General features: G+C 41.8%; 4 protein-coding genes and 1 long non-coding RNA gene across 6 annotated transcripts; 2 read left to right on the top strand and 3 right to left on the bottom strand.

The window, feature by feature from the left end:
• The first annotated feature begins 56,726 nt into the window (after nucleotides 1–56,726).
• On the top strand, nucleotides 56,727–69,997 carry LOC311490343. The gene is made up of 3 exons (XR_014699151.1): nucleotides 56,727–56,863; nucleotides 67,279–67,411; nucleotides 69,676–69,997. It is a non-coding gene; the product is annotated as an uncharacterized lncRNA (long non-coding RNA).
• Nucleotides 69,998–75,168: 5,171 nt separating this feature from the next.
• LOC311490842 (uncharacterized protein) lies at nucleotides 75,169–84,427 on the bottom strand. Its single transcript, XM_084548568.1, has 9 exons — nucleotides 83,051–84,427; nucleotides 81,972–82,124; nucleotides 81,664–81,769; nucleotides 81,260–81,383; nucleotides 78,682–81,105; nucleotides 78,104–78,272; nucleotides 77,698–77,860; nucleotides 77,458–77,590; nucleotides 75,169–77,298 (listed from the first exon to the last, which is right to left on the bottom strand). The coding sequence occupies exons 1-9, from the start codon at nucleotides 83,113–83,115 to the stop codon at nucleotides 77,132–77,134; spliced, it is 3,504 nt and encodes a 1,167-aa protein (XP_084404694.1). The 5' UTR covers nucleotides 83,116–84,427; the 3' UTR covers nucleotides 75,169–77,131.
• A 102-nt stretch (nucleotides 84,428–84,529) lies between these two features.
• Nucleotides 84,530–91,473, bottom strand: LOC311490791 (alkaline phosphatase-like). The gene is made up of 11 exons (XM_084548490.1): nucleotides 90,857–91,473; nucleotides 90,057–90,173; nucleotides 88,700–88,815; nucleotides 88,287–88,461; nucleotides 87,772–87,944; nucleotides 87,523–87,648; nucleotides 87,267–87,336; nucleotides 86,439–86,574; nucleotides 85,626–85,816; nucleotides 85,386–85,502; nucleotides 84,530–85,236 (listed from the first exon to the last, which is right to left on the bottom strand). The coding sequence occupies exons 1-11, from the start codon at nucleotides 90,930–90,932 to the stop codon at nucleotides 84,968–84,970; spliced, it is 1,566 nt and encodes a 521-aa protein (XP_084404616.1). The 5' UTR covers nucleotides 90,933–91,473; the 3' UTR covers nucleotides 84,530–84,967.
• A 1,479-nt stretch (nucleotides 91,474–92,952) lies between these two features.
• On the bottom strand, nucleotides 92,953–104,440 carry alpi.1 (alkaline phosphatase, intestinal, tandem duplicate 1). Of its 2 annotated transcripts, none has more exons than XM_084548488.1 (11): nucleotides 104,206–104,440; nucleotides 103,427–103,552; nucleotides 101,402–101,517; nucleotides 99,910–100,084; nucleotides 99,075–99,247; nucleotides 97,870–98,004; nucleotides 97,703–97,778; nucleotides 96,286–96,420; nucleotides 95,971–96,162; nucleotides 95,648–95,764; nucleotides 92,953–94,150 (listed from the first exon to the last, which is right to left on the bottom strand). In XM_084548488.1, exons 1-11 carry the CDS (start codon nucleotides 104,297–104,299, stop codon nucleotides 93,876–93,878), a joined length of 1,614 nt encoding a protein of 537 aa, XP_084404614.1. In that variant the 5' UTR covers nucleotides 104,300–104,440; the 3' UTR covers nucleotides 92,953–93,875. The 2 variants fall into 2 exon arrangements, with proteins under 2 accessions (XP_084404614.1, XP_084404615.1); XM_084548489.1 differs by lacking the exon at nucleotides 104,206–104,440 and adding an exon at nucleotides 104,042–104,072.
• Nucleotides 104,441–115,465: 11,025 nt separating this feature from the next.
• srek1ip1 (SREK1-interacting protein 1) lies at nucleotides 115,466–119,127 on the top strand. The gene is made up of 5 exons (XM_084547645.1): nucleotides 115,466–115,598; nucleotides 116,332–116,379; nucleotides 117,202–117,369; nucleotides 117,705–117,783; nucleotides 118,095–119,127. Exons 1-5 carry the CDS (start codon nucleotides 115,586–115,588, stop codon nucleotides 118,327–118,329), a joined length of 543 nt encoding a protein of 180 aa, XP_084403771.1. The 5' UTR covers nucleotides 115,466–115,585; the 3' UTR covers nucleotides 118,330–119,127.
• Nucleotides 119,128–144,179: the final 25,052 nt, after the last annotated feature.

Here is a 144,179-nt window from a genome sequence, read left to right as displayed (position 1 = left end):
GAAGGATACAAATCGGTAAACAACCTCAGTTACTCATATCGGGTTATATATTCGTTTCATATCACACGCAATTTTTTTTACTGAGCATTTCCTGCAGTCAGCCAGATTGGGAAGGTGCGGGACAGTTATGAGAACCCACCGTTCTGACAGTCGACCTAGCTCCAGGCTATTGTGCCTAATAACAGACACACACACAAACACACAGATGCCTGCATACATGTGGCGAATCCCCCCTCCTCCCCCTTTGAATAAATCAACACACGAAGCATATAATTCTCCATGTAGGGGCCGTTTAAGGGGGCATTATGGCCCATTTTAAAATCTCATTAGCAGGGCAGCTGCACTTTGCACCCCATGCTGGTGATTGGGGCTCGCTTTTTGTTTTGGGTTTTGTACCGGGGGACCGTGCAGAATCCTTGTCTCACACCCGCTATCTTCCCCATTCTCCAGCGCCCTCCCCAAAAAAGACATAGTGACACGCTCAGAGGCGCACACCAGGTTACAGAGGGCCACATAGAGCAGGGAGCACGCACACACACACATATACACACATTTGATTCTTCAATTCTTACATGTAAACTTGATGTAATTGTTATTGTTAATTGTCATGCATGCATATAGCACATACAGAATAAATACCCTGTTAATTCCGTCCATACCGTTGTAATTTAAGCTTCAGCATCTGCAATTATTCCCACATTGCACACAGAAATAATAGGAACAAATAGGAGACCTCCAGATATTGAGCGTGGTCATTTTGCAATCATCAGTTTGGACAAGGTTGTAGTTAATTTACCAGATAAATCATAAAATGCTTTATCTGGTAATCGGCATGTGCAAAACACATAAAGAATCTGAGAGCAGTACAAGCCCATGACAACTGTTAGATTTGAAGACCAAAGAAAACAAAAGAAAAAATCTTAACGATCTCTTTAGGAAAATTGAGTGGTCTAGAAAGTTAGCCAAGAATATCAATAGGCCACTGTTCTTTGATATCCCATGACTGCACTGCACGTGTGCTCTTTGTACAGGAGAGCGTCCGCTGAACAACGATTCAATTTGCTGTTGTTTTTCCAAAACAGATAATCCCAACAGTTTAATTTTTAATCTCTAACTGTAACTACTACCCTCCTGTTTATATTTTGTGTGTGCGCTATTTTTACACCGTGCCACCACCACCCAGCTGGTTTCAAGCAGTGCAAGAACTCGATAAGAAAAGAAGGTGTGTGAAGAATAATAATTTCACACCTTGTCTGCAGAGCATTCAGCCAGTTCCCGCTACATGTATTTTGGAACAATAAATCTCAGAGAGAGAAAACTCTGTAATGCCCCAAGCTTGCTTTTCTTTTTCTTTCTTTCGTTTTTTTTTTTTTTCCTTTTCGCGATGGGAGCTTTGTATAGGCACAGACAAACTCTGGAAGCTCACAAGCGTGGTAAGAGGTAAACATGCTAGGTGGCTGGTACACACCTTTGGGCGTATTTCTGGCACTCTGTCGGTAAAATATGCAGTGAAGGGTGAGGTAAAAGCGGCGGTGTTAGCAGGAAAGGAAATAAAAAAAAAAAAAAAAAAAAAACCTCCCTCACAGTCATAATAATTCAGTGAAGTGTAGAATTTAGCAGGGACTATTTTTAAACTGGGAGAAACCTCACAGCCTGTACTTTAAGGGGAGGTCATGCGAGGCAAAATGGAGAGGTGCCATGAATGAGGGTTCTGGCAGATGTGGCTGCCGTTTTGTGTTGTTTCTTTTCTCTTTTTTTTTTCTTTCTCTCTGTTTCCTCTGCTCGTTTCCTCCAGTTTGTTTCAGGGACTCTTAATTTTTTTACCCTCCCAACCTTATCTTAGTGCACATGTGCGAAGCAGCTACTTGTGAAATTACTGGACAAAGTTCTTCTGCGTTAAGGTCGACCGTGCATCCTTTTTGAGTCGCCGTTTGACCAAATTAGTTGTCACGAAATGATGTATGCTCCTTGCAAAATTAGTCGGGTTTTGGCTAAACTGGGAGGTGCGCCGTTTGCTCACTGGCGTGCTGAGTCAATATTGTTTCAGTGGTTACAGGCCAACAGTAGCAAAAGTAAGCAAATAATGGTTTTAAAGTCATTCGGTGCGCTGAGACCTTGAGATTCACAAGTTATTCTGTGTCAGTGGTGTCAAAGGCATGCATCTTCGAAATGCTGTCAGGTTCTTTGGTGAGAATACTTTCTTATTAGCCCCCTAAATACCAGTCTGTTAAAATTATTAATCCTAAAATGGTATTTGCTCTCAAATTCTGCTTTTTGAATTGAGATGACACAATAGTTTGTTATTGGCATAAACTTAGACGGATGAACTAAATGATGAATCATACTACAGGTTAAACAAGTTGTGTAGGCTGTTCATGTATTTAAGTGTGTTTGAGTTTCCATTTTTGCTTACAGTACAGATTTACCATCATTATTTGACTTTTGACAAGGAGAGTAAGACAATACACGATATTTAAAGGAAATATAAGACTTCCCTTTGTCAAACACCCGCCACACTTCCTATGATTTTATTTTCACACACATTTTCACCACGTAAACCACATAGGATGTGCATCTCCTCTCCCCGGTAATTTGCTTCGCGTCCTTGCCATTGAATGTAAAAAAAAAAAAAAGAAAAAAGAAAAGAAAAAACAAGAAGAAGAACATCAGATATCGGTGCAGCACCATCCTCCCTGCACCAGATCCAGCAAGATGGACTGATAGACGTGAGCTCGACGGGGAGAGCCTACGCCCCAGACAGGATATTAGAATGGACGTTTCCTCCTTCCGTATGCCACTGGCAGGGCCCTTTCCCACTTGCCTTCTTCTGGAGAAAGACACAGAGGAGAGATAAAGACGTGAGCGGAGCTGACAGGCTGCCGGAGCCCCGGTCTCCTCCGCTGTTTACATTTTGAGACGGTTTCTGATTTGATCCCGAGAGGATGATTGTGATGGGGGATTTTTTTTTTATTTTTATTTTTTTATTTTTTTATTTTGGTATGTGGACAACAGATCGCAAAGGGTACGATGCAAATCTCTACGTCCGAGGTAGTAGGAAGCTATTCGATGGCAAACAACAATATTTGTCCCGTTTTAATTTAACCTTTATTTAACCATGTGGCTCCAGTGAGATAAGGAGTACTTTTATTCTACCAGGCAGGGTCAAGAGAGATACATCATGATACATTTACGGCTGCAGAAAAACAACAAGAGACTAGATGAAAATGCTAATTCCAAAACAAAGCCACCTGATAGGTAACATGAAAGGAATAATTCACAACACAGAAGCAAAGCCAAGGGTTAAGGATGTCACTTTCTTGGAGAACCCGACATCTACGGACAGTGTTTAACTAAGGATTCACTCTGCCTTTTTCTGCGTCTGTTTTTTTTAAGCTGACAAATATGTATTATACACTCTTAGAGAGTATTTGTTCCGTTTTTACAGTTATTTAATGCAAAACAACAGAAATTTTAATTGTTTGTCTGTTTTTTTGTGCATATATTTGTCGACATTAGGAGTATTCTGAATATTTCACAAACATTTAACCAGATGAAAACATCTGGTTAGATCATTTCTTTCCATAAAGTCATTGCAAAATAATAAAAAATATATATAGCATTTTAAAATGCCACTCTCAACCAAATTATTAAGCGACTAGTTTTCAAAAATATTTCATTTCATTTCGGTTCATTATTTCATGGACGACTTCACTGGTTTTTCCCATGAAGGAAATGCCGGAACAAATAAATGGGGCAAATTAAAAATACCATAATAACAATGTATGATAATTAAACTCTGTAAGTGAAGTAAAATTTGAACAAAGTTCATACAGAAGGTGAGGCTGACAGGAACATAATCCATATAAAAACATGATGAACTTTGCATGACCATCGACCTCACTTTAATCAGATGCAACTCTCCTATTTAGTTCAATCTGAGCACGCCTGTGCACCCATACATCCGAATCAGTGTGTGCTTGCACATAGAGGGGCATTCCATATGTGTGCGCATTTGAGCACGCATGCATATTCCGTCACACATGACCTGTCTACGGACTAAGCTCTGCACTTGTGCTTCTTGTGACACATAAGCTGTGAGACTTCGCTAACCGACGGCTTTAAATTGCGGTTACACGTTTTCATGTGTAATGTGAAAACGAGGGCCGCCCATACGAGTCACCGCCATCTCCGCATACCCCCGTCTTCTTCGCCTACAGAATATTAAGACGTCCCGGTGAATTAGCCCAACTTCTATCCTTTACTCTGAGCATATTTTATCCCTAACAGCTTTGTTTTTTTTTTCTGACCTCATTAGGACTGGATCCATATGCGCTTGTTGTGCCTGCGCATGTGAACTGACACATAATTTACATAGTTAACAAGCTGCCAAGCGTGAATAAAACATGTGAACCGTAATGCAACGGGCATCATTGTGCAACATATGTCCCGATCGGGTGGAGGCACGGTTCTCTCCACCCCGCGCCCATTTAGGCCTTGAGCAGAACACCTCAGTGCCTCCAGAGCTGAACCAGATGTATATTTCTTTTCCACTGAAAGATAAAAAAAAAATATTTAAACTCCCCAGTTGAGCCGGCACAGCATGCAGTTACACTTTATGGCTCTTTTTGTGGCAGTGGCATATTAGGAATTGTTTTAGCTTGCTGTAAACCCGGTGTTGAGCTACACAGAATGGGCCTCGCCTAGAGATAATATACAGGTGGGATTACTTTGTGTCGGATATGGCACAGAGGAAAGTATAAATATAAACACGAGTATACCAGTGTGAATTTATGGCAGTCACACCTGGCTTCTTCTTCTTTTTTATTCCAACCGTCTCAGCTTGCTTTTTACCCCTTACCCTCAAATGCTATGCATGTGAATTGGTAATTGCCTGATACGCTGGGAGTTTAATGAGAAAATGTCTGGTAAAGGCAATCACCACTTTCAGACTACTCGCTCTCAGCACAGATTATTTCAGCGAGTGGATTGCACAAAATTGGATCATTATGGAGTGGGTTTTTATAATGTGGGAATGACAGAGAGCATTGTGAGGAGGCATGATGCTTTCCTCGCCCCAACTATTTCACTCATTTTACATTCATCAGTCCTAGCAGGACGGACTCCTTTCCACAGGTTAAGGTAACACAGGCACAAGGGCAAGTCAGATGTTTAATCTGAGCAGAGATGATAATTAGATTAAGTGAAAGTAAGTGAGTCAGAGAAGAAAGAGTCAGTAGAAAAGAAGGAATATACTAGCAACCTTTATACGTGTTGATAGTTTGACTGACATAAAGAAAAGCACAGTACGTGAATGGATTTTAATATAGCTGGGTGGGAATGAATATTAAGGAATTAGAAATAAGCAGCAGAGACAGGTTTACAAATATTTTTAGGACTATGACAGTGATGAATATTACATGGCTTGTATGTGTTTGTACTGTGGTTGAACTGGGCAAACTGCTATTTGTGAATACGCAGTGTGAGAAGCAAGTCAATTTTTTTTGGGGAAAAAGGCACGCATTTCAAAATAAACAGTGAAATTATATTATATTATTGCAAATGGAGACAGATTTATTTTGTCATGGCTTAAAAACACAACCCATCTATCCTTGTTCCATCTATAACACCCCTGAAATCAAGCCTCCCCTGGGCATGGTTCCACAAGGCAAGATATTTGTGTGGTTGGTACGGTATGGTTTCTATTTCCTATATGCAGTTCCTGGATGTATGGGCCGGACTAAGTAGACAAAGCCAGTCTATCCTTTGCCAGCAGGGCTGCACAAACTCCAAACCTTGTCAATCTTTCCACCCAGGGAAATGCTGGAAACAGTCCCAGGGCTACGGTAGGCTGAGGCCGCTAGTGATGACTTAAGCCGGAGACGACCTAATTGGGGAACTGTCATGACATTATGGCTGAATCTCCCTTTATAAAAACGGCAATTGGGATTTTTTCTTTCCTTGACGTGTCAGAAGACGTATTAAATGTGGGAATGGGGTGGAGAGGTAGTGTATCTCTGAATGGGCAATCACACACGCAATCCCTGGCCCTGCCACCTAATACTCACAGCAGGGTCCAAGGTAAACACAGCTGTGAAATATCCTGAGTGACTGCACAAATAATAAATCTGTATGGGTGCAACGGACTCTACGGGGACAACTGCTGAGCTGCTCCTCTTAAAAAAAAAAAAAAAACTCGGTCTGTCTTCTCTCTCCGTTTTTACCGGAGGGATATTGGCAATGCTTACAATAGCCAAAGTAAAAAAATAAAATGCAGCGAATGTGTACAAATGAAAGACGGCAGCAAATCAAGATGGATGACAAAAGGAATGACAAGATGCGCGATGTGGAGATATAACAGATTTGGCCTCATCCATCCATCCACATTTACTTTTTGGACAAGCTGTTTTCTTCAAAGCCGCGTGCTGCTTAGAAGCGTGTGAAATACTATGAGACAGAATTCATTCATGTGAAGGGAATACAGAGCCCAGTTTTAGAATCTGTGTACGTCAGAATGGGCCACACGTGCTTGATGGAGGTAGGAAAACGAACCCACGTGAACTCAAATGTTATTTCCTCTAAGGAGAGCAGCTATTTCTGAAATCCATGTATCAAGGCGATGAATTTGGGTAACTTGCTCGTACGTGGGGTGCATTTTGCTCCTCACGAGGACATGTACACATTAGAACAACTCAGCCAGAGTCATTATAAGGGAGATCAAACCCACTAAAAGAATTCTGGAGTGAAATCTGATTAAAATTTGGTAACGCCGCTGATGAAGGTTGGCTGACTATTATAAGATTGTGCTAACTGACGAACAGGGAATGTCCAGCCAATCGCAGACACAAAGTTGGGGTCCATGACAGTTTTAATAGCGTGGTGGAAGGAGCAGGTACAGATGGACTTCAAACTGGAATAGTAGTTAAGTGTACTTGTTTTTCTTAACTTAAGCGTGTTCATAGACTGCGTAACCTACATACGTAGCTTACGTATGTACACCCCACATGACTCTATACTTCCATCCATACTTTATGCTGCAGAACTCTGCATAAAAAGTGTATCCTTTATATATTTCCCCTGTTGTCCACCATTTATGATTGTGCACTCGTCAGTCTGGCTTGCTCTGTAACTACGCCACCCAAACGCTAGTCCTTTTTGCCCGTCGGATTCACTTTCAACAATGGCGACCGAAACTTATGCCAAAATTTCGGCGATGACAAATGTTCATATCTCCGAACCTCCTCAGTTAACCTTTCCTCGTTGTGTTACATCTTTATTGATCCACAACAATCAATTCCAAAATTGTGGCGCAAGAGAAGCAGCTGGAAATACTAGCTACATTTCTGGCCAGGTGCACATCAGGCTACACCGTTAGGGTGTGTAGGGCTTGGGCTGATGCCAGAGGTATAAACCACGCATTACTGTATCGATAAGATTTGCAATTTGCAACTGTCCAAGTTATCAGAGGTTGAAAGTGAAGTTGTAGCTTCCTCCCCCATCATTTAGATAAAGGCCTCGGTTGTTTATTACCACCAAGTACGCAAACTCCAGACTTGCGCACTTGGTAGTTTGGACTTTGGTTTGTTTTAGATATGCTACAACTTGATAGTCTTCACGAACAGATTGATTGAGTGGTCACAGAATCCTCTTTAAAAAACTGGCATGCCAATAACTGTGTACATCAAAGCTTTTAAAAGCAGGTGTCAGAAAATCTCCCCGGCCGAAAACCCCCCCCAAAAAAAACAAAACACATGCTGCCACACATTCAAATATTTTCTAACCAATTCTGTCATTTCTTTGTCACCAAACTGTGGAGATCTCCTGGAGGGGGTTCAGTTCAGGTGTAGGAACATCGACTTTGTCATCACTTATACTTGTTTTCCTCTTGTCAAGAGGTGTTGAATAACCTTGGAGTGAGCGGAGTGGAGGAAGCCAGGGAGTTTTTTTTTCTTTTTTCTCTCCCCCACTCAGACATTAGATGCCTAAAGCGCTTACAGGACCCATCAGCGCTGTCCGTGTCAATAATGTCAGACAGAAATAGTGTCAGACTGACTTGACCACATTCTGGTGAGATTATGCTCTGAAATATGCAGATATATCCCCGCGCCTTAAAATAGTTGGTACCCACCAAACATTTTGACACTGAATATGTGTTAGTACGGACAGCTTGGAACAACAATGGAAGTTATAAGTTACGTCCTTAATCGCCCGAAGCTGCGACTTGTCAAACCAGCACCTAAAAATATTCACAATATTCTGGTCACACACATTTTCCCACTCTATAGGGATTTTACAGTATGCTTCAATCAGTTCTTCCAGTGCTTACTGGGCAATTCATGGTGGTTTGTGCCGCTTTTATTCCAAATCTGAGACAGGTAAGGTTGTTCTAAGCACAAGAACACTCCTGTCACATTTTCTTTTTGAGAAATGCGCATTTTCTGAAGCTGCAGCAGCAGATTAAATAACTGAAGGTGAAGTGACATTTAGTATTAGCACTGGCTATAGGAGAAAAGTTGTTGATCCTCACAAACAGCAAACTACACTTGTAAATGAAAGGCTTTCTTCAAGTGTTTGAATGAAAGGTCACTGCAGCCTATTTATACCCCAGTGCCAAAGAGCAATTTATGTCAGTCACGGCCATGACCAAAATTTTGTTGTATCTTTAAATGTACTTTCATACTTGGTTGTAAAGATGTGAGTGTGTGTGTGCGTGTCGGGGGGGCACCGTTGTGTTGATTGAGTCACATCCAGCAGTGCTGCTGTGGGTGCAAAACAGCCTCCGGTATTAGCATGTATAAACAGGCTTATAAATGGAGCACTATTTGGCTGTTCATTTTCATCCTCTTAACAGTAAACAAGGCGGAACAGGCCCCGACACCCTCAAATAAATGAAGACCAGCGCACGCAAATTTCAGCTGCAGCGAGGAACCGAGGAGGGCTGTCTGAGTTAAGGTCAATCCTGTTTAGATTACTTTGGTCGTGGGCCGTTTTGTTTGTTGAGCTTTTCTGCGCAGAAAATCATATATTCATATATTCTGAGATCTGATTTTGTAATGAATGTGACTCTGTTTACTTGTGTTGTTGGGTTGTTTTATACGGAGAAGTGTGTGTGAATGTTTCGGAGTGAAAAAGGCGGTGGGGGGGCTGTACAAAGGAATCAGCACAATGCACTCAGCAGAGGCTTGTGGAAATATACAACATACTGTAAATTTATGAGCGCATTCAGTCTGTGAGAGTTGCTGCTGCAACATCATAATGTTGGTTTTTAAGCAAGTCTTTTTGCGTGTGTCATCATTAAATTCAGCAGAACCCTTTCTTAACCTTACATTAACTGTATAAACAGTGTTCTTTAGCAGAGCATGCATGTGTTAAAACCCCAAGCAAACACAATCACAGCTTGTAAGTGCGTTAATTTCACGTCCTTCTCATTTGAAGTCACAGCAGGCCCAGAGAAATCGGGTCTCCCGCTGCTTATAGAGTAAGTCAGACAGCCACCGATAGTTTGAAGCAAAGTTTATGCTACCTACCCTGCAACTAAATGTCAAACAGCAGAAGTAAAGCAAGTAGCTTTTAAAGTTAGCAGCTCGAAGCAAACTAAAAAACAAGCATGAGTAAACATGTCAGGATTGGACCCACTGTTAGGCAACTTGATGAGTCTGTTGCTAGTATTTTCCTAATGTAGCTTTAACACGCTTGAGCAACGGAAAGACATTGCCTTTCGCTGTCTGCTCTCCGCTAATAGGCACGACATGGAGAACCATCAAAATTTGTCTCCTGTTACAAATGTTAATAGTTAAGCACCAGTCCAAAGATCGATTGTCGTGAATCTGCTGCAGGATTGTTACTTAATAACAGAAACGGGAACAATTGTGCAAGAGAGAAAGAGGTGGATTCGCATTTAAATGATTAAGGAGCGGGACTGTCGTCATAAGTGTACAATAAAGAGGGTGAATTGCAGACAGAGAGAAGGCAGGGTTTTTATTTATTTTTTTTAACAAGCCGTTTGACAGATTCATCTGACACCTTTCAGCGATACCAATTTACAGCGTGTCTCTATTGGCTGAGGTGTCTTGGTCTGAATTATACCGCACAAAAGGATAATGGCGATTGTCAAAATGGTGGAAAGGTTATATATGAGATCCATTCATTAAACGCTATCAGTCTTTTCTGAAGAAGCCATTTAGATGAGCGCAGTTCAGACAATGCAGTATGTCACTGTGATCGGGCCCATCTTGGCTTTTAGTGCTTCGCTAAAACAAAGACAGGATTAAGAACACGGATTGAAGCGGTAAATCACAGTCAAATACATTTGTTTCTCTAACGCGGCACAGTCTCCCAGCTCCCTGCAGCGACCTGCTCTGAGTTATTTATGATGTCGAAATTAATCTCACTTAGCGCGATGGGCTCTCGAAGAGGGGCCCTCCTTCTGAGCCGGCAGCCGAGCAAGGGATGAGAGAGAGATTGAGGAAAGGAGAGAGAGAGAGAGAGAGAGCGGAGCCACCGAGGACTTATTCAAATCCTCCCTCATAGATTAGCAATCGCAGCTTGACAAGCCGCCCTGCAAGTTATTATTTATTAAATTTTTTGAAAATCGAAGCCGTTTCTTACTAACATGTCAGAGACATGGGGGTAATCCGTTCGGCATTTACGAGTGATGAGACAGGAGACAAACTCGCCGACGTGTCAAAGAGTAGCGAGGATGCAGGAAGCAGAATATGCAAATGGGGGTCTGCAGGCTTTAAGGCAGCTGTCTTTTTGATTGCCGCTCTCTGGCATTGTTTGCCTATGATGGATGAAGGCTTTCAATGCAGGAGCCCATTAGGAGAACAAATATTGTGATTTACGATTACGCATGATCTTTAATTCTGACTTGATGTGACGCTCTTTAAACGTACGTTTTGTCGTCGTGTATTAGTAATCTACACGTGGATGCAAACCATTATCTCGACAATTCAATTGTCTCCGTGTGTTAATAAACTGTCCAGCGTGATTTAACTTGGGCGGCACAAGAGGGCTCATGAAAAATGCAAAAACGGCATCCACACCCTGGGCCTGCATCGAATTAAACAGTCATGTTTTCTCTCTCTTGACCAAGACTTAATCCATTAAGATAATCTTTCTGCTAAGACAAACAGAATGTGACAAGGACTGTCTGAGGGAATAAACACAGCTCCTTTGTTGCAGCTTCCTCACTGGGACACTGTTTAAAACAGATAAACAATGCGCGCAAGTGAATACCAGTCACCAGTGACACATCGCTCTGCAAATGTTGCTCTAATGAGTGGAGTTCAGCTGCTTGAGCTGACCGGACGAGTAACATGATAGGAAATAAATCAGTGACACTCTATTAACATGCTATATAGTTTGCTAAACAATGTTTTAAAGTGAGCTTTGTGTGCATGTACTAGTAGAGGACTTGTTGAACTTAATTTAAAGTAAAACTGATTACTAGGGTCTGGATTGTCCAGTTTAAAGTAATTAATAGCGTCTGTGGACAAAATTACTTGAGTTAAATTACAAAAAAAGAAGAAATGGGACGGAATCATCAGGATGCATGCATCGTATTCTCTAATTCATACTGTGTGCATGCAGCAAAAACAGTGAAAAATATGTTTTTGTGCATGTAATCTACATATTTTCTGTGACACAATAGGTGATATCATTTGTAAACTGCACAAAGGAACTGAAAAGTTAGCACAGTTAATCTCGTCGAACAAGAGAATGCGCAACAAAGGTCAAGGAGCGCTGAATTTATTTTCACTGTCACACTCACTCTAAAGGTTTTCAATAAACCAACCCACTCATTAAAGCTGGGACCCTTGCAGAACACGCTGGCATCATTTGGAGGCCTTAGCTCTCTGACATTTATAAATATTTGACAACAGATGAGTGGGCTCCGTGGGATGCCACTCCAAGCGCCGTAGACAAGGCTGCTAATAAAGCAAAGGCCATCAGCAGTTCCTGTGTTGAAGACTGCACTCAATATCCAGCGGCTGAGGTGGCGGTGAAAACACGCACACCCCTGCTGATGCGCACACTTGCGGACATACTCGTCACACACAAAAACCCAGCCACCGCACGGGCGTGCACACACGAGCAAGGAGAGCCACCGAGAGGCTGCTTTGTGAGAAAGTCTTTACAATCAATAACGGAGCAAATGAAAAAGCAATTAGACGCTTTGTGACCAACTGCGATTTCAATAATAATATTGTGTGTGAGAAACGCTGCGCCTCCGATGATCTCTTTGCATTTGCACTTGAGACAAATTACGGCAAATAAAGCCTGGCTGCGATAGCCGCGCAGTGGATAGTCGCAGAGTCCCAGCGTACTACGTGAGTAACGCAATGTGTGTGTGTGCGCAAGTGTGTGTGCGCTGCATCAATCTTCTTTCCCATGCAGCTGTTAACCTTCCAGGTTTGAATGAGAAACAGGTGGTGGGGCCAAGCACAGACTCTTGGCTCGGAGGAAACACCGAAAACAGAGTAATAGCTGACATGTTGCTAATAACACACTAAACATTGCCTGATGAGGTGATTTAGTGTTATTTGTGCGCTGAATGTGCAGTTTACAGGCACATCACACACAAGTAAAAATGTAACACACCTACTGTATGCTTGTTCCTTGTCTTCTCCACTTTACTCAGCAAATATTCTGACACCGAGTAAGTTTTTAAAACCAGCTGATAGTATTACAACACCCTGCCTGTATTTTGACACGTCGTTAAATACGGCAACTATATCGCTGCCGTAATCCATAGCTTCTTATTTTATTATTTGGTGAAAGTAGAGCTTAAATATCAGTTTATCTAATACACTGCTGTGTTAAATTGTGAAATGGCCCCGCATATGAAACGTTGCAGGGTTCAGCTGACTTCTGCTCATCCCTTTCCCTGCATTCATTATTCTGCCTCTCTTTTTACCCCCCCCCCCTTCTTCTTATCAGCCTCTTCATCCGTGATTACTCCTTCTTTGTTCTTGCTCACTTTTCTCCTTTTTCCTTCCTCTCATTCTTCCATCCCCCGCTCTCTGTGTCCATCTGTATATGTTGCTCCCTCTATGTTGGCACGTGCATCGCTGTTCTCCTGGTTGGCTCTTGGCCCGCTCCCCCACTCTTCTGTTCTCGCTCTTGTTCATCCACCCCTCCTCCTCCTCCTCCTCCCTCCTCCTCCTTCCTCGCCCTCCTCTGCTTCTTCCCGTTTTTGCATGTGTGCCAGGGTCTGGGGGGCTCGACACAGTGTACAGCCCAGTGGCCTAAAAGTGAATACTTACGTAATTGCCAACTGTCTCCAATCATTAGGGGCAGCCCTTAAAAAAGATATGCTTTGCCGACAGCTGCGTCCCCTCGCCTTTGCCAGCCTTTCAGATCGCATTTGCTTTAAAGGGCTCGTCCACATTATATTTAACCCCAGAGCACTATGTGCTCAACGTGGACAACAGGGGAAATATATAAAGGATACACTTTTTATGCAGAGTTCTGCAGCATAAAGTATGGATGGAAACAGAGTATAGAGTCATGTGGGGTGTCACAAGCATTAGGGATGCACAAGCATTGTGTTGATAAGTGAAATTACTCTAATTGATTTTGTGGACTTTGTGACCTGACTTCAAATACTCTAGGTCAAACCACTGCATAGTAATACGTGTAGTGAAAGCAGTACTTCCCTGTTGCGGTCTTTAATAATCACAATGAGAGGTTCATTGTTTCTGGAACGTGCAACCTGGTTGAAACCATATTTTCCCAAACAACATGCATGCAACAGAGTTATTGCATCGAGGGAGGTAGTAGGATGTTTAAGCTCTAAGGAGCCATCACCAAGTCTGGGATCCGACCTTTTGGTCTTTTGCATAGAGCATTTCTTAACCCAGCAGGGTTGCTGCACCACATTTTCTGTGTTGAATTATGGTCTTGCGTTCTTAATTAAGACCAACAGACACGATGTGAGAGATTTAAGTTGAGCTGTGTTCAGAAGAGGCTCATTTGTTTATGTTAACTACTGACAATTCCCTGCCAGTTCCCGCTGAGACGAACGTACATTTTATTTCCGTGCTTTGAGAGAGACCTCCAACTGTATGGTTAGTGACAGCTGGGTCAGGTCCCCACATATTGAGGACACAGCTGCCCTGCAGACATGTGCTCACACACACATATGCACGCACACACACACGTACATACTCAAAGGCAAACAGGAACAGGAAAGAGCATCTGAACAGCCTCAGTGCAGAAAAATACGACCACATTTCTGTTGTCTGACGATAAAACACGTACCCTATCTGCAAAATGCTATTTCAGCAAAGGACTAAAGAGTACTCATTTGCACACTAATGTGTTTTACCGAAAAATCTGCAATATACGAGTTCTCAAAACAAAGAATGGCAGGTTAGCATGAAACTTTTCAACTTTATAGCGAACATTATCTGTATTTACGGTAAATTGCCTGCAATGACACTTTTTTTGCTCCGTGGTACTCAGAGTGCTATACAGTGTTTCCTATTCACCCATTCACACACACATTAACTTCGAAAGTGCCATGCAAGGTGCCATAGGGACACCAACTTCAGGTTCAGTGTCTGACCCACCACAGACACTTTAGGTATTCAACCAACCCTGATCTACTAACCCAGTGGTTAGTGGACAACCAACCAGTATATCTGAATTGGTCACGTTTTCTGCAAATCATGCTGACGTGTTTCAAACCAGGGCAATATCTGTTCTTGACGTGAAGTTGAGATGTGGCCACTCTAGCACTTGCTACAACTGGGTGAAAACAAAACCCAGAAAAAAAATAAATAAAAAATGAATGCAATTCCAAAGTAGGACTGGCCCTTCAATCTACTATTTGTCAATCTATTAGACTCAAATTCAAGTTTAAAATTTGCTGACTACACAAGACTAGACAAGATAAAAAAAAAACATTTCCAACTCGACATGGACTTTAACACCAGTGACTCCTGACTTCACTTGGACATGAACCTTCTGATAATGCAAGTTCATAATATGATGAAATCCACAATGTCAGTAATAAAGAATAGTTGTTGTTTTTTTTTTGCATTGGTGCAGGACGTATTCACATTTTTTTTTTACTTTGCTTAAATAAAAACACAGTTAGCACATTATGAAAACTATGTAATGTATTAAAAATATTACCTCAGTACAAGAATGTACGCACTTGTGATTCAGACCAACGACCTTGTCCCGCCTCTAATGAGTGGCAAAGTGTTAAAGTGGCTACAAGTCTGCCAAATTAAGTGACATGAAACATGTCCCATTTTCTGGAACATAGAAGTGTTTTCTCATTAGACATCATTCGTCTCTGTCAAATATGAGCCACTTATCTACAACACTTATATGGAAGGTAAACTAATGCACATGAATATTCATAAAAGGTATCTTGGACTATCTAGTGCAAAAATGATTAAACATCGTTGGGGCTGAAATGCCTTGTAGTTATGATGGCTGTAATTCAGATAGCTTGAACTAGTTTTCCGAAAGTATCTGAACGTGTTTTTTTTTTTTTTGCAGTAAAAACATAAATTTAAAAAAATAAAAAAGTGACGCGCAAATAAGTGTGTCAGACTGATGGCTTGTGTAAACAGTCCCCTAACAGAAGCTCAGAGGGGCCATGAATCAACCATGAAGGATAATCAAATCAAATGCAAATGTGGTTTGTGTGAATTTTTTATTTTTCCTTTCTCTTGCCGATGCTTGATGCCCTGAGGGGCCCTGTCAGTTGTAAGGGGAGGGGCCGTACATAATGAGGGGTCACGCTTGAGGGGCCCTTTGTAAACATGGTGAGTGGGAGCGCTTTTCTTGGGGACAAGATTGTGGAATTAGTCCGAGACAAAGGGAGGTGTGAGCGAGGAGCACTGTTATTCCCTCGCGACCCCACCAAACACACACACCCACACACACACACACACGAACAACCTCCTATTACTCTTGGTCATTCTCATTCCACATCTTTGATAAATCCTTTTCAGACCAAGCATGTGTGTTTGTCGTTGCTTGAAAACAGCAGTTTGAAGTTAATATGAAACAGTTAGACATTTTGGGAAAACTTGGTAAAGACAATTCTTTTAATATTAGATTCTGCATGTATTTTTATATGGTTCTATATTCATATAATGACATAAGACATACATTTTTAAAGATAGATTATTAGTCCTTATCACCATGTGGCTGTAAACTTATATTTAGATATAATTACTCCAGGATCAAGTTGTGCAGCCTTACCAAGTTCCTGATTAGTCATTTATGTTCAGTTTTATTCTCAAATCCATCTGGAATGATAAGATTTACTAAAATTTGTATTCGTGAAATACACTGAAACAGAACAACTGCATTAAGACTTCAAGCGGGACAGCAGTGGGTAGAGCTGTGTTTTGAGCATCATATTAGTTGTCACATTTTACTTGACTCATATGTGGTCGGCAAATATAAACACATGCCCGCTGCCGTATTCCCAAAATAATTTGTATTTGTCTTTGTGGGAACATCTTATTGTCTGGTTCAGTACATGCTTTAAATCAAGAACAGACGTATTCTTGTTTGATTCGTTTCAGACGTGAGCTTCACTGTAGTTCAGCCGTAGACATTTTAGAGGGTTTGGAAGTCACGGCCCCCAAGCGCAGGAAACCAGGCAACGTGAGAAATGGCGTTACGCCTCCCACCTGTCTCCTAAACATCATGGAAGGACGGTAACTTTAACGGGGCAGGGTGATGCAAAGGTTTTCAAAAACAGCTGAAGCAAATACAGCACAGCTGGAAAAGTTGCAGCAGGAGTTCTAGTTACTGTACAGTCATTGTGTCGTAAATTTGACATCCGACTACACCACCCCCCCTCTGTGAATATAGACATTTTTACTACAATTTAAATGGCCCTGATCTTTCATAAAATATCACTGTGACTTTAACTGTATTTTGTTTGTAATGTTTGAATCACACTGACATATGTCACATCTGACAAGTAAAATGCGAGTGAATTCAAACAAATACATATAAAGTTTTATATCTACACTGATTATATTTTAGTTTATATGAAATCCAAAACCATGGCAAATGTAATATCTAATAGACAATACGTTTAATGCAGTAAATTAAATTCTAATCCATGAAGAAGTGAAATGCCTCTGATCTTTGTGCTCTTTATATACACACCCTTTACTTATAGAACAGGTGCCGTCATAAAGCCAAAAGCCATGGAACAAATTTTTGTTGAATCCATCTAATATTGAGAGGACCCATTGTTGATCTGGTTCATACAGCCAATCAAAAGATTGCTGTAAAAATCCGGCTCGAGCAATTCACATGCAAAACAGAAGGCACTCTTTCACAGCCATGTGGAGGAAGGTTAGTGCGTAATTACAAGAGGGGTCTCAATAGCATCGTAGTTGGAGGCAACGCCCCGGCCTAGGGACCATGGGGCTCTAAACATGTTGAGAGGTTTATTGCAATGAGGTCCTCAGTCTACCACTCTTTAAAAACCACAATGGGGGGAGAACGGAAAACAATGGCGGGTTAACATGATTGTGCTTGTGTATTTGACCAGGCCTGGGATCTGTCTGTTGTCTTTGCTGCCGCACTCCTGGTGAAGGGGAAGTGAGGCGTAGTGACGACAAAAGCGACGGGTGCTTGGGAGCATAAAGGGGCTGGTTAATCATGGTCCTAAAATACAGGAAGTGCCTATTCAGTGAATCCTTAGGCAGCCAAGCAACGGTGCAGTTTGGCTACTGAGGGGTTTAGCTGCTGGAAGGTGGTGGCAAAAGACGGATTGAGTTGTGACAGATTTAGAGCGCATAGCCCCTCATGCAATGTTACTGTTGATGTGTGTGATTTGCCACCATATTTATTTAGGCTACCAGCTACATTTTTTGGTTTACAGTACACATAAACAAATAAAATGCATGATATAACGCAGTACACATTTGAACTTGAATCTTAGTGCTGCATTTCACACTACCGATCACAATATTTTACTACAGAGACTTGAAAGTGTGATCAGGATTAAAGGAACCACATTAGACTGGTCTGAATCCTGTCTGTCAGACAGATTCCAGTTTGTCAACAACGATTCTTCTACTTATACGAAAGTAAGTTATGGAGTTCCTCAGGGTTCTGTGCTAGGACCAATACTCTTCACATTATACATGCTTCCCTAAGGCAATATTATTAGGAAGCACTGCATAAATAAATGACAGATGTATGTTTATCTGGTTTCTCCTCTTTTTCTGTCTCTACATGACCGGTTACTTGATGTTAAAAGGGTTTTTTAAAGAGTTTTTCCTTGCCAATGACGTCTTCATGCTTGCTCTGGGGGTTTCAGGAGGGGTTTCGAACCAGGTCTTGTAAAGCGTCTTGAGACAATTTGTATTGTTACCGATGCTATATAAACAAATAAAACTGAAGTGAAAATGAACTTGATACAACTTTTTTTCAATCTTTCTCTCTGCTGCATTAATCCTTTTGTTTCTTTTCTGACTTGAAGCACACAAATGCATTTTCCCTGCCCTCACCCTCAAATGAAAACATAAAAAAACCTACACATAAACATAACACAATTCAATTTTTTTTTCATGAAGACAGCAGAAGCCATTTAAGACTAATGTTTATTATCCAGATTGGGCGTGCACCCATCCTGACTAACTGCTAAACAGATTTTCTGGGCTGAAGATGTATTAAAATATCTCTCTGATTCCATCGACTTACACCAGAATTTGTGAGGCAGAAAATAATAAATTGCCTCTGCCTCATATACACAAATGCATCTCTAATGAGTAGTGTCCTACTTGTTCAATTCATTACAGAGATTTCCTGATGCTTTCATCTTGTGCACATGCCTCCGCGTAAGGCTACAAACCTTGTGTGTCACATAAGTCGTCCATGTTTTGTGTCGGCGTGTGTGCGTGATAGAAAGAGAGTATGAGAGGGTGAGTTGGTATTTTGTACACAACCGTATTATCTCTTTCTGCTCATCCGGCTGAGAAGCTGGCCTTAATTACAACTGTCTGCCTGAGTCACTAGCATGCTCCCATACCCACACAAATAGACATCAACAACAGGCACCATCTCTGAGGAAAGGCAAGAGTGGTTTCGCCTTGTAGCCGGAGGGCAACTTTCCCTGCCAACAAGATACAAAGGTACTATGGGCCCACATCCAAATGGATCCCTAGACCCTTTTCCCTTGGGCCTTGTTGACTTCCAATTGCTGTGCAGGGGATGCAGTTTGGATGCGCTAAAGCCATTGTTTATTTTTTTAGACTCTTGCTTAACTGGTTTTGTTCTTGCGTCGCTTTCTAGTCTTTTAAAATCAGCTGTATCTAATCAAGTTTGAGCTTTGAAATGGTGGCTGAGGGACTGGTAAGGAATGAGGCTGTAGGCTTTCACAGAATGTACTTCTAATTCAGACAGGGATCATCCCAGAGGCGTTGTGCTATATCTCGTCTGGCTGCTTTGATAGAGTCTTCATGTGTAGGCAACTTATTCTTAACTCACTCCCACTGCCCGAAACTGCCGACTCAAATGAAAAACTTTACGTGGGAACCGCTGGGGCTTCAATTAAACATCTGGAAAGGCCAGGAACAGCCCGACTTGGGTGGAAAGCTAGCTGAGACTATAAATAAATTCCATACATTTTTTTGTGGCCAGAGCCCACCCCAGCATGCAAAGAATTTCATTTGATGTTTCTATAAAGTTATAACAAGTTTTGGACTGCAGCCAGGAAATCTCGTCGGTTTCTCACTATTGTCAGTGCTCAGGCATAATGTTTTAAGTTGGTAGTAATCCGCTTACAGTCAATAAGGCCACTGTAAAGTGACAGATTGTTGTCATTTTCATGGATGAATCCACATATGCAGAATACTGTCCAAAATGTGGATTTGGCCTCACCAAAGTAATCTTCCACTTGCAGAAAAGCAAGCAGGAAATATTGTATATATCAAGTCATTTTAGATTTTGTGTTAGCCAAACCTATTCTTGCATTTGACCAGGACTCGAATTAACTATGTGCTATCATAGGTCAGTTCCACAGATATTTTCCTTTATACAAATTAATCATTTCTCAAGATCAAAGGCGCCTCTTATGCACAGTGCACGGTGAGAACGCATGCAGTGAAATCAGCCTAGATTTTAAATTAAATGAAATATCAGCTGCCTCAGCTAGATCGCTGCTGAATCATTCTTTAGAAATCTTGATTAAAAAAAAGGGAGGCACAGCACACATTTAACAGTTTTCCCAAAGACACAGCAAGAACCCAGCATGGAGCGAGACAAAATGACAGTCTGGTACTTCAAATCAGATATATGAACAAAAAAAAAAAAAAAAAAAAGCATTAGTAATGCCACTGTTCTGCAAGCTCAGCACCTATAGAGCCACTGATGCTGTGTTATTAGTGTGCAGGATGGAGTTAGTTCAGTCAGTCACCCGGTGTGAGGTGGCAGCTGTCTTTGCTCGTCCGGCCGCTCCTCTGCTCCTCTCTCTCTGCACTAACAGCAGGGAGCCAACTCCCAAAGCCTGGAAAAGACACACTCCATTAAGTCTCCTGCAGGACCCAGACACTGCTCAGATACATGACGAAGAAAAAAAGAAGATAAAACACTCGGCTCAGTGGAAATAGTCTACACTGGGCTAGTCTTTTCGATAGAATAAAGCTCCAATCTACCAATAGCAGTGCATCTATACATTATAAGCACATGGTTACTCTATATCACTTTAGATGCAGATCAGATGTCTGCAAATACACTGCATGTCGACCTGTCAATACCGATTTAGAGAGAAAAACTAAAAGGCTGCTTTTTAGAGTATGTTTACATTCACGTACAGAGTTCCGAGTGAATGCACATGCTGTAAGCCTGAAGCCCCAGAGAAAAACATTGTGCACAGACTAAATAAAGACACGTTGGGTTTAAATTAAAATGTGTTCACATGATGACAAACACTGTCAGGGTCCTGCAACAATATCTCTAATAACTACAGTATGAGGAATTTCAAGAGATTTTACAGCAGCACAGAAGACATGGATGTTTATTTTTGGCTTCTTAGAGCAGAGAGATGAGATTTATCCTCTAATTCTGACTGAAGGCTCGACGTCACCCCTCTCTGTAGCTAAGTGCATTATTGTGGTCCGTGCTGTTCAAGTGGCTAGCTCTGCACTTATTAAATGTTATATAAAATACATGCCGCTCCGATGTCACTGCCCTTCTGAGATGTTGACAAAACAGGCGTTGTTAATGTTCTCTAAAAATATTCCCGTCTCATCCGTTTAATATTGAGGTTAGATCTGAATGTATTAAAAAAACACCACTTCCACTGCACGCAAACCCCCGTCCGCGTGTTTTGAAGTTTTATTGTCATGCAGGATTACACAGCATCGTCAAAACAACCACGCTTGTGTGGATATTGATTTGCACCATTTTGCGGGAGGGACAGAGGCAGAATCAACCTCTTCCTCATCACATGCGATGCATCAAAATAATTGGCAGTGCCCAATTATCCCGCGATTCATGAACAGGAGACTTGACGAGACGACGGAAAACGAATCTGTAATCAGGGAGCCTCAAGTACAAACCGCAGATGTGATGCCGGAAGGCCAAAATGTTTGGATAAAATAGGTCAGTGCAGAATGACAAACATGAACCGATCAGGCATAACATTATGACCACCTTCCTAATATTGTGTAGGCCTCCCTTGTGCCTCCAAAACAGTTGTGACTCATCAGAGGATGGACATGGGCCCTGGGACTAACAGGATGTTGTTAGTGGGGGCCTTTGGGTCCTATGGGTTGAGGCTTGTTCAGGCTCTGTGCATCCCACAGATATTTGTGTTTTGTGTTTTTTGAGTTGCTCCTAAAGCGTTTTTGTGTGCGTACCTCTGTCAGGTTGCATCCTGCTGGGGATGGCTGCTTCCATCAAGGAGTGTCATTGCTATGCGGTGGGGGTGCCTGGTCTGGTCTAGGTGGGTGGTACATGTCTAAGTAACATCCACACGAATCCCAGGTTAAACAATTATGCTGCAGCAACACTTTAGCATGAAATACGCTGGATGCCACAAAGATCTTTACCTTCACTGGGTGACTTAAGTCTCTCTTATCATTATTTTTATTTTATTTATTGTTTTTGCAGCTGGAGAATCACTGTTAATACAAGTGTCTCTATATACTTGGCTAACATGTAACAAAAACAAGCTCAATGCCTCGGGGATCAAATCACAGACCGTACTGATTATCGCCTGCCTCTGACATACATCACGATCTTTTCTAGAGTTTTCCAAGGATGGGCACACATAAAGAAAGTTAAAAAAAAGAAAAAAAAAAAAGAAAAGTAAAAACCCACAAGTGACATGAAAGATCAAAAAAAGATGTTCAAACACTTTATGGGGGAAGGACACGGTGATAGGTCAAGCTTGAGACAAAGCGCTCAGGAAGAATGCCTCGCAACCATGAAATGTCGTTGCTGTCAATCAGCGGGCAGATGAGATTTAAACTGGCACCAGCCTTGGCACAAGGTGGCTGATGTCGATGTGGATTTTTTTCTCCTTTGTGTTTTAAACCGAAATAGCTAAATCAAAATGAATGAATAAAACAGTGGAAGCACCTCATTAGCTCGGTGGTTGCAGAACACGTAATTGCAATGTCCCTGGTGAGATTTCGCCCTGTGCGGCACGACATGTCCCCCTCTCTCCCTTGATGTTTCCTTCTTCTCTCCCTCATTGGTGACTGTCCAATAAAGCAAAAACTGCAAAATATATTCACAAAAAAAACAAAAAAAACACTTTGACTGGTCGTCATGTTTAAGTTGACAAGCCTTATATCTGAAACATAAATGTATATCATGTTAGTTAAAAGGATCTGCTCCAAAGGGACTTCTCAATGCTTGGGCGAGTGCCAAAATCCAAGACAGTGTAGGACTGAAGATAAATATGTCATGTGATTATAGATTTCATGCCATCTAGCAGATAATATATACTGGCTAATAACCATCAAAGGTATGACTTAAATTTGTACATCAGAATAGACCGACGTAAGCTGGATTGGAAATTGTATACAGAAGAAAAATGCTCTGAATTGAATATTCTGTACGTCATCTACAGTGTCTAATCTATAATCTGTAATTATACCTTTTAAGATGCACCAACAGAAATTTTCCCACACAAATAACTGCAGTACAAAAAAAAGTAGGTGGAAAAAGGGAAAACAGATCTGTCTGTTGTCTCAAAGACAATCTACCAGGTCCCCGGTGTCAACGGTAGAATATGAGGGATGTGAAAATATTAAAATCCATCCATCCAGAGTCTATACCTGCTTTGTAAAAGTTCAGAGGTGTGTGGGAGTATTTTCCAGCTGGCACTGGGCGAGAATCGGTATACACACCGGACAAGTTGACAGTCAGTCACACGGCTAACACGGAGAGACAGACCGCCGTCACACCTACGGCCAATTTTGAATCACCGTTTATCCTAACACGCATGACGCCGGCCCGTGGGAGGCAGACGCTGGACTCAAAGAGAACACACGCAAGTGCAGGGGAGAACATGCAAACTCTACACAAAATACCAGAAGGTTCAAAATAAGTTATAGCCTTCTTGCTGTGAGGCCAGAATGCTAAACACAGCACCAGCAGTGTTTTCTCTACCCATCCATCTACCCCAACCTACAGATACAAACATTTGGTGCACAGATAAACTGAATTCTTGCCCATATGTAGTGCACAATTATAATTTATTTGTGCAGTTTAAATATGATGCATTTAAACTGCACAGATCAAAAGGTATGCAAAGCTTCATCTTACGCTCCAGTTAAAAATAAAATCCTTACATTAAAGATATGTTGTATAGGCTACAGAATATGTGTAGATACTAGATAGTGAACAAGAGAAAGTCATTTCAAATTGTTGCTTTAGTCAGTTTTAAATGAAGAGTCATAGACTTCAAGAAATAATTCATGTCCTGTGCTTGTTTCTCAAGTACCTTTCCCTTCCATATGTCCGTTCTCTACTTCCTACTGTGTTGGATGAAAAATGCGCCCTCATACCTTTGCATTAAGCTCTTTTTTTGTTTTTTCAGTTTTTTTTTTTACTACCACCTCCTTTTAATAAATTCTAGCAACACATTAAGTTAAATCTATTGTCTCGCTGCTCTGGCTCTTGTTAAAAGCATCATATGAGCGCTCTGAATCGAAATGCATAACACGCCAGTTAACATTAATACTTGTAATACATACAAATATCTGCTCAGATTGCCACTGTGTGACCCCCAGTCCAAAAACATTGAATTTTCTTCCAGCACATTATAAAAACCCATCTGAGATAAATGACAAACTCTGAGTTGCCGCACCAGGGAGGCAGAGGCTACATCGGCTTATGCTTGAGCGAGCATGTAGGCCATACGCCATGGATGCAGCACACACCCTGAGGTGAGTGTAGCAGAGCTTTTTTTTTTTTTATATATATATATAAACGTCAAGGAAGCTTCACTGCATCCTTGTGACACAACCCCTGCCTCAGAGAGGAGTCGGGGCCTGTGCTGCATAAAATAGGCCTGATCTCAGCATGGAACATTCTATATTTGTTCAGCCGGAGATAATCTTGAAGCTGTCTGCTGATGCGATATCTATCAGTTAATTATATTCTAATGTTCCTTTTATTTCTGAAACGTATATGTGTTCAAGAATATCGTTACGGTTTTAGACAGTAGCGTAGGTGTCTGGGCACAGAGAAAATCGGGTGGGCTTAGCCTGATCGAGAGAGATCGTACGTAGTAGGTCCTGAAACACTTACAGTACGTTTACCAAAAAGAGCCATTACAATTATACCTGAGTAAATGCAAAACAGTTTAAGCATCAGCCCCGATACTGTGGATACAGCATTAATTAATGTATGAAATTACAGGGTTGCCAATTCTCACGTTGCCAGAACATATCTAACACCAAAGAATAAAATAAAAACACAAAGTCTTTCCTTCAAAACAAAAATGTAGGTTAGGTGAGATTTCTCAATGCACAGGACAACGCCTGAGCATTTCGACACCAAGATCGGTCCTCAAGCGCCACAGCAAAAAAGGCACAGCTCCCTTGCCGCTAGTTGCATGTTTTGCAAAGATGAATAATGAACTAGGTTTTGGATTCTGCAGGGAGTTTGCATTTGGCAGAGCACTGGAGATCTAGAGGAGAGCTTTGTTAGTACTTAGAGAAATCAGCATGATATGGAATGGTCAACCGTGTTAAATGTTTTCTCAACCCATCCATCCACCCCAGTCTCACTCGTTTTTATGCGTCACCTTACTTCCTTGGATATAATGGCGTGCACTGCCATACTGAAACGTAACAGGGTCTTTCAAACTGCTTTCACATATTGTTTTGTAGGGCCTCAAATGAAACATACTGAGGGGATGTGGTTTGGTTAGAAATGTGACCTATCAGATTTTATGATGGGAATGAGTAAGCCAATCCTGTTTCCTCGCTAGAAATCCTTGGTGAGATTAGATGTGAAATTTGAATATGAATAAGGATATCTAGGCTAATTATAACTCCTCATCAACTGCCTCGTTAGCACCAAGCAATATTCATTGGAATAAAAGAAAAAAAAAAACTGGATCAAGGGAGGAGGAAGGCGACGACGACGAGGGGAGGGGGAAAAGGAAGAAAGAGCGGAGACGAAGAAAGGAGCAAGGAGGGAGGAGTCAAAAGATCAATCCCTAGTTTAGGATTATGTGCGCTCAGATAACATCCTCCACCTCACCCACCCCCACAAAGATCCGCTTTCTTTCAGGGTGAATGTTTCTAGGCTGTATGAAGTGATTCTTTAACACGCGCACACACACACACAAACACACAAAAGCACCTTCACTCACACCCCGCACCCCCCAACAGGATAACGCTGCTGGCCAAGTTTACACCTAGCTCTTCCGTTACGGTCTCTAAATGCGATTAGCGCTTATCTGAAAGAAGACCAAACTGTACCTTCATCATCGGGTTCATCATCATCATCATATCCATATTCATGGTGTTCAAATCCCCTCTGGAGTAAAACTAAAGGGATTCAAGTACCTGAGAACACAGAGCGCTTAGTGGAGGAGGAAGGATTGCAGATTTCTCTATTGAGGTCACGGCTCAATATGAAGCATTTGAAGAGTTTAGTTCCACAATGAGATATCCAGCACGGTAACAAAGTGACAACTCATTTAAAAGAGTTATCGACTGCACACGATGAGAGCAAATTGGGGTAGTCTCAAAATGACAAGAGGCGATAAGATTATGCAATGATAAAATAATAGTTATGCAACAAACCATCACTCAAAACATGAATTAGCTTCTCATATGAATGTCCTTTTTTTTCAAAAAGTAGAATCACAATGTATATGTGGTAGCTGACCAGTGCTTTTACAGATTTGACACAAAGTCAGTTGAAACTGATAGTGATAATTCTTTTCCTCTCAAAATTTAGTTTTTTAATTCTTTATTTTTTTGCTGCTGAATTAAGTGAAACAAATGGCATTTCAATATGCTTTTGTTTGACGCATAGATGCATAGATTTACCCTGCTAATGCTCTAATAATGCTTTTTGTGTATGTGTATGTGTTTCATCATCTGCCAAGAGTGTGTGCACTGGTGACTGCACGCGCAAACACATCTTCTTCCTGAGTATTTTAGCTCATTAACTGAACACTGAGCAATATTCAGGAGTTAAGAGACAGATATTAAGATGATATGATAGTTATCTTTCATCAGATTCTAAGCAATGATATTATTATTAGTATAATATTAGCGTGAATAAAAATGACTGTAGTTCAAATTACATTGTTATGTGTTATATTAAAGTTCACTGCAGAGTGAAATAATGCAGGTAAAATCTAAATTTTAAGTTTATTCTTCTGTTAAAAAGTTTGTCAAAACCATCAACACAGAAGGGAGAGAAATTATGATCCAAAAGGGAACAAGAGAGAAAATTAAGGGGTTAGGGTTAGACAAAAAAAACTATTGCAAATTCACAAGAAACTGCCTGAAAAAGCAGTAAATACAGTAGTAGCATGTCAAGTCATGTCACATGTTGTCACTTTGCATTTTGGATTATCCACGTGTCGCTTTTGTGCCATGCTCTCTTGATAGTAGATCTCCTACCGTGACCTTTGCCCTATTCCAAACCACCTCGTGCGTCATTTAAAATGACATGCAAAAAGTTGAAAATGCATATAGATGTGCTGGAAGTGATGTGCAATTTCTACATGGCTCCATATCGGAAAGGGAGGGAATGAGACTGGGGGACTAGTGGGCTGATAGAGAATTGGGTGTAGGTGTGTGGACAGATTGGTTGGGAAGGTGATAGGAAACGACAGGTTACCGCAGGCAAACAAGGCAAAATTGAAACTAGGAACTGCCTGACAACCAGCAACAGAAACAGTATTGCATACACATGTATGCTTTTTTTTTTTTTTTTACACAACGGAAGTACTGTATGTATCTTAAAAAATTTAAGCCCTCATTTTGTTATTTTACTCATAATGTGTAACTTTCAGCGGTGATAATCCTGCGCTGTGCTGTTGCCAAAAAATATAACGTGGCAAGCATGCCGCTTCCCCTCTCCTTTGTTACTCTTTTAAATGATTTTGTCTTTTACTTTTCTCCAATTATTCTCAATTTTCTTCAATATCTCTCCATTATTCTGCCTTTCTATGTCATGGCTAAAGCTCCTGTGCCCCACTGTAACGAATGTTTGCCATCGCCAGCCACACAGGCCTACCTTCAAAACCACGGCCTCAACGGTTTCTCACCACTTCCACCTCCTTGTTCTGAGTGTGTGTGTGTGTGTGTTTGAGTGTGTGTCTGTGAGAGGGCTGTATGCAGTGCACAGCTGCCAAAAAGGCAGTCGAAACCTTGATAGCATCATCACAGGAAAGAGGCAAGTGAGCTAGACACTAGTTTGCGCTGCTAAATTTGGAGTAAAGGGGAGAAGAGGGGTTAAGTGCTAATCTGCTCGCTTTGTGGATAAAACAGATGTTCAGCAAGCCTGGGAACTCATCAAACTTTCTTCACTGCGGTTTCTTTGTGGAGTTCAGAATAAGAAGCGTGTCCTTATCCAAAGTTTGTTACCACTACTAATTAGCCGAGATGGATGCACAGAATGTGCACACACAGACTTTAGGTACTGTGGCTATCAATAGAGAAAGATGCAGAGATCGAGACTTAAGTGTTTTACTCCAAAAGTAGTTTCTGATAAATCTTTTGAGGTGATTTTGTTGTTCAGGGGCAAATCTGTCTTATCCCTTCTTATAATAATAGAGCACTAATGCAACATCATGTCAAGATAGCGTTATCGTTGTAGGCTGCCATTTGTCATCAGTCTAAATCATCAGTGGCAGATGTCAGTTTTTGTTGCCACCATTTACAGTTTCAGGAACAAGACTTATTTGAAGAGCCACCACGGCGCTGCAGAAAACACACCCACGCTATTGTTGTTTACTGAACAAGGGGTGGGACCATGATGTTCACACACTTGTTGGCTAACGCCGCTAGTTCTCTGGAGATATTTGGGAACTGTCTTGGGAAATGTACAAAAAAAAAAAAAAAAAAAAAATATTCCATTCAAGTTCTAGTAGTTGAGACAGATTTGGGACATATGACTACATCAGTATAATAGTTTATAAAAACTTGTCACACACGAGAACACAATGTAGAAATACTGTACGATTAGTGTTGCATTAAAGTACCCCAGCTATTCAGTGTTACACACTGAAAGACTTTGCAGATTGCAGGTTCAAAAAATGCAAAGATGTATTAGGGGCAAAAACTTGAGTTAAACTCGTTATCACTTTTTTTCAGACTGTACAAAGGTGCTCAAGAGCCACAGAAGACCAGGCATAACATTATGACCATAACCAAAAAAGGTTCAAAAAAGGCAACTGGACTTGTAGATTTTTAGAGAAAAATCTACAAGTCCAGTTTAAGAGAAAAATCTACAAGTCCAGTTGCCTTTTTTGAACATTTTTTGGATATACCATGACCTGGATGACTGAGCACCTTCACAGACATTATGACCATAACATTAGCACCTAATATTGTGTACACTTCATTACTGAGCACTGAGAGTTGATCTGGTTTGCAGCTCTATCAGGTCTTTATTCATCAGTGAGCTTCTTTATGATGCCATGCAGGAGGTCGAGCATTCACATAAACTACAACAACAAATGATATTATTTAATTCAATATAACCATAGTACACTTACTAATAATACTAATATAATACGTTTTATTACTTTACTTCTCTTAAAACTACAAACTATTGACAACTGCGCCACACATGACAAAACCGATGACAACTTTGCTATTGTCTGTGAAGGATAGTTATAGCAGGATGATATGAAAGAGATAGAGATGGCATTGATAGTTTATTTATTTTTTATTTATTTATTTTGCTGGTAATTCAAACTGCACATTTGTCCTTCTCAACTATGACACCATTATTAAGATGTGCTCTGTATTTCCTCTTGGGTCCATCATTTAACAATCTACTAGTCACTACAATCACATTATTCTCTGAATGACTCACATCAAGTCGTCCAGTATCTACTGGTGCTGAAAGAGAATGAGAAGACAAATCAATTTGTTACAACTGAAATTTAAATAATTATTTGAATAATTTATACATTTCTGTATTTACTGTCATGTGCATCAGCCGTGACACAAACAAAAAGTGTAAGAACCAACGAAAGATAGTTACATCTGATATAAGAACATGCTTCCTTATACATTCAAAATTTCCAACGAGTCTTTGAATGATGATTGACAAGGCTTTTACTGTTCAATAGTTTGGTACTTCAGTAAATCAAGCTAGTGAATTTGGAAGCCACGTCAACACCTTGTACTGTTTTTCAAATTTTTATGAGTTGTTCAAGGAGTGTTATTGTGTCTGGTCTGGTCTAGGTGGGTGGTACATGTCTAAGTAACATCCACATGAATGCCAGAACTAAAAGTTCACAAGACGGTCAATGTTACTCACTTCACCTGTCAGTGAAGGCTGATCTGCGTGAAACTGACTCATTGTGAAATAAAACTACATGCGGAATAACATAAGTGACGCACTACTTAATACACTGCAGTGTTGTGAAGATTCAAGTAAAGCGTCACTGTATTCTACTTTGTCATATTTCTTTTTTATTGTTTATTATTAAAAAAATAAACAGACTGAATCCGCAGTTGTCAAGTACAACAAATTTAGTGGTCTCGCTGCAGCAAAATGACTAAATCTAAATAAAATAAAGACACCAGGACTTCATAAATCAAATACAATGTGTTAAATAGAAGCATCTCTGAGGCTAGAGGCTAAATACAGTATAAACACATAATATGTGCAATTGTTACAGCCTTTTTTTTTATGTCGTAGGATGTGCATTATGCAAATGTGAAGCATGTTAAGTATAATATATGGAGTTTTTCAGTTGCTTCTTTGTGCAACTTCATAACGAAAATTTTCCATTCTGAGCCAAAGTCATCCTGACTTCTCTGAAGTTTTAATAATTCTTCCCAGGGCACTAGATTCATATCTGTCCACAATCTAGTTTACCAATCAGCTAATCTAATATGCTGCAAGTGAACTTTGTTCACACCCCACATGTTCTATCCCTGTCCCCACCACCGTACCCCTCCTCCCCCTTTTCCCTTGCTCCACTCCTTTCATCACTCTACATCCACAAGGGAGATGTAAAGCTTTTGGAGTAAATCAAGGCTTTCTCCTTCATAAACGCCTGCGCAATTAACTTAGCTCTTTCTCCTTCTGATTTACGGCGACCATGTTGGAGACTGGAGTCAGCCAGGCCCTCTGGTTTTCAAAAAAGAAGCTTAGTTGGCTAACTTCCCTCTCTCTCTCCCTCCCTCTCTCTCTCTGACACACACATACACACTTTCAACCGCAAGCAGTGTATGCACACACACACAGGCTTCATTCACATCTGCTTCTCTGCAGAGGAAATGATGAGTGAAAAGGAAGAAAAGAGCAGCGAGTGGTGAAACGATGAGGCTTAATGGTAGAAAAATGGATGATTGAAAGCGGCAGCGCAAATTTATCTTACATTATTCTTCGCAAAAAGGTGCATATCCAGTGACGTGAAACATAAGCAGTGAAACTTGTATTAAAAACAACTGTTAACTACTGACTACTAATCATTTCACTCTTGGCAAGTGTAGTTTTCCCCCCTATTCATTTGGACTTAAAGTAAAACACAGACAAATGTAGGGGTTTTTGTTGAGGAATCTTTCTGGTACAATAGTGCCATAAAGGAGTGATGGTACACTTAATTTGGAAAAAAACAACCTCGTCATTCTCCATGTGGTCGGTACAAGTTGGAAAGGCAAGGGTTTATTGGTTCTCCCAGGATTTTCCCACACAGTTGTGGCCTCTCGCTACGAGGAAACAACTGGGTTCCACGGATTCTGTGTGTGTGTGTCTTCATTCCTCTTTAAAAATCTCATTGTTACAGAAATATGGTACTGAATGATGAGGAAAGGCGTCTAATATATTGCGTGCGAATGATGTACAACTCAGTTGTTGTGTCGAGGACACCTGCACCTTTGGGGGTTTTATTTCTTGAACTGGAACCAAGTAGCACGGCTTTCATGGACCTTGAAGTTTTGCTCTGTGCGTAACGCCACACTGTATGCGCTTGATAACACTGTACGTGGGTTCACGTGGAAAAAATGTGGTTGTATTTTCTTTCCTTTACTGCCAAATGTCACTGCAGTAGCTGCTTTTGTTTTGCACTTACAATAGGCTGTCTCTCTTGCTCTCGTGATGCACTAATGTCAGGCAGAAAAATACAAAGATCTGCATCTAAATATTTGTTGCCCGGGTGCCATAATAAGGTTTAATATTTAGTGTTAGTGTTTCCTCAATCTTTTGGTGAGACAATCTGAGTCGATTGTCTCAAAAGAGCAAAAGATTTACATGACACACTGATGGATGGGATCTATTCTGATTGCATTTTTTAGAACGTGAGTAGCTTTTATCTTAATTAGTAAATGTTGGAGTCAGTCTATTACTATGATAGGTTAAAAGGCTAACTCGGGCACCTTGGAAATTTAATTAAGACAAAAAGGAGTTGTTAATGGAATGGTTTACTAACATTAGAAATCATTTTCTCTCATACTGTGTCTCTAACGGTGTAATCACGTTAGTACGGTTCCATGTAGTACATGATGTACACTATGTACTGCACTTGCATAGTGTGTATGGCAAGTTGTGCCCTCACTGGAAAACGAGGGTAGCAACATTTGAGCTAGCTGTCGCACTTAGCAGTACTGGATCATAAAAGACTGCTAAACTAACCCAAGAAACACATAAATGGTGTCAGGTTTCTGGAGAAGTCGGACCCAAATGATGACACAAAGGGAAGGCAAGAGTCGGAAACAGAATTACTTTACTAGAAACTTATAAAAGGTGCTGCGGGAAAGGCAGGGTATCGAAAAACACTACTCTAAAAACAGGTAAGGACCAAAACCAAGACGGGAACACAAAAAGAATAGTACAAACAGGCGCAACAGTGACCTGACAAAGGCAGGGGTATATATAATATGTGCACTCACTCACACACAAGGTCTGATGGAATAACTACAGACAGGTGACACCAATGACGAGAGGAGCACACAGACAAAAGGCACAAGGCAAGACAGGTGAGTGGAATCAAAGAGGCGGGGACAGGCAAACAGTCGAGGAGTCAAACTTAAATCCAACAGGGAAACAGATTACAAAATAAACACCAAGGAACGCCAGAAAAACCAAACAAGGTTACAGAAAACATTCAAATCTCCAAACCATGACGAATGGCTTCTAGCGTTCTAACTGCAGCTCACTCAGCCGTCATTATCGCGAGTTTAAAAATTGGTTTGTGGTCCCCTCCCTTCCAGGATGTATCCAAGATGGCGGCCGCCGAGGGCGAGAAGTGTTCGTTGTTCCACACTTGACTTTTTGACCTTTGCAGTACGAGTGCACCGTCTAGGTTCTCGTAAAGCTCGTCAGTCTGACTGCACTTAGGCTCTCAAAATAGCGTTTCCAACTTGAATTAACAAACTCCTTTTACTACAGCTAAACTGAAATCATCTTTCTAGTGTTCTGTCATCCTAGTACGAGCGCAGAAATCGAATAATTATGAACTTCTTATATTTTTCTTAAGGTTGTGACAGACCTATGTGTATTAATTCCCTGCATTTACCGTGGAGGCGAGTTTCAGCTGACAACAGGGAGAACAGACAATGTTCAGAATTACTTTAGAAGCAGTTTTCTGCTCAAATCCTTTGAGTGCTGCTTTTAGACGAGCTTCTAATTTTAGCATGGAAACAACCAGGATTTTATTAATTTATTCCCAAACTGGCCTTTAAGGATCAAATCTCACATCTTTCAAGGGCTTTGTACTGCAGATCCAACCACAGATCTCCCAGTTTGTCATATTACGACTCCCAGAATGTCTCCGTTTCTATTTGCGACTCTGTCTATTTACTTAAATGCATTTCAAATGTATGGGCCAGGGCCCCTCCCAAAACCTACCCACATTTCCAAGCCCGCTGCGCCCCCAACACACACACACACACTCACGCACGCACATGCCCCTGAAAAACCCTGGACCCTGCCCTTGTCTGCTAGCTGCCTCACATACACTGGCTCCATTCTTCCACGCCATGGATTGAGAAGGTTGTGTGTCTGCGTGTTGCGGAGTACTGGTGCGTACAGTGCACAGAGTGTGCTGTGAAGCCAGTGTATATGTGTGCCTGTGCGAAAGCCGTGGATTAAAGGCTGCAGCCGTGATTCATGTTTTTGGAGTGATTACGCTGTTAGCATATGTGGAAAAGGCACGGGCTGCAGATGGGTTTACTGCAAGTGGGAGGCTAATGTGTGCGCGAGGGTTTGCATGCAACAGACGGATACAGCGTGTCAGGATGTGTGCAGGAGTATTGAGGCAGACGACCCTCTACAACCCCCCTCTTAGCCCCCCCAGTTCGACCCACCACCATCCCTCCACCCTGTACACCCTCACAAACCCATTCACCCCACCCACGTCCCCACCCTGCCGTGCTCAGTACACAATGTTCCAACTGAGGCTGGCCTGTCATCTCCCGGCGTAAGATGTCAGAATGACTGTAATTGGTCAGGATCAGTCTCAAACCCCATTCTCACTTATGGCCGAATAATGGCAAAAAAATAAAACACAGCATTATTACAACGGATTGAGAAATGAAGAAGACTGGAAACATGCACAATATGACACAAAAAGTCATACATTATAAAAAAAAAAAAACAGATATATAATTATAATATTTATATAGATATAATTACAGATTTGAGCCAACTCACTCACTCATTTCCACAGTCACGCAGTTGTTTCAATTTTATACATCAATCACTCATTGCTGACAATGTGGGCGGGGCTAAAGTACTATATAAAAAGTGTTGCATTCCTGGAACTCAAGAAAACATTTTACAAAACTCAAGTTCATGTCTTGTCACAAACGTCATACTATCACTTCTCCTTATTATTGTGTAATCAAGAAGGACAATCCAAGACAATCCAACACAAGAAATTATGATGAGAAGACAATACTTAGACATATAGTATTATTAAAAAATATATTTAAAACTAAACTGTGGATCATTTTTCCACTTTCCAAATGTTATCCAGTGGTTCTGTACGGTGGAATCTGGTGCATTCTTTATAACTGTATGTGTTCTTGCGTGTCCAAGTTAATGTGGTAACCCTTTTTTAATCATAAATACAACTTTGATCAGTGGATTTAATCACCACTGAAGTAGGATATAATCCCAAAATTAAACACACAAGATGATGTGGTGCAGGCTTGACGCTTAGACCCGGAAACCTGAAAGATACCTTTGCTCTCTGCTTGGGCACTAAATCAGAGAGACAGGAGCACAACAGCAGCTTACCTTGGTGTCGGCCCAAGGCACCAAGCGCTTTCTCGCTCCCTACATCTCCACTTTGTAGCCCATGCCAAACCCTGTCACCCCAAATCTCCTACTAACCTGCCTCCTTATGGCAGCGGCGCTCACAAGGCGACCGCAGTGCCATGGCGGAGCCACACGGCACCATCTGCTTTCGGCGGGGTGGAGGAGAAGGACGGGGCGTCCTCCTATCTCGCCACACTACATCCCCACCGCCGTCTTTATCCAAATCCTTCATCCTACGTCCCGTAGATCACCCCCCTCTTGACTGCCCACCCACCCACCAAAAAAAAAAAAATCCTCCTGATAATTTTCAAGGAATGAAGAATCCCTCTGCGCTTGGATTTATGAACTCCTGTTGTAGTCATGGCAACCGCAGGCAACTTTGTATTTCAGGATAGGGAACGGGGTGGGTTGGGGTGGGGGGGTTGGGGGGGAAAGTGTTTTTTTTTTTTGGGTGGGGAGGGTGCTGGTAAGATCTGGGCTTCTGTGCGTGAGTGTGGTGGCGGTGGTGATGGTGGTGGGGTGTGTCTTGTGGAGAAAGAAGAGGCATTGTTGTACTGGTATTCAGGGTGTCAGCAAACCAGAGTAATTGCTGGGTCTTTATAAAGGGGAAGAGGTAAAAGCTTGTCTGGGGGGTGCTACCCTCTAAATACTCCCAGCACATGGCTGGAGGGAATAAACACTCACTCTCTTTATATTGCCAGCTGATGGATATTATTTTTTATCTAAGAGTGATTCGCGGGTCAATTCAATTTGTCTGGGAGCGAAATGAATCACAAGGCGTCTTTAACTCCTTACTTCTTTTTGCAAAGTGTAGCATTGCTTCCTTCGCTGCGCTTTTAGGTGCAAAGAACTTGGCCGGCCTCTGTATCATGCGCCGCATGTAAATCCAAGAAGAAACGCAACGTATGTGATCTGTTTACTGTCTCCCTGACTGCGTATCTGCAGCTCACTCCAGGATGTATATATCTGCTTTCAGCTTCTTATCAGGCGCTCGCAGTGTTCCCTGTAAAGCGCAGGCTCAACCACTATAGAGACGTACTTGCTGTGGAAAAAATAAATAAATAAATAAATAAGAAAACACAGTGAGAGAGAAAGAGCGGAGGGAGAGAGACAGGGAGAGGGGGGATGGAAAGGAAAAAAAAAAAACTCCTGACACCTCAGACTCCACTTCACAGCCAGTGAAGGAAGAAAGTGAGCAAGTCACTAAGCCTTCCCTCCCCACAGCCGCCTGCAAGGTGAAGATATTGCTGTTCACATTTGGACAGATGCGAGAATCTTACTGCACAGCGTGTGTGTGTGTGTCTCTGTGTGTGTGTGTGCCTCTGTATGTAAGGTTAAGGCCTCCAACCGTCACTGAGATTTCCATAAATGCGCGTAATTGTTTGATTCTGCTAACGCGTTTTCATACCGTCTAAAACAAAAATGATTTTAGCGATGCATCAAAGCAAATCTCAAAATGTGTTTTTCCTCCTAAAGTTTGGGGTGAGTACCGGTTTCCGTGCTGCCGTGGTTACGGTAAATGTCTGCACCCACCTTCGGGAGAATTGGACGCTCGCCGTTGCTGGTTGCCGGTTTTCACGTAGTCCAAATGGGCAGTTTAGAGAACCTGTAAACGGTTTTGTTATGGTCAAATTTCTAAATGCGCAGCAGGGTTATTTCCAAGTGTGAGCTCTGAAAGGCTTTATGATTGAGCGTCTAGGGGGAGCAAAACAAACATGCTGCAAGAGACAGGCGTCCTATTGGGTGTAATGCTGTGGACTGTGTGTATGTGTGAAACAATAATAGCATAATCAAACATGACATGATCTTATTGCCCTCCAAATGTCAACTGCTGATGGCAAACATTCAAGATCAGAGTAGCCAAGAAAAAGAGACCACGGCACTACAGTTTGCACAAGGCTAAAAAAGCTTGTAAAATAAATACCCGCGAATAAAAACAGCTGCAGTCAGCATATGAACCGACACAAAATGGATAAAAAGGAGGAAGTCTGAGTGACTTGTCCAAGCCCTCGTCTCATGTCTTATGCACTTTCATGTTGCATTATATTTAATTATAGATCATACCGAGGCAGCCCTTAACAGGGCCTGCTTGCCTCGCAGGTACAAACAGTTGAATAATTCAGTAGCCGGCATGTAGGATAGGATGTGGTGTGAGTGCAGCAGGAGAATGTTGTTCGACTCTCATCTTGCTGCGGGACAAAATGGAGATTCAGAGAGGTTAAATGGCAGATATTTACCAGCTTGTCCCAGGCATAAACCGACCTGGACAACTCTCAGGTATCCAACAGATGTAAACCAAGGCCACAGTTTACAAGAGTCACTGGCGGGGCGTTTATCTAAAGATCTGTTGTAAGAAAGGACAAGTTGTAGAGCACTAAACCATGTCCACATTGTTGTACTTCACAGTTTATTAAAGGTTGATTGCAATCACTTTCAACCAAACCCATTATCGTTATCTGTCTTTTATCCTGTGTGCCCAGTATCTTTTTAGACATACTCCATTATGTGAGGGCAAATTGTAGATGGAGCTATAACTAAAAAAGGAATCATATTATGGCTACAAGGCGGGAGAGCGCACACACACACACATACATATGTGTGTATATATATATTATTTCTGTTTATTGCAGGAATTAATGGACTCTGCAATGACCTGAAAAGAACAGCAAATCAGGTGGAATGCAGTGCAAATGGTGCAATGCCATATCAAATATTAAATGTTTCATGTGCTTGCTGCTCATGTAAAACCACATGAATCCATGAATATCAAATATTTACCAAATTAGAAGGAAAAAAAAAAAAAAAACGAGGTAATTTTGGACAGTAATCATGAAAAAAGGTCAACATCGTAAAAACCCAGAGTTTTCGCTAAAGTGCAAAAGTTAGTCAGCATGTACGTAACTCCTTTTGGAATGAAAACTGCAGAGTATAATGCCAAACTGAGGCATACTTTTGAGCTGGAATTTGTGTCACTGGGTGCCAAAGTTGGGCCAGAATGAAAGCTGCTTCTGTCATTTTCACGAACATGGACAACCCAGTTAAGTATTGCCTGTAGTTTTTTCATTTGATTCAATTTTAAAACGTTGTCTGCGTTATCATGTTTCAAACTTACTATTTGTCAGGTTATTTGGAGACAGAGGTATGATCTTATGTGACCTCTGACCCCTGATTACCAACTGAACCAGGCACATTTGACAAAACTAGCAAGTGATAAATGCCAACACGGATCCCATTCAGAACTGTTTTGTTTTCTACTTCTGCTGAGCACCCAGACGTAAAGGACCATGGCGCTTTGCAGGATAAAGTGCCATGTTCCTCCTTCTGTTCAGCTGGAATAGTAAAATGAAGTCAACACTGCAGGAATACCGTGGTGTTGTTTTACAGTACAGGCACACTTTGGGAAAATGGGCTACGCACACACAATAGCAGAATAAAAAGAAACGCTTGTAGTAACATTTTAATGTTTCCAGCTGCCGTCTCTGCTGACTCCGTTGAAAGGGCGCTTTGGATGCACAGCGGGAGTCGAGGGTGGTGGGGATGTGTTGTGCTCCTCGGTGGTTCCCGCTGAAACTTTAGAATGAAAAGGAAAACTTGGGATATTTGTGCCATCGCTTTCTCCGGCAAAATAAGGGATTCTGCCAGCCCGATTCAGGAAAAGAGAGCGACTTTACCAGTGGCTTGTGGGATATGACTCCACTCTGGGTGTTTAAAACCCAGGCTAGCAAATAGAAGTTGGAATTCTGATGGAATTTAAATATGTCATAAAAATAACATTCAGATCGCATGTTTAACTGAGGCAACATCGGTGTGGTAAATGTGGACAAAATGCGGCCTGGTCGGGATTAGGCTAGTCGTGCTCCTTTCATTTATATGTCAGTGTGAATAAAATAATATGAGGTTTAAGCATGTGCGTGAGAGATGGGTAAAGAGGAAGACATGGAGAGGAATGACAGATAGAGGGGGAGAAAGAGAGCGGAGTGGATTCAATGAACAGGAAGCATCCGGAATGAATTCCCAGAGATGGCCACGCATGGCTGGGCTGAACTGGCCTGGATCCGGGAGGTGGAGGCTGGGTGGCGGGGGGAAGTGGGGGTGGGGGCTCTGCACGTCCAGCTGGACAGAAAGAGAGAGACAGAAAGACGACAGGGAGGGGGAAAAAAAGAGAGAGAGAGAGGCCCCCAGGCGCTGACAGGTGTAGCCCTCCACTCCAGCTGAGGCCTCACAGCTGACCTGGATCTCTGGATATTTCCCTCTATGTCTATGTCTCCCTCCTGCCCTCTCTCTCTCCCCCCTGTCAAAACACATGCTAGAGCTCTGAGGGTTACACACACGACAAGGTATGTTACACCATGTCTGCTATTTTTCATTTAATATGGCAAGTCTCCCAACTGGGGAGCATCGCAGCCACGATGCATCCCATGAGCTGGCACTCTTCCTTAAACTCCAGAAAACTGTCCATCTGTGTGTTGATTTCCGTGTCAATCCTGCTTCTTATGGCAAATTTACATTTTTTATTGGATATAGAGATCCTCAGATCCACTATGGCTTCACCTGCACGTTGCACTCATAAGGGCAGCTGTTTGAAGTTAAACAGAAGGAATTCCTTTAATCTGTGCAATAGTAAACAACAGGAAATATGGGATGGCACGAAACGTCTGGATTCAGACCCAGGACATTTTAATTAAATAACTCGGACCAACTGGACACCACAGAGTTACTAAATATAATCAGCGTGCAGAAACTTTAATTGATGCAACTGTTGCAAAGACCCAAACTATAGACAAAAGAACAGACTCATGTTGCACGCTTAGGGGTTCTGAAATTTAAAACCACGTTTCCCATAAATTTTGTTGCATCCTTTCGCAAAGTGAAAAGGGCTTTTTCATCCATAATTTCTCTGTTTGACTTTGCAGAGAGGGTAAACATGTCGAAAGTGACTTTAACCCTCCCTCAAACTCAATACTTGAGCTTTGTTTGCTGAAGGAATGAAGTCAAGGTCTTCCCGTTTTGTGATGTAAAACTGTCTCAGAGTTGAGAAAACTCACCGATAAAGCAAAATCTAAACTGCAGAGCAAGAAGAGCTGCTCGTTCCCAGAGCGGTGGTGTTAATTCTTTATGGTTAATTATTAGACTTGCGCCTCAAAATCAATGTGGCAATGATTAACTGGGGTTAAAATGGTACCCACAACACATTTAATGAATAGTTTGGGTGGTCAAAACTCTACATTGCACAATATCCTTTCTATATGTATATAAAAGTTAATATATTGCAAATTATCCCTCCCATCTCAAAACCTTTTTCTTTTCTTTTTTTTTGCCAAATTAGTGTTTCTATCATCATCCAGGCCTTTTTGTCAAGCGCTGTTATTTGAAACATCAACACGATTAAAAGTAGCCCAGAATTAATTTAATTTGCCTCAGTGCCTCGTTACGTGAGGCGACTCTTAACATGACGAGTAAATGAGTATTCCAATATGACAAGTTAAAATGATAAGGTCAGCGCGGCCGAACAAAGAGGGACCATATTCTGTCATTCGCCAAAGGACTAGATTACGCTCATGTTAAATAAACAATGAATTAGAGCGAGGGAGCAGGAACAGATTGATTTGCAGTTAGCATTGCAGCAATTAATCTAACGTCGCAAATGAGGGGGAGAAAAAAATACAGAGAATGGAAAAAAGAAAAAATACAATGAGGACCATTGTGAAAGGAGCATTGCTTCACGTCATTGTCAAACGAGTGCAATGTAACGCACTGTACTTGTTGCAAGCTCTGTCTTTCCTCGCCTGCCAAGGGTTTCATACTTCTTAAAATTCAATTTCCTTAAAGGAGGCACGGAAATCTGCAATATCAACACTGAAATAAGGCAGATAAGTCTATTACCGCACTGTCATTCAATTTGTGTTTGAAAAACATTGATACTTACTTAGTTAAATCGTTTTAATCAAGATGTCAGAGTTCTGTTCTAAATTAAATGAGTCATTCACAAACACATTTTTGCGGACTTGCAATTTATTTGTATCTTTCTAAGTGTTTTTTTTGTGTGTGCTGATTCCTTCCTAATGCTTTCCTCATGAGAAAATCTATCTGTGCACACTTCTGTGAACATTTGGCGCCAAGCTGTACAGCTCGGGAACAGGCCTTTTTGTCTTAGTTGTGATATTTGACTATTTTGATTTGGACGACAAAAAAAAAAAAAAAAAAAAAAGTGTGCATCCGTGCATGCTCATTCCTCACCCACCAACACATCCCCATAATCGCTGTCAACACACACGCATTCATGCAACCCCACACACGTACACTCATGTGGATATTATCAGTGGTGCTCAGCTGAGGCTCCAGGCCTGTCCGGTCCCCACGGCACAGCGGTGACCAGGGGAGGAAGAGCTTATCTCGGCCCCCGGCCCCTCCCTCGGCCCCATGCCTTGGCTCCAGGAGCTGGGAGGCAGATGCCATGCAGGCCCCCGGTGCGGCGTGTTTCCGTGGCTAAGGCGTATAGCTCTAAATGCTACAGGGACAGGCTTTTGAACCAGACAGTCCATCTCATCTGCGTGTTCGTAAATGTGTGCGCTTGGGCAGGCCACGCAGCAGATGGAGGTAAAGGCTTTTAGTATGACGGACTCCCACTGGCCCACCTGGACCCGATCAGAGCATTTGGTGCTCACACAAATGCATACGCACATTCACACACAGACGGCAATCAGCTGTACTCTCTGGGTAATAATAAATAGGGCTGAATTATAACCAGGTGTAGTGTTACTCTTGGAAAATTTCCTCTCTCTAAATTCATAAGGACGCGATCACTGGCATGTGATGTTAAATTATGTGATGATGGAAATGAGACTAATGGGGATAATGAGTACAAAGAGAAAGAGGATGATGCCGTACAAGGGAATGACAGCACCTTTAAAAACCAAAGCATCTGAGAGAATCAACCACCTCCTCACATTTACAGCGGGCTCTCAAAATCACACCGCACCACCGTCGCCACTCATTATAAGTATATGCATTGTAAGTATTTCCACACCAAACAGGGAGAGCATTCAAAGGACAACAAAGGCGAGAACAGGTGTTTTGGAATGCACAGCTGAAAAACTCCAAATGAGTTTTAAAGAGATGAGGTTAACAGCTTTGAAAAGCTCCTTTCGTCTCAGCGAATTATGCTAAGTGTTCACAAAACATTGGGCTAAATATAGGGCTGGAACACGGCGCAGATTAGCTCGCGCAGTGATGGGTCTATAAGACGCCAGCGCAGAGCTGTCTTCCCTCTTTGAATGGCACCGCTTTGAACCCCACAGCTCAAATTCAAATGGGTATATATCTCCAAGTGTCTGTGTCTATATTAGCCTGACAGTGTATCTTTGCACATGAACCAAGGGTGAATCGTTTTTTTTTTTTTTTTTTCTGTCTTTGGAGGAAATCCTATGTGTTCAAATGTTTGGCTGAAGCCGCAGTTGTGTAAGGCGTGCAGGGAGCTGCGGTAGAATAAAAATGATGCCACTGGAGTTTTTAAGAGTGAGAGCACCTTCCTCTTGGCTGTTTGAAGGTATTAAAGAGGGACTGACATTTTGCCTCTCCGAGCTAACTGTATCACAGATGCTTTGAATCCTCGAAAACATTCAATGGTTTGACTTGCTCAAGTCCTGTTTCAGCAAAGACACCCGTGCTCGAACACTGGAGTCTTGCCTTTGATGTGTAATCACACATGCGCATGTCTACCACTCACACACAGGCACAATACATTTGCTGAGATAAAGTGACTGCAGTGGGTGACCCATTTTGCAGAGGCAGGGTTTTGCTTTCATAACGACGAGTGTGAGAGAACGCGTGAGAGTACGAATGCGTAACGCAGTGTCTTTCACCGGGATGATGCTACACGACAGGTTTTTTAAATCTTGAAAAGGAAGTGCAAGGCTGGTTTCTGGTAAAATGCCGCTGTCACACGTCCAGTCATAATGCCGTTAGCCATACTCCCCCAGGGCGACAGCCAAACCAGTAGTGAAAGTACTCACAAGTGACGAAAAGGGGAAGCATTATGTTCAGCCAAAAAAAATTCAAAAATCTTGTGCACGGGGTTGCCTTGTGCAATACACTTCGTGTTTCTTAAGTGTGGCGACAAGCCTTTAAACCCCCGAACATGCTCCTCGAGCAGTTAATAATCATTGTTTCACGGTGCTGGAGGAGCAAGGCGGAGATAATGTTTTGTGTCGAGATAACGCGTCGCCTTATTCCTGCCGCCTCCCGTTAACGCAGGAGACAAATGGAACGGGCGCATCGCCTTGGAGCCATCCAAATGAGGGTGTCTGCTGTGGAGTGAAGTGAAATGAAGTGAAGTGAAGGAGGAGGTGGAGGAGGAAGAACAGGGAAGGGGGAGCAAGTGCCACAAAAATCAGGGAGCGGCTGCTCGACCCTCGCGGCGCATCACGGCGGCAGTCAAGTGAATGTGAAAACAAGAGAAAGCTTTGCGGAATATCGATTTAATGCTGCAGCCTGAGCAGGGGAAGATGCGTGCTCCAGATTACATGCGCTCTATTTCCCACCCATACAGAACCTTGAGTTCCTCTGTCTCCATACTCCAGAGAACCAGAGAGAGACACAGAGAGGATGCTCTTTTATGTGTTACTGCCCTCTGTGAAGGCCAACTAGGAAATCAACATGGAAATAAAAGCGGCCATAAATACGTAAAACGTATCATGTGGCTTTGTTTCTATACACGTAGAAAGATAATAAGACATCCTTTTGCTGCTACAACAGCACCTGGGTTGGATCCACTCCTTTCAATCAGCAGCATGTGTGTTATAGGATCAAACTTTTACTGTAAAGATCGGTCTTTTCAAGCTATATGGTTAATTAAATACTAGTTTCCTTTTTTAAAAGTTTGAGTGAAAATGTGTCATTTGCATATTTCTTTATGATTTATATCGGGGGATCAGGGGTTTTCTTTAACCGCTTGCAATCCTTCCTCTTATTTTTTTTTTTCAGGATTTATCATTTGCATGTGAAAATGAGTTGCATTCGAGCCCCATCAGTATTAATATAATCCAGAAGAACCAGCTTCAGTTCATCATCCGGCGAATCAAACAGGAAAACTATGCAACAAATTAAACCGTATGATACAAATATGAATGTGTGTTGACTGTGAAGGTTCTCAGTCATCCAGGTCATGGTATATCCACCACTCATCCGAGTAGCTTCTTCACTTCTTCAGTTCAGAACTGAAGAAGCTACTCGGATGAGTGGTGAAACGCCTTCTCAAAAAACTCTACAAGTCCAGTTGCCTTTTTTGAACCTTTTTTTTGGATAAATGTGTTTTGAGTTCACAGAGCTACAGTGCTACTTAAGTACTTGCGCCGCTCAGAATCTTCTACAGACGGAGAACAAGTCAAAATCAAGCACATGAAACTGGATTATACTTGCGTATTCTTTTATTCAGGAAAAGGAGCCAATATTAGATATCTATGAGGTGCAAAAGTAAGTGAACCTCTCGGATTACTAGTTTATTTCAAGGCCAAATTAGAGTCCCTCTCTTTTAGAAGTGTTTCCAGTCAGTGAAATGGGACTCAGGTGGTGTTCAGTGCCCCGTTTTGTTGAAAAAAAAGTCAGGGATTTGTCACAGACCGATCTCGGAACACACGTTTGTGGGAGTGTATGATGGTGCAGATAAAGGAGCTTTCTGAGGACCTCTGAAAACAAGTTGTTGTTCCTGGAAACGGCTCGGAAAAGGTTGCACAACCATCTCTAAACTAAAGAGTACAGTATCCACAAATTCAATGTCAGATTATGAAGAAATGGAGTAGATTTAAAACGACTGTTAGCCTCCACGGGACCGGTCGACCGACAAGGATCACTCGAAATGCGAGACACATAATAGTCAGAGAGGTCAAAAAGGAACCCGGGGTAATTTCTAACAAAGATACTGCTCTCCGTCTGCAGTTTTTTAACATCTCGTGGACAAGCCTGAAGACTATTGGGAGAGGGTTTTGTGGACTGATGAGACCAAAGTAGAATGGTTTGAAATGAAACAACGCTGCATTCCCTGTCCCGCACCTGGGCCACGACGGCTTGCCATCACTGATGGACGAATAAATACTAGCAAATTTTAAAAAAGAAAACGTCAGGACATCTTGAGAACCTGTGAGAAACTGGGTCATGCAGCAAGACAACGACCCCAAGCACAAAAGATGTTTGTATATTCAAAACTTTAAAGCGGCGCCGCATGTTTCCGAACGAACGGAGCAACGTTAAAATAAAAACAAACCAATAAAAACTGTGTCAGTTTGTGGAAAGAAAGTGTTTCACGTTTCATCAGCATATTAAACTGCCACATTATTGTGTACAGTGACCTCTTCCTGTCTTTGTAGATGATGTTTCCAAACTGATTTCTATTGCCATGTTTACTCAATATTGCCACGTCCAGTCAACACGAATAAGCCTCAGTGTCACATTCGATCTCATTAGGGTGAAAGCTCCACATCCCCCACGATGACAGCCACTCAAAAGTTGACATGTAAACTCACCAGACATCTTTCATCCATTCCTCTTACACAGCGAGGAAACGGAAAGTGTGTATTTCTCCCTCCATCGATGATTAAAAGCATAAAATCATGGGAACAATTTGTTACTTATGCCCCCCCCCAACACCCCCAACCCCCCCTTCCCGCCACCCTCCTTCTAAAAATTATGAACACTGAGCCGCACTCGCATTCTTGCGCACAGCCAAGTGAGGAGGCGCCTCCGCTCGCGTCCTGGGCCAATGGCGCACGGAGTAGCCTTATCATACTTGTCCCCGGCTGGCCAATGGCGCACCTCTCCCTGACTCACATGACGTCTTTCTGTGCGCTCCCTGTCCTCTCAGCGCTCAATCCCGGCGAGTGCAGGCATCATTGAAGACCTGACGCCGGCGGAATTGGACGTCCACCGTCCTCGGCAGAACTGACCAGGTGTTATCTTGAGCAAACTTTACTGCCTTCCGACGAAGCTGACCCATCCCGTCGCCGACAATGACCGCGCTTCGCCGGAGCAGCAGACTTTTTCCGTCTCCAGAACGGAGAGGCGCATCGGCGAGACAATAACGCCCAGAAGTTGTTGAAATGAATTGTAAGTAGGCGACGTTATATTTCCCCTCTTCTTATAGATATAGATATATTTATTAGTTCTTATAGTTCCTGAAAGTATTTACATTAATCCTCTATTTGCAGTCGACTTTATTTTTAAATGCTGCATGTGTTACTTTTTTTTTGCGCCGGGTCTTTTCTGTCCTTTTTGTTTCCACTCGAAGGAGAATTAAACATTTAAAACCCTCCACCCAGCCTTTTAACGTTTAACACACTTGACTTCAGTTGATGCTTCGATGCACGCTCGGTTCAGTTTATTTATTTATTTATTTATTTATTTATTTTTCTCTCGACCTTCTTTGTGCGTCTGTGTGAATTTCCACATTGTGAATGTGTGGCTGTCTCCGCGCAGCGCCATAGCATGAAGTATAGATAAAAAAGCACTCGGCAAACCCGGTGACCCCGTGCAAGGCTGGCTGTGCAGCCGGTCTACACGGCTCAATGAGGACAATTAAGAGGGGGAGACAGGAGAGGAAAGAAATGGAGTACTTGGAGCGCACGAAAACAGGGCTGCGCTACACTTTAACCCTGCAGGCGGATTAAGGGTGGATCTTCGGCATGTGTGTCATTTCTAATGCAGCATATGATAAAACAAAATAAAATTTTTTATTTATTTATTTTATTTTTTATTATTATTATTTTACAAGTGAGTTACTTGTTAAATTATTTCTTAAATTCCAGTGAATTGGATTCCACCCTATGAGGTCATGTCAGCCACTGAACCCTTTTATTGATTGGAAATTAGGGGGTGCCGGGGTCAGTGGAAGGGGGTCGAGAAGTGCAAAGAATTTGAGAGTCAAAGCAAAAAAGCAAAAAAAAAAAAAAAGAATAGGGGGGGAAAAAAAAGACAGAAATGGGTGCCCTCTGATTTTCCGTGCCTTCTGCACAATCAGAGGCAAAGAGTCTGGGACCAGGTCCATTTGATGTTTTGAAAGGCTTCAGATGGCTTTAATTAGGACCTATAAAATCTGTCTGCCCCATTCTCTGAGGCAGCGCGCTCTGGAGGAGCGAGTAGGGAGGGGAACCAGAGAGAGAGAGAGAGAGAGAAAGAAAAAAGGCAAACCGACACAGAAAGTCACTTCAGCGAAGGATCGTCTAATCAAATTTTTATAACCCTCCTCTTTTCTTCTTGTTGCTCCCTCCCTCGCCTCCCACCCTCCCTTCCTTGATGCTGGTGGTATGTAGGCAGCCCTCTTATTCCCTCTTTGTCTGGCTGCTGTGTTATCTACGCAGCACCCCCCCTCACACACACACACACACACCACCACCGCCACCCCCCATCATCCCACCACCCTCAACCTAACTATCGCCTACAGACACCTGAAGGCTGCACATAATGATCAAGAGAAGTTTCAGTCTGTCTGGAGCGCAGCCAGTTGTTTAAGGTTTTCTTTTTTCTTCTCTTCCTCCTCCTCTTTTTTTTTTTTTTTTTTTTTTGTCCTCCTCCTGGCCTGGCTGGCCTTGCCCGTGCCTTTCCTTCTTTCCCTTCATCCACAATAATCAAGACACGCTATGTTGTTTGTGTCTCCGTGTGTGGTGCGAGGGTAGCAGTTTCATCGCTACTGTGCTGCTGTCGTTGTGTAGCCTGTATGGATCTTGGATGTACTGTGGGTGACTCACGGCGCTGCAACACACACACGCGCTCATGAGGAAACATCAAAGACTTCTTCTGTGCTCTATTGTGCGCGTCTCAGTGCGTATCAGAGAGAGAGCGAGATCTTTGCCGTGTTGTTCTGACGAGCGTCTGTAAGAATATATGCAATGCCTCTGGTTAATTAACACAAGTTTCACATGCCGTGCTATTTGGCTCTTTTTTTAAACGCGTTACACTGATTGCGATAAAACGCTGCTGCTAATTTTTCTGTACCACGCAGAAGAGACTGCGATCTTGGATTCCTTTCCCGTTTAAGTTTTTCCTGTGCGGCTCTTTATCTCGTTCAAAACGATTAGGGTCCAGAAAGCGACCAAATCACGAACGAGCTACGGTTCTGTCGCTGGAGTTTCAAAAACAAAACATAATTTGTGCTCGACAAATGAGGCTTTAAGACATTGTTAGTGTCATGCTCTTCTAACGGTTTTCGTCCTCGAGTTGAGGCATAGGGCGAGGTGGCCTCTGAAGTCAAGCCACAGGAAATACAGAACGCTAATTAGAGGTGGGAGGTGGTGAAAACGCTTCAATATGTGTATTTTTTATTTTTTTTTATCGAAATTCATTCAGTAGTCTTTGTTATCTTGATGTGTGTTGACTAGGGGTTACATCATATGGCTTTTTGCTAGATAGCTAGATAGTAAGGTGGCTTGCTTTTTTAGAAAATGGCTGGTCGCAGGCTTTGTTGGACCTCACTGCGGTTTCTAGCTGAAATGGCGAGTTGTTTTTCCCAACCGTGTCCGTTTATGATAAAGTTGTTTGTTGGGAGATTATCCCCCAACAGCTGGAATGAGCTCCCTCCACATCCACAGCGGTGTAATCTCCTTCAGATATGATGTTTTGAAGTACAAATTTGCACAGGGCTTCGGCTGAAATCCTGCCCCTTGTTTTGTGTGCGTCTCCTAAAAGCTGACTGGGTCTCGTGGCATCATTGAGACTGAGGTTGTCTCTTCTCCTGCCACCACCCTTTGAGGGGGGAAGTAATAAAAAGGTTCAATGGGTGCAACAAGCTGTTCTTCCCTCCTACGCTTTGAGGTTTCTACCTGGAGATGAATAGGAGGCCCTTCCATAACGAACAGTTTATTGATGGCTGAGGATGTGGGGGGATGCGCTGTAGCTTATAGACACTTGGTGTGAAATAGTCTAGTGCATCGGTTTGTCAGAATAGCACCCTTTTGAGGGATTTATCTCTCATGCAGGCATAATTTTCTAATACGTGTGGAGCGCAAATAACATAAATCGATTAAAATTTAAGTAGGTCAAAAGAGTGTTGCGTAAATGTTGCTAAATTATTTGCTTTAAATGATGCTTGTAGTGAAATTGTGTCTTCATGGTAATACGGCATCCATGATAATGACATTGGACAATCACAACAGCAACAGATTAGGATTTCGGTAACCAGATTTATGCGTGAAGGAGTGAAGTCATGGTCAGGAATGTAAATGGCGGAGTCATTCAATTACCACCGTGCCCTTTTCCTGGGAAAAGTCCCCAGCTGTGAAGAGGTTAATTGTTTTTGAATCTCCAACCGAGGGGAGAAAATGGGGAAACAGAAGGGATAATTGAGCCGCTGATAGTTGAGTGGGTTATGGATTACTGTACCTTTCCGGAGGAGGAAAAGAAAAGGAGGTGACTAGGACAGGAAGGAAAGGGAAGGAAGCGTGCGAGGGACGCGTTTTGTGCGATGCAGCCGCAGGGGTCACCGGGCCTTCTTAGGAAGAGGGAGAATTTCAGTCCTGTTTAGCCCGCGAGGTGACCCTTGGCCCCTAGCGTGCCCCTCCCTGCTCCAGGTGCAAGCCCTCACATCAGGCAGCTCCCACACGCCGACACAAACTGCAAGCTAATTTTTCACACACTCTGCCAGCACCTGGGGGGGGGGAAACGGCATATGAAAACCCAGATCCTTTCACGTTTTCACCCCCCCTCCTCCCTGCTTCTTTTTTTTCTTCCTGCCATTCTATTGTCAAAGGTTAAAGATCCAAACCTGCTCGTCTGACTCGGGGGGGGGGAGTGCTGTGATGTGTGCTCTGCCCTTCTTCTTTTCTTTTCTTTCCCCATAAAAATATTTTCCAACCACGAAAACGGGCGACTGTCTTCAAAACGGGGGGGAAAAGATGAGCTGACATGGTGTAATAATCACAAGAGTGTTAATCAGAGGGATGTCATGTATAATTACTACACTGCTTGATAACACCACAGCAAACCACCTCAGGCCATTAGCAGAAGTTTCCTGATGTTATTAATGGGCGTTAATAAAATTCAAGAAAATCCGAATGGAATGAGCCCTTTGCATGGCCCACTGGTTACAGCACTGTAAGGTTAATGAACCAATTTGCATACTTTCAGCTACCATCTGGGTGGAGTGACAAGGCAGATGCTCCCTATTCTGTACTGTTGCGTTGCGCTGTTCAACACGGAGGAATGTGTCAAGTCCGCAGAGGTCGATGAGCACGTTTAACGTTAAGCCTGTGGCTGGGAACACTTGTGAATGAACCGAGAATCGATGCTGCTGGATGGCTTGGAGGAACGAGCGCTGGAGAGACATGCTTTTGTCATGCATGTTTAATTTTATTTAACCCTGTTTCAAATGGGAGAATAAGCGCAATTGTTCTTAACAGAAAGCAACTCCAAAGTGAGGATTATATTCTGACCCCTCCCTATTAAAGGGAAGAAAAAAAAGTCAGGGAGGGTCTTCTGAGCCTCAGGCGACGAGAAACTTGACAGGGGCGATCCGCAAAAAAAAACACCAGAGACAATACCAGAGGCTGGGAGAGAAAGAGGATTAGTATATGTCCACCCTTCTGCCATGCTCATCTGGATGATCACATTACAAATAGAGCATTCTCAAACGCAGAGGAACAAAATGAGGTCTGTCGGCGATCAATAAAGCAGTGTGAAAGCAGAGGGATATACTTAAAAAATCAAAGGCTCTGGCTGGCATGGCCATCATCTCGCCCCGTCTGCTGGAATCAGATAAGGGAATGGGGCCTTGCAGGAAAGGATGTTGGCCCCAGGGCAGCTTGACTTGACGGATATCCCTCCTACTGGCACCCATTGCGGACTGATTTCATCTGCAAATGGGCAAAATCAAAACCTTCCAGGATCTATGCCGTGCCTCTCTGATACTGTACATGTCAGAGAACAACTGACGGTGTAGAAGAGCAAAAGGGAGCACGGCATATAATCACAGTAGCGTGCATGTGAGGAAAATATGCAGCCAACTCTTTTGTTGTCCTCCACGGACGATGGCTTTTTACCTCATGCTTCGCTTACATGGCATAAAGAAGAACATAAAATCACCCCAGTTTTGCGTTGACAGTGTGTCGAAGCTGCTGCGAGTGTTCGTCTCAGATTAGCTCTTTGTGCCGTGAGGAAAAGGGGAGGGAGGGAAGGTGGGGTGGGGTGGGGTGGTGGGTTAGGTGACGATGGAGAACAAAACCCGCCACGATCCCAGTTGAAAGAAATCATTTGCACAGTTTTATGAAAGCCGCGTTCGTCCGGTTGGATGGTTCTATCAAAGCCCAACGGCCTACGGTTGAACGTGATTTTTTTTTTTTTTTTTTTTTTTTTATTAAATGACGCGGTGCGCTGCAAAGCCTGCAAGATGTCGGGTTAGAGTCATTTCTCAGCTGAACGCTCTCCAGGTAAATGCAGATAATGCGCTCTCCAGTTTCTCTTTCTTAAAGACGTGTCATTTCTGCAGACGGCCCGTTAGCTTCTGTTCTCGGAGCTAAGGTTGTTTTTGTTCCTCTTAAAGTATTATTAGTGAGCTTTTTTTTTTTTTTTTTAACCCCACGCTCTTTTTCTAAAACACTTTCTCGCTTTCAAAACTGAATCTGAGAAACTTGAAGTTCAGGTAAGTGAACAGGAGGTGTAATTGAGTGTGATTGTGTTTTTTCATTTTATTATTTTTTGTTTTGTTTTGGATACCCTGTTATTCACTTGCCGTGAAGATAACGGATTTGCTTTTGCCCATATCTGTTGTTGTCTTCAGTTTCAGAACCCCCCACAGTATTTCCTTGTGACTCACTTCTTTCCGAGCCATTTGTGCTCGAGAACTTCCTAAGGATGAACCACACATATTCAGAGTTTTTATCGTCAATGAGGGACCATTGGGCATAATGAAGTTCTGTTTCTCAGCATGAATTTGGGAGGCTCATGATTACAAATGCTCCTCTCATTGTCTCCCATCATCTCCTCCCTAATTGAAGACAATATAACGAGACAATGGGGTCCCGCTCATCATTCTGCATCAATGGCGTGCTCTGTGGAACGTGCCAGTCTCTTAAAAGCGGGGTTGGTGATGGAGGGTGGGGTGTGTTGTGTTTCTGTGTGTGTGTGTGTGTGTGTATACACTTGAATGTACTCGAGCTTGTTTAATTTGGACCAAGAAGATGGACAATTAAACTACAGCTCCCAGGGGGGCTGTTCATTTTGGTCAGCTTCCCCAATTCATGGCCGCCTGCCCTTGTAAACGTTCCTGGATGCGTCTGGGTCATGCCTTGGAGGAGGAGGAGGAAGAGGAGGCGGGGGGTTGTAGGCGGGAAGGTCTGCCTCTGGAGGGGTTGTCTCAGATGATTAGGACAGTCAAATGAAGAGAGTCCCCCAGTGCCTGGCCCCCTTCACCTCCCTAATGTGCTCTGAATAAGTCTCCCTCCACTTTGCGTATGTTGTGGGGTTTGGCGGGCAGAGGTGGGGGTTGGTGGGGGGGGATTATGTCTGGCCATGGTTTAGGAGTGTTTGTCATCTGCCCCCTCGAGGCCTACATGGGCTCCTTTGTCTGCGTGTCAGGCATACAACGTTAAATCACACAATGAGCCCATGCAATCAGGGCATCTCAGGTTAAGAAGTGACACAGGGTTTTGTGTTGACAACCAAAACGGGCAACTTAGTCAGACTGTTAAAAAAACCTCCTGCGTTCTCACTGTAGTCATTTTGCGCATTCATACTTACTTTGTGATCTAAAAAGAGAGATGCGACTACTGCGACACACATCTCTACAGTTTCTACATGTATGTTTTGCATTTCTGTAAATGACTTGCATGATGTAGATGTGAAGTAACATGAGGATATTCTCAGAATGTTATCAGGTAAAAACACTTTTTTTTTTTTTTCTTCTATGAGTAAACAATAGGTTTTGGTATGAGTCACTAAAATCAAAAGCTGATCTTTGCCATAGTGCGCAGATGTTCAGCAGTTAGAGGAAGAGATTCTCAGTTCTGGCATCAATAAACCAGAATGCTTTGCAGTCACAGGTCGCGTCTTTTGCTAAATTATTACCCGCAGGACAAATACCATGCATCCATCCATCCAACAGGTTTAGTTTTCTAAAGAAATAAGGCGCTATTTATTGTTTGTTCCCCAGTTTAGAGTCTATATTGCTATCACAAATTTGCTAATTTCCACGTGCAGTCAGTTTAAAAGTGTTCTAAGAGATGGGGGATTGTATTAAGTATGTGGGCTGTTTCATGGTAACGTTTGCAATAGCAGAGAAAAACACGTAGAGATGAGCATAATAGAACAATTTCATTTAAACTGAGGGTGAATTCTCGCTCGGTGGCGTCTCATATAGACTGTCATATTCTTGGTGGCGACTCTTCTAGCCTGGAGATCGGTTTAGCGGCCTCAAAGGTGTCTCTATGGCTTCGCACAGTGCATCTCTGTATGAAATTTGGAAGAAGGATTCATTCATCTCGGGCACAATGGCCAACAAAGGGCCACTGAGACCCGGCCAAATATCACAAGTTACATTGAAAACAAACAAAACGCTTTTGCTGTATACCGAGGAGGCAAAACCACCCAATGACTGATGGCCGTTCTGCAGGATTTGAGCACTGTGGGAGGAACGGCCCCTGTGACGAGCATTCTTCGTCCCCAGTAACAAAATAAACTCAAATCTAGCCTCCTAGTATTTCTACGCGTCTAGGCCCTAAATAGCAAGCAACTGCAGAATTGATCTATTCGCTGCACGAGTCGTACTGTAACCTACAGGAACACGTTTTGCATCTCAGCTTTTCTCAAGACCAACTTGCCAGTCATCCTGACTCACAAAGAAACGCAGCAGTGACTAATGGTATCACACTGCATGGCTGTAATTCTCGTTGTTTTTGATGTGAACTCGATGTGATGCGTACTTTCCTGCTTTGCAGATGAGTAAATAAACCAGAAGTTTTGATGACACCCAATGAACTATTTTTGATCATTTACGCCTTTGCATGCGCTATTCCAAATAATTAAACGTTCGTGGTATTAACATCAAGCGGGCTTGATTTGCCTCATCTTTGTTTTTTGTTTTGAATTGACTGTCTTAAGACGGATTAAAATACATTAGACTTCTAGAACGGGTCCTTAGATTTTGCTCTGATTTGAGGGTGAAACTGACCGACAGTGCTCTTTAAAATGCCTGTATCATATTGTAAAAGAGAACAGCTTCACATTGTTATTATTTTTTTGTGCGTATGTGTGCATATTTTACATTTCCAAAATTAGTTGCCCTGCAAAAAAAGAGAGAAAATTATGGAATTTAATAGAACAGTGCCTGCACACAGAAATATAATTTTATCCTTTGACGACGGTTCGGGTTAACACGCTGGCAAACACATCAGTCTATGCAAATCATCTAATAGAGTCTGACTTTTTCTCTGGAGGTACAAGAAGGCAAATCCGGTGCAGATGATCTCTGTGTGGGCAGGAAGCCTTGAAGGTTTGCATCATGTCTGCCACGTTCTACCCGGGGGCATTCTAGCTTCCTTACACACTGAGACACACACATACGCACGCAAGCTACCGTTTTTTTTTTTTTCCTCGCCGCTCAGTAGGAGTCTGTCTTCATCTGTCCTATTGATTAATGAATCGGGCTCAGCGGGTGTCAGAAAGAGGCAGGAGTCTAGATCAAGGCTGTGAGCTGCATCGCCGGCACAGTCACACCACACAAACGCAGACGATCACCCATTCACTCCCATTCACGTTCTCACACACACACTTCCTGTCATGTCCTCCCCGTGTCTGTCGCCGTGACACGAGTGCACATGCACACACCCGAGAGACGGGATGCACACGTCATTGCATCGCACAAATACAAGGTATCACGCTTGCTCAATTAAGATGGCATGGCTGTGCGGATGCCTAAGCTGGAAAGGCATTTTTTATTATTATTATTATATAAAAGCATTATGTTTGTAGATTAGTTGGGGTTAATGATCCGAGTGCCTTGAAGCTGCCATGCCGTGTGTGTGCACATTTTTGGCTACGGGGGGGAAAGGTACTACTCCACTGTGCCGTCTCCCTCACTTCCAAATGAGACATGCCCCAGGCACCATTACAAGAGCGGTATTTATGCTATTAGGGCACTGGGTTTGCCATGCTAGCTGTGGCACCAGAACCAAACAGCTAAAATTATGTCTTGACAAACCTCAATGGGCAGGTCTGGTATTTTCTTGGCATAAATGAGAAATTACATGTTGTGTACATAAAGGCTATTTTCTTATTTTTTACAAATTGCTTGCTGGAATACCATGCACGCGATTTCAAATGCAGAGGCCAGTCAACAGAGGGTTGGTTCTTTCAGGGAGAAATCAAAACCATTTTTCTCTCATTTCCATCTTTTGCTTTAGTGTTCAAAATTAGATTTCCCCCGTCCAAACCAGGAATAGCGCTCCGCAAACGACTTTCTGCAGGTCTCGGTGAACCGGAGCCACTGGGTTCAACGAGGGTGTGGTCCCTTGAAACCCACCTCCTCCTTCCTCTCCCTGTGAAACCCCTCATCTGTGCTGAATGGACAGAAAAGTGCGTAAATGAAAAAGTGGGCAGGAAGAATGACGGCAAATGTCTGTAAGACCCCTACACTTTTTTCTTTTTTTTTTTTTAAGTGACCACCCCCCCTTCCCCATCTACATTTTTCCTCCTCCGTTCCCTCCCTTTCTCTCCTCAAGCGTTCCTGTTGAGGCATGCCTCTGTCCCCGCCAACCAGCATCGTTCAGGGCAGCGTGAGGGGGCAAGGAGAGAAGAGGGGAGGACGGCAAACAAAGGAGCACTGTTGCTGCCTTGCTGGAGGGTCGACACCAGACTGGAGGGGTGCGGTTGGAAGGGTACGGGGCGGGCGAGAGAGTGTGACTGAGGAGGTTTATCATCAAGAAAAGAGATTAAAATGAATGGGAGGGGAGCAGGGGTGTCTGTTCTGCTCACAGCAATAAAGAGGACAACCAGTGCCAGTCATTTATTTTTCAAACACACAGTTGGCTCACTCCTTGCAACGCTGCAGTTGGTGTGTGTGAGTGATAGGACAAGGGATGGGGAGGGCGCATTGTTTTCTGGCCATTGTACAATATTTGCTTAACCCTCGTGCTTTATCTGTGCAGCTGCGTGCCGCAAATGAGACGATGAAAAGGGTGTGCGTTTGTGCGCGCGCGATGGCGGCTGTCACAGCTGTTAGCAATTTCATCAGCGCACTGTAAGACACACAAACACACAAACCGTGTCAGGTTTTTACGCAGCAGTGCAGCCATGAGAAAATTATTATCCAAACGGCACCGTCGCACATCAACTCGGTCTACATGTAAACAAAGGGAGAAAGACTAAACAGTCACTGTAACAGGCCAACACGTGTGTTCACACTGTAAATGGCCATTATTCAGCCGCTTTGTACCGCAACAATCATCGTTCTATAACCTTTTGTTTCCCGCTGCCAGAAAATAGCACTTTTCGCATGTGTGTTTTCTTTAAAATAGTTACACAACGCCTGGGATGGAATGCAGCGCGACAACAGCAACGTGTCTCGACTCTAAACACGTGCTTTTTTTTTTTGGGTCATGAACCGCGCGGATTTCTTATCACTTTGCCCGTCTCGTTTTTACACACGAGCTCTTTTGAAACATAACTGACTTGTGGGCAATAGCTGGTCTCCCAAAAGGAATGAAAACGCTACAAATGCAGAGATATTTATTTCTTTTCTTTGACAAGAGGCGCCGGTAGAGGTATCTCCATTCCGCACGGTTTCCTAATGGTTCGTTTTCCCCAATTTCTATCCTCTGCTGGTTCAGGTCATGAAAGAAGCTGACGCCAGAAGAAGAAGAAGAGCGCTAACAGCGTTGGCCTCGTCTGCAGTGGGGAAGGAAGGGAAGCGGAAACCGCTCTGAGCCGAATGCAGTGAGGAATTGACTAGAGTGACTGAAGAGGGGTAAGAGAACTTGACGTTACATTGTCTCCTACGTGCGTCTGTCTTTCCACCTGGTTGCCCCGAGTCAGCCGTGCACCTGGGGTGGGTTTGGTGTTTGCATGTTTTTGTTGCAATGTGTGCAAGTGCATGTCCCTGGTTCTGGTGCTGAGCCACAGGTGAACAACATCATCCTGTCTGAGTCACCCACTGAATCCCCTCTTTCTCTATTGTCTTTATTTAGTTTTTCCGCTCACATGCATTTTTTTTTTTTTTTCTGTACCGATGAGCAACCCTGCTTGTGATACTCATGTTTGTGATTGAGTCTATTAAAACAGAACTTGCACAAATGTGAAATAGTTGAGTTTCTCTATAGCATTTTTCTTTAACATGTAATTTACATTTAATATTAAATAAACACCATTTATCATGCATAATTTATCTATTATGCACCACTGAATTAAGAAACCAGAAAAAACAAAGAAACGAAAATAATCCACTCTGAAATTCCAAATCTTAGCATTTCATGTTGTCTTCGCTCATTTGGTCATTAAGAATAAAATGACTGCATTCAGCTACAACCCGTGTTGTCGTAGAAGCTTACATGCTTGCATCAGGACACACAGAATCCATTTCATGCTGTGAAAATTTGACCTTTTCTCTCCAGCGTCCGTTAGATCAGACAGGACCGACGTTACAGGGAAGCAACGAGGAACAAAATAGAGCATTACCTCGGACAACAGTGAAACCCCACAAGGCAAAACGCAGGACGGGGAGGAGGGTCACCTTATTGTCTTAACTGTGTATCAGCGCTTCCCAAAGTGAGCAGTCTCTCGTAGAGTAATCTTCTCACTCTCTGTGTGAGGCTGAAGCAGCAGTGAATCATTTTTCTACCGTGCAAGCATGGACAGAATGGCTGCCACCATGCACCGACCGGGGGGGGGGGGAGTTGAAGAGCAAAGGCAGTGAGGGGGGAAAGAAAATGTTGTTTTTATTTTTTCCGCCTCTGCCCATGCTCCTTCCTAACGGGACTCTCTTCCACCTCAAACGTCTGCCCAAAGGTTACTATGGCAATGGTTTTTTTAGTTTTTTTTTCTGGTTTCACTCCAGGCTCAGCAGCTTTCAGACGCAGAAGATCCATTGCACTTCGTGTTTGAGATGTTACTCCTTCTTTTTAGTCCCCAATCCTCCCATAAGTATACATACCTTTACTGTTATTTTGTAGGCTCCATAAATGTCAAATTCTTTTGGATGATTCATGTGTTGAATAACAGAACCTGGGACTTTTCTGTTACAGGACATAATATGTGCGGCCTCAGATGTTGTTTTTTTTCCCCCATACTCTTTGTGTTCTCTTGTCCGGCTCTGTGTTGCAGCACTTTCAAAATGAATTGCAACGATGTAATGTAGAGGACAGATCAAATTCAATTCGGCATATTTCAGGTTAACTCATGCCTTGTCAACTCAATCCAGGTGCGCCCTATTCTCTCCACCAGCGCCGCTTCGTGTCTTGCACTCGCCTATTTTCAGCCTGACTGCAGTTTTAACTCCCTTCAGTTCTTTCTCCCTAGAGCAATTGCAAATTCCTTCCGTCCATTCCTTCGAGTTTATGCAACGTGCATCCAGCACTTATATGCACTTACGTACCTCGATCACCGGCCTTGTGATAGTTTCAAGGACTCCTCACTCTTCGCGTTCTTACGATCATCCACCATCGCCAAAAATGGGCATGCCACCATTTTAGAAGGCTTGAGATTATGAAAAAAGCAATTAGGAGCGTTGTATGGTTGAAACTATCCTCCAAGCGGTTGTCAGATTCCACTAGTAATTGGTTTTAATCAATATGGGCGAGTAACTCCGTCTGGACAACACAAAAATGTTTTCAAATGGAAGTGGTTTTCAACACGTTTGAGGAGGGGGGAAAAAAAGCCTTCTCCCTCTTTCATTATTCTTTTGATGGATGTACTATGTATCCACCATCTGGGATTAGCGGAGTCATTTGTTGTACTGCTACACACAATTCCATTGTTTCAGGAACTGGCAAAAAGATGCAGGTTTAGTCTTGGGAAGAAAGAAAGGAAAAAGGTGGAGGATGTTGTAAGCAAATATCCAGACATGCCACTGCTCTTTCTCCTCCGTCCTTTTTTTTTCCATCTGCCCTCTGCTTCCGCGGAAGACGGCCTTTCATGAGCAACCGAGTCTGTCTAAGCTGCCTTTTAAAAAGCTGCAGGACTGGAGATGCAGAGTGGTTCCTTTCTCGGTGTCCGTTTGTGTGCATGGAGGTGGGGTCGCCAGACACGGTGTGTCACAAGGTTTCATATTTCAAATGTACGCATATTGGAAAATGACAGGCAGATGAGTCACTCCGTCGTGTCATATTGATTCACTGCAGGACTCGGGGACAGAGCGGATAATTGACAATTTCACCCTCATGCAAAATAACTGGTAGATGATGGACAATGGTTTACAATGGTGAGGGGGCAAAACCTACTCAGTTGGGGAACAACCATGAAAGCCTAATGGACAAGTGTCGAAAATGGTAACATTTGTGTCCGCACAAAGAACTCCGTGAAACAACAGAGTGCTCTTCTATCAGACGCCCCCACCCCTCAGCCAGAGGATTGAAGATTAGTCTGAGAGCTTTTTATTGAGTTCTGAAGCCACATCAGTTTCAAAATGGACGGATTCTTAAAAGATTGATGGGAATGAGGGGGCAGGGATGGGGAAAATTAAAACGGAGGAAGAAGGTGACGTGCAGACAAGGGCTCACCAAAATGGCAGACGGTATGAGATGTTTTTGGAGAGATTTCAAAGTGGGCATTGGTGAATCATCTACGAGAGGGAGCCAAAAAGTAGGGAGATACTGGCAAATAGGGAAGTGGGGGTGAGGGCCAATGGAGCAGTGCCTCTAATGTCTTTATAAGGCCATAAAATACCGCACTTCCTGGCCTCTCTGTAATTGCTGCGAGAAATGGGAAAGGGGGCGGTCTCAGTTCTACCTGCCTACTAAATAAGGCCTCTGAATCCTCAATGCTTGGCCTTGGGGAGGTGAGGGGGGCTTTCTTTTGGATTGCTATGCTACAAGTTACATGAACGCAGAGAGAGACTGCAGTTGATATAAAGACTGCATTTGAAAAGTATTTATTGCCCTTGTGCTTAAGTTTGAAGCTGTGAAAGAAAAATGGAAAGAAGTCAAGGCAATAACGGCGAAGGTGAAGTTGTGTACTTTAAAGATCCCATTACCTTCGTCTTGCCAGGATAAAGATAAATGGAGGAAAACAGACGTGGGGTAAGGAAGAAAAATCTAAACACAGAGAGCTAAGAGTAAGAATACGTACTTTTATGCTATTGGTAACAACCCATTTAAAATAAGGCTGGGAAACAAGCTTTAGAGAGTGGATTTTATTGACTCAGCAGTAAAAAAAAAAAAAAAACTATAGAAACGGCTGCGTTTCCCCAAGGAGCCGTATGCTGAACGCTTAAAAACGTGAGAAGTAACGGCTGCCATCACTGGGAAAGAAAACATTTTCATTTCATAAACTGCTTGTCTAAAGGGACCCTGCCCCAACCTCTAACCCACAAATAAGCTCAGTAATGAACAGAGCCTTCACAGGAAGAGGAGAAATGTTTATTTTATTTATTTTTATTTTTTTTACTGGTTAAAAGGTGCAAAGTCACTCAAAACTGTGGAGCGCTGCTGACGCATCCGAGTGGAAGGGCCATTAACAAATGTTTTGTTTTGACAAATGTTTTTTAAGGGATGCGGCATCGATTTTAAAATAGCGGCAGTTTCGTGAGACGCTTTGAGGCATGAATCATAAGAGAGGGCAAATAAAAGAAAAAAAGAAAGTCCCTACCAAAATGAAAGACTACAACTTTATCCAGATATTCTATATTTAGGGGAACCACATGCCAACAGATGTGATGGACGTATCGATGGGCAGAAACGTAGGATGGAAAGTCTCGCAGATGACACCAAACTGACATATGGTCGCAAGTGATGTGTGTTTAAATCAAATCGCTCTTCCTGCTTTGTGACTGAGTGTTGCTGAAAAGAATTTAAACTATGCTTCATCATCATTATGCACAGCCAAACCCGTGCATCTTGCGGTTTTCCATCCCGCGTAGACACTATACTGCGCTATATATTTGAGCTGAATGGTAATTTCAGGCATTGTGATTTTGTTTTCCAAAATGTAAATCCCAGTCTTTTGTCAGTGACTTATAAGATTATGAGCTGTGCACCTAACTTTTGCTTATTTTGATGACGAGGAGGGTATGGAGTTTGAGGTCGTATTGTGACTAAACTTTCCACGCTGCCGGAGACGTGGAGCACTTGCCTTTTTGCGCTGGGTTTTATCTGTGGGTGAGAGAATGAAAAGGAGTCAAAGGCAGCCCCCTAAGCTTTTCATAATGCGTCCCGAGAGGAGACAAAGGCCTGCATTCACTGCTGGGTGTCGATAAGACCTATCATTAGTCTGCCATTGGAGGTATTACTGACACACACAAACACATTTAGCACACACATGCGCCGGGTGCGGGAGGGTGCTTGTCCCCGAACCCATTCTCTTTTACCACATACACTCGCATAAATATTCCTATGCGTGCCAGAAGTGAAAGAGGCAGCCAGGCTCGACTTGAATCGAATAAAGGCAAGAGGAGTGGACCCCCTGCTGCTTTCCCATCACTGCAGAAGGCACTCAGGCTCGCATAGCAGGGGCATCGACATTCAGCTATACCTTGTCTGAGTGTGCTCCTCTGTGTATGGCTGCAACTCTGAACAGCTGTTATGTGGTTTAATAAATGCAAGGTACTCTGAAAAATATATACACTTGTGTACTGATCCTCCAGTATTTATTTGTGATGAAGACACTTTATGGAAAGATGCTTAAAAAGCAATAAAAGCCATTCTAAAGGTGGTATGTGTCGCATTTTTATCATCAGTTTGATAAAAAATTTCAGAATCATAGTGGAAAAGGGCAAACGAAGCCATTTAGAAAAGGTAAGAATACGTAAATAAAATATCCAGCAGTTAACTCTAAGAAATAGTCTATAAAAGTATCAACTTTTTAAGACAACATTGAATAAGACTTACCAGAGCTCAAAACTTCACCAGAAAATGAGTCATGTTCTGTGGCATGAAATAGTTTTGTGCAGTTAAGCAACGCGGCAGATACCTGTAGCTGAAATCCAAAGTAAACTGGTTAAAAGCCAGTGGAAACTTCCCCCATCTGGATGATTGAACTCTTTTGTTTACAGTAATAATACCAATGTCCTGGAATTAATGTGCTATTGACTTATTGATGATAAAATGCTACGCGTAGTACATTCACTTATCTAGACAGAAGTAAAATTAGGTGCAGAAAAGGAGGTGGGTTTCCTATTAGCGTTTTCCCGCTTGTGTGTGTTTGTGTGTGTGTGTGTGTCTGTCGACTCGGGACGGAGACGGCACTGCTGTCTAGGTCCTAAGTAGATGATGAACCATTGCACGTATTCCCATTCCCTCTCATTAGCTCAGCCCCCTGTGAGTATATGAGGTTACTTACCTTCCCTTGCCCTGAGTTCCCGGCCAAACGCCAAGCGTCGGATCAGGGTCATTAGCCTCGCTACTTGGAACAAATGGCCTTCGATAGCATCTCGGCTAAATACAACAGGAGCAGATTAACCCCTTGATCCTTGGAGGATAGCATGTTGGAGACATTAGGAAGGAAGCGGTGGACAAGCCGATGTTTTTATGTTATTTTTAGCCTCTTTTGTCTTGAATTCGTTCTTTCATGTTCGTCCGCCTTTGTTGTTTTGCAGATGATTCTGACATTCGTCATTTCTTTTTTTTTGAGGGTGGGTGGGTGGGGGGGGGGGATCTCATTGCACTTCTTCGGCTAAACTCCACAGCTGTTTGCCTGAAAACAAAAACCGCAGAGAGAGAGAGAAGTGGGCAGAGGATCAAAGCCTGAGGAGGATTTGTCTGGCAGATAGTCGCTGGGGTCCTGCCTGTGCAGACGCTCCCTCACCCTCCGTCTCTCGTTCTGCGTCTTCGTATGTCTTTATGTCTCTGCGCGCACCACAAGGGTGCCACCCCGCTCCCCCCCCCACGTTGCCATCTTGAAAATTATACAACATGGGGGAAAAAAAAGAACAGTGTAGTCACAACAGCTTCCTCCTCCCTGGAGCAGTTACCTCCTTAACGCAGCGTGCGCGTTGTCTCCTCCGTTTCATCTGCTTCGCGTTGCGCTCGTTTCGATACCCCACTTCTTGTGATAAAGTAAATAATTCACCCGCTTGATTTCGAAACCCCTGCAGATGTGTTTGATCCCGGCCTTTACCTGCAGAACCTCTTCAGATAAAGTCCGGGATCATTTACAGGTCTTTGGTGTACGACAAGGAGACAAACCAGCGTTGAACAATATGGGGTCAGGTTGCCTTTGTAGCCTCAGATGGAAATAAACACATTCACTGGAACAAGTTATTTTTACTAAGGTCAATGTGTTCACCAAAAAGTTCTTTCCATAAGGCCTCTTCATGAGGTTTGTGGCCTATTGGTAGGGGGGGTGGCTCAGATGTCTGTTTTCAGCAGAACGACCCGCCCAGAGGATGGATATAATTAAGACTAGTGACTCGTCTGGGTGGTCTAGCTCTACATGTCTGTACTAGTTTTATTGCAAACAGGCCCAATATGGTAAGAACACAGACATCCACTGACAAAGCACGGCGATTAGCATACACAATGTAGCAGACACAGGAGAGAAGACGTCCATGTCACTTGCGTGCTGCTTGGGCACCCCTGGTTTAAGAGAATAAAAAAAAAAAGGCAGAATTGATCAAAGCAGTTGGCAGACATACCTGGCGTTTACAGATGCACGTTTTAAAAATGAAAGCTTCACAAAGCACAACTGTGAATCACTGCCGTCTGAGTCCATCACACACTGTAGCTAACTTTAGCCTCCATCCAAGCCTTTATTTAGACAATGAATAGAAGCCAGATGATTCAAAACGGGCTTACAGTTATGTACATAAGGTTACCATAAAAAGCTTATATGCTTCTGCACTCTTTGAAATATATTCATTTTCTCAGTGCACTTAAGGTACGTAGCTCAAAGAATCTGGGACAAAGCATACGTTAAACTACCAGATTTTCCAGCATCAGTATCGTACATTTCTAAGCGGGCTAGAGGAAGTTCTGCAATGTTTTGTTCTCTGCCCAATGGGCCACAAATAATGAATTGATCTTAAACTGCAAAAGGACTGTTTATTATGTAGCCTGGTTTATTGTTTGAACCGGTAGCTTCCTTAAAATGTCACTAGTAGGCTGTACCATTTTGCGACCGTGTACTGTTACTCCGGTTTGATAAAGTTTGAGTCGGTATAATGGTTAGCACGCATGTAATCGCCATTCTTACGCCACATGTGGAAGTAAACTGTAATTTATAGGAGACTTCCTTTACTTTGTGGAAAAAGAACAACTGCAATGCCAAGCCAGGCCCACAACAAGGGCTTTTTAAGCAGTCAGTCCTGATTAAGAGCATCTTCTTGTTAACACATAAACACTCCACGCACCACCAAACCATCAAACGTCCATTAATTCGCAACTTCTTTTCCTTTTGTGTGAACCGGCTGATTTAGCCGAGGGGGAGAACACTGATTTTTTTTTTTTTTATTGTTGTATTTTGTTTTGGTAAACATGGGTGGTCCAGGTTTCTTTCTCTCTTTTTTTTTTTTTTTTTTTTAATGGAGAATATAAATGAGTGAATCTGAACAACTGGGGCTCTAATGGTGGCAGTGCCCTCCCCAGTTTTCCCGCAAGTCTGCTTACTGGAGCAGAGAAGGAGGTGGAAGAGGGAGAGAAACAATGAGCGAAAAAGAGAAATTATGCAGAAAGGAGGGGGAAAAAAAAAAGAAGCCTGTACGTAGGTAACATACGACATAGAAAAGAGCAGTAACTGAAGGACGCATTAGCTCGTTCAGAAAGAAATAGTAAATTGCATGTGTATTCTGGCAGATGGAGGCAATTGAACAGAGGTGAACTTCTGGAAAGAGAAGTAAGGTGGGGAGGCGAGGGTTGCTTTAAAAGGTTTAATTTCTCCTTCGGCTGTAGAGAGCAGCTTTCCTGTGCAACCCTGTTTCACTGTATTTAACATCAAAGTGAAGTATGAACAATTGAGGCAATTTTTCATCCGGCCAAGGTCAATCATTGTTCTTTCTCTGTGAATGTAGATCCGGCTGAGTGGAATTCAGGAGAACCATATTTCACTGGCAGGCCTGTTTTAGAAAGTCACCCTTTAAGAACCCCTTTGGATCAGATTTCTGTTATTATAATTTTGTGGCGCGTGTGTGTTTTTACTTGTGAGTACTTACACAATTATTTGGCATTTTTCGGGCCCATTTATTACACCTGTGATATTTTTTTAGCACGGGTTTCATTAGAGCTGGGGCTTGACCGCGTTATAAATAAAAAATAAAACTTGCAGAGTATTATATGAGAGGAAAAGAAGATTGATATTGGATTGCTGCTACATACGGCAAAATAAAAGTTGAGTTTGGTCCTAAAATTGTGCACACAAATCTGTAATTTCACATTTGGAGCCGAGTCCCGGATCTCGATCCAAAATGTAACTAGTGATGTTTAAACAAACCAGAACTGGAAACGGTTGCGTTTATATATACATGTCGAAAACGCGTCAAATTCAGATTTATAGATACCTTTAGTTGGAAGTGCTTGTATTTGAAACATCTAACCACTCATTAGACTTTTTGCCAGGGACCAAATAGTTCTTGAACTGAAAGAAGATGGAAGTAAAAAGGACTCAGAGGGGCTACTTAAAACTATGAACAGCACGGTGCCCAAAGAGATCATTAATACGGCTAAAAGTGGCTTACTTTATTATTTTTTTTATGAATATTGCTTCCACAGGAACTTTGATGTGCTTACTAACCACAAATGAACCGGTAGATTTCAAAGTACACAGTGTGACTCATTATTTGTCACAATGGGAGGCCAAACGGCACTCGAATCAAAGAAAACATCAGGGGATGCGGAGGGAGGGAGGGAGAGGGAAAAAAAAGCATGATTGGCTAACGGAAAAACCGTGAGGTGATTTAATACTAAACTGCAAATAGTAATAATATATTTATTTTTTAATTTTTTTACCCTCATTGTCAGATTATGTTATACAGTGCTGGCACAGTTATAATTTTCAAGCTTTTCTCGTGCCCCATTACGTACGTTCTTGTTTATATTAATTAGTTCATTTACATATTGATTTGAAAAAAATTTTTTAAGTTGAAACAGTAATAGTAGAATATAAAATTACTATATTCAACTTTTTGTCGAGCAAACAATAAATTAATTTACCAAGATAATTAAGCAAATTAAATTAAATTTGAAAAAGTAACAATTAGTAGCAGCTGTAGTTAACGTTATTCCCCGTCCTATAATATTTTTTTCTGCTGTCATTCATCCTTTGAAATCAAGTTAATTACATGTTTTCCACTTTGCTAATCATGTCGATGTAGTTTTTCTTCCAAACTCTGTAAATTATGTAGGTATACCTGAACATTAGGAAAGCTGCATTAGCCAGCACCCCCACTGCCACCACCACCATAGGTTGTACTGAATTTATATTTTCTCCCTTTCCATCTGGTCAATTTAAGATTTCACACTCAGAAATTCTTTTTGATAGTTCATTCTGTCTCAGTGCACATCCCTCTCAGCCTTATCGTGCCGTTGGACATGCCAGACACCTAGTCCTATATAATACATTACAGTCGGTGCTGTCATGACCCAGAAATTCTTTTAATGTGTTTCGGGCATCGCATAAAAGCACATCATCTGACACGGCAGACACAACGGCCATCGCGACACAGCCTCGCTGGTCTTACCCAGATCTTGTTTTACAGACGTCAACAGCTGAGTCAATATACGTTGTACTTGATCATAGTATTTTTTTCTTTTTAAAGCACCTAGGTTTACACACACCCTGGCTCCTCGCCACCGAATCTCAAGACCACCCAGAGTGTTTATAAGAATTGGCTTCGTAGTAGGTGGGTTCGTAGTATGTATAAAATCGTGGGACTTATTTAGTGGAGAAGTGCTGATTTATTACCGCTAATACCGTTCACACATCAGCGAGGGCTCTTGAATAATTTAGGACACATTTCACCACTGCAAACATACTATATTTGGAAATGGAGGCGTATATAAACTACTTAGTGTGAAAGGAGCACATTGACTATAGTGCAGTAAAACACTGTTGGTGACATGAATTTGTTTTGTGTGTGTGTCGGTCTCTTTCCCATTCATGCATCGCTGAGGCTACACATCCCTCTGCGTGTGTGTGTGTGTGTGTCTATTTGCGAATGTGTGCACTTTAATAGCACGGTTTATCAAACAACACCTTGAATTTACCCTGCGCTTTCTTCTCCTCTGTTTGGTTTCTGTCCAGGTCCAGACATGAGGGAGGCACGCCAGCGTGCACACAAGCTGCACACGAGCTGCACACACCATGCAACGGCACCTAGAGTCTGTCTGCGGTCGACCAGCCGACCACCCTGCCACACACGCACATGCCTGTTGGGGTAAGAATCAGAGACCACCGAGTCAGGAAGCCAGTGTTGTGAGTGTGAGAAAACAAACTCATTATCTTTTCTCCTGTGAGTAATTTGGAGACAGCTTCTATTCCCAAGTCGTCCAAATTCGTTAATTTAAAAAAAAAACATACGGATTACGACACAAAATAGCCTTTAAAAAGGCATTTTATTGCTACTATTTAATGAAAATGATTGCTTTTGTCATATTTGGATGTCTTGACTTTAGAAGTATGTGGATTCTGTCATGAATGCTTCTTGTGATTCGTTCGTGTGTGCATGTCTGCAGCGAGCCTGTGTCATATTTCCGTCAGTCAAAACCAATCCTTACCAGTCGAGTTTAACAGCCATACCACATATCCCCCAACCCCCACCGTACCCCACCCCACGCCCCTCCCGGGCTTTCCAGCTTTCCAGCATCCTGCTTCGCTCACCCTGCCAAAAAACGGGAGTGTGAAGCGCCATTGTGGGAATCTCTTCTCTTCTGACTGAAGTTCAGAACGAGGTTAACAAGGTGTGAACGGGAATCCAAAAATAAGACTGGCCTCTTTATATGGAGTGTTTTTTTTTTAGTTTATTTTTGAGCCATCATCATCTGCAATATGTCACTGAAACATTAAAAATACATATGCATAATTAAATAGCTCTGGTTTTGTGTTTGGAGTTAAATTTGAGGAAGCGGTTCACAGGTTTAAATGAGATCTAATTTGCTGACGTTACCCGTGACCGTGCAAATCAAGGCAGCCATCGCGAGCCCCGGTTGCCAGAAAAGTAAGACGCAGCCGCAAAAGGCGAAAGAAGCAAAGCGTCGCGTGTCAGAAAGCGGCTCTTGATTTCTAGCTCCAGGTTAACCGACGGCACCACCCCTCACAGGGGCCGTGTTGCTAACCAGCTGTAATGATGCACTCCATCACTTCAGCTCGGCCTGCACGGGGCCGGCTTGGTTAACAGTCGGGCCGAGGTGCAAGCGTGAGCTCGCCTGTGTGTGTGTGTGTGTGTGTGTCCGTGTGTGTCTGTGCGTGCCAGCTATTAAAGCACTTGAGAATCAAAGAGGAAAGGACTCACACTGCTAATGGATGTGTCTATTGATGTTCCCATTTAGCACACTGTAAACGATAGGGCAATGATTGTGTTGAAGACGGAAGGAGGTGGAGGAGGAGTGGAGAGCGGTTTGGCTGGGCGATGATAATGACAAGGAAGGTTATTATTTGGCGCCCCACGGAGTCTCTCTCACTCTCTGCTTTGTAGGAGAGGCAGAGAAAGAGAAAGAGAGAGAGAGAGTCGAGGGGCACTCTTCCTCCGTGTCTCTCATTCCTCTCGCAGCCTATTGGCCATTATTCACTCCTTCCTTTTTCTCCCCCAGTCCACTCATCTGATGACATTACTTACTGCTGCTAGTCTACATCCAATTGTGGCTGTCTCGTTTCCACATCCACCTCAATTTCTCTTTCCTCAATGGCCTCCCCCCTCTTTTTTTTTTTTTTTAATCTATAGTGTAGCTATCTTTAGTGACGTTAGATAAAATAGCTAAAAAAAAAAAAAAAGAAAAAGAGGAGGGAATAATGCAGCGGAGGCAGCAAAGTAGTTTCTTGTTATAAATGTTTGAGGATAGCAGGTTGCACTTGAAATATTGATTTACTCAGAGGCAGATATTTTTTGCCCAGCTGTGTGTGTGTGTGTGTGTGTGTGTGTACGCGCTGTCAGTCCCAATCGGTGTGTGTGTGATGAATATGAATACAGTCAGCCCGCCTGCAGGTTTGGCAGGAGACCACCTCCAGCTGGACTAAGACCCCTACTCAAATGTGTCCGTGTGTGTCTTCTGAGCACGGCTGCACAAGTCAGCTCGGATCTGTCAGTGCCATGACAAGCTCGTGAGGAAATACACAGAGAAAAAAAAACATACCGCTGGGCACAGGATGCATCCGTTTCACACGGAGGAATGCATCAGTAGGAATTAAACTGATTTCTTTACTTATTTATAATGTACAAGGAACCTATAGAGGTTGAATTGCAATTCAATGGCTTGTTGCTACTTTTTGGTAAACCTGTGCAAGTGTTATGAGGTTTCATGTCGCCACTTCCTTTGCCACAATTACTTCAATCAACCCAATTCTTTCCAGTTGAGTGTGTGCGCGTTTTCTTGTTGATGACATATTGTTTGCTAGAAAATGACTAGCGCTAAAAATGATTTGCAAATATCTTGTCAGCGTAGTAAAAAAAAAAAAATCTGTCATTCTGTGTGTCTGTAATCGCAGGGCGGCGGATAATGAGGGAGATGCCATTCCAGCTGCAAGGAGACGGAAGAAGTCAACACACGCAGTCACGCAAACACAAACACACACGCAAACACACACAGAGGGAGAGAGAGAGCCGGGGGCGCGTGAGCAGGTGAGCATTAAGTCAGGCAGCTAAACAGATCACGTCGCGGTATGATATCTGCAGACAGGCAGACAGAGGAGGCCGGTCTGTACCTGCAGGCAGAGAGCAACAACTCACAGCACCCTCGCCAGGAATTTCCTCCCCCTCCTGAGAGAGAGAGAGAGAGAGAGAGAGAGAGAGAGAGAGTGGGAGGGAGGGTGGAGATGAGAGACAGGTTTAAACTGGGGTTTCCACTTTTTCTTATGCAAACCTAGTTTTCGCTAACCATTTTAGTCCTCAACTTACTCATACTTTTTTTTCCTAATTTGCTAGTTAATGCCTTCCTCTATATTTTAAGCAAATAAAGTCAGTCAAATAATTAAAAAAAAAATGCTTTTAATAAATTTTATAAGATTGTAGATGTCTCCTTATATTAAATTTACATTTTCCTTTTCAAAAATAATTGTAGATGTGTATGGTAGAAACTGTCTCTCCTCATTTTTTATACTACAAGAAAAGGATTGCAAAGGCAACTCAGCTTTATTGTGACAATAAAAAGCTGCTCTTTCTTAAGATATGACACGGAGAACGGTACAAATAACGTACAGTTAAAGTTAACGTTCTCCGTCTTAATGTCGGCCGCATTTTTGGTCCGGGGATAAAAATGTGAATTCACACCCTACGCGATACACAGAGACAGATGTTTCTTCTGTTGCTTTGGAGTCATTTTATCCCCTCCTGTGTGATTTGTCTACGTGGAATTACAAGTCTGTTTTGACAGGGTTCACGCTATTAATTGTGAAACACTGCAGTATCCATGACACAAACTTACTCCGCTGGTTTCCAGTTGTCAGAACTCCTTAAAGCGTTTCTTCTTGTAACTCGACTTCATTCGCAATCTGCTCAACATATGTGGCTTTAATCTCCGGCATCCTGCGTCAATCTGTTCGCAGCAGTTCCCGACTGGGAGATGCCCCCTACAGTTGGTTAACCGTGGCTCGGGGTTGTTGCTCAAGAGAACCTCGACAGTAGTCGCCCCATTTTCCCGACCGACCAAACAGTTCAATTCAGTCTCTTAATCTCAAACTTTAATCTTCGCTCTCTGATCAGCATGATTCTTTAGCTTAATTGTCTTTTTCAAAGCTTTTTATAGTTGGCCTGAAAATAATGGCTCCTAAATTTTTCACAAGTCTCCCCACCGCATCGGTTAAATGTCAGAGCTGTCTGTGCCATTAAGGCCAGCATGTTTGAAGGAAGGACACCCTCGCTTGCCCTCTCCCTCCCTCCCTCTGTCTCTTCTTATTCCTCTCGCTCTCCCCTTTCTCCTTCCTCCCTCCCCTTAGCCTGCTCGTCATCTACCAACCCCCCTCCCCTCTTCTATCCCCTTCCATCCTCACTCAACCCAGGCTGGTTTGAGGGCTGATGTGCAGACCTTGTCATTCAGATTAGGGCCACATTGTCAGCTCAGGGCCCTTCTCTCTCTCGCACTCTCTCTCACTCTCTCTCTCTTTAGTTGCGTGTCCCAGCTCTTTTCTTCCCACTGTCACCCTCATCCTGCGGCCAGAGAAGACCTTATAAAGCTACATTCCTTCTCATCCACTTCTGTCAATTCCAACACTGTCACTCAAATCACTGTTGGGGAGAGTGAAGAGAGAACAAGTTAGCAGTGTCCCTCTCAGCAAGGACTGTGCTTTTTGGTCCAGGCTAGAGTGACGTGTCACAGCTAGCAAACTGTTATTTAACCAAAGTATTTTGAGTTAGAATATATATGTATGTATGTACATATATATTATTTTTGCTTTTCAGAAGTGCACATAAACTGAGATACATATATAACATGACACATTAGGAGCAGCTTTTGTGATCTAAAGGAGACAGAAGCAGCATCGCACTCTTTTAAAGCTCTTGCGTGTTGCTGCTCCGTCGTAAAGACAGTCATGCTGTTATTTTTAACTCTGTTTTTGTGTGTGAAAAGAGTATTTGGCAGGAGATGAGTTATCCACCACACCATCTTAGTCACTCCTTATCCTGCCCTGGAAATGTGTCCCAACACTGCATTTATCACCCGACCACATCTTGACTCTCTGCCACATCTCGCCGTCACTTCATATCCAATCGCTGCAGCAACATTTGATTTCTGTGCTTCTCACAAAGTCTTGCACAAACTGCACTTTTTTTTTTTTTCTTCTCAAGACGAGCAGTGATTCAGCACTATGTCAAAGAACAACTTTCACGGAGGGTGGTGGACAGTTTCTTTACTGGTATTTGTGCAAGGGGAGAGAAAAACGCCCCGGTCTTTAGCCACAGCACCACATCATAGCGAAACAACAGACGCTATTGATCAGGGTGAGTCAACGGTTTCGCACTTGGTGCCGTCGTCCTCATCTTCCACCTTGCATGAAGCCATTGAGGCATGCTGGTGCCTCTCTAGAGGCCATGATGCTTGTTATTCAGTAAAGCGTATGAAAACTGGTTACAGCCTCAACCCAGGTGTTGTGTTTACTAAAACCCACTATGAGTCAGGAGTTTCAAGATGACTCCAGTCATCTAACTGCTACTTGTGTGATAAAATGCGTTCCCATACTCTGACGCCGTCTTTGGTGTAATAATGACCATGTGTCATAGAAGTTAATTGCACATGCGTCATTGCGTCGAGGGCATTGCCAGGATTTAAGACAAAGTGGTTACCTCTGCCACAACAGCTGTGACAGAAGTAACCACAAATTCCATTTGTTTCCTGACTTGTTCTTTGAAATGAGTCCTGTCTTGTGTCTCTCCTCAGGTACAGCATTCGGGCAAAAGATCCATCATGACCAAACCTTCAGAAATGATTTATTCTTGTCCTTACAAAGCTAACTATGCTTTTAGTTGCCAAATGTTCGGTGACTAACCCCGGAATTATCCCATCTAATATAAATGAAAAGATAATAAACGGTTCAGACATTTTGAAGTTATCTGATGAGCCCAGTTTGAAAGTATGGTATCGTCATGGCTTGGTAAATAATGCATGACCTTTTCAGTGTCCTTGCCGAGAATGAGAGAGATGTAGTGAGCGTTAGAAGCCTCTCCGCCCACAGAGAAGACATCCTTCGTCTACATCTCGAAGCAGATTGTCATCCCTGGTCACCATCAGGTCTATGCTTGCCCCAGTGAACATTCAACGCTGTCGGTGAGTTTAAGCTAAATTGAAAAAACCATCGACCGTTGACTGTACCCTGTGGCCAGCCTTTTCTCAGTCAGTATCTCAAAAAGAAGAAGAAGAAAAAACTAAGGAATAAAGCAGGTATGTTACACACAAGCAAAGCCGATGACTACTTGGTGAAATCACATGAAGAACACCGCGTCCCTTCTCTGAAAATACCCAAAATTCTTCCAGCATCCAAAGCACAGCAAAGGTCACAATCAACATTCATTGCTGTCGGTGGGTTTAACTGTGTGGAAGAGCTCACTGAACGATGAATGCAACTGTGTCCCAGATTTCATCCAACCGTCACAAGGAATAGTGTCATGATATGCTGATGATGCCGTTATTTATCTCTCTGCCCGGCTCCCTCCCCCTTTTCCACCCTCAACGGCGGCCGCACATGTGCGGAATTGACAGGCAAATCAGACTGCAGCTCGATCACGCCGGCTGCAGCAGAGAGGTCTGGGTTTAGCTCTAGGAGCAGGGGGAGAAGGAAAAACAACAAAAAGAAAATATTGCATGAGATAGTTGGGGAAAAATATGACCTTTGAAGAATAATATACAGATGGCTTGCACTGCATCAAGGGTTTTATAAATGATTTAGCCGCTGTAAATATTGCATGAAATGTAAACAGAATGTGAACAGATGATATACAGTTGGAATAAAACAATACTGCATGCACTTTTCTCCGTTGTATTTAATACAGCATAATAATAAACTACAACCATTTCAGCTAACGGTGACGTGATGAGTCTTATTCTTTGATCTTGTTGGCGTAAATGTGAAAGCGGTAAGGCCCGACGGAGCACATCTATCTGCAACAGATTTTTTTTTTTTCCCACAGATCAAAGCCCTACACCACCGATTCTGACAATTATTTAAATGTGGTTTACATTCGGTGTTACGGCTGACAAATTATTCCTAATTCTAAGCAGGTTTCATCTTTGGTTTGATTTAATTTTTTTCCCCGCTCATTTGCTTAAAATCGGACTGCAAGAAATCATTTTATATGATTTCTAATATGCTAATATATTAGAAGTTCTTTTTTACCTTTTACTTTGTGAGGACAAATATGCTGTGAATTATTCAAATTTAATCATGTAGTAAAATAAGTACTACACATGTGCAGTCCTGCAGTTCATTAATGATTAATTCTCAGACTAAATGCATACAGTTACAACAGAATTATGACATAAATGTCACAAGAGTCCATTACAACAATCTTTTAAAATAGTTATTTTCCTCTTTAACTCACTATCTAACCTGAATTCTCCCAATACTCAGTTTATACTAAATGTATTTGTAATCAGAAAAATAGATTTCACACTACCTCTTTACTGCGTGCCTTCTTTGTGGGGATTACAAACGATGAAAGTAAGACATTTAAGTTTGTAAATGTCTTACTCCATTTAGTTTACTATAAAACAGTTTTTCATAGTTGACTAATGTCTATTGTCTGAATTAGATGTTTTTTTTTCTACTAGGAACTTAGTGTTTCAGTGAAAAACGCAAAGAGTGCTGATTCTATACTATAACCACTTCTTGACCAGCATAGATTAAGAATAGTGCTAGTGCTGCAACTGGAAAGCCCCTCTTCATGTGGTCTTTTAGTTTCATTTATGCACCACGCGGGTCATAACTAAGCTCCTGAAATAATACAGTGTGCGTTAAGATATTTTTAGACGTACCTCTATTTTTATGGCCGTCTGTTCTGCACTGTAGTTCCCCCCCCCCCCCCCCCCCCCCCGCACATTTCTGACACCGTTATCTAAAGAGATTTAAATTGTGAAATGTGGCCATGAAAAAGCAATTACTCAGAATAGATATGCGGGCCTTCTGAGATAATTTAATGTGTCAGTTAGGTCACAGAGCTTCAGGATAGACACCAGGCAGGAACGGAGTTTAGTGGAGGCCATGTGACGCTTATAACTGAAGCTGTAGCTGAAACCGAATGAGTCATGATGACAGAACTTAAAGGCCATTCTTCCAAAGTTTCATTTGCATCTTTTAAAAGTCATTCTTGCAAAGATGCTCCACACACTATTAATGTCTAATTTTACTTTTTTGTTGCTGGAACAAGGCAACTGAAGCCCTTCTGCACAAACTGTGTCTCTGCGATTATTTAAATAAACTCATGATTGTCAAAAAGATTTTGAATATCTTGTTAAATAGTTATTTTAGTCTTAATCACAATTAAGAGGTCTCCGTGAAATAATTATTTCTCATATTAACAGCAGGCAAGGTAGTAGATGAGAACCTGGTACTGTAGTGTATGAAGTTCCATAATGAGGAACAAAGTTAATGACTTCCTTTGTCCACTAGAGGGACACCAAACAACAGGACACGGAGAGGAGCGAATACTTATACAGTTCAGATTTATTTCTTCTGTTTTCTATAATCCTACTTAATGCAAAGAGAGGAAAGTGAAAGAACAAATAATTAACATGATCACAGTAAAAAAACAAAAAAATGGATGCTACACATGACAAATCAGTCTAACAACATGTCCAATATAGGTTACAGTCAATATTCTTTATTTTCAGAATAATTAAAACCTGAAGGCTGAAATGAAACATCTGCAGAGTTTTTTCATACTGGAGTTCAATTAATATACTGTAGATCATTTTTTCCATGCAACCGACAGGGTTAGGGTTAGGGATTTAAAAGTGCTCTTTGTCAGACAACATACAAAAATCTAATGCTTTGATTTTTAACCTGAGGTTTTGCATGTAAGCAATTATATTTTTCTAAAAATGCAAATTCATGTTTGCAGCTTATTGTCTTGTCTTTGTGTGATAGAAAAAAAAAATAATATGTGCAGCTTCATGACAACTCGTCAATTATAAAAACCTGAGGAAACAACGACCGATTGGGAGTCCGACTGCCCTGGACTTTAACTTATAAAAAAATGTGTGAGACAAAATGCCTTAAATTTGGGATTATGTTTCATTGTTCATGTTTATTTTACAAGCTGATCAACCAGTCCTGCTAAACTCTTGCAAATCTTCCTACAAACTAAAACATAATGCTTCTACTTCTGATTATTCTGAATAGTTTACATACAATGTTTACTATTGGGAATGATCATACGACTGCGTGTAATGTCATTTTTTTAACAGAAATAAAACTGGCAAAACAAATTACATTTTTTAACAATAGAAAAGAAACCTGATTAAATGCCTTTGTTTGAACCACTCTGTGAGCATCTTTGGATTTTTTTTTTTTGAACCCATTATTTATCAACTTGTTTGTGTGTGCTGTCACACAGCTGATTCAATGAAACTGAAATGCACCTGAACTGGGATGTAGATCAATTTCAACAGAGTCATGGTACAACAGGTGAGAAGAATGTTTTGGCAAAATAACTATGTAATAATTATTTTTCTTTTCTGGCAAAGTTACCTCTTTGCAGAATCATGTAAGGAGATAAAAGGAAAGGCTTTGACAAAAAACACCTCCAAGACATACAAAGAATACATACAGTAGATACATACAAAAAGAAACTAATGCATAATACACAGGTTCGAAAGTGGAATCACTAAGCAGAGAGGCAAACAGATCTAAACCTGCTAGTTAAAAAAAGATTACCTGGAAAACGTCACATGGGGCTGGGCGGATATTCAAATCAAGACTATCGTGACCAATTTAAATTTACTCATTTTCATAGGTCTCCCATAGGGAGACATTCTGCCACTAACACTCGGATACATAAAAATTCATCTTACCCTGACATATACACAGTTTTTTTATTTAAAAATCAGGACCAGAAAAAAGATTCTGCTGTAAAAAGAACCAAAACAATAACAAGCTTTGCAAAAAGCAAAGCGTTCTTACAACTGAATATTACATTATTTTTACTTGGCGTCCATTTTCATGACTTTCTTTTTTTACTGCACAGTGCTTCATGGAAAAATTTAAGGAAGTCTTTAAAAAAATGATGGTGAATGACTGGTTTTTAGATGCCCTAATGTGACACAGGATATCTTTGGAGTTTAAGAGATCAGAGTTTATTTACAGCAGACTCCAACACCTCAAAACCTCTGGACGTTTTAAACGTCACCGCACTCATGACCAACACAGGAGTACTTTGTACGCTAAACTAGTGGTATTTTCACGTCTGTGCGCTGACGTTTTGCAGCAGTTTGTGCACCTTTTCCAGTGAGCGTCCCTACTGTCTGATGTCTGCCGGTCTGAGCTGCCTCTCACCCTCAGCCAGGAAGATTTGCATGGCTCGGTACAGCAGGTGGATGCCGAGTTCCCGTTTCCTCTTCGCCTGCCAGTTGGACACTACACCATAGAAATCCCCTCGCTTCTGGTTGGTGAGCATCTTCAAACCTGGAACAAGTGGAGAACTAACTGGTTACCGACAGGAAAAAGAGCTGTGTGCAAGTGTGCTGCATTTTTGTACAAGCCAATTGAAAACTGTAAAGATCAAGACTGGGTATTCATACGGCAGACATCATCAGTGCCCAGTTTCACCCGGCTTGTACTCACCGATGGCCTCCACCATGCAGGCCTCTCTTGTATAAGCCTCCACCGGAATAACATTCTGAAAACAGTGCAGAGAGATGACGCCCTGGTCGGCGTTCCACACCTGAAGGATGTGCTGCACTTTGAGGCACAGTTTCTGTCACGGAGAAGAGAGGATCCATGTTTTAAACGCAAACTTTTACAGCTCAGTTAAAGTTTACTTGAATCTGGTGAATTAAGACCGATCAGTGTACATTGCCTTACCTTGGAGGTCTTGTCCCCTTTATAGTACTCTAAAGCCTCGTAAAGGTGACTGTAGGGGCGGGAGCGCTTTCCTTTGCCCACGTAAAATATAGCGCGGACAAAAGTCTCGAAACACTCGTGTGGAGTCATGTTTTGACTGCGGAAGGGGAGGTTTTTTGTCACTCTGAAGAAGAAGAAGAAGAAAAAAATCCATTTAATTATCTCTATCGCTATCAACTTTGCTTCAAGAGAGATCTGATAATGATTCACACATTTATAGTAGCCTTTCCTTACTACAGTTATTAAAACCAATTTCATGGAAAATAAATGATGAACTAAAAAACTGTTGGGACAGTCCCATAACAACTTTTCTGGGAGCACTGGCATCACTGCCCCGTACAAAACCAAAACAAGTCAAAATGAGAACCTCGGGTCAAGCAGCAGGTAGTTGAAGCTGGACTTGATTATGCCTTCTCTCCATTTCCTGTTCTGATCTGGTTGATCAAACTGCTGGCACAAAGCCTGCTCGTCACCCTGGCAATCAGGCAGCTTGAAGGTCTGCAGGACCTGACACAATTCTGGACTATAGGCCAAATCTACAGAAGTAAAAAAAAAGAAAGAACGGAAAATGTCAGTGGTGTATCAATAGCCCTCATTCGTCACTCGTTCAGTGGTTCTAATCTAATATACCCACAAAGTGATTGAATCCCCCAACAATAGTGGTGAGCTTCAAGACCGAATAATGAGTTTAATTTTCCAATTTCATGCGTCTTAAAATGAGTCACTGTCAACTAAAGGCCAGAACTTAATAAACATTGATTTAAACAGCAATAGAATTATGAATATGAATCCTAAGCATTTCGTTTTTACTAAATTCTGAAACACACACTCTATCTTAACCCAAAACTCGAGACAAACCACAAGCTCAGAAATAATATCATTATCTAATCAAAGGTCAAGCTCGGCTAGCAATCAGCAACTTTGAATAACGAGGCCAGGGCTTACCTGTTTGCGGCTGATCTGGATGCTTCTGTTGATGCTGTGATTGGGACTTTGTCTCCTGTAACAGGCGGCCCAGCCTTCGGATGTAGGTGGGCCTGGTACGGCTGCTGATAGGACCTGGACTCTCCCCCAGCTCCATTAGCCTCAACCTCAGCTCCTTGTCGGTCAGTCCTTTGATTCCTGGCAACACACCGTCCTCGCACACAACACTTTCTTCCCTCTGTACCACCACCTGGGGTTTCTCATTCTCCTTTCCTTTGTTGCTCGTCATGTCAGTCTGTAAGGAGCGCCAGTCATAAAGAATGGTCTCCTCGCTGCTTGTGGTACTCATGCTGGAACTGAGTGAGGTGTCAGCGTTTGGCGGAACGTGGGTCTCAATTAGTTTGTGGCCCTGTTCTGCATCAGTGTACAGGTACTCCACGGGTTCGTCCAGATCCAGAATATGTGGACGTCCTCCCGGGGTGTAAGACAGGTTAGCCAGACTCTGAGGCCTGCGGCAACTTGACAGCCTACTCATGCTGTACCTTGGGGTGCATCCGGTGCCTGGAGTGCAAGTAGGGTCAGAGTCTTCCCTGGACCTCCTTGGGGAAAAATAACTGGAGCTTGAAGATGACGACACAGATTCAGTCTGAGAGGTCCAGTCCTCAGTTATCCAGCCATCTTTGTTTTGTAGGTCATCTACCTGGTTCTCACCGGGGGCATCATGCCCATTGTCCTTTGTAGTTATTTCATCTGCACTTGTCAGATCATCAGTCAGAAATTCCCTACCTTCAGCTGGATCTCCGTTCTGTTGTCGCATAGCAAGAATGACCTCTGCAAGGTTTCTTTCATAAGCATCAACTGAATTATCCTGGTTTTTCTCTAGCACAACTGTATCACACAAGGTCTGTGATTCGTCAGCAGAGTCCGATACCTTTTTAGAAAGGATGAGTGTATCAGCTTGACTATCATTAACACTTGAAGTGGCTTCAAGAGTGCTGGACTGTGTGTCCTGGCAATCCCCCGGCAAGGAGTCTCCACCTGTGCTACTCCCTGTTGAATGGGATGGTTGACAACAAAGTGCAGGTGATGAGCCGTAAAAGTCCTTAGAGCTTTGAGATCTGGGTGTCTGTCGGCGAGTTCGAACCGGTGTAGGCAGGGCCTCCCCAAATAGAGTAGACGTGGAGAAGAGGCTCTCAGGGGTTCTGCTCGTTCGCAGTGAGCAACGACTCAACCTCGAGCGCGTTCTGCCTGTCACAAAAGGACTGGGAGTGAATGAAAGGTCAACCTTTTCTTCTAAAGCTGCAATTCCCTCAGATCTGGTGGCTGCTACTGGCTTGTTAATACCTCCGTTGCTTGAAGTATCTACAACAACACCACTACAAGCATCCAATACATAATTGTTCGAGTGTTTTACTTCAGACAAGTTCATTTTCTCAAGCATGCCTGGTAAAGACTCTTTAGTGTCAGATTCTGTAACCATCTTAGGTTCTTCTTCAACATGTGGAACATTTCCATCTAGCTTTATAAATTCAGACTCAGAATCAGTAGAAATCTGAGTCATTCTGTCAGTTCCAGCCCCAGCAGAAACCTCCTCTACCGCAGGGAGTAAATGATGCCGCGGGTGTATGGAAGCCTCCAGAGCGCTAGTGTAATGATCACTCTCACAGCTACTATAATGGCTGCTACTAGTCCCACTGCTACTGCTGCCAACAGTGAAATGTACTTGATGTTCAGGTATATTCCCTTGATCCTCTTTTACATTTTCCCCCTCCTGTTCATCAAAAGCACAGTGACTCATGACCGTTTTCTCCAAGTCCTCTTCTGTGCTACTACTGCTAGCCCTACAGAAAACATAGACGTGATCTGGCGATGTGACGTCGATGCCCTGCTTGTGCAAAACAGTGGCCATACGCTCTGAATGCAGGAAATCAGGGTACTCAGTCATGTCAAAAGCTAAGCGGCTGGTGCGCTGGCTGTCATCAACAGCGGGACCCTCTTTGGGTGATTCAGGACTGAAGACGGGGAAATATTCATCCACATCTCTGAAGCTCACACTCTTCCGAATTGTTTGCTTGGAGAAAAATGCTGGAAGGGTGTCTCTTCTGGAAGGAGACACTGTGCCATCTTTTGCAGCAGAATGTTTATTTGCTTCTGATTTGACCGTGCCGTCACCAGTACATAAATCATCCTCTTTAAGAATCGACATCACAGCTCCAGGTTCCACCGCAGACATGCGAGTGCTTGAGAGTATGGACGGACCAGACGGTCTGTCATATATTTCTCTGCCACTTGGTCTCCAGTGAATGTTGTACAGGTTGAAAAATGACGACCGCCTAGTGCTGCTCATTGGAGCTTCACCAAATTCACTTATCATTGATGAGTGGGAACTGAAGCTATAGTCCGATTCTGGATAGCTGGATGTGTCTGTGTGCTCTGAATACACAGCTGTGGAGAGAAAAGAGGATAATAAATTAACATTGTACCAACAAAGACGAAAATTGAGGATGGAAATTGGATAATCAAATGTAAGTTTTTTTTTAGGAAATGAGGATTGTTATGTAGTCCCCTACAAGACAAAGCTTTCAAAGACAAATCTTACAGTACTGGAACTGTGGCAAATCATCCTCCTCAGTCTCCACTGAGCTGATCTGGTATTCCTGAAGGAGATGAGCACATTTTTGATTTTCCTGTTGCTCCGCCAGCTGCTTTGGTGTGTTCCCTTCCTGTATAAACAAAAAAAATATGAAAAAGGTAAAGAAAACAAAGTCATTAGCAGTCACCTTGTTACACCTCACCTATTCTCTATGTCTCTATATTGAATCAGCTCTAATACAGATGCACTGAGAAATTTACCATTAACAACTGATCATGCAAACATTTCTGTGTATAGAGTGTATCTGTATATTTAACTACAAACTGACTCCTGATGTCCCTCTTGGCTGCCGGAAAAAAAAAAAAAAACACTTACAGGGAATGATCAATAAAGCTGAAAACAATCCTTACATTATCTTTAATGTTTGGGTTCCCTCCATTCATCAAGAGCAGCTTAAGATTTTGATAACATCCCCACAGTGCAGCAACATGAAGAGGAGTCAAGCCATCTGATGACCTGGGAGAAAAAAAAAACATTAACCAACCATCATTGGTCGCTGCAGTTTTTATGTGGCAAAGCGTGATTTAAAATATCTGGCAAACTTTATATATTATTTATATACCACATTAATCAATCTGATCCACAGTAACTTTAAAAATATTCCTAGATAAATGGATATCTGTGATGTAGCTTAATTTCACCGTGTTTCTAACTATACCTGATATTGGGGTTTGCTCCATGTTGCAGCAACATTTTCAAGCAGCGTGTATTCTTCTCAGTCTCCTTGCCCACCGCCAAGTGCATTGCAGCCACCCCTTTACTACCCACAAGGTCAGGGCTTGCACCCTGTGAGAGCAGCAGTTGCACAGCTCTGTAAAGGAAGAAAGATCTGTTACATCTGTTACAACTCACACAATAAATATATAAACTGAAATTTAATATTATCTAGGGCTCTCCATCAGGAGATTCAGGTCCTTTGGTGTCTGCAAAACCATGCTGCACATGGTCTATCACTGTGTTGAAATGAGCTTTGTCTCATACGCTGTAGTGTGCTGGGGCAGCAGGGTTAAGACAGCTGATGCCAACAGACTTGACAAGCATATGGAAAACAGGCTTTGTCCTGGGACTGGACTGGGAATGGTAGAGTTGGACCAAATGACATAGTTCTTACCAATGGCCATTAAAGTGTATAACTCCTGGTAAGGAGGAGAGCCAGGAACACTGATTATAAACATTGTGTATTTTTATTCTATTTTTCTGCAATATATTTCCAATCAAGCACAGTATCAATCTGCAATACCACTGTAATTTGTTCATGAATACCATGTGCAATACTCTTCACTGCTGCAAAAACCACGTATGGTGTTCAATAGTCCATCAGGCACTGGTTCTAGCATTTTAAAGCTTGAACACCTTACTTATAGTCTATGTTTTTTTCCTATATTGCATACTTTTTATCAAGTTTATTGTTATTTTGCTCTATTTACTGTTATTTGTTCTGCAAGCATCATCAGGCTCAGGAATTTCCTTTGCTATTAATACAGTTGTATCTTATATTATCTCTTGTCACTGTGGTGGGGAAGAATTATACATTGTTAGCGTATATACTATGTTATACTATACAGATATCCCATACAAATAACAACAAGAACTAAGAAATAGTTAATAAAAAATAAAAAAAAAACAGATGCCTGCGTAGCTAGACACAGCCGAAAATGGTGCCGAAAGGAGGCACCATATTCAGACTTCAGAGGACATGTCTGGGCAAAACAAAGAGGAAAGAGGGCTGAACCAAACCTGGGCTCTCCATCATTCACCGCTTTACACAGCTGACTTTCCAGCCTCCCCGTGTTTCGGTCCATTGCCTTCGTTATTAAGTTTAGAAATCATCTAAATTAGTATCCGCATCTAACGCGTTATCTCATGAAGCTACGGATGCGTTTGAGGTTAAGGCTAACACACGGAGCTAACAACGACTGAGCAGCTGCAGAAACATAACCACTGCTTGCACACATTTAAACTACGTCCTTCTGCAAAACTAGCCGCTAATACATTCACTTAAACCTTAGTTCTGCGCCTCAAATTAAGATCTGGGCGCAATTTTCAAACTCTTAAAATATTCACAGGTTAACTGATTACAGACGTATGTTTTCTAGTAATGAAAATGCGCAACTGTTTAGGTTAAACTTCCCTCCAAATACGGAAACCCACTAGAAGGCGGAAGTTCCGCCCACAGGCGTCTCTGATTGGACAACGTTCCACCAATCAGGTGAGACGTTAACCCCAGTTTCACGTATTAAATCGACTCTCACCTGGGAGTTTCTGTTTAAATCATATCACTTAATCAAACTTTCACTAAATCTTTGCCTCATGAAAGTAATCAGCATTAGTTTAAAATAACTGAGAGAGCTGTTGATTCAACTATGTTTTCATTTTGGAGGTTGTGATTTGTATTAGTTGAGTTGTATTATGTTTAAGAATTATTTTCAGTCGGTGGGCTACGCTAGATAAGAGAAAAACTTAAGAGTTTAATTTAATGCAGTTCACCAGCACCACAAACTGCATGTGTACGGTTGCATTGCCACCTTTCTTACGCTGATTCAACATAAACTGAACAATATAATAACATGGTTTTTGAAAATAGTGTAATTCGAAAAATTGGCTGAAGACACTTTACAGAACCCAGCCTGAAACCTACTATTTCCACGTGAATAAAAAAAATAAATGTGTGGAGTCAGTCCCCTATTACACTTCACCACACCATTTCCAATTTTTGTTCACTACTTTGTTATACCCTCTTGGAAATTTGTATTAATTGACTGACAGAAGTAAAACTGGAATGCTCAGTCTTTCGTGTACTACATGAACACACACACTATTGTGGACAATCTATTTTGTAGACTATAAACTGATCTCTCAGTAGCAACATACTGACGTAATAATTAATACCCAGACTCCTAAATTCTTTTATAATAATATAATGTACTGCTCAAATACTCATTTTTATAACACTCGAGGGGCGAATAGTGGACTGATTACTCTACCACTACCTAAGTCTGACTCTATGAAGTTGTCAGTATTTTATAGGTCAATTGCGTTTTGGAACACTCTTCCAGGTGAGGTTCGTGAAATTAAGGGAAAGGCTGGTTTTAAAAGAAGATTAAGAATGTATTTGATAGGAATACCATAATTAGATCATCATCCTACTTGCATGAGGTTGGGTTATGTGACACATGACTGTATATTGTCTTGTTTTGTGTTTTTTTCATTTTTATATATTTTATGATTACTTGACTGCTTGAGATCGTAATGCTTGTAGTGCACTATTAAATATTACTGACTGGACCCCAGGAAGACTAGCTGGCGCCTTGGCGTCAGCTAATGGGGATCCTTTTTAAATAAACAAATAAACGTGCAAGAGTATTTAATTTTGAAATATAAAAGGAGTTAAATTAGGGAAGTCACTTATTTATTCAAAGTATTTCAAAAATAATTGCAACCATATTATCATATACATACGCTCAATTTAGTCATGTCTTTATGCAGTTAAAACAGTAATGTCTTTACAACAAGATTATCTGAACACGTATAAATTATTCAAAAAGGCAAAGTTTTGCAAAGAAAAAAAACCCACAGTGTAAAGAATAATTTAAGTTTTTAACAAAATCTCAGATAACACAGTTATTCAAGGTTCAGGACAAATTCTCCAGAGGCTCAGACGGACCAGAGTGTGCGGAGAAGAAGGCCGCTCAGAAGGAGCAGCAGGCTGGGGTGGGCCGTTGCTGCGTGGTTGAGCTCGAGTTTGCAGTTCTCGTACGGCTCTATACAGGCGGCGTAAGCCATGACGTGTGCAATGTAGTTCTGCTCCTGCACCCCATGGAAAAGGTGTGACATGGGACCTTTGGCAAAGATGGCTACATCCTCTGTGCCGTGGGTCTCTGACGCAAGAGGGACGGCGGCCTGCTGAAGGTAATCATTACCCGCTGAAGGAAAATGAAAAAGAGGAGAATTATATTAGTTACATCAGAGTGTTCTGGGACCTACCTTTGTATCTGTGTAGTAGGTATTGTTTTACACCACAAGATGGAGCTATTCTATTACTTTGTCAGAATGCATATCAGTGCATGCTTACATGAAATGGATTCATTCACATCTGGGCGAGTTCCATTGGCTATCTGGTATCCTGGTCCGTTCCCATACACAGTAGTGGTGAAGCGCTTGCTGTCGGTACCCTTTCCACTAGACACCCCTGTAAAATAACAGGGCAAAATGGTATGTACCAGCTTGTTTTAAACATAAGATGTTGTTCACGTTTTGTTTGAAAACTGCCTTTTTTTCTCAGCTCTCATAGTTTTCCAAAAGTGTATTTTACCTAGAACAGGGTTTCCTCTTGCAGAATATCCCCCAAAAGCAAACACGTGGGAGTGGTCAGCAGTGACTACACTCAGAGTGTCCAGTTCGCTGGTGAGTTCAGCCGCTCGCCCGATTGCCCGGTCAAACTCCACAGCTTCATGGAGTGCCCTTTTTGCTTGTCCTCCATGGTGAGCATGGTCAATTCTCCCCCTTAAAGTCAAAAAGAAAGTCACCAGTAAGTGTCACAACCACATCCTTCCTCTAAATGATAATTAGGAGTCTTATTTACAGAGTCCGACTCATACCCCTGTACAGCATTTCTAAAATCTGTTATTATAGACTCAGAAAAGTATGATTTTACTGCGTATTCACACTTGTTTTTGAAGTGTAGGATGTTGGATCTTATGTCTAATTAAAAACAAAGAAGTTAGATACTCCACATTGAAAAAATGCACCCAGTTTGCCTAAACAGAAATATTTGATAGAAATTTTATTGTGAGCAGGACAAAACATAGTATAGTCTAGCTGACATGGTTTCCAAAATAAAATTTCCACTGACTGATGAACTGTGTAATCCCAAAGTAAATCATTACTACCTTGTGTTAGAGTTCTACACCAGGCAGATAAGCCCTGACTCTTTAGAATGTGTGTTTGCTGCATGCTGAACATAGATTTGAACTTTTGACTTCCCCCTGTCACATGACAATTTACAAAATCTATGTATAATTGATCATTTGGAGGTTTTCATCCAAACATTAACCTTGATCAGACGTTTAATGGATTATTTGCTACCCATGAAAGAGGTACAGAAAAAAGAAAACTATTGTGCTTATCTTCAACAAAGAGGAAAAATCCCTTAGGGTTCTTGCTGAGAATCTTAATTGCTTTCTCAGTCATCTCTGTAAGAGAAGGGTCCATGGACGGGTCACGGTCCAGCTCAAAGCGACAGTCTTTGGGCTCAAACAGACCTAAATGCAGAAAGAATTAGCAGCCGTCACTTTTGATCACCAAAAAAAAAAAAAAAAGAAAAAAAAAAAAAGCAACTTTAAAAATGTTTCTGAAGAAAAGGTTGTTGTCTCTAAACAACACACCGATCAGCCACAATATTATAACCACGGACAGGAGAAGTGAATAGCATTGACCATCTTGTGACCATTCTGCTGGGAAACCTTTGGACCTGGCATTCAAGTGAATGTTACTTAGACATGTAGCACCCACCTAGACCAGATCAGACCAGACACCCCCACCCCATAGCAATGACACTCCTTGATGGCAGCAGCCATCCCCAGCAGGATGCAGCCTGACACAGGCACACACACAAAAACTGTTTAAGAACAACTTAATGACCTCCAAATTCACTTAATCCCAAACTGATCAAGTATCTGTGGGATGATCCACAGAGGCCCCTCCTCTCAACTCATAGGACCCAAAGGCCCCCACTAACAACATTCTGTTGCCAGACACCACAGGACACCCTCAGAAGGCCCATGTCAGTTCTCTGATAAGTCAGAACAGTTCTGGATGCACAAGGGAGACCTACACAATATTAGGAAGGTGGTCATAATGTTGTGACTGATCGGTGTATATCCAGACAATAAAGTAAAAAAAAAAAAAAGCCAAACTCCGCACTATAACTGGTGAACTGAAGAGTTGATCTTACCCATCAAGAAGTCTGTTGTTGCAGGATTGACAGCATCAAAGTCGGCTTTGTTCCACACATATTTAGCGTTCTGTTTGCCATGAATGAAGACAAGAATATTGCAAAATTTAGTATGCAGTATGCAGTGTTGAGAGATCAAACTTGAAAGTGATGAGTATGCTTGCGTCGAACCAGTCCAGTTGCCTTTGTTGTAGCTTTGCTTTTTGGATAAACTGAACTGAACATGAACTGGATGCCTGTATAAGCTACAGTTTACCGGTTTGTTTTTCAGCCACTCCAAAGTCAGATCCTGCCCATCATTTCGGTCTCCTTTCTCCGTTGGATACTCTGGGTCTTGCGTGGTTTTGGGAAACATATACTGACGACCTCCGCCAAGAATGACCTGCATCGAGACGCATGATCGAAGTGTATTTATGTTTCATAGTCATACATTTTAAGCCAGTATGAGGTCGATTCCATGCCCTTATACTGCCCCTTTGATTTATACTGCACATGTAAAGCTTACGTTAATCTCTGTGTTGTGAACCAACTGGTAAGCAATGTCATGGCAGCCACTGGGGAGAGCGTCAGTGGGGAGGTCAGAGTCGGAATACCAGCCTCTTTCGGCAATGTGAGCGTAGGCTGCAGCAGGAGAGGCGTGCTGCACTCTGGTTGTAGTGACGATTCCGACCGATTTTCCTAAAACACATGCCAAAGTTCTTGTGAACATCTTACATATTTTATATTCCATAGAATCAGTGTTTTGTATCTCCAGATTACACTCCCTGAAGTTTCACAACAAGACTTTGGTTAACATTTTTGGACACATTAGCTTGAAAACCTACAATTGATGTAGTCTTTTGATGTTTTGTCCCATCCACACGATACTTCAAATCTACGTATATTTTATTTCCTACGTTTGTGTGCCAATTAGGGAGCCGGTACTGTGATTTTTTCAAAATTTCCCAAACTATTTTGTGAACTTCTCTGTATCTCAGGGTTTGAGACATGCAGTGAAAGCTTTGTGAATGTCTCCCCCACCTGCTTGCTTGGCACGGTGCAGAACAGATGTGACTTCATTCCCAAAGGTAGCGTTACAGTTGTACCGTGGTGTCGCAGCAGTGACACCCAGGGTGCCGTAGTTGGCTTTCACACCGCATAAGTACGCTGTCGCGGTGCCAGCGCTGTCTGGCATCTGCTGGTCCACATTGTACGTCTGCGGGGGTTCAAATATAATATCACGTGCATTAATATCAACATTTTTATCTCTGGGATTAGAAAGTTAGGCTATACAATAATATGCAAAGAATCGTTGCATAATTAAAAACTGCGCATTCTTACTTTAAAATAATTATTAATTTACGACTCCCTGGAAGCACCATAAAAAGTATTAATGGAGTTGATCAAAGACACTATACTGCTGAGCAGTCTAAACATGATAAGATTTGACTGACCTTAGATAGTGCCAAGTACGGGAAGGTATCCATAACCAGACTGGTCTCCTCCCCGGATTTGCCTGCCAACTGGCCTTTGAGGATACGAGCAGCAGTCACCGTCGGTACCCCCATACCTGAAAGTGGAATGTGGAAACACACTTGAGTAGATGACATCAGCCATGGAGAGGCACAGAGCTGCCATTGTGCTCTGTGAACTTCATGAGACTCAGCTGATGAGGGATTTTGAAGGCTGGGGAAAGACATCCGAGTTATTTACCGTTACAAATGGTGGGGAACATCCCTCATTGCCTCGGCATTATAAAGATGCTTTGTCTTTGGAAAATAAATCTATTTATGACTTCATACGACAGATTCAGACGGGGTGAAGCATTGGCTTCATTTTCATTCTGCACCTTAAATAAGTATAACAACACGCCATGCCATTAAGTTGCATTTCTGTCATCAGAGATACCATTAAATGAAGTCTGCCTTTGAAAATATAAAAATCAGATGATGTCAAGTTAACTGTTTTAACACAAATATGCTAAATTCATTAAATTACTGGAGAGTGCTGATTTTTAAGGTAGAATAAGCAATTCCTTCAGCCTAATGCCAGTATATCATTATCACCGTTGAACTTTGCAGTTTGTTTTCATAAACCCTGACCTCTACTGAACGTGGTTACAATATGTTACTGATCAGTCCCAAACTCTGATAAAAGCTTGAATAGCTGCAGTCAGCATGCAGATAGGAGTGGAGATTGCTGTGTCTATAAATCCGTCAATAAATTTGTATTTTGTGCGGCGGATCTTGAATGCCATTAGGGAATTGAAGGAAGAGAGCAGCAGGGAGTATGTTGTCTGTGCCTGAGGTGTGTAGTCACGTCAAGGGTCCGCGTGTTGCCGGCCAATCAGAAAATATCAGCTTATCTTTGTTAGGTGTCTTTACCCAGGATAGGTCACACACTGTGCTTTCTCTAGTCATAGCTATACTATAAACTGTTCAGTTCTGAAGAAATCTTCAGTCACAGATTCAGAGTCCCTCTAAAGTCTCTCTAATGTACCTTTTTTTTTTTTTGGTGTTCAGATCAGCTAGGGTTACAGGAAGAAATGACTACACATGCATGACTGTGGGTTAGCTTAAGTTCATTTTGTTATGACTGGCTCTCCATGCGTGGGTTCAGATGTCAACGTTCATCTCCTTCTGCCAATAAAACCACGAGTTTCGAGGTCAATTAAATCCTCTGGGTTTAGAGTCCAACAGACTCTTTTCACCTGAATAACTTAAAAAGGAGGAGGAGAAGTAGAAAGGAGGGGGAAAAAAAAACAAAACAAAAAACACTCAAATGGTAGGAAAGATTCTTTTTCAGACTCACCGTCCCCCAGGAAGAGGATGAGGTTCTTGGCCTGGTGCATATTAGGCTGAATATTCATGGCATCGTGAAGCGCCTGCTTCGCCTGGTTGTTCCAGTAGTAAGCATGGAGCTCTTCTTCTATAAGTAAGACAGAAACGACATGATGTGGCCTGTGCATATGAACCATCCCATTGATGCTTTTATTTTGTATCTATAAAGGTGTACAATGAGCAGTTCTTGTATCACTGACATTAAAAGCAAAGTAAATTACCAAAAGCACATTGATCAAGACTTCTGTGAACTTTATGTTAAGTATGTTTTCGCCTCTGAATGAATTATTTTACACTGAATTCATTCAGTTTGTGGGCGCAACTGTCTAGCATTTCAGACCTTGCTATTACTTTTTTCCCTTGTTGAACGACCCCATTTGCAATCGACAGCAGCTTGACTCTCCTCTGTGTTTACTGATGCTGCAGTCCTTACACTGTACACTATACTCTTTTCATACATCAGTGGGCACATTTGACTGATCTCTCTGTCTATAGCCACATTTCTGTTGAGCTAATTTAGTTATATTTGCCACTATTATCCTGCAGAGTAGTTCAGTGTTTAATCAATTAATAAGTAATAACTGAAAAACATTCCTGGTAGTTGAACATTACTTTTTCATCTCGTACATTTTGTACAAGTTGACAAACTCATAAGTGAAGTGAGTGCCCGTCACTGTCTTTGCTTTGTCCTTGAAATCAAGTTGTCACTTGAGAACAATATTCTTAATGTCTGTAGACACCAAACAGCAGCAATGTGTGAGAGACCCTTACCTCTAACGCACAAGGTCCACTGCACTGAAATGAAAATCAGTAATCCAGTAAAAACGAAATTGTGTTTTCTGGCCATAGTGCCGGTGATACCTGAATTAAAAGAAAACCGAGTGCAGGATCGCCTTTCCACACATAGATGTCTCTTTATAGCTGCACTCAAGGTGCAAAGATCACACGAAGAAGCTTTATAGTGCGAGCCCAAGGTTATGTATACACGCACACACTCCGAGGGCAGGTGAAATGGCAGTAAAAGTGTCACACTCCTGCAACAGATTCCCTTTGTGATAGGCAAAACAGACTATGTAATTAAAAGGGTGGCCAAGACTGGAATTTATGTGATTCTCTGCGTAAACTCTAACATTGCGGATGCCAAATGTGTTCGAAAATGGAGGAATGTTCTGAGAGGGTTTCTCAAGATGGTTAGTTTAGCATCTGGCTGTACAGTTGATTTAAATTAGCGTCTCTTCATTTAGATGAAGCCCCATTACTCATTTCGGTCACGATAGACTGCTACCAGAATTTAATTGCATCGTTTAAAATTTTCGTAAAGTTTTCATTTTAGTTTCAGCATTTTTTCGTTTTATTTTCAACTTTTTTTGCTGTCATTACACAAGGAGTGAAAATGATGCACTTTGTTGTGAAGAGTGTGTTGCCAGTGCAATATACTTAAAATGACACAATAAACTGGGCCTGAGTCTTAATTAATGATTGACTTTAAATGTGACATAATGAATCCATTTTGTAATTTTTTTTTATGTTTATTAGCCTCGGGACAGTTTAAACACACACATAGATGTAACATACAGCTATCTGGTGAATATTAACCGGCAGGAGCTGAAGTCAATGTCTTATAGCCGCCATAAATCACATTTTAGTTACAGCATTTTATGATACCTTACATTGTATTGCGGCGTAACTAATCTCTTAAGCGCATGGTTTAGCTGGCTACAATATAGATAGCCTCTTTTCAACAGTTTTCTAACAATCTCTTGTGTGACTCTGTGGCAAAATGAATTGATGACTTGTGAGTCAGAGTATGGACAGGTGGGCCTGACAGCACACCTGAGCATTCATAAGTTGACATGTGCCATGTGCTTCAGACAAGGTCACACAGTTGTTGTTTTTTGTCAGTGTCAGCATGTGGACCGAGACTTTGTGCACTTTGCCACTGGCAGCATTTATTAACATCTATTATTATTAGGGGGGGAAATGAGCCTGACATTTCCACCTCATTTCATAGTTGCTGTGATACCCAGCAGAGTCAGACTGGTGTCTCCTGAAGGTCTGTGTCGATTTGTTGTGACTAGGATTTGTCATAATGTGTGCTTCTGTGTGCTTTGTTCGGTTTAATTATTTAGTTTTGAATTTTTGGCGATCCAGTTTGTTTCTTGTTTTGTTTTGACATTGACATTGATATTTGTCTTTTAGTCAGTTGTTCTTCCCATCTTTGTATCTTTCCCTCCCTTGTGATTCCACTCATCTGTCTTTGCTTTCTGTGTTTTACCTGCACGCTCTAACCCCAATTAGTTTCACCTGTGTCTCGTTTCCCTTGTTAGTTCTGCATGTGTGTGTGTATATATATATCCTGCCCCTCCATTAGCCTCTTGTCATTCAGTCTGCTTGTTTCTATAAGTTTCCAAGCTGTGTTTCCTCGTGTTTTGTTCCACCTCTTGGATTTATTCTGTTTTTCTATGTTGAATTTCTTTTGTTTGGACTATTGCTTGGATTTCCTGCACTGAGAGAGCAGTGCTTTTCGTTCTGGTCCAGCCTCCTTCTGCATTTGGGTCCTATCTCATTGTTACAAGAGGAGATCTTTTGTATAACCTGTGCAACTGATGTTCAAATCTTTGTCATCTTCTGTTTCTTGCTTCTTTATTACCTGACAGCTTTTTGCATTGAAACGTGTTAATACATTTCCCACGTGTACGCTGAACCGCGTTGCACTGTGACTGACCATCATTATGGGACTTCTAGCTTTAAACATAGTTTCAAATGTATGTACTAATCAAAGGCCTACTACTTGCTCGCTTGTATCAAAACCAAGCCAAGACCTCTGTTTCTAAAATAATTCCAATCAAATGACGCAGAGAATTCACTCACCATGAAAACATGAGTTTTTAATGCTCATACATCTGCTGGAGAAAAAAAAATAAAAATGTATAAAAATACATTTACAATATTTGCTTACAAAATACATTCATCTGCAATCCAATTAGATTACATATTGTATCAAGTGACAGATGGAAAACATGTATGATTAGGAACCAATGAGGTCAGGTTACATATTAAAAAAAAAAGAAAAAAGAAAGAAAAAGCTACATATTTTCTACTCCTGAAAGGCTTGTGAACTCTTGAGATGTCTGTTAATGAGTTACTCATTCAGTTCCACAGTGATGATCATCTACAGTTGTTACGTCCAGCCGAAATGTCCAGAAGCTAAACAGTGAGCCCTCTCTGTTTCAAGTTATTCTGTGTAAATAGGAAATTACAGTTCCCTTCAAATACTTAATATCTATAAGTGAGAGGTGCTTGCAGTGATTGAGAACTAGAGGGAAAAAAAAATAACAGGGCCAAAACTTGCTTTTGGAAATGACTTGTTAGTGCAAGTTAGTAGTCACGTTGCAATCATAGGTTGGAAATGATTTTAATATTGTGTTAATAGTTTCACAACGGAAACATTGGCGAAATAACTGCTTGCATATGAACTGCTGTTAGTCTTTGCATGTTTGCATGTGCATAAGCCTTAAGTGCCTGGCTATTTTTTTCTAGTTTGCATCTGAAAAGAGTTAACACATGCTTGTTTAAGCACATCGTTTTCATGCATGGCAAATTACTTAGTGCGTGTGGATAAATACAGAGTGATGTGAGTATTTTTCTGTTAACAAATACAGTACTGTTTATCCCTGCATTCTGTCTTGCCAACCTGTGCGCATACAGTGCATGCATGTGGCTTAGTGCATAGTCTTTACTGCCGCTTGCATGCAGTGTAATTGTGTATATGTGTGCGAGAGTTATCGGGTCATCTGTACAACCAGAGGAGGCCCAGCAGGCCAAACAGGAGGCTTAAAGATTTGTTCACACGCTCTGCTGAAGAATGGCTGTGAGGGTGAGGAGGGCAGTTTGTGTAGGGCTCCAAGCAGGCAGCGTAGGCCATGACGTGTGCCACGTAGTTCTGCTCCTTCACCCCGTGGAACAGGTGAGCCATTGGCCCTTTGGCATAGATGGCCACATCCTCTCCACCGTGCGTCTCCGCATCCAATGGGACAGCTGCCTGCTGCATGTACTCCTCATCGTCTGCAGAGAAACAAGTAGAGGGTGGAATGTCACCAGACACTGTGGTGGATCATGAACTGTAAATACAAAACTGTCACCAGTTTTAATTAACCTCAGCGCTGTTAAATCTTCTCTGTTTCTGTGTCACCTGCAAGACTATTTGCTGAGGCAGTGAAACAATGAAATTAAAGGGGAACTACTGTTTTTTACAACCTGGACCTTATTTCTGGCATAAAATACGGTTGTTTACTCACTAACTTTTGTGTAATTTGTATTCCTTCGGGAGATAATTAGATCAGCGTATATCCATGTAGTGGGAGTGACTGGGGCACCAGAACGCAGCCTCTAAATTTCACCAATATTTTGTTATTGTACGCTAGTGCTATTCCCAGTTGAGTTCGGAGTTAGCTGTAGCATCATCCAGGGTCTGTAGATTGACCTACAGACCCCGGATGATGTCTTCTGACCTGGATGATGTCATCTCTGAGCACCGCATGCACCCGCAATGGTCGGCTGGTTTACCTGTAATTTGCTACTGCTATTTTTTTTTGCAACATGTCTGAATATTTTTCCGAAGTTGTGGACGAACCGTAGCAGAACGGGGAATAGCATTGGCATACAATAAGAAAATATTGGTGAAATGAACGAGTTTCGCGGAGATTTTTTGTATCTCCCGAAGGAATACAAATTACACAAAAGTTATATGGGTGAGTAAACAACTGTATTTTATGCCAGAAATAAGGTCCAGGTTGTAAAAAACAGCAGTTCCCCTTTAAGTGCATTTTACAAAAAAAATTTGATGTCCTTCCATTGCCACTCTGAAATTCAGTGTGTTTCGGCAATACCTTGGCAAGAAACTGCTCTAATACCCAATCCAGAAACAACGTTAAGATGGAATTCACCTCAAAGTGTCTTTATGGTTCTTTTGCAAATTGTCTCTTGCCAGTGCTCTGTAATTTACCCAGTTAAACAAAATTACAACATATTCAAAACCCCGAAGGTAATTTAAGTCCATCTGATGAAATGAAGCATGCTGTAAAACAAGTAGGATCATAATTTTTGGTTCAACACAAAGGGTCCTCTTGCACTATTGTGGGAAGATTGTTGTAAAACCTTTATTCTCTTTTACTTCTATTTACTCTAACAACATTGCGGTAGGATTTTGGCCATCAGAGTTAAGATGCTGACTATTGCGTTGGATACGTAACAATTTAAAAACAAATCCACAGTTCATTCAAAAAGACATAACTGGGAGTTTTAAAGGGTAATTAACTAGTACAATGACTATAGCGAATGGCACAGAACTAGAACTGGATCACTGCAGTCCACTGTTCCAGAGAGGAACACAAATGACAAAACAGAAGACAGAGCCGTGAATGCCATAAATGCCATATTTTCTCTTTGCTTCCCAGAGAAAAACACAGACATGAGTCAGTTGTAACCACATGAGTTCAAACTGTCTGAACACACACCAGCACAGACGAGTGCCGCATCTGAAAGACATTAGCTTGTACTTACAATAATCCACCATAGTAATGTTCTCTCTGGTTCCATTTATATGGACATAACCAGGGCCGTTGGCATACAGGATGCTGGTGAAAGGCATTTTGTCATCTGCTTTCTTTGGTGCCAGACCTGAATGACAGATTGTCTGAGAAGGTGAGTAACATTGTTAACACATACTTTGTCTCAAAAAAAAAAAAACTAAATAAAATAATATACAGTCATCCTCACATGTCTGAAAATTACCCAGCCTAAAGTAATTCTTCTATTTTTCACATGTGATCAGCTTCTCTTACACTCTAAATGTGTCTGACTAGCAATTTTACTCCGAATCCTACCAAAGATGGGATTTCCTCGAGGTGTGTTGCCGCCGAAGGTGAAGACATGAGAGTGGTCAGCAGTGACCACAGTCAGTGTATCAGATTCCCGTGTGAGCTGCGCAGCACGCTGAATGGCGCGGTCAAACATCACTGCTTCCGTCAGTGCCAGTTTGGCGATGCCATCATGGTGGCCATGATCAATTCTCCCTCGTATCAGAAGATGACAAAAATAGGCATAATATTAGGCACAAATGACCATGTAAACAAGCATGCCTTCATACATTGTTAATGACAAAATGGTTTTGAATTCCAGGGTTGTGATGTGGTACTTATCTTCCACAAACAGAAAGTATCCTTTTGGATTCTTCCTGAGGATTTGAATGGCCTTTTCTGTCATCTCCACTATGGATGGATCACGCGTGCTATTCCGGAAAACCTCGAATCTCATGTCCTTGGGCTCAAACAGACCTGGAACCGCAGACATTTCATGTGTGATCAGATAGTAGCAGGATAACAGATACATCTAAATTGACAATGCAAATATACAGAATGAGTGATACTTCATTACTACAGAAGGAGACTAAAAGCCAAGGGTTAGGCTGATAGGATGGTTTAGGCTTCTGCGTCAATTGAACACCGTAGCTTTGGCGTCAGCTCAGACCCTGCACAGACCCTAGCGCCGTAGCCTGACGTGCATTTCCCTAGAAATGTAACTATGCGTTGCAGCAACGCTGTGATTGGTCTGCTCGGTAGTAGTGTATATCTGCTGTAGTATTTTAGGCTGCATCTCGGCAATTTTCGAATTAATTGTTTTAGATCAATAAAGATGGAACACATTGAGGAACTAAGGAGGTTCGGAGATAGAAACGTCTGTATGACTCGTCTTCAGCAAAATGTCGGCGAATGTTTCAGTCACCACTGTTGAAAGTGAAGAAGGAAGTGGAAACAAAAATTTAGCTAAATTGCAAAAAAGACACAGCACCGACTAGCGTTTGGGTGACGTTTTTACAGAGCGAGCCAGACTGATATGCTACGTACGTAGGTTATGCCGCCTATGTCCCACAGTACCCTAAATGAGCCTTAAGAGTAATGCAAGAGCTTATTGTCTGTAGCAACAAGGAATTATAATACACTGTAAATCTAATTCAGTCTGACTATACTTTGCTATTTGAATTTATATCTTAAAGGTTGCAAGCAGATGAACAAGGCGTACAACATGTTCAGGCAGGCCATCTAACCGTCTGAATCATGATAACAACAACAACACCTACTTGCCAGCTCTTGAAAATGCAGACTGTGTCTCACTTTGATATCATATTTTAAATGTAAGAGGAACAATGGCCACGTCCAACATAAAAGCTTCATATATTCTGTGGGAAAATGATAACGACTCTGTGCTGTTCGCAGCTGCATACTGTCATACGCATCATAACAGCAACAAACACACCCTTGAGTTTTTATTGCCGTAGTTGAGGGTGATAATACCACTCAACGTTAAATTTATAGTGCACCTTCATGAGTAGTTCACGTGGCAGTGAAGATGAAAGCTGAGTTTACCGGACCCCTCTCCTTTCTAAGCCCTGAGATAAGTTTATCTGCCAACACTTGTGTAATATGGACAGACAGATAAGTGCAAATAGGCTATAGTGGCTATCAGTGGTGTCAGTGAGCATTTTATACACTCCAGTAAGTTCGTGTGAGTCTGCTTATCAGCAGCAATAGATATGCGACATGTTCCATGGATACTCACCCATCAGTCGATCAGTGGTTTTAACATTTATCTCATCAAACTCATTCCTGTGCCAAACATAATGTGATTTCTTGTTCTGAAAAACAAACCAGGGGACATGCAAATCTTTACGGTGTGTTCTTTAATAAAATGAGGCAATGTCTCCCAATGATCTTCCATAATCTTACTGGTTTAGCCTTCAGCCACACATCAATGAGGTTCTTCCTGTCTTTGCGGTCCCCTTTGCGAGAGTTGGAGGTAGGGTACTCAGGGTCTGGGGTGCCTTTGGGTGTCATGTACATCCTGCCTCCCCCCAGAATCACCTTAAAAGGACACCAGACAGAAGTTGATCATTTTGAAGAAAAACTGCACCGCCCTTTCATTACTGCTGGTTTCAACTTTCTATTCACGTTACATCTCAAGCAAATCATTGTCAGACTGGAAAACTAAAATTGAAACACTATGGACCTGAATACAGAGGATTATGATGAAAAATGACAGAACAAAATACTCCACCCCAGTCTCATGGGACTTTGTAAAGTAGTACTGAAATTTAATTTGGACGCAAATTGGCCTATTTATATGATGTTGAAAGTAATGTATTTTAATTGGCATTCACTTTCATACCAACCCCGCATACTTGAAAGGGTGTGTTTTAACCCAAACCATCATCTTTTCCTAGACTAAAACTTACTGTTAGCGAGAGAAAATAGGGACATTAAAATGAAGAAAACACAGAGTGAGAACATCAATGCACGACGATCAACTTGGCGGCTTCGTTTATCAAGAAGAACTGTATGGGAAAAGGTACCGGAGCATTCGGGCCCACACAACCTTCTTCCCTCGAGCCATCAGACTCTTGAACTTGCACAAACTGGACTGAACATACACAAATATACACGCTCGCCCACAACCACAATAATATCATAACTTATACTCATAACCGGTCAGCCCTTTGCACACATCTTTTGCACCCATTATGCAGCTAATCAGTCAAATGTTTAAAACCACTTGTCTTTGCACTGTCTCTCGTTCTTGCGCTGTTGGCACTGTTTGCACTGTTCGTACTGTTTGCATTGTTTTGTATTGTCTGCATAAGCTTGCACATGCCTACTTTACACTCAGTCCCTTGTATTTCACTTAGTCCTATGTCTTCATGTAGCTCCATGGTCCTGAAGGAATGTCTTCTCATCTCAATTCATGTACTGCACTGGTTGAAATAACAATAAAAACCTCTCTGACCTTTTGAACTTTGATGTCTTATGTATGTACAAGTTACAGGAATTCATAAAGTCCATGGTGTCACAGGATTCAGGAAGACATGAACATAACTTATTTGGTAACTTATTTGGTACAAAGTAATTAAGTACTTAACAAGATTGTTTTTTCGTACATCAATGTCAACGTTGGTGACCAGTTGGGTGGCAATGTCAACACAACCCTGGCGGCGGGCGCTGGAAGGAAGATCTGCATCGCTGTACCAGCTCCGGCTGACAGAGTGGGCGTAGGCAGCTGCTGGGGAGGCATGCTGGACACGGGTGGTGGTCACTATACCCACTGATTTACCTGGACAACAAAGGATTAAGTCAAAGATCATAATTACATCTATTAATCATAAAATAAATGCAGTGTGAAGGACTTAATTTTGGTTAAGCGTCCTCCAGTCAGACCCTAACCCTTCAGTCTAACTGTCTAACTCTATTATTTGTCCATACCCTCTCAATATGTCTCTCAGATGTTCTGATATTTTCCACCCCTGTTTGATTGGGTTTAGGATAAGATTGTGTTAAAATGGTGTTTAAGGAAACAACTGTCCTCCCACTGGAAGTTTAGTGTTTTGTTAATCCATCCATCCACCCTGACCACCCCCCTTACTCAGACTCTATGGCTATGTCCCATGACTTCTTCCTTTGCAATGAAAAGTAAGCATGGGTTGGACAATGTTATTTTAAATTCTTGATTGAGTCCCACACAAATAGTGGGCAGTGAAATGACCACAACCACAAATGTAATGTCAAGTGTCCTAAGTATCATGAACATTGACCCATAATTGAGGACACTCAAGTAGCAGGGAACTTGCTTATCTGACAAATGTTTTATTCTTCGAATCTGATTTTATAGCAGTTAGAGTCGTTGCATATCTTGAGATAAGAATGTAATCCACGCCCGATGACCTTCATATTACACAGTACACCCACAACTTAGCCGAGCTGTCCTACTGTCTTTACCTTGCGCTTTGGCACGTCGTAGTACTGAGTAGACCTCGTTACCAAAGGTTGTGTTACACTCATAAGCCACTGCGTTAGCGCTGAGTCCCACTGTCTTAGCATTGGCCTTTACCCCACAGTGGTAGGCTGTGGCTGTGCTGGCGCTGTCTGCTACCTGCTTATCCACACTGTAGGTCTGTAGAGTGGAAACACAAACTTTGTTAAAGACGGGACAGCAAATAAAACATACAGTGAGTTAAAAAAGTATTCTGACATGTACGTACCCTTTTTTTGCACACTTTGTGTTTTTTTGTGTGTTTAATAAAATAAAATTTAAAAGTGAAAACACTTAATGCTGCTTGTTGCTGAGGCAGAGATGACCACTCAGGCAGGTCATCTACTGAAAGACCTACAAGGCCTAGCGTAATTTTATTTATATTTTTTTTAATTATACGTTTAGATATAAGAGTCATCAGTGACACTAATTACCAACTCATTCTCTCAATCACACAAAAATTACAATAATTTAGGGGTTACGGTTTAATCTGTGTCAGCATTTTCAGTAGAACTGTTGATCTTAACTAAATCCCTTAAACTCTTTTCACACACAAAAGTGAAGAGATCTAGAGGCTGCAGGGTATAAAACAAGACATGGCATGTTAAGGGAACAAAGCACGTGAAAAATGGACCCCCGATTCAGCCTTCTATAGACTGCAGCATTCATCTGCAGAGCATCTTTCTCTTAGTCACTTGGTCCCCTCCACTCTCCTTTTTCTTCTCTCTCCATGTGTCACACTGTTCTGATTTATCAAGCAACCACAGACACATTCAGAGATTTATATACATGCGCAAGCATGAATACATGCTTGGTAACCACTTAGCATGTGGGACCTCTTTCTTTCACTCTCTCACTTTGTCTTTCTTTCTCACACACTCTGATAAACACACACAAAAACTAAGAGCGTTGTGTGTTTGGCTGTAGAGCAATTCTGAGGTCACAGAGTGCAGAAGCATGATTAAAAAAAACAACATAGCATATCTTTGTTCCTCGCCTGTTTCTAATTCTAAACTATAATGTATTTTAAAATGTTATTTTTCCCCATTTAAACTGTGTTGCCTAATATAACTACACTACGGTAATGGGCTAGTAAAAATCTCTTGATCCTTAAAGCTAGAGTAACTATTAAAATGCTGGTTTCCTTCCAGGAACATGAAAAGGTATTTAGAAGTAATTGACGAATATGAATTCTTGCACGCTAAAAGATAAAGTAAAAATTAAGGCGGCAACTGTGCAGACAAAAATGGAAAGCATTTAGGATAGATTATAAAATAGGCTTTTTAGAAAATAATAAACTGGGAAATAATGCATTAAAGTGTGAACAAGTGATAAAAATACATCTGGAAAAGAAGCTGTAGTTATATAATGACAGCTTTTAAATAGTAATTTTTTTTTAAACTTTAATGATCTGAATAGCCACTGATGTGCTGCAGGTCAGCAGTTCTCAGCTGTCACCTTAGACAGGGCCACATATGGGAAGGTGTCCATGGCTAGCACTGTTTCTTCCCCAGACCCACCCTCCATCTGGCCTCGTAGGATTCGAGCTGCTGACACTGTGGACACGCCCATTCCTATGAGACAGCGAGTAAAAACGGAAGGTCACAGACATTGCACATCTGTATTTTTGATTGGCATCATTATCTACATACAGTATACTGACATAACGAATAGCATTGTAAAGATATAACCATTCAGAAATCTGTATTTTGAATGCATTCACATTATATGAAAATTCTGTCCTGATCCCCACAGGGACCTTTCTCTGTGCAAAATATGAAAATGTCCAAGCCAGAACCAGAACCAAATAATAAAATTTGTTCAATGGTTTTCTTTGGTCAATAATGTCAAACCATGTGAAGCCCATTAACATCCACTGAACCCGCAAATGGACAAGGCATTTGAAGCTGTGGTGTTCTGGGACGACCACATTTTTTTTAGCAAAATCATCACATAAACCAACACTGACTCTTTGAGGCAACTGTTCAGATACTGCTTGTAGTACATTTTACGTACCTACAAGCGCACATCAAGTAAGTGTTTGAACTCTAAAACAAGTAAATGACCTGTTTAGTCCTTTGTCGTGACCCATTTTTAGTATTGGATTTTTCCCTGACTTCAAAAATCCAAGACGAGTTACTGTGGTGCCTTTAACTCATGCTTAAGAATAACAGCCATAAAACTGAGAACAGGCTGTGGGCAGGAGAGATGCACAAAGAAAACTCAAAGCCCCGACCACCCAGAAACGTGACTAAGTCGATTTGATTGAAAACAGATATTGCAGTAGTTAACAGGAAATAAAAAAAAAACCTCCTTAAATCTTTCTGTATTGAAACAGCTTCCCTTACAAGAATTAATGTAATGCCTCAGCAGCTGTAAATAAACCACGTAAGTAATGGTTAATGTGAAAAGTTTTCAATCAAATCTGATCCAGACGGAAACTTTTCCCAGCTGGCAGCACTCGACATTGCAGTGTCCGGCTACGCTGCTAAAGGAGGATAGATCTAGCTATCTATGGGGTAGATCTTTTAGGATGCCCTCCCCCCGCTACAAAGGTATCCTGTGACGTGAACACCAGTAATGCTATGGGGGCAAGGTTAACTTTTTCCATGCACATGCAACTACTCGGTTAAGCATAAGCTTGTTGGTTTCACACTGTATGTCAGCACAGACAGCTCATTCAAGGCACCAGCAAATGCTGCAAACAATGGTCTTACAAAAAATGTGAGGAAAAGGTTGTTAGGGCTCAAGGATGTGAGCAATAATTTTGATGAGTCACATTTAATGTGCGAGTGTATTCACCATCCCGCTGCTGCCACAATGAGCCAAATAAACTCCTACTGTATCATTAGGCTTTTTTCCTCTACAGAAACTTGGGGCAGGTGTGAGGTGGCGCCAGCATTTACACGGACTGCCCCTAATCGACTCTTTAAGCCTTCCTGTTTCCACTGTGGTGTGGGATCCACTGGACTCATGAGGGTGCATAATTATTTTGCAACAGCTTCAGCCAGAGCTTTATTTCTGAGAGGAGTACAGACGTGCCCTCTCCAGAGCAAGTACTCTATTTGCCCCAAAGAACAACGCTGGGAGAAAGCCTGCAGGGGTGGTTTAAACAGTTTGAACATATAATAAAATGTTCTTGTTCTAGCAGAACAATTTTTTATTTTTTATGTCAGTTTTGATAAATTGACGTTGTACAGTATAGTTGCTAACGACAAGATGTACCTGCAAGAGTTCACACTTATACTTAGACAACAAAATAGTTTGTTACTTGGAAGATTCATGCTCTGTACCAGTCTTAACCTTGGTTGGTTAGAGAAAAAAAACACCTACATTATTGACGGAAAATAATTTTGACTATTGATAGGGCAACACAAACTCAATTATGCATTGCCCCACTTTGGGGTTTGTAAGCAAGGATGAAAGAAACACCTTTTCTGCACAAACTAACTATGACTTTTTGTAGTCATTGTATGAACCTACCATCACCGAGGAACAGAATGATGTTCTTGGCCTGGTGCTCCCGAGGACGGAGTTTCAGCGCAGCGTCAAGTGTTTCCTTTGCCTGTGCATCCCAATAGGCTGGCTCCTTCTCAAGTTCATACAGCACTGCCCCATGGAAACACACACAGAGATTGAGATGCATGTGATGGTGGACCTCAGAGATTTCACTGCTAAATCATATGTGTAATATTGACTGCTTAGTGCAGGTGAGATGCTTGCATGTGTGGAATTGTAAACCTCTGCTGCAAAGAACCTTCACGTGAATTGTACAGTGCGCAAACACCCATCCCTCTTTATCTTGCCCTGACACATTGACACATATTTTGCCTCGGGATGAACAAGTAAAAGGAGTTTCTCAAGAGGTTTCAAACCGACAAAAATAGCCAAGAAGACACTTTGGTTTCTGTCCATTCATGCCCACTGAGAGACTCACAGTGAAGGAAGTCAAAAAGGAACATTCCTCCAGCCACGCTCCAAAACATTGGAAAGACAAACAGTCCATCCCACAGTTTACATAAACAGGTAGACAGAGGCAAAAATATACTGACACAAGCTTTTGTTCACCTACACAGGCTCCCCATTACACCCACACACCTGAGTTTGTGCTCATTCACCAGTGAAGTTCAAGCTCTCAAAAACAGTCTGTCCTCACTGACTCCCTTTGCCAGGTTGAGGTGACCTGCTTGAGTCCGCTTGTGTGCACAGAGTGCTACTAATATCCCAACCTCAGGCAGCAGTAATAAGCGTCGTCTCCTCACCTTGGCTGTCCATGGTGGCCCGGCTCACAGCCATCAGGATGGGGCCCAGAAGGACAGCCAGAAGATTGGGGCCTCTGAAATGTGGCGTCAGCATCTCAAATCCACGTGAACCGGTGGCTGGAGAGGTCGACACAGCCGGCTTTCAGAGCAGCATCCAGACCAAGAGTCAGAGGCACAGGCAGAGAGTGTGTTTGGCTGCTGAGACCTCCGGCCCTGCCTTTATAAAGCCCCGCTGGGTGTGTAGTAAGGACGGGTTCGCGCAAGCTCATAGGCTTAGAGCCACAAAAGAGGGAAGAGAGAATGTGAGAGAAGGAGGAAGAGCTAGGAGAGAGACAGAAAAAGAGAAGCTGGGACCACACAAGAGCCGTGTAGCATCTCAGCCCCTCAACTCACTTTGATTCCTGAAAACGCAGCAGCTCTGTTTTATTGTCTTAAAAGGTTGCAGTAATTTTGTTCTCCCTCCTTTCCCTGCCCCCCGACTCAGTGCGTGATAGAGATTTGAATGGTTCTTTGATGTGGTAAACGTCTAATGGGTCTTATTATGCAGCAGCCCCTTTAAAAGGGAGAAAAAGAAATGGCTACCCAATTTGTGTTGGCATCCATCATGGTACAAATCATAACTGTGTCTCTTTCCAATCCTTTCCCCCTATCCCCTGGAAAAACAGTCCGAAGGAAGAAACTGAGCGACCTATTCTTGAGAATATCGTGATTGAGTTTTGATGTGCTCTGCTTTTTACGTCAGGAAAATGGTTATATTTCCAGCCCCCATCCCCCCTCCCTGTTGAATTTTTTTTTTTTTGCATTTAAAAGACCCCAATATTTTCCCTTTCTCACCAAGTCAACTTGGCTGGGTTTTCCGTGGGAAGTGAAGCATTTTTCTTCTGTGAGGTAGTGGAGCCCGTCTGCAGAATGAAAATGTCTCCTCTCTTCTATGCAAACACAACAGTTAACGTGTGAAATGAGGTGAGTTGGGCCAACTTTGTTGCAGAGGGCCAGAAGAATCCAATTCCTAGTGAGCGGCTCTCGCCTTGTGAACCCACGAGGCTGAATCGTGTTACAATTCAGAGCTCTGGAAGACCTCTGCTGTCTGCCAACCACTCACCCATTGCCAACGGGGGTTTGCAGTTAGTCACATGTCCCTAATCAAGGCTGCAATAAAATCATAGCAAGCAATCTGGATAAAGAGGGCCTCACATGATGTGGCCCACACCACATGAACTGGAAATACCAGTGGCTATGTGCAACAGCAGGAAAACCTGCGCAGGCACGTCTGTCTGTTCATTTGTTATGGGTTGGCCCCTGAGAGAAAGTCCAACCTACGTTGGGAAAGTCAAATTAGTTTCCTGCACTGCAAGTGTAAACACTTGGTGGCTGTTTTAGGTCTCAGCAAGGATCATCCATCCACCAGAAGGTGCTTAGGCGCTTTTGTTGGGTGATTATGCGGCTAGCTTGAATGCTCATGAAAACACGGTGAAGTCCTGGGAGTTTAGAGGACTCCTGTAAACAAAGCAGAACACAATAACCTCAGTGTATTCTTCATATAGAACACACTCTTATTAGTTTGGCTCTTAATGTCACACTACTGAGCCAGCCGTAAGTTCAGATGTTGGCGCTACCTCCTGGATTCTGATAAAGAGTGAATTGTGTTTATAGTTTAGCAGATGGAAACCATTAACTGGTTTACTTTATCACGTTGTGTGTTAACAGACTCCCTGCTCATGAAGCTCCATCATGGTGTTGAATAATCATTATCTATAATGAACATTATTTTTGTTGCTTTTGAAACCATGCCACCTATCGCTTCAGGTGTCAAATAGCGAATAAATCATGGCGGTGAGAAGTTTTGCCTTTTGATTTGCTGGTTTCTAATTAGAATTCATGACTTTTGCAGGTTTACCTTTGCAGTTGACTTCTAAAAGACCTGAATCAGACCTTTTTTTTTAACATACATAGGAAACATGGAATTACATGCATATGTCTTCACGCACAAAGCAGCCCTTCATTTCAGCATCTGGAGCCTGAGCTATGTCAACGTTGCACTCCCCTCCGCTTCCCTCCTCCCTGCTCTTAACGTGCTGGGCTCCCTTTAAACTATAGATCCTGTAAATTACAGTGGTTAGCTACAGTTTGTGTTCAGATTACAACTCATGGAGGGAAATGTTTAGGTTCAGGTTGTCAAAGCGAGGACATACATGTGGGTGGTGCCAGACCACACAGCCGCAGTTTCAAAGAAAGAGCCAAATCCTTTTTTTTTTTTTTTAACTGACTTTTAAATGCAAATGCTTAAATGACTTAGATGCAGGAAAAAGAGACAGAAACGTTGATGTGGACGCTGTAGACGCTATCTTTAAGAAGAGAGCGAGTCAAAAAAAAAAAAAGCGAAAAGACAGACAAGCTGCCAAATCTTAGTGAATAAAAACAGAGACAGCACTGGTGGAACAATTAAACTGCGTCTGCAATGATGCTTGTGATCTACTTTGGCCTTGTCACAAATATGAACCCCCTTCCCTCACACACACACTCATAGAGGGGCATATGCACGACAGATGAAGAATATGTCTAGATCAATTTAAGGAGGTATCATAAATGACGTAGCTCATATTTATGAGATCTCATCTCAGAATAGTTGGAAGACTAGTCGTAAAAAGGTTTTATTGCTGGCGCGCAACTCAACTGGGGGACAATTAGAGGTGAAGCAACGCGAGACCCGCGACCAAGCTCAAGACAGCAACTCGCAGCAGCTGGGGCAAAAAAGTTGCTACACCTCAACATCAAACAGTCTGACAGCTTTGAGCAGTGGCCCCTCTTAGTTTTTAATTGGACTCATAAAAAAAAATAAAAAAATATGGAGCTTATCCTAATTAGGCTATAGAGCGCGTGCATGTTTCTGTGTTCAGAGTAAATTAAAGAGCCCGGTTAAGCGAGAAGGAGTGAACATGTGAGCATGAGCGAGATTTAAAGAAAAGCCTGTGACGAGAAAGACACGTGTGCGTTTGTGTGTGAATACAGACATGCCTGCCCCTCTGTGATGTCTTATAATTTTGTTATGTCTGATTTCAGACCAACAAGTCATAACGTGGGGGGAAAAAAAGTGAATTACAGCGAACCCATTTCAAGGCATATAGCCCCATTTTTACTGTCAGCATTGAAGAATATATTGCATTTGACATCATGTCATAAAAACATGCTTTCATGGGCTCATGGTGACCACATCAAATCTTTGCTTATGGTCACTGGTTTGCTAACCTTCACTGTGTATTCTGCTGCCTTAGCAACATCACAAATACAGAATTCTGACTCACCTGTGCAGCCACATCTACTGAGGAGAGGGAGTGCGATTTTAAACAGTATCATGTTGCCTTTGAGCCTTAAAATCTCCTCAGCTGACAGAATTGTTTCACTTTACCCCAACGCTGCTTCAGTTCTGCAAACCCCTCTCTGTCCCCTTTCTTCCTCTTCTTCTTGCTTTTTCACGTCTTCTTCTTCTTCTTCTGCTTCTCCCACTTTCTTTGCTCACCAAACACAAATTGCAATCTGCTTCCTATGTACCTCCTTCTGCGACAACGGCTGCTCTCACCTTCACGGTGTCCAGAGAAGTAATAAATACGTGATGTGAAAGAAAAAAGTTATTTTCCTTCCACCATTACCATTGTGTAGCCTTGGCTTGCATCTTTTGTTTGAGGCAGAGACAGAGGCAGAGGGGATGGGGAACACACACTTATTTGGACGCACTCACACACACATATCTGCACCACCGGCAGCACTTACCTTTTTGCCCGTTTGCGTCAGACATATCCATCAAATCAGAGCGCAGACCCTCTCTCTCCCCTAACTACCCATCTTTTCCCTCCAGAATGTATCAAATCAAAGTGGTTTTTTTTCTTGTTCTTTCTGTCCTTTGTGGCCATGTACGTCCATCAGGCACTTGCACAGGTTCAGGCTTTGAAGCTAGCTGCAGGAAATGCCTGGATTGGTTTTAGAGGAGCCAAAGTAGGACAAAAGGTTTAATCCTTGTGTTATGTTGCAGGTCAAATAGATCCATTTTAAAGTTAAAAAATCCAAAAAGAAAATACTCAAAAGTATATACTGTATTTTTGGTTTGAAACTTCTTCTGCTTGGCTTAATTTATCAACATAAAATAATGAAAATGGTTCATTTCACATGTGCAAACTCATTTTTGATCAAGGCAGAGAAATAGAGTAGGATGTGTGTGAAGAAGAAGACCATCTTGAGGCCAATCTTGAGTCAGATGATTATGATTATGAACCACAAAATGCTATTCACATTCCTCCGAGCAAGACATGCAGTGGTCTTCATCCCCAAATATGCGTCAGGCAAAGCTGTCTGCAGAAAACATAATAAAGGCCGTGCCAGGGTCTAATAGGATGGCTGAATCAGCAAATCCTCATGACTTATTTGTCTTGATTTTAAGTCTGTGGGTCAATATGACCCTCAGTGGAAGAGGTGTTCTCATCTTAATACGTCAACATCACCCCATAAAAAGAAAAATGTTCAAAATGTAAAATGAAATTAAAAAAAATTCACTGTCAAGTAAAACTATAGAATTTTATATGTAGGTCTTTCCAGTGTACGTTTAAAAAAGTTTCAACCTGCATTTTTTCTGAAATGATCTGTGAGAGGTAAAAAACACCACTGCACAAAATGCTGATTGAAATGGTTAGTAATGGAGTTAATCATGAGATATATTCATTCATTTTCTGTAACCTCTTGTCCTTTGGAGGGTCGCGGGGGGCCTGGAGCCTATCCCAGTTGTCATTGGGCAAGAGTGTGTACTGCAAGGCCAACACAGAGAGACAGACAACCAGTCACACTCACACCTACGGCCAATTTAGAATCACCAATTAACCTAACGAGCATATCTTTGCCGGAGTACCCGGAGAGAACCCATGTAGACACAGGGAGAACATGCAAACTCCACACAGAAAGGCCCCAGTCAGCCAATGGATTCGAACCCAGAACTTTCTTGCTGTGAGGCATCAGTGCTAACCACCACGCCACTGTGCCGTCCCCCATGATCTATAAATAATGTTTATTGGGATTTTTTTGGTTTCTGACACTTTTAGATAATTAAACATGCCCCGGGTCAAATTGACCCTGGAACATCTTTGCCGTTCCTGACAAATGAACATAACAGGAGGGCTAAGGAATGCAGTTTACAAAGGCAGGCATGTGAAAATAAAATGCTGATGGAATGACGCAGGAGCACAGACTCTGTAGACATCCAGCGAGATGCATTTGTACCGAAGATGACTGAGCACGGTCTGATGAGAAAAAAAGTTCAAAACAACCCACACAACCATGCTGTACCTGCCTTGCATTCCTTGCCTCCAAATCAACGAATCCCTCTGCTTATCCCAGATCTTCTTCGCATCAAAGAGGCCTCATTACAGAAGCCATTGCACATTCACAGAAAGATTCAGGGAGGGCTGAACAAGAGAGCCGGGAGGACAGGGGTGGTGAGGAAGAGCAGCAACACTCTTACCGCATACAGAAGCATCATTCCAAACAAATCAATTCCAGCTGCTGTTTGCCCTACCTGCCAAGGCCTTGAACAAGACCAGGCAGAAACACAACAGCTGCCAAAGAACCATGCACAAAAGGATTCCTGAATCGGTTTCTATTTCAGCCTGAATAAAAGTAAATGAAGGCCAAGAAGACGAACGTCAATAAATCAAGAGTTTATTCATCGCGGTGGAATTGCATCTGTTCAGAATACTGCTTTCCCTCCTCACAGCTTTTGTTTTCCCTTTTGAAAAAACGCCAAAGAGAGTTCCTTTTTCCTGCATGGCCACCCAGGCATGGTGCCTCGGCTTGTGGGAGGAACATTGTGTCAGGTGGTGAGGTCAGGAGAACCTCCGACTGGCGCTTGAGGTCAGACGCAGGTTTATTTTCCTAGGCAGGTCTCCGGCCAAAAACATCCTCCGCTACATCTGCGATGTCCTCCAGGTGCTGGCCAGACGCCGCAGAAGAGGGACTCCTGTGATATGGACTGCTTCTCTCACCCAACTAGTTTAAGTCTGTTCATTTCCATGTACAAGTTGGCCATGTAGGTCACGCTCACGCTTGGTTTACAAATAAGCCATGCGGCTGATATTTCTTGGGGGCCAGACTGGACCACCCAGGGGACTGTGTGTACAGTCGATAAAATTGTAATTCATGAGGTTTTAAGTCAACTGTGAGCTTTGTCAATGATCTGTAAACTAGGGTATCTGCACTGACGGACTTAAATAGCATTGTGGATGCATTTGGCAATAGCTTGAATATAATGGACATTTATTTATATGTCCTGCAGTGTAACTTTAATGTTTGCATGCCAGCATTTTTATATAAGACAAGTTAGCATTTGGTTTTGCAGTACTGTACCTAAATACAGCCTCACAGAGACTCTAATGCACCTTGTATACTTCTGCATCAATTTAATGCTGTGGCTACGGCGTTAGCCCAAACCCTACGCATGCAGAACGTAACATCTTAGCCTGACAAGCACTTCCCCAGAAATGTAACTACGCGTCACGGCAATGCAGACCGCAAGAGCTGTGATTGGTCCGCTTGGTAGTAGCGGGTTTCCGCTTTACTATTTCCGTCTGCTTCTCCATCTCCACAGTTTTTGAATTGATTGTTTTGGATCAATAACGATGGACCACCTCGAGAAGAGGTTAACTGAGGTTCAGAGATACAAACATTTGCATGACTCGTCTTTGGCGAAATTTTGGCGAAAGTTTCAGTCGCCATCGTTGAAAGTGAAGCAGGTAGTAGAAACAAACATTAACCTGGCTGGCAAAAAAGACACAGCGTTGACGAGTGTTTGGGTGGTGTTTTTATAGAGCGAGACAGACTGACGAGTGAACAAGTATAAATGGCTCGCACCAACGTAGGCTACGTATGTAGGTTATGGCGTCTATGCGTATGAGGTATAAACTGTCCTTTACAAGACCCCTTAGTCCTTTATGTGGACTTTGCTTCTTTCTGATTAAAATATGTAAACTGACATCTTACTCTACTCTATGCTTCCTCTTTTATCTGTGGAAGAATGTCCCTCATACTTAAACATTCCCATTCCCCCAGCCCAATTTTCCATCTTGTTGGGGTAACATAACACTGAATGACAATAACACTCTGGTTGGGAAGGAACCACCAGAGCCGCATTTTGATTCTGTGTCTTTGACTTTTGTTTGTGCCACAAAGACGTGAATAATGAATCTGAATGCGTGCAAAAGCTGGCAAAAAGACCTTTAACAAACTGATTCACTGTGACGCGTCCCAGTAGACTTCAGATTGCTTTCAGTGTTTTTGTTTTTCCAGTTGTGCTCTCAAAATCACTGCCAAAAGTTTATTAAAGCCATTTTGTAATCAGTTGACTTTGAAATGTGTTTAAAGTCCATGATTCATCTCAGTTGGAGAATTTCATAAATCCTGTCACGGACTGGGAACCACTTTGATGACAACCCCTTTGTTATGGCACATGTACACCAACTGCCCTTTTTATTTACAGCATGTTGTGCGTAGATGTGTGCCTTTCTTTTGTGCAATTGAGTAAAAGTCTGTTGTGAAGAAGAAGAAGTGATCCAGAGTAATTGGTTTCATTGAAAATGTTTGGCATGTAATAACACTTTGAATCAATTTCAATTCAGATTTTTCAAATTTTTCAGTTTTAAAATGGATTCTTTGTGCAATTGCTCAAGAAAATTGTAGATGCTGCGCACAGACAGATGTCCGTTTATGAAGATTTAACAAAATCTGTGACGACACTGATGGTAAAACATTTAATCACAAAGTTGTTTTATACTGGAGATGCAAGTAATAGGAGGCAACAGGACAGTAATGGCACAGGAGAGCCGAGGATAAGAGGAAAATAGTGACAGCAGGAAAGATTTGTCACAGTCAAAGTCTAACATCCAGCCTATCAGCAGCTGATTAAAGGCCAAATCTCTTTTCAGCTAAACGTTTAAAGTGTCTAAAATAAAGACGAAAATCAACTGATTTGTCTCTGTGTTGATGGTAACTCAGCGTATAGTCTTGAATCACAAAGCAGGCATTGAGTTAGCTCTCGTTTGACAGATGAACAGTGGGCACATTTAAAAACAACACACGCTTAAAAAACACAACAACTTTTAAAAATAGATTTGTGAGGTTTATCTGAGATTAATAGAGTCTGGAATTAGCTGAGACTGGCAAACTAAAGAGAGACCGGCTAAGACTATGTTCAGACTTCAGACACATAAATTAGTTTTAAGACGATAACCCTCAGTTTTGTGCTTCAGTATTTGGGTGCTCTCGGATTAAACTCCACAGACATGAGAAGCAATAGAACTTTGAAAATGTATTTTTTTTTTTTAAGTGTAATAACATTTTTAGGCGACAGCATGTGCTAGTGAAAATCATAAAATCGTAAAGACACTACTGGAAACGCCATCAGGAATAACAGTTTATGATTGTTAATGCCAGTGGAGTATTATACAGTAAGAGCCAACAGACGAGGTCTTCATCCCGTTCAGACTGGCGTTCCTCCAGCGTACTGGTGGAGACAGACGGACTTGAATTCTACAAACCCCAGGGATGTGCCTTCTCACAGAAGCCTTTTTGACATGCCATAGCAGGGTAAACACGGGTTTAATATATAACAGTAATTATAGTCCCGTTCTGTTTAGTTTGTCATAACCAGTAAGTCTACGTGCACAACCCAGGGACCTGGTCCACCTATGGTAAATGGCACAGGGCTGTAATTATAACTTACACCTGTGTTTAGATGCTATGAAAAGGGTCTATTAAACATGACAATGGCTACATTTACAGAGACAATCTTTCAATCATTTCACAACACTTGTTTCAACATCTCGTTTCATGACTACCACAGGCCAACTGCTTCTTGCTACACCTATGTTTCTCTCCTGTCATGGTTCTGCGTTTTGATTTCCTGTGTTCATGTTTTGAGCTTCGTTCATGTTTCATGTTTTTGAGTTTCCTGTTTTATTTCGTTAAGTTTTCTTAAGTTTGCTTTCTTCCTGTCCTGTGGTTTCCCACCTGCGTAATTGTCTGCCCCACCCTGATTGGTTTCACCTGTGTCTCTTCTGCCCTTGTGTGTATATATAGTCCTGCCTTTCCCTTTTTCCTCTGTCGTGTCATACTGTTTTCCACCGTTTCTCTGTGTTCCCTGTGTTTTTCAGCTCTAGTTTTGTCCTGTTATGCTCGTCTTTTTTTGAAGGTTTTGATTTTTGGATCTCCTGCCTTATGCAGCGCCTTGTGTTACGTTTGGTTTGATTAAATTTGTTTTTTGCCTACTCCTTCCTCATCGCCTGGTGTCCAGCATTTGGGCCCTTCCTCACCCTGAAAAAATCCTGACATCTTCCTCCTGAAGGGAATGGATTAGCAAAGTTTACACTACCGTCCTCAATCATACTGGAAATTCCTTATGATCCGGTCAATTCGTTGCAACTGAGGGGGTAACATGAGGCATCTTTATTCTTCTTTTTCTTTTCCTTTCTGCCACAGTGAATCATCTGCTTCCATCTCGCCCTATCCTCTGTATCCTCTTCTCGCACGCTCGCTACCTTCATGTCTTTCACCACATCCATAAACCTCCTTTTAGGTCTTCCACTAGACCTCCTGCATGGCAGCTCTAACCTCAGCATTATTCGACCAGTATATTCACTATACCCTCCTCTGAACATGTCCAAACCATCTCAACCTGGCCTCTCTGCCTTTATCTCCAAAAACATCTCACATTAGCTGTCCCTCTATTGTACTCATTCCTGATCCTATCCATCCTGCTCAACCACAACATCTCCCTATGCTGAGAGGGCTAATATTCAGATATCAGATATCATATATCAATATTAATTTAGTTTCTTCTCAGCACCATGGCAGCAGTTGCAGCCCTTTCATTTCAACTGGACTATGGGAACAGTAATATACAATGGTTGTCTCTTGTAAAGTGCACCTTCCAGTGGCTGAAAAGAGAATAAACCAACATGCACCTGTGTCTTGTGCCCTTTTAAGTAGCTTTAAGAAGCCGATTCTTCTTTCCGGTAACGCTTAATATAAGTTGCTGCAGTTTGTTTTAAAATCCCAGAGAGAGACTTTACATTATAATGCTAAACTTCCAGATGGGAAATGCGGTATTTACAGTGTTTTGACCATATCTAAAAACTAAAACATCTTGAAAACAGAACACTTTGCTTCAATGTTAATATTGCAATAATAGTTCAAACAGACTTTTCTATGTGTGGAGAATTAAACTTATTCATATTACAAGATAGACAAACTCATTTTGTGTGTGTGTAGTTGTTGGAAATTGAACATACAGTGAGGTCATAGGTGATTCTAAGACCATGAGATAAGGTGAGGTTCAATAAAGTTTTCTGGTTGAGTTGAACTTTAGAACTTGAGGCAACCTAGCGCGAGGCATCACCTGAGTAGCCATCACTATGACAATTTGAGTTCTAATAGTAACTAAAGTTTATTGCAGTTTAGAGTTGGCGACTACTGAGGCAGATGGCATCATCAAAAGGATCAGGATCTCAAATGTGTGTGTGTCAGTGTGTTTGTGTCACAGCCACAGACATGATGATGAGAGCATGTCTGGGGGCCCCGCATCTGTCAACATTTTCCATCTGCCACCCTGACTCTGGCTGTCTTCAATTAACCCTTAACAAAAAAACCACAACCGGCTTTACTGGGAAAGCAATCAGACGTGGCGCAAATATTGCTGACATTTTTTTTTTTTCGTTTGTTTTGTTTCGAATGTAGGACATTGATGAATACGAATTCAGGATCAGGATGCAAAATAAAACATAATAAACTTTTCAGCTCACACTCCACTGCACATGGTAAATCCTTTGGCCCCATCAAATAAACATCTGGACAACTGAAAACAGAAAAATACACACAATCAGATTTTGTCAGTAAATTGTGGTTCTATTGTAAACTTAAGAAGAAAATAAGGCATTTTGGCACATTTTTTACTTTGTCTAAACACAGTATAACATTATTTATAAATCATAAAGTACTGATTCAGTACAAGAGTTTTAAACAGTGGTTCATGTGTGTATTTTTAGGTTATTTAAAGCTGGCTTAAAATGTTTTGGGACGCTGTTGTTAGTGAAATAAATAATTTTAGGGAGTCGACTGCACCAAACTCCCGTCCGGTGGGTGGCGCTAGAGGACCACTAATCTGTTTTTCCAACCGCCGGTGAATGGGAAACGTAAGAACAACAAAGGAGGAACCCAGTAGTTTCTAGAACAAATGTTTCCGGACGACGATATTTTGTGTGAGGACTCGTAGAAATTAAGCTCATTCGCGCTTAAAGAAAAAAAAAACTTATAGTTTTTGTACCTTTTCGGCTTAATCGTGGAAGGGGAAATGGCTGTACCTGGTACGTAGTTGATTTTTAAAAGTTTAACATCTTCTTGTTTGTTTATCCTTTGGTTTACTCTGCAAATCTAATGGCTCCCAGAGCAAAGCAACGGTTGAGCAAAGTGGTGCTAACCTGAACGTTAGCTTAACGTTGCCTGCACTTCCTTTAAACTGCATCTTCAGCTCCTAATGAGAAACTTTTAATATCTTCGTGTATAAGTAGCTTATGTTTTTCACTTTACAAATGTCTACAGCTCAAATTTACACTTGGCGCTTTTTTATATTGTAAACCAAATGAATGAACTGCTATATGGCCAATCATTGTTAAAATATTTCGCAGTAGATTGTGACTATAAGCTATATATCACTGAGTAATACAGCAATACTTACAGATGTGCTAAATGCTATTAACGTGAATTAAAGACTAGCATCTAAAAGATACTGTACATGCATGGTTAGAGTGGTCACCATTCATGGGAAAGAGGATAGGGACAAACAGTCCCCCCTCAACGACTATTTAAACCTCCCACCAGTTCCCTAGAACTGAAGAAGCTACTTGGATGAGTGGCTTAACATCTTCTCAAAAACTCAAGTCCAGTTGCCTTTTTGGACATACCATGACCTGGAGACTGAGGCCCTTCACAGACACTGTACATGCATGATATCGTGTTAAACTAATAGTCTTGTTTTTGGACGTGTAGATTTAATTCACGCAACCATATTAAAAAAAATAACTTATTTTTATCTTACAGGTCCTAATAAGGACAACATCAGGGCTGGGTGCAAGAAATGTGGATATCGTAAGTAAAGCTTTGACCTACAAGTTGCATTTCAAGTTAGAAGAGGAAGTAGGTGTTGATAAAATCTGCTTTATGAACTTGGGTAAATGCACCGATCAGCCACAACATTAAAACCACTGACAGGAGTCAGTAAATAACATCGACCATCTTGTGACAATACAATGTTTTGCTGGGAAACTTTTGGACCTGGCATTCATGTGGATGTTACTTAGACATGTAGCACCCACCTAGACCAGACCAGACCAGACCAGGCACCCCCACCCCATAGCAATGCCACTCCTTGATGGCAGCAGCATCCCCATAGGAACAACTCAACAAAACATGAAGAACAGCACAAGGTGTTGATCTGGCCTCCAAGCTGACTAGATCCCAAACTGATCAAGTATCTGTGGGATGATCCACAGAGGCCCCTCCCCTCAACTCATAGGACCCAAAGGCCCACACTAACAACATTCTGCCAGACACCACAGGACACCCTCAGAAGACCCATGTCCATTCTCTGATCACAATGGTTTTGGAGGCACAAAGGAGACCTACACAATATAGGAAGATGGTCATAATGTTATGTCTGATCGGTGTATGGTCTTGATAGAGTCAATGAAACCTGTTTCAAAAGCTTCAATGTCTATCTTTTTCAAAAAAAATATGTGTAGTCATGGGTATTTAACTGTCTAAATGTTTTGTCACAAGACACTGATTCGTAATTTCTTTCTGTCTGTTTCAAGGATAAAGTTTTTAATGCTAAAACGTAAACTATGAAATTGAGAAGCTGCTCCCCTCATATCACAATCATTACTGTCCCTTTTGTCTTTCATTCGCCAGCGGGCCACTTAACGTTTGAGTGCCGCAATTTTGTCCGAGTCGACCCCCAGAAAGACATCGTACTGGATGTAAGCAGCACCAGCACCGAGGAGAGCGACGACGACGACGACGAAGAACCTGCCGTTCAGCGCAATGAGAAGCAGGTGCGAAGGGGCCAGCATCGGAAAGGTCAGATTACATTCAAGTACAGCTTGTTTTCCTTGGGCTCTCAAAATTTTATAATTTTATTTATAATACAATACGTACTAGTTTAGAACATAACAATAAAATGATCAATATTTTGTTTAAAGAAAACTGAATCAATGCGTCCTGGTTTTTTGAGACAAAAATCATTTTCTGTTGTTGCTCCTGTTGATTAAAAGTGAGTAAAACCCTGTTAAAAATATTTTTGTAATTGCACAGCAGCACTCTCAATGGCTTGAACTTAGTAGTCTTACCCATCCCTTTTTTAATAGTTCAGTATTTCCAAATAAAAATGTTTTCCATGTACATGTTTTGTGTAGGTTCCCATGATGACAACGATCGAGATCGAAAAAAGAAGCAAAAGCGGAAGAAAAGCAAAGACAGAAAGTCACGAAAGAGGTATAATATTCTTCATGTGTTTTTTTTTTCTCTGAACCTGTAAACCTGTCTTTATACTTGTGTGGTCTTTTGACATCAGGGCAGTCTAAATATACGTAGACCCAATGTCTATATTTGTGGATATATAAAATCTTCCATCTCTATTTCTTGTACATTTAATCATATGCTAATTTTGTAAATTTTTTTCTTATACTATTTCATTTTCCCTTATGGACGATTAAAGTTTGTCTTAAGTTAACTTAAGAGGAGTTTGTATATTGGCAATTTTGCCATTACGCATTGATTCCAATCAGTGTTTCTCCTTGACCTAGATCTGATTCGTCGTCAAGTGATGAGGAGACTCCAAAAAAGAAAAAGAAGCGCAGCAGGTCCTGCTCATCGTCCGACGAAGAGGAGAGGAGGAAGAAAAAGAAATTAAAAAGCCACAAGAAGAAAAGCAAAAAGAACAAAAAGGAGCAGGGGAAGCATCACAAAAAGAGTCAGAAGAAGAGGAAACACGAATCGTCCTCCTCGTCCAGCTCCAGTGATTCCTCAGAAAGTGACTGAACCAACTGTCTGTGCAGCTTCAGGACGTCCAACGTATTTATTCTCCATTCCAGATCATGATAAGTGTTTCGGTAACATTGTCTAAACAACGCACCTCATTTTGAATCCATACAATTACAGTAGTTACCAGTAGTTACAAACCGTACACTGCCCAAAGAGTGTTTCACATCGGACCTGTGTGCAGAGGAATTTTAAGTGACGCATGTGTAGTGGTGCAGTCATTAAGCCCACCCTGCCCTTTTATACTTACTGCAGAACATCAGTGGAAGTGTTTTTTTTTGTTATTTTTTTTTAAATCAATCAAAAAATGTCATACATGATTACTGTAGGTGGGGTAGATTTCTGGTTCCTCATGCTTTTGCTCTCTTTTTACTCTTTTCACATTTCGTTATTTCAGTGATTCTCTTTTCCCATAAACATTTTAGTGTTAATCTCAAACGTAATTTCACTCCAATAACAGAAAAGAGTCACGATGCATTATAGTTGTTGGATGAAATATTGGCCGTTATTAACAATCAGCCTATTTCTATCAGTGCCGCCAAGTTTGCAGTAATTGAACTAGGTTATTTTTTTACGGTATAGAAAATCTGAAATGATTGTGTTGTACTTTGACTACTTTAACTCAGTGAAACCTTTCAGACGTTCCTGGTAAGAATGTGTAGTTACAGCTAATGTAATGAAAAGAAAAATCAAACTGATTTTTTTTTCATGTCAGGTTAAGGAACAACGCTTTGTGTTTTTTTTTTTCGGTTCAACATTTAGGTTCTTCTGCTGCAATAAAAATATATATTTGTATAAGTGTGTCATTCTTTTTAGTTTATGAAACAACTGACATCAACACAAAGTGATCATGGCTACAGGTAACTTGTTAATGGACCTGATGCAGTACAGTCCTGTTTCCGGTAGGGGGCAGCAACACACCTAAAATGTGTTAGAAATTGACTGGACTGAGACTGAGATGGTTGATTCTAATATTATTGTTAATAACAGTTGAATAATAGATGAAAAAAAATCAAGACTTCAAACAGTGCGACTGACCGTTGTGATTTTTGTTCCATTTTCTTATATCTCCAAACTGAAAATGAATCGTCTTTCACATAAAACTTTAAAAACAGCTCAAAATGAAAACAAAAAAGTTACGGGGTCAGAGGAAAACAATGGCAAAAAATGGAGGTTTAGTTTAAACATAAAAAACACGTTAGGATTCCACACATTGTGCTGTGGTCTGTTTTTTCACTCTGCCTGGTGGTCACGGTGTGAACGGTTTCAAGACTGAACTGGATCACCTCAGGTTACGGCCGTCCTTCAGCTCTCCTAATAATGTGTGATGGAGGTAAGCAAACAAACAGACAGTTAGACAGACAGAGTCACGAGTCGTACGAAACTTCCCCCGCTCCGGTTTGATTTGCCAAATAATCAAGAGTAGACACAAGCTGCTGAGTAACAACACTCCTGGGCTTGGCCGCTTAAAGGAAGAGGCACCTGTCAAACATCAATCTCACTACCTATAGCAAATGTTTGAAGGGGATTTTCTTTAAAGACATGGGGGGGTGTTGTGTAGGGTACAATCTGTGTAATCAATGGCATCTACTGTAACTACATTATACATTATATATTATTACAGCAGTCTTTTAGGGAGTCTCTGAGGCAGAGTGAACCTCCACCTCTGCTGAGGACCTTTAAGCCCAGACAGGCAGCTAAGGGCTGAGGCACCATGGTGGCCCGAGGCAGGTACCATAATATGCATCAATTTAATTATTGCTTTCATCATTCCACCCCCATGGTGTCAGTAAGACACGGAAAAGCAAAAAGGGCCTAAAAAAACACAGATATTTGGAAGCCCGCGTGCTCAATCTGGGCCGTGTGACAGGTGTTTATAAATAGGCCATTAATTTCACTTTGCCTTGGGGAAGGGGATATCTTCTTCAACATCGGCAGCATCCTGACAGCTACATGCATGGCTGCCGATCAGAGCCTGGCGTTGTGATGAGACGCATCCTGCTCCTTTACCTTTTTTTTTATTTTGGGTCTACGGTCTTTTCCATAAAAAACAACAAAAAAACAATGTTCTGCTGACAACTGGGCGAGGACAGACAAGCCGTCAATAAAGTTACTGGAAGTGCGGAGTTTGTGATGTTTGATTGCCGAGGGAGCAGGTGAGATGATGGATTTGCAATTTGAGACATGTCTATCGGAAAATCTTTACAGGAAATGGTTTGTGTGCATAAGATCGCCCGCTTCCAGTAAAATCCAAAGTAGAATTCAAAATCCTCCTCCGCACACACACAAGGCCCTTAGGCCAAGCTCCACATTATCTAAATTATCTCTTGGTACCACAAAATGCTTTGCTCTCAAAGTGCAGACTTCCTTGTTGTTCCTGTAGAGCAAATTGGGAAGCTTCAGCTATCAGGCTCCTCTCCTGTGGGTGCAGACAACCCTCTCCACTTTTAAGGTTAGACTTAAAACTTTCATTCATGCGTTCATTTCTTGTATCGTCTACTTCCACCAACCTGCATCATTTCTCGCTGTATTTAATCATTATTTTGTTATATCTGCACTGCTCTCGTCTTTTCCTGCTTTCTCTTCTGTTTCTTCTGCTTCCTTTGTGTCTCTCAGCCCAGCAAGGCCCCAGGTAAAAGAATCCCGTTTAAACGCGTTTGGTTCTGCTCAAGGTTGAAGAAGAATTGATCCTTGCAACCTTCTCCTTGATGCCTACCCTATGGGTCTTGGGCTGAGACAATCTGTATTGTTTCTGATGCAATATATACAGATCAGGCATAACATTAGGACAATTGACCATCTTGTGACAATTCAATGTTCTGCTGGGAAACCTTTGGACCTGGCATTTGTGTGGATGTTACTTAGACATGTAGCACCCACCTAGACCAGACCAGGCACCCCCACCCCATAGCAATGACACTCCTTGATGGCAGCGGCCATCCCCAGCAGGATGCAGCCTGACACAGACACACACATAAAAATGGGTTAAGAACAACTCAAAAAATATGAAGAACAGTGCAAGGTGTTGACCTGGCCTCCAAATACACTAGATCCCAAACTTATCAAGTATCTGCAGGATGATCCACAGAGGCCCCTCCCCTCAACCCATAGGATCCAAAGGGCCCCCACAGGACACCCTCAGAAGGCCCATGTCCATTCTCTGATGAATCACAACTGTTTTGGAGGCACAAGGGAGACCTACACAATATTAGGAAGATGTGGTCATAATGTTATGCCTGATCAGTGTATGGTCTTGATAGAGATGAAGCCTGTTTTAAAGCCTCATTGTCTATCTTTTTGCTGTAAATACAACTGAATTAAATGTTGCAAATATAACATGTGGCACCACCAAAGATGAACATTTTGACATTTATACAAAGTCAAATCTCTGTTAAGCAAAAAAAGAAAAATTACAAATAAATTTCTTGGCCGGTAAAGTGTGAGCACTGAGAAGAAATCGTCCTGCAGCTTTATATTTCATCATTTATAAGACCGTTTCCCATATTTCCGTTAATATAAAGTGTTTAACCCTCTGTGCTTAAGATTAAAGGATGATACCAACAGGCCGATCAGACACCAATGTGCCATGCATTAAAATTTCCACGTTGCAATCGTCAAAACTTAATACTTGGCGAATGCTGCAAATATTTATGTATGCCAACGGAATAATCTTGGCAAAGTGTCGTCAAAAAAAAGAAACTTGGAGAAGAAAACTTCAGAATTGCACAGATGGTAAGAGGACAACTCCATACAGAGGAGCAAATGAATTCGAAGGAGTGCTGCCATGTGCAGCCGCACCGAGCAAACCATATGCTGTTTGTATAAGACGACATCGAGGTTTTCCTGTTTTCATCAGCTCATTGGTTTTTATTGAGCCTTTTGGGCTGTAGGAAAGCGGAGAGCAAATGGGACTCCACTGAGCCATTTAAATGATAATGAGATGGTCAAAGTCATCTTTTAGCTGCGGCACGACGGCGTTTCAGACTCCATGTAAACATCTCTGAGGCGTTGATCTCAAACTTAATGCAAATGCGTTTAGCGAAATGGCTGACCTGAACGACTGCGATAGGGGTAAATGATCTCTCGTTAACATAAGGTGTGCTTTTCAATTTGTTTTTATATAACTTAAGTAGCTCTTTGTCAGGCGTGCGTGGGCAGCCTGCTAGCTATAGCACTAATCTCTGTTTGTCACCTTTTTTAGGGATTCGTGCACACACGCACACATTTTTTCCAGCAACACCCTTCTTCGCATTCAAGCGCTTACGTTCATCCAATCTGGGAGCGGCCCAGCGCGACCGCAGTCTCTAACTGACGCCAGCGCGTGGCTCCGCTGGAGGCACTGCAAAATGCTTGGCTCAAAGGCACCTCGGTGGTGTAGCTGTCGAAGAAAGACGGCATAAAACCTGCAACCATTTGGTCGCGAGCCTGCCTCTCTTAACCTTAAGATCACCACCGCTACACAGCAAAGCATAATATCTTCCCAGAAATAAAATGAAAATCCCTTATGCTGCACTTTGGTGGGAACAACCCAAGCTGAGCGATGGCGCCGGTTTTGCGTCTGTAACCACTGTTGAAATATTATTTCAGAGGAAAGCCGTCCCTGCATCTTGGAGCACGTTGAGCCGAGCGCTTGAAAAACGCATTAGGGCCAAGGGGCAAGTTGGAGGCTATACATTTGCTACCAATTTAGTTCCTGCATCTTAGATTTCGTTCTTCTCTTCCTCTCCTGGCCCCGAAACCAGGCCTAATGTAGCAAATGACCTCTAGGATAAATAGACAGCAGGCTACATCAAATCCAGCCATCAAAAACGGAGGCTGTAATAAATACTACATAGCTTTACAGGAAGTGTGTTCGACATTCTCCCAAAACCTGCAGGGAAAGAAAACGAGGGGGCGAACGGGGTGAGTCTCTGTTCACCGCTCTCTCTTTGGTCAAAATCTTTTTTCCTGAGGTCTGTTATTACCGGCCTAGTTCCTGGGTTCCCATTCAGAGTGGAGCTTGTTCATATAAACCTTGAGGTTTCGAGGCATCGCTGGGCTGACTGGGTGGCTTTCACCAGGGAATTAACACTGGGTCGCATTGGATCACGATCAGTGGGCCCTCTACAGCTAACCTGTTTTGGACCAGGCTGCTTGTGGAGGTGGTGGTGATGAGGACAAGTTTCCTGGCTCTGGAATATGGGTCAGTCAGAACCCAGTATGTGTAGGCCCCGATCCTGTAAACCATGGATCCTTCTGATGCTTTTCCACTTACTGTGTTACATGTAAATCATTTCATTTCACCACCATTTTCCAGAATAGTCTTGATGAGATCGGGATGCCCTACTACTGTAAAAAAAAAAAAAAAAAAAAAAAAGTTTTAAATAGCCAGAGGAAGTACAGCTGCATATGATACTGTAAGGATAGAGTCATTTGAAGTCAGAGAGAACTGAGAAAATCAGACAAATTATTATTTATGGATTTGTACTAATCTTTGGTAAGAAAGAGGGGTGATGTAGATTATCTACGTCTATATTTATTTGTGTGTTCATGGTTTAAAAATCCACTTAGCAGGATTAACAGGGAGAGATATTAGATTAGCCTATACATAGAACACTGCTTATGAAACAGCATGGTGTAAAATGTTATCTTTGAATCGGTTTCTTTTTTTTCCACTGCTATGCATCAGGGGTTCTTTCTGAAAATGTATTTTCATAAAGTACTGTATTAACGCATCGACTAGATAGTTGTCCATTCCACAACGATCTGTCTGATTGTCCTAAATTCGTTCTACAGCATTACAATGACACCCAACATACAGTACACAGAGATGTCTTCATGTGTTCTGCAACATACACCAATCAGGCATATCATTATGACCATCTTCCTAATATTGTGTAGGTCTTCCCTTGTGCCTCCAAAACCATTCTGGCTCATCAGAGAATGGACATGGGTCTTCTGAGGGTGTCCTGTGGTTGTTAGTGGGAGCCTTTGGGTCCTATGGGTTGAGGTGAGGGGCCTCTTTGGATCAGGCTTGTTCCAGTGCATCCCGCAGACACTTTCTCAGTTTGGGATCTAGTAAATTTGGACAAACACCCTGTGCTGTTTTTTATGTGTTTTTTTTTGAGTTGCCTGTGTCAGGCTGCATCCTGCTGGGGATGGCTTGTCATTGCTATGGGGTGGTGGTGTCTGGTCTGGTCTAGGTGGATGGTACTTGTCTAAGTAACATCCACACGAATACCAGGTCCAAGTGTTTTCCAGTAGAACATCGTATTCTTACCAGATGGTCAATGTTATTCAATTCACCTGCCAGTGGTTTTAATATTGTGGCTGATCGGTGTATGGCACGGCATCTATTCAGTGTGTGGATACAAGAAGAGGAAGAAGCATTTGAGACTATAGAGACTGTAAATCAACAGAAGAGCTAAAACTAGCCTCCAAGAATCTTGGAACAATCTACCCGCCGGAAACCTTGTGCAAGTGCATCCACCGCAACCTATTTGTTTTAAAGGGTGATTGCACCATATATTGATTTCTTGTCACTCTGTGCCACTTTAGCTAAAGAAAACTAAAACAAAAAGGGTTTAACTCACTGAGTCACCCAAGTCCTTGCAAAAGTTTTTGCTAAATCTTTACATTCATATATTCTTAGTTGGATCTTTATCCAGCCTTGATGGAAAACAATCTGCATACCAGAAAAAAAAATGCTGCTCTTGAGTACTTAGAGACTTTTTAAAAGTATATTTTTGTCTATCATCTGACCACATCTGTTGCATAATTGTGCATCATCCCCACAAAGCTTCTGCCTTTGTTAGTGGCTTTCCATCTCCATATGTTACATTCCCCCTCTAAAACAAATTCCAGTCCCGTAATAGAGTAATTTCCATGTAGGATGAGGTCTGTCGTACAAATTTGTGATGCCTGTGTTTCTTTCTCCTCTACTGACAAATTTCCATCTGTCCCAAAAAAAAAAAAAGGATCCAGAAGGTGGCAGGAGTGGCACTGCTGACAACCCCACAGCAGGAAAAAAAAATGACAACAGACCCAACAGCTTCAGCAACACAGCTCCTTCCCTCTCCGCTCCTCGGATGACGATACACGTTTTACATGTCCCCAACATCAGACACATGTGGCTTTTTCAAAGACCAACGACATGGTGTCATCTCTGTGTCGGGCACATCTGCTCACTCTTACTCTGGTTTTAGTGTTCTTTCCACTCCACATTTATATGGAAAGTGTTGTGCGCCTTTGTTCTGTTCTGTGGGGGGTTTCTGTCCCTTTGTTTGAGAGAGACATCAAACGGGGCCAGAGGGGCACATGATGGCTTGAACATGATCGAGATGGTTATTTTTTGTTCTGCTACGCTGTCAGAGTCCTTTTCTGTGCCTCGCGATGAACACTGACACGGATGTCACCACAGATGTTTAAGGTATTTTAGTCTCGGACTAGTATCAGCTCAAGAATGCAATGTTTTTACAGAGAATACATAACATTTAACACATCACCTGTACGTATTATTCTTTTTTCACTCAATAAAGATCCATTTTTTTAATTTAATTTGTTAAAATGAAATGAGTTTGCAGGTGGCACAGTGTGTGGTGGTCAGCACTGATGTCTCACAGCAAGAAGGTTCTGGGTTCAAGTCCATCTGGAGCCTTTCTCTGTGGAGTTTGATGTTCTTCCTTTGTCTGCATGGGTTCTCTCCGGGTACTCCGGCTTCCTCCCACCGTCCAAAGACATGCTCGTTAGGTTAACTGGTCATTCTAAATTGGCCGTATCTGTGAGTGTGGTCGTCTGTCTCTCCGTGTTAGCTCTGCAGTAGACTGGGTAGTACCAGTTTCAGTGGCATCCGTTTTATAAGTGAGCAGGGCATCTTCGGAGAGTTTCCCAGTTGATATGGGGACACAAACCAGACACAGCCTCCTCAAGCAGTCCTCGAGAGCAGTTGGAAATTATCATTACGGTAAGTGGTTTCCCCAGGGTGACATGTATATGCAATGTGTTGAGTTTCCCCTTGAACAGTTCTTCGGTTGACAGGATAACAAAACTGAAACTTCCGAAATAGTTAAGTTTTTTAATTTAATTTTTTTTTACATTTCAAGGGGTTTAAAAACTCCAAAACTGAAAACCTCCTCTTTTGCCATTCCTGAAAGTGTGTCCTCTGGTGGAAGGAGCTATACATGCACCTTCTGCGTCATATATGATTTACTGCTTAACATTTCCCCATCTGATGACAGAGAAACAGAAAGGCGTAGGGGTGCTGATAAAGATGAGCATTTAGGTCTTTAAGTTAAACAAAAACAGTATTCATAAAGAACAGAAAAAAAAGTACGAGTGAGCTCGACAGCTTACCTTAAGGTAACAGGCCTTGCAGTACCTTCACCATGTGAAGTAGCGTTTTATGGTGAGTTTTTTTTTTCTTTGCTCTTTCATGGCTGCACCAAATAGTTTCTTGCTAAGTGCAGTGCCTATAAACTGCCAAAAGTTCCCAAGGCAAAAACATCAGACTCTGTAATTGTCTAAGTGGTTGGGTGTATATATGGGTTGGTAAGATTGGAAAAGAAAAAAAAAGAGGAGATGGGGAAAGGAAGAAGAAGGAGTGAAGCCTATTAGGTAGTGGGAGAAAAGAAAATTCTGCGTGGGTGTGTTTTAGTGTGGGGTTGCTTGCAAACGTCTTATTCAAAGGATCATTTATTCATTCAGGCCTGTGACGCGCTTAGCTTTCAATTCTGAACATCAATAGAGCTTAATATTCCGGCAATTACTAGGCAAATTCTGGGCTAATCACCTTTTTTCTTTACAGTATCACAGAGAGCAGCTCTGCTGGAAAATCCTTGTTATGCACACAGAGAGCTTGTTTTATCTTCAACTTCTTCTGTCAACACACAGGGCTCCTTCTTCTGTCAACAATGTCTTGGGAAAATAGTCACTTTTAGAGAGAACCACGACTCTCGCAGTTTACATCACGGTGAAATATATTGGCAGAATATGAGGGAAGACAAGGACATGCAATTATTAATGCTACTCAGCCTTGGCCACCTGTGAATGGTCTTGATTCTTAAATGCAACAGGTGACTTTTTAAAATTTGGACCAGAATATTCCTACAAACTATACTGCGTGTAACTAATGGAGACACCGGACGGCACATACACAAAGAGCATTAGTGGATACTATATGTCATATGGATGTTGGTTGGATCTTTACTTAACCAATAAATGTTTGAAGATTTTTTTAATGAATCTAGTGATGGTTATCCAATGGCAATCCAGTCATTTGGCTGATAATGGGAGGCAGAGTTATACAGTCAAATATTACATATTTTTGTTGTCTATTATAATGTATACTGTAAGGCAACCTTTAGTACACACTGAACAAAAGTGGCACAAGTACTGTTCCCTGTGGAATACCATATCAACTGGATGACATGATTCCCTACTTCACGCGCCACCATTCAAAGTGGATCGCCACAATTTCAGTGTTCAGGTCACAGCCAAGTTCAAAAATCTTTGGAATACAACAGGATTTTGAAAGCTGGTCATTGCTTACCCCTCTCTCTCTAGCTGGTCAAATCAATATGATCAAAATGAGTGTCTTGCAGAAGTTTTGAAAAAAAAACAAAAAAAAAAAACTTGACAGGATTATTTCCTGATTCATTTGGGATGGAAAGAATCAAAGAACCATAGGGGATACCTGCAGTGACCAAGGAGGTTGGGAGGCATGGCTTTGACAAATTTCATACTTTACTATTGGGCAGCAAATTTCCGCATGCTTCAATATTAGCTTGCACTATGTGCCTGTTTGGTTGCAGATCAAAGCATATTACTGTATTCCGTCTTCATTAACTGCCCTTGCATATGCATGAAATGTTTCAACCTATTCAGAATATTTCAAGAATATCTTAGTCAAGACAACTCCCAGAACAATTTAGGTGCTTCTTTGATTTGCGGTAATTTGCAGGCTCCTATACTTGTACCTTGTTTTGAGGATGGAGAGTTTCATTATGTGTCAATCTTGGCATAAAGTCCTTCAATGATTAGTATATTAGGGGCATATTTACTTCCTTCCAACAGATTTCAGCCAAATTTAACATTTTCGAAGAGCTCAAGCTCTCATTTCCCCTTTCAGCCTCCGAACCTTTTGCTATGACGTATTTTTGTTAACATCCCCAACTTTGAAAAGCATCATCTCATGTAGATAAAAAGGATCTTTCTCATTACTGGCTCTTAATCCAGTATAATCGTATACCACGCTCACTGGACAAAACTTAGACTCTCCTGGATTCTGACATTAACCTGATCCACCCCAGCATGTCCCATATACAAGTTCTGGTTTTGCCCATCTCTCTGTAATTATTGGTCCAACATATTTAAAGCACTATCGCAGGTACTCCTGGTCTCCCTTGATTCAGTTGCATCAACAGCACTTTTTGGAATAATACCATCTCAGTAACTGTAGCAAAAATTAAAGCAGACCCCCATAGCCCTCCTGACCCTAGTAGTCAGACAGCTCATACACTTGGAGTTCAGCCACAGGATAAGAACAGGATCAGATGAAGGTCATTACTGTCCGTGATCCAGAGTCAAAAGTGGCACTCAGATCTAGTAAAATGTAATATTTGAGGCTGGAGTCCATCTCAGTTAGCATGCCATTTACTACCTTAACTTAGAAGAGTTTCTGAGGCGTATTTGGGTCTGAACCCAGACTATAACTGATTGAGAGACTGCAACTGGATAGATGGGCTGTGAGCTGGCTGGCAGCCACTTTTTCTAACAGTTTGCACATGAAGGGGAGATTAGAGATTGGTCTGTAATTACTCAGAGTCTTTGGGTCCAGATTAGGTCTTAATAGTAAGGGTGCAACTATGGCTGATTTACAAGCAGTGGGCATAAGAACTGATATTGAGACCTGGGCCACCTATTACGGGGAACAAATCCTTAATGATTTAGTCTGAAATGGGATCAAGAGTGCATGTGAAACAACCTGAGAAAGAGTATGCAGTCTAACAGTGTTGAACTGCTGGTGAAATTGAAATTATGGGTCTGGGGTAAAACCAAATTCCACATTAGAAATAATAAACTAAAAAAAAACTGTCAACTCAGACTGAAAATTGGAAATATAACAATTTAAACTTGCAAAACACACTCCTTCTGCAAACAGGGACTAAATTCAATGAACTCAGTTACGCACAAGGAACCCAGCTGCTGCCTAAACAGCCCTCTTGGAAGTTGACGGTGCCTTCACTCTCATCTTTTATGCTCTTTCCCTTGATGAGTAAAAGTTAGGTGGGCTCCATGAGTTGCTGTAACTTGAGTGAGTGGCAGAACTTGGAAGAACACAGGTATGCACAACGCACATGCAGGAGCTCTTGCGGCGTGCAACTCTTTACATCTATTAAATTCAAATTAAAAGCATTGTATATCTATTAGAAGTTTGTGTCTTTGGGCATCTTGTGGCCTTTGCTAGAACATGTGATATAGTTCTTTTTCTTGGGAGGACAGTTTCAACACACTGACATAGTCTATTAGCTATGACATTTTACTTTAGAATGAAATATGCTTTTAACCTTAAACAACCTCCATCACCTTAAACAGTGATTATAAATGAGTTATTTAGTTTAGTAATAGCACATTTTCCGCTCCGTGCCAGTTAAGCGCTTACGAAGGCTTTTGCTTACCCTTTCTTGAATGTTTTTGCTTTTGATCACAGCAATAAGAAGCAGGAAGACTGAACACAACCCCACACTTGTATCCAGCACTTGTGTGAAGCTTCTAATTGCCAGGGAATAGCTCTTGCCCACTACAGAGTATTGTCATTTTTCATTCATGACTTCAAACAGACCAGTTGTAAAAACTGGTAAGGAGTGTAGCCACAGAGACGGTGGTAACCAGAGATGTTTTCTCAGCAATTCCCACTTGGATTTGGGCATAACCACACCTGCAGTGTATGGGAAAGGCAGTTCGCAGCAACCAGGGAAAAAAAAGGAAAAGGAAAGTTTGAGAGACAGAGATAATAAAGAGAGGTGGACAAAGAAAGCATAGACTGCAGTAAGAATGAACCGTGATAGGGCAGGTAATAAAGACGGAGATCTTGTTCTGTTGATGAAGTTCTGCTTCGAGGAACAAGTGAACGATAAAGACCCACTCCCCCCAAGCTCCAAAACAAATAACAAACTTTTAAAATACTTTTAATAAAGAGTTATTGGAAAAAATTCTTGTATTTCCTAGTGACTAAGAATAGAGATCTATCACAGTTGGCAGTTTGCATACTTTATTGCAGAGGTTCTCAACCACAGGGCTTGTCTCCGAGATAGCATGATTTGGCAAAAAACAAAACAAATAACAAAGCAAAACAACAACAACAAAAAACATTAATAATAAACATATAACATGATGGCCTACAATAACATTGAGTTGTAATTACATTGAACGCGGCACAACCTGTCTGTGCAGCACTTACGCTCACCACAAGGGGGAACTCACCGGCCAGAGTTCTTAAATTTATTTCAGTGAACAAGCCACCGCATGGAGTACTGTAGTTAACTACTCTGGTTTCTACTCTAGTTGTTTATATATAGTCAATGTACTCTACGAGCAGTGCTTACCTGTCACCTCTGAAACTGGAAGTTCGACGATGACGATAACTTCTCAAGCTTGCAAATGGAAGTGGTTTTACCCATTACGCTGACTATCCAGAGATAGCCTCAAAAAAATTAGAAATTTGTTTCTTCCATTTCCACCAAAATATCATATTCTGGTTAAATATATATGTATATAATGTTGTCCCTCCAACTCTACTTGCAAAAATAATTCTGAACCTGTAGGTGTAATTGTAGCAGCAGCACAAAAGTGTAATTTAATAAAACCAAGATAAGACAAGTCAGTTTTAATTTAAATAGACCAATTTCACAAATTACAAATCCACCTTTGTGGTCCTCACAGACTCTTTATGTTCTTAGATCCACTGTTCAGATGTTAGTAGATAGTAGTAGTAGTTTTGTTCTTCCTTTTATCGAGTTATCTAGCTTTTACTAAGCGGATTCATCTTTTTATTTCTTTTCCTTTTTATTTCCTTTTTCTTTGTGTGTTGGTCTCATGTATTGCCAGGTATGTATGTTAAATGTTATGCATACTTGTACAAGTATTCAGTATGTTACAATAGAGCAGTTAGCCCGGTGATTTGTCGTCTCATCCATCCCCTATGGCCCCTAGAGGGTGCTGTCACAATGAAATGTACTTTTTGATCCTGAGGTGCTAGCTTAAGCAAAGTACGAAGTCGATTAGGATAATTTATTTCTATGGGAGAACAGTCTTTGTCAAGGAGAACAAGTAATTTCATTCATCGATCTGTTCGACTATATATATAAAATATTGAATGACGCGGCCTTGACTGACTTTTCAAACTTTTGTGTAAGGCAGTGACAGTAAATACCAGGCTTTCTTTGTTCAAAGTGTCTACACTCTTTGGGCAGAAACTTCCACCAAATCCAGGTATATTATGGGCAACTACACGTATTTGTCAGGTCGGTTTGATCGGGAGTGTCGCCGTAATAGGGGCATCAGTCCAGGGTGGGCGTGCGAGTGAAAGGCTCACAGCAGAAGTGCTTTGATTGATCTGGACGGCAGATTGGACTCGGCCTGTAGAGTGACATGTTGTTCATTTTTCTGGCTATGGCAAATTATATCAGTGGGTGTACTGAGTATTGCAGTAGTTCAAAATAGCTTCAAAATAGCCAATTTTTTTTCTTCCTGGGAGAAAGAGAAACCTGTAAACCCTGCATCAGATTTACACCCATGTACAGCTGTGTTCACTACAGAGTGAAAGTAATTTTAATCTCATTTAGTTTAGAAAGTATTGCCTTAAATTGTGCGTTAAGTGAACTTGGTTCAAAGTAGTTGTATCAGAGTTAAGTCATCTGAATGGTTTGTTATGGTGCAGAGCAGCAGGGCCCAAACAAACTACACTCAGGAAGGGAGAGTTTATATCACTACATTAAGCTAATGCTATTTTGGTCCTAATTTTATTGCATATAGAGTTTATGGCTACAATATGTCCTAAAATGTTTCACAGCAACATTTGTTTTGTAGTGCATTTAAAGAATAAAACACTGTAGATTTAATTTCTTTTTCTTCTTTTCTTTTTAAATTCTTTTTTTTATATAAGAAGGTAAACTAAGTGCACAGCGGTCCATAATGGGACTGTCTGGTTTAGTCCGGCAGATTTATCAACATATCTGTCCAGCTTCATTCAGATAGCTACAGAGATTTAATGCCTTAAGTTTTTCATGCAATATCAAGCAAATGTGGGCACTCATGCCAACTTAGATGTAAATGTAGGCTGCTTTACTGGTGTTCCTACTCCTGTTTTTTTATTTCATGCTAAGTTTACTGTATCTACTGAGAGTGTTTAATTAAAAGTTAATGTTTGTTTTGTGCCTTTGGTACTTTGTTTCTTCCATAGACTGTATAAAGATGGACGGCAGAAACTGCTCCTCAAAAGTGACGCCAAAGCAAGTAGAGCTCCCCCTGGTGACTGGCTGCAGTATAGGTCATAAGCTCCACCCCCTCCATGTTAGTGGATGGCACTTGGTTTCAAGGATAGTTTCAGACATTTTAGGTAGTTAATATAATACTGATGCATGTTCAAGTGCCCATTCTTCAGAGAAGTTTCGTTTTAGATAGTTATCTGACGCTACAGAAACAGGATGTGACATCATGATCACTACAAGTTGCCTTACCACAAAGCAAGTGGGTCAGTTTGGCCAGTGGAAGGAAGTGGGGGCACGTTGTCCATATTTACGCAGTGTTCGTGCTGATATGATTATTAGAAGCAGATAGACTTTATTCTTAGTGCATCATCCAAGACCTATTATCTAGCAAAACTCCAGTAACTTGATTTGGCAGCTGTTATTGTAATGTGTGATTAACAGTATGAACTCACGTAATTCTCCTTCTCCACTTGGCTCCTGTCACCATAAAATCAGGAACGTCAGAGCACAAAAAAGCGTGAGAAATGGGGAACTAAGGTGGGAGGTGGGGGTGGGAGGGGCACAGCTGAATAACAGAGCTGTGTTAATGTGTGTGTGTGAGTTTTTGCTTTTGTAGTATTTGCATTTAGAGTTGTGTTTTTCGTCTTTGTTTTCGTCTAATCCTAATTAGTCCACATTACCCACAACTGTGAAGGCTCAGTGCAGCGCAATATGAAGAAACACACAAATCTATACACAGCTGGTGGGGTGTGGGATGACGCTGACAGATTGTGTGTTTTGGGACTTTGAATCATTTCAATTACGGAGCTTTTAATCCTTTACAAGAGTTTTTGCGACATAAATGCATAGTATGTTCAGTCTCTTTAATCTGTGTTCTTATTGTTTATTAAGTAGCCTTTTCAATGTACATTTTAATTTCTTCAAAGCTTTTTGTTGTGATCCTTGGCTGCTGCTATCCCTCTGATAACAAAAAACCTACTTTGTAGTTTTGTTTCCTTAATTCTGTCCTGTCGACGCCCACTATTTATCATTATTTATGTACACTGCAACCCTGAGAGACCCTCTCCTACACACTCCAATCCCTCTCAGCCCAAATTTGCCCTTTAGGCCGCACCGGATGACAACAAAACTGACAGAACAACAACGCGGGTAAGTGAATTATATTTTGGGCGGAAGTTGTTCCAAAAAGGAGAATACATTGTTGATTCGTCTTCTGAGACGTCAGTGCTTGGAAAAGGTCGCGGTAATTGAAAACCAAAGCAAGGCAACTTTGAAATTTCTTTCCATACGCCGGTCCTCCCGAAATCACTTTAAACAATTTCAAATTGGTGATGTCACTGTTTTGACCACAGCAGCAGTTTGATCTTCAGGGGTCATGCTGCCAGCTCATACTTTAAAGAGAGTTCTGTACTTAGTGAGGCACTCGAATCAAAAGATTAAACCTTTTGCTTAAGAACTCCAGGTTTGATAGATTGAAGTAGATTTCAAAGCAGGTTGGGTGAAGGAATCATTTCCCTTTGGCTAGACTGGGCGAATTGAAAACCTGCTTTACTTGGTTTGACAGGACCTCTGATCTCACTTCAGGTGGTGGCTACTGTATTGGTCCTTGTATCAAGTTAACACTGAAAAGAACAGTTCAAGCAGAGGACATGTTGAACCAAGCTGTAATTACTGAAAGGCTTTCCTTTGTTAGGCATAAACTCATCCCGCTTATAAAATCCAATATATATTATTGTTTAAACTGACATCTTCCTAAACCATCAAAGCTTATTTAATTTGACAAGATAAGAGTGGACAGTGGTGGTTGCAATTCAGGCCGAAATCACCGTACTGTACTTTGTGTCCTCTACCCAACATTATCGCTAACATTAACAGGAAATTTACAATAGTTCCAATAACACTTTTCCACCAGTTCCTGTAAAGGCCGCAAAGAATAAAGACAGGAAGATCATCTTAACTCCTGCCTCCCGCCCAATTTTTTTTTTTATTATGGCGCGGCAGGGCGTGTTGCGTGGGGAGGTCAAGGCAGAAGTCATGGTCACTCTTTGACTTCTGATAGCGTTAAGTTTTGATCTGCCCTTTTCAAACAAAGACAGCTGAGTCATATTTGAGGAAGTTGTGACTGATATAAATACGGAGGGAGACTAGGCCACGCTGAAGTCAAACACTGACTGCAACCCCAAACAATGACTTCATCAAAGGGAGGCGGTGGTGGATTACTCCTCCGTGATGTTAAGCCAGTGTCTAAGGATGTAATTCAATTTAACATAATCTTTAAGCCGAACAAAATAACAGACAAAATATCATTACAGTGAATGTGCTGATACATTAAAAGTCAGTCACAGTCAGTAGCTTAAAAGGAACATATACAGTATAGTATAAGATAGTGGTATGAAACAAAACTCATTTTGTTAATTTTCCATCTACATCAGCATATAACTGAGTTTCAAGACAGTTTTAAAGCAGGCCGAGCAATATTTTCTCTTTTTGCGTGTGGACTTGGTGCTGAAGAACAGCTCCACACTGTCCACTGGTCTGTAACCGGACACACTGAGTTGGTCAGATCCTTTGAGTTGACTCAAATTTAGTCATCACACAGTAAAATAATTTTAAAAAATGCGCCAGAAGAACTCATATTCATGAATAACAAGTAACAGAAAGACTGCAAGACGTTTTAAAAGTGTTCTCATAGACATTCAACATTCATCACAAACAGATGCGATGCTTGTGTTGCTGAAAATAAAACTGTAGCTACTGTAGCTGGGTCAAAGTCTTTTCACAAGTTCCTGGGCTTGAATCCAAGGAAACTGGGCCACCTCCCCCCTCCTATGCAATTGTTCTTTTATGAGTTTTTAAAAAATGTTGCTTTCTTTCTTTTTTTTTTTTTTTTTAACACAATTCCTTACAGGAATCACACATCTTTAGCGCGACTGCCAACGTTTGCCACAATTATGCCATGGTATCAGTATTAATCTGCAGCATAACACTTCCATCCTCCATATTACCCTTTCTTTTCCATCCAGTGGGTATTTCACCACCCCATACAACTCTACAGCTCCCAACCCTTGTTCTCATTAACCTGGGGCCTCCATGTTCATGAAGTCAACATCTGTCCAGCTTTCCACCTTCGGTGCCAAAGAACAAAGGCTTTTCCATTACTTCCATGGGAAAGTGAACAATTACGGGCAACAGCAGCACACACAGCAGTTATGAGATATCTTAAACATGCTCACATATAAATATGATATATCATAATACCGTTTTTGGATCTTTGGATGCTCTTTGCATCTCTAAAATGTGTTTTTGGACTCTCCGCTCTCATTTCATTTCTCATCCCGTATCCTTTGAAGCCAACAGTGACCAGGGACTCAAGCTTTGCAAAGGAGATGACACCGATGTCCTTGTGAAATCCCCTTAAGTGACACTGCTGGTAATGTTACGATGACTGCTCACTGTGATGGATGTAGTTATATGGAATCGTGCACATCAAGAGTCACTTTCTAATTATAGTACAGTATTACCTTGACTGCCATCCGGAAACGATGGGTGATTCCCAAATGCTAGCCCACTGCAGCGGTTTCAAATTAGCCTGCTAGGTCAAAGTTAAGTATAAATCCCTCTGTGAACACCTCAAGTTGAAAATGAGAAGGGAAACCGTTTTCAAGTATATCTGTGCAGCACTCCAGAGTCCATGCCTGGAGATTTATTACAGGTTGCATTCAGTTCTCAGTCTCTACAGGACATTAGTAAATCATTAGACGGAGGTTTGACTTTACAACTGTCCAACATGAAACAAAAAATAAGGAGTAATAGTAAAGAGTAAAGAGATAAATATGTCAGTTAGAACTGGTTCAGAGTTGTTGACTTTGAATCCTCAGTGGCCCTTCAAATCTCAGGAGGGCAAGAGAACTGCAGCGGCCAGCCAACAGACGGGCAGGTCTGCGGTGTGTGTCTGCCTCTTCCTAAACTATGGAAAACCCCTTCACACGGTGAAACATCCTGAGGATTCCCTGCTAGCATTTACCTGCCCAGCACGTCGCTGCTTCAGGGAACTGGTTTTATTGTGAGAAACTACTATGCTGGATATTGCAATGTTGCAACCAAAATAACTCAATAAACTTTTAGTGGGAAAGTTTAATACCTAAGCGGCTCTTGTGTGGTCTCCTTTTCATGATAAAGGCCTCATTTTCCACTAAAGCTCTGGAAACTCAAACCCTACAGTAACTTCAGTGGAGTTACTCGGTCCTCCAATGAGGCACGGGGCCAAGTTTCTGGAGAGAGCCTGGACAATCCCTCGCTAAATAAACTACGAATGAATTTATATCACAGTGCTTCAAAATGGAATTGTAATATTTTTGGTTTAGAGCCTAAATCGTGATATCACTCTGTAGCTTAGGTCAAAGACATGAAGCCTCATTTCATCACACTTTCACTACGGGAAAATTCTTATATAATATTATTATCAATCCTTAAGCTCTATGATAGCATTGCGGGCTGATACAAGACATGTCACACACACACCTCCAGACAAGTGAAGGAAAAACGGAGGAACGAAAGCAAAACTGTTCAGTAAATAAACAAATTTAATGGTCCACATCACACAAAAGTGATTAAGGCGCATTAGAGGAGAACTGTTTCCACGTACTCTGTGGCCTCTCTCTCGTTTGATTACAGCGCGATGATTAATAGAGTGAAGACGTGCCACCAAGATGTAGAGATACGGCCTTGTAACACTGTTTATTTAAATGTATAAACATGAAATCTGTCAGATGTGTCTTTACCTGCTCGGCGTAATAGCAGATGAGAGGAAGAGGTCGGAAAAATGCAAGTGAGGTCTTCTTGATCAGATAAACGGACCACTTATCGCCGACCGCATCTCGGCGCCACCCACACAGAGGACAAACTTGCTCTTTGTACTATTTCCCTGACAGGTATAATTATAGTATAGCATATTTATCTATCGCAAAATAAATGGGATATACAGTACAGTACGCTGATTGCAAGTCAATTCACATTTCTTCTGCATTAGGTGGCCAAGAAACTACCTCGGGACATTTCTGACCTTGACGGTAAGCTTTACCCTTGCGGGGTGGAACAACTGCTCTGATAAGATGATGTGAAGTAATGTGTTGCATTTTCTTAAAACACAAAGAGCGTTATAAATCAACATTAAAATGGCACACAGTAAGGGCAGCACAATGTATATCCTCTCATTTCAACCATATTACCTACTTCTGTTCTTGCCTTGACAAACATACCAAACCTTGGTCTCTGAACGCTGGATGATGCCTAGAGCCTTGTCCACAAATAAATCAATTAGCTCGTCACCTATTATTTTGCGGCTGGCGGTTACTAGTGGGCGTTCCAAGCTCTGGCTGCCTTGATAACCCTCTTGCATACTTCCCATCCCCAATATCTGAATGTGTTTCAACAGTGCCCAGTATAATTTTCTAAATGAAGGCATCTACTTTACCTGACGCTCAAAGCCTGCTCTCATCATGGTGATAGTGGTGGTAGGAACTTAAGTCGTGGGCACTATTTCCTTACATTAAACGTTCTGTGCATGCATCATATTTTATATATGAACTGTACCACTCGCTCACACTGGTTGTCACGTCAAAACAGAGATTAGTTCGACTTGGCACCTGCCCACTTTGCATTTCTTGTTCGCCTGTCATTGCAACAGCTCACTGAATTTCATTAACGTTCAGCGGTTTCTCGCCACCTCCGCTGCTATTCTCCTCCTCCGCGTGAGCCCCCTCCTGGGTAACGGAGGAATTTAAGGCAAGAAACAACACGTCAAGACGTCCCCGGCTATTTCGCACTGAACCACTGGTATTTACTGATGTGAACATATTTCAACAACAACAAAAAAAAAAATGTTGCAAATACATTTCTTTCCACAGACTAACAGGTATAATCCCGACTGGTCAAATCTGGGAAAACCCATGTCCATGAGTAATCTCTGCTCTACAACTCTGTGTCACACCTGTGCAGATAGAAATCAGGCAGGAAATAAGTCATTGTTAAAGTGAGCTGCTCACACAATGGACTTCCTGTTCGTGTAATGTGTCACTGTCAACAATGCTTTATTAACAGTGATCTTTAATGGCCAAGCCAAGCCGTTATCCTGCAGAGCAATGCAGGATAACGGCTACAAAGGAGAGGGGTTTCCGTGCGCTGCTGTGACATTGGTACGATTGCCGCTGCTGTTCAGTGTGATCAGCCAACAGAACTAATAGACAGGATGCAAATGTTTTGTTCTTCTGACCACCTTCCAAGAAGCCCTTCAACTACTGTATACAGCACTGATAGTAATAAAGTGTTTGATTAGGTTATGGAACAAAAAGACCTTGGTTCAGAGAAAGATCAGGGTTAAAAAGGAGGACCTTTGTTGTCTTTGTTCCGATAAGTGACAGTCACTTTAAAAAAGGAAGACAGAACAGCAGTCTCCCGGCTTGCAATGTGTTGTTGATCCATCCATCCACCCCAACCTTGTTCACTGAATAATCTGTTGATATCTATAGATGTATATCTGTAAGTTGTTTTTATACCATCCATTCCGCAGTTTGCCACTGCTGTCTGATGCACACTGGCAGAGTATTAGAAACATAGCCAACGAAATAAGTCAGTTTCACTGCCATTTGGTACAAATTAAAAAAGGAATACCAAGGGCTTGGGTTTAGATTGCACTGAACAATATTTACGCCGAACTCTAACACAATACCGTATGAGGTCAGTTATCCCACACTGTATCCATAGCAGGAAAGAACCGAGTCAAACACTGCAGCAGATGCGTACCTCATACATTCCGACCATCGGGATGCATTTGTTTTGATTGCCCTCACAAATAATAAAATAAAATAATAAGCCGGCCACATAGTATTTTTCTGTTTTCCATTTGTGAAGCTAACTTATGCCACAACTTTGTAGCTTGATTCTTAAAACAGCCCTGAAAGCCTCAACTATTGCTTTGTCCGCAAGCGATTGTGCATGAGTGTACACTTTGACAGAATAGTGTGCTTTATTGTGTACGCTCATTTTTTGGTGACAAAGAAATAAGTTCTGTACCTAATGATGTTCCCAGTGATACGTTTAAGGGCTCTCCATGCCTACGAGCAAAGTTTGCAGCTGCCAAATGGGTTGTGACTGCTGCCCACAACTTCTCTGCTCTGTTGCAGACTGTGGGGGGTGTTGATAAGCTATACAAAAAGACTTGCGTTTCCACTCTTGTTATCGTCAAAGCTTTCCAGTGCCAGTCGTACCCTGGTGATTGTCAGGCTTCATAAAATCAATGCTTCTTTCATCCATATATCTGGATTATGGCTAAGCATATGGCGTAGCAAGGGATATTTAAAGCACTCCCGGAGGAGAACGATTCCTGACATGCCAAAGTTGTTTGCTCCAAAACGCTCAGAGGGCTAAAATCTTGGCTTCGCGCTGGACCTGTGCTTAGGTTGCAGTAATTACTATACATATATTCAGAAAGGGCTCTGTTTTTCTGAGGCAGGCTACGTGCTTTGAGTCAAAGACTTACTGGATGACACTCAGCAGTGTAGCCCGAGGGCACAGATTGGTGAGGAAATTAGCATTCTGTCCTGTAAAGCCTGTTATTGTGAAGTATGGTCCCAAAAATCTCACCTAGATATTTTGAGACGAAGAAGGGGGGCGTGCACAAACACGCACACACACATGCACATCACAGTTCTCTGCATAATTGAAGAGGGACAGTTCCAGATTACTTTTACGTTGATTGAAGCCGCCATGATTGGTTTTGCGTCGCGTATTAAATTGCAAAGTGAATTAGTCGAAATGTGTAGAAAGTGTCCACCCACTCCTATTTCAAAACACTCAGACTAAGGGAATTGCAGTTTCGTTAACCAACAGTCCATGCCGCAATACTCTATTCCAGTTGCATCGTGTTCTTTGAGGATATGACGCAATAACTCAGGCCGTGGTTCGGTTTGATTTACCTGAGTTACGTACTTGAAGGAAGGCCGTCTGGAGCGATGCCACCCCCAGGATTTGCAATGAAAGCTGTTTGAGTGGTGAATCACCCAGCATGAACGGATGTAACGTACCACTAGGATTTTGAAGTTTCTTTAAAAGGCTGTTTAAAACCGTCTTGAACGTCATTTAATGCAGTAAAATCACACGCAAGCGCCAAAATTCCTCGCCATGACCCACAAAATGTGCCAGAAGTAACGAGCTGTATGTACGCAGTTCCATTACACGTGTATCACGTGGAAATAATGAGCTGTATATGCTTAGAAAGAGTTGCAGAGAGATCAGGCTAAGCATGATATTGTATATAAATGCATATGAGTAGAGCCTTTTGGTTTGAACTTTAAACCTATGAAGGCCCTACAGTGAAGCCTCCTTCTGTCTAACCTTTGACAGATTTCACTTGTTTGATCTGGAGGGGAAAGCACATGTACATCTTTGCCCGGGCCCCCCCTCAGAACCTAGGACTGCCACTGCTGCCAGAGCTTTAGTTTATTGCTTAAAGACTTGTCCATACAATAACATGTTGAAGCAAACGCAATAGACTTGGACGTCTACAGTATGGGTCACCTCTAAATCTTTAATCATGACCCTCTTTCGTCTCTGTCAGGTGTTGCAATGCGGGATATTCTGAAACCTGCAAGTCTAAGGAATGAGCAAGTATGCCGATAACTCAGAAAAGAAAAAGTCGTACCCTGCTCCAAGTGTGTTTAACTAACAAGACAAGGGCCTCAAATGTGTGCCCCATGAAGTTATGTCTCGTAATTAGGGGTCTACCATAATTGGAGGTGGAACGTTTCCTTGCACCTTTTTTCACATGCCCAGAAAGAGTGAACTTTGGAAAAAACTCGGTTAACTTCCTAGATCAAATTAGTCGCTGCATGATTAAGTCACAATGTTCCGCATCACTCAGAACCAGCACAAAGAAAAATGCCAAAACACCACAGCGCAAAGGCAGGGTTTGCACGACCTCTGATATGAGTAGCCATAGATATTCCCAGCACGCACCTCTTCACAAAAGAAAGCGGGGGAAAGAATCCCGACTCCTTTTGCTTGAGAAACGCTGGGCACTGGATACAAAACAAGGCAGCCAATAAAAAGGGAGCGCTAAAAAGGACGGAAAAAGGGGTAAAATGTGGAGAATGGGGAAAAATAGCCATTGACATGTTGCGCCAGACTGAGAGAAAGTAGCATTGTTTTGGGGTTTTTGTTTGCAACAGCGGGGGTAGGCTGCCAGTGAGAACTGAGGCATATCACGTGCTTTCACTTCAACCACTGAAAGAGCAAAGCGAGAGCCAAAATTCAGCCTGAGAGACTCTCAAAGTCTTTGAAGTCAAATAAAGCCACCTCATCGATCACTGATTCAAAAGCCCTTTTTTCCCCCAGTCTTTCTCCCTTTATATCTTTTCACTCTTGGGATGTTTTGTGTTTTTTGTACAAATGAACCTGTTATTGGGCTAAAAACAAAATTTCTCAGACTGGGTTACATAAATCTATCATTTCAATGTCAAGGTATGACATACATACACACATCATGTTGTGGACAAACCCTAAAAAAACAGTACAAAACGTGCAAATTATCTTGGCTCAATTTTGGAAATGTATTTATCTTAACTTTTTACACAAGTGCAATAAAGGTGCCGCTTAATGTCAAGGTTTCTTTGCATTCGTAATATCTGAAAGGGTACGGAGCTCTCAGGCATATCAATTACGCCCAGGCATTTAACACGTCTTAATTTTACGACGACAACTTGCTAAACATGTGAGCCAATCCTTTATTTATATTTTTAGCAACAAGGAAACAATTAAGTGTTCTGACGACACAAAAATAGGCTTGACATGGAAATACATGAGTTCTAAGGAGGGAGTTAGACAATTAGATTTTTACAAAAGTGTTTTAATGACGTGTTAAAACAGTTTGAACAATCCCAGGGTAATAGGGTCCAGATGCACTTTCTTCAGGCGCATGCCCACCTGTTGATAAGTAGTCTAAGTATGAGTGTTATAACTATAGCTGCAGTCCTCCTCACTTCGGCTGACATGAATAGTCCATCCTATAAACATCCAGGAGTCCCAAGTGTCAGTTAAGTAATTGTGGGAGCCAGTGGAGCTACCGGTGTACTTTTTGACCCGATCATGGAACCGGCTTGAGTTGTCAAGGTTCTGGGTTCGATTGCATCGTGGGCATTTCTGTGTGGAGTTTGCATGTTCTCCCTGTGTCTGCGTGGGTTCTCTCCGGGTACTCCGGCTTCCTCCCACCGTCCAAAGACATGCTGGTTAGGTTCATTGGTGATTCTAAATTGGCCGTAGGTGTGAGTGTGAATGGTTGTCTGTCTCTCTGTTTTAGCCTTGCAATAGACTGGCGACCTGTCCATGGTGTACCCTCGGCCAATGACAGCTGGAAGAGGCTCGATTCCTCCCACAACCCCTTTCTTATTTATATTCCATTCCTCTCTAATTTAGATTCAGATAATATTCTTTTACAAACTGTTTTTGATACCATTTTAATTGTTTATACTGGGCATCTTACAGAGCTGAAACGAAATCTTGTCACACTGTACAACTTGTGTTCTGTAATGACAATAAAGGCTGTTGCTATTCTATTCTATTCTTCTTCTGGTCAGAAGATTTGAGTAAGAATTTACAACTTGCATAAAATGAAAGCAAAATGAATCCGTCCTACTCTAAATGGAACCGGACATCTCCCATTGTGGATGAATCAAATGATGCAAACATCAAGTCGTGTGCAGGCGAGCCATTTCAATATTGGGTTAGTGGATGGAAGCGTGCAGCGTGGGCGACGCAGCTGTATCATATCCTGGCAGTTTGGGAATATCAACAGAGTGGAAGCCTTTGCATTTGAATCTTTCATGTTAAAAGCAGCTAATGCGTCGTATGTTCATTTCCTTAAATTATGGAAAGGGAGACAAAAATAAGACGCATACATGCCAATTAAAAGTTTGGCTTAAACAATCGTGCTGACTCTTTCTGTAGAACTGGACTATCCGTTCTTATGAACTGAAGGAAAATTCATTCACTTTGCCATTAAGAGGAAAGACAGGGATATTGGGTCATGATCTAATACTTTCCATGCTTCCTTTCCTTTTTACTTTTGAAAATACTCTCACAGGGCTGCTGCCAAAGATTCAACCATTTTTAGAAAGGCAAAAGTGGCACCTGAACTGTGCAATGAGCCAATCGGATGTGTGCCTTAAATTCATTTGCAGCGCCTTCGGGAACCCCTCCTTAGCCCTTTTGTTGATGACCTTGACTGGGCTGTTCACAGTTAATTGCTTAAGTCATGTTTTGGTAAACCCGAACCCCTAATCGTTCTTGCCCACTCTGTCTTGCTCTCTCTGTTTCCACCCCTCCTCTCTGTTT

The sequence above is a fragment of the Chelon labrosus genome, assembly GCF_963514085.1.
Source record: "Chelon labrosus genome assembly, chromosome: 7".
NCBI lineage: Eukaryota > Metazoa > Chordata > Actinopteri > Mugiliformes > Mugilidae > Chelon > Chelon labrosus.
This window is presented reverse-complemented; position numbering and strand designations above follow the sequence as displayed.

What these genes read in the sequence shown, in the direction of transcription:
- LOC311490842 (XM_084548568.1), bottom strand. Translation starts at nt 83,115, where the DNA reads ATGGACCGAAACACGGGGAGGCTGGAAAGTCAGCTGTGTAAAGCGGTG. An exon ending in ACCCAAACATTAAAGATAAT is followed by an intron (nt 81,384 to 81,663) that starts GTAAGGATTGTT and finishes TTGTTTATACAG; the next exon opens with GAAGGGAACACACCAAAGCA. An exon ending in TCCAGATCAGCCGCAAACAG is followed by an intron (nt 78,273 to 78,681) that starts GTAAGCCCTGGC and finishes TTACTTCTGTAG; the next exon opens with ATTTGGCCTATAGTCCAGAA.
- LOC311490791 (XM_084548490.1), bottom strand. Translation starts at nt 90,932, where the DNA reads ATGGCCAGAAAACACAATTTCGTTTTTACTGGATTACTGATTTTCATT. An exon ending in AACAACAGACTTCTTGATGG is followed by an intron (nt 86,575 to 87,266) that starts GTAAGATCAACT and finishes TTCTGCATTTAG; the next exon opens with GTCTGTTTGAGCCCAAAGAC. An exon ending in TGTGAATGAATCCATTTCAT is followed by an intron (nt 85,237 to 85,385) that starts GTAAGCATGCAC and finishes ATTTTCCTTCAG; the next exon opens with CGGGTAATGATTACCTTCAG.
- alpi.1 (XM_084548488.1), bottom strand. Translation starts at nt 104,299, where the DNA reads ATGCTGACGCCACATTTCAGAGGCCCCAATCTTCTGGCTGTCCTTCTG. An exon ending in TCACCAACGTTGACATTGAT is followed by an intron (nt 98,005 to 99,074) that starts GTACGAAAAAAC and finishes TGTCCTTTTAAG; the next exon opens with GTGATTCTGGGGGGAGGCAG. An exon ending in TGTGGCTGAAGGCTAAACCA is followed by an intron (nt 97,779 to 97,869) that starts GTAAGATTATGG and finishes TTTGTTTTTCAG; the next exon opens with AACAAGAAATCACATTATGT.
- srek1ip1 (XM_084547645.1), top strand. An exon ending in GTGCAAGAAATGTGGATATC is followed by an intron (nt 116,380 to 117,201) that starts GTAAGTAAAGCT and finishes TTCATTCGCCAG; the next exon opens with CGGGCCACTTAACGTTTGAG. An exon ending in GACAGAAAGTCACGAAAGAG is followed by an intron (nt 117,784 to 118,094) that starts GTATAATATTCT and finishes TCCTTGACCTAG; the next exon opens with ATCTGATTCGTCGTCAAGTG.